Source organism: Castor canadensis, chromosome 12 (assembly GCF_047511655.1).
Source record: "Castor canadensis chromosome 12, mCasCan1.hap1v2, whole genome shotgun sequence".
NCBI classification, from domain to species: Eukaryota; Metazoa; Chordata; class Mammalia; order Rodentia; family Castoridae; genus Castor; species Castor canadensis.
The window spans coordinates 81,327,546-81,466,722 of NC_133397.1; the positions used below are offsets into that span (position 1 = coordinate 81,327,546).

General features: G+C 42.1%; 3 protein-coding genes across 8 annotated transcripts; all 3 read right to left on the bottom strand.

Annotated features, from left to right (window-relative positions):
• Positions 1-16,241: 16,241 nt before the first annotated feature.
• Positions 16,242-43,151, bottom strand: Mall (mal, T cell differentiation protein like). The gene is made up of 4 exons (XM_020174175.2): positions 42,773-43,151; positions 21,883-22,050; positions 19,459-19,581; positions 16,242-17,441 (listed from the first exon to the last, which is right to left on the bottom strand). The coding sequence occupies exons 1-4, from the start codon at positions 42,878-42,880 to the stop codon at positions 17,379-17,381; spliced, it is 462 nt and encodes a 153-aa protein (XP_020029764.1). The 5' UTR covers positions 42,881-43,151; the 3' UTR covers positions 16,242-17,378.
• Positions 43,152-53,131: 9,980 nt separating this feature from the next.
• On the bottom strand, positions 53,132-111,872 carry Nphp1 (nephrocystin 1). 6 transcript variants are annotated; one of them, XM_074050241.1, is made up of 20 exons: positions 111,735-111,872; positions 108,142-108,215; positions 102,379-102,439; positions 101,153-101,277; positions 98,530-98,737; positions 97,132-97,233; positions 93,723-93,832; positions 93,229-93,271; positions 92,273-92,357; positions 90,536-90,630; positions 88,535-88,663; positions 72,520-72,594; positions 69,861-69,971; positions 68,776-68,858; positions 66,941-67,017; positions 65,606-65,705; positions 59,776-59,888; positions 57,410-57,483; positions 55,135-55,179; positions 53,132-53,600 (listed from the first exon to the last, which is right to left on the bottom strand). In XM_074050241.1, exons 1-20 carry the CDS (start codon positions 111,801-111,803, stop codon positions 53,325-53,327), a joined length of 2,055 nt encoding a protein of 684 aa, XP_073906342.1. In that variant the 5' UTR covers positions 111,804-111,872; the 3' UTR covers positions 53,132-53,324. The 6 variants fall into 6 exon arrangements, with proteins under 6 accessions (XP_073906342.1, XP_073906341.1, XP_073906343.1 ...); XM_074050240.1 differs by having other exon boundaries at positions 92,273-92,360; XM_074050242.1 differs by lacking the exon at positions 69,861-69,971 and having other exon boundaries at positions 92,273-92,360.
• A 3,431-nt stretch (positions 111,873-115,303) lies between these two features.
• Mtln (mitoregulin) lies at positions 115,304-116,813 on the bottom strand. The gene is made up of 2 exons (XM_074051013.1): positions 116,511-116,813; positions 115,304-115,924 (listed from the first exon to the last, which is right to left on the bottom strand). Exon 1 carries the CDS (start codon positions 116,781-116,783, stop codon positions 116,613-116,615), a length of 171 nt encoding a protein of 56 aa, XP_073907114.1. The 5' UTR covers positions 116,784-116,813; the 3' UTR covers positions 115,304-115,924; positions 116,511-116,612.
• Between the last annotated feature and the right edge of the window lie 22,364 nt (positions 116,814-139,177).

Sequence of the window (139,177 nt, forward strand, 5' to 3'; positions counted from 1 at the left end):
GTGAGCTTTGCCACTGTGTTTTTCTCCTGGGATGATCACCTGCAGAACTGCAAGGCAGTTGGGGATGAGCCACTGGTCACCAGACACCGAGTTCCAAACAGTCCACTCACATCAGGGGAAAAAGGCTGAGAGATAGAAATTGCAAAGACTATTTGGCACCAGAAGCCAATAAGACTGATCTACTTTATATCAAGTAAAGGGCTAGAAGGAGCCCACTTGAAGAGTTTACTGGGTCCCCCACAGTCTGAGGGACATAGCGACTATTCTCAGATCCAAGCTTGAAAAACCCAGAAACTGAATAGCAGGCTGGTGGCCTACTCCAATTTTAGAGCCCAAGTGGGTTGTGGCAAAGGAGACCAAAAATGTTTTCACCCACCTTACAGGGGCCAGGTATGCAAACCAGGTGGCTTGAGGTGGCCTTAGCTCCTATGGGAAGAAGGGACACATTGAGGGGCAGGCAGTGAGGTGGCTGCCTGGGACTGAGGAAGGAGGAAGCAACTAAACTGGACAGAGGCACGTCTTCCCTCCTGTGGGACCTGCAGACCATAGTTGTGCAGCAGAGCCCCTGATGGGCAAGAGTGGGTGGGGATCTCCACAGAGCACAGCTGTCTGGGAGAGAGGCAGCTGCTCACCTCTGCCAGTGCTAGATCACACCATTAGAACTGAAGGGTCAGAAACTGCTTTGGAAAGAAGGCCACAGGAAGAGTGAGGAAGCCCACAGCTATGGTTTGGTCTTGAATGGCCTCACAGGTCCATATATTAAAGGCTTGGACCCTAGGCAGGATGGCACTACTGTGAGGTGATGAAACTTTAAGAGGTGGGGCCTAGTGGGAGGCCCTCAGGTTACTGGGGCTGTGTTCCCAAGGGGGATTGTGGGATCCTGGCCCCTTCCTTTTTCCTTCCTGCTTCCTGGCTTAAGAGGTGGGCAATTTTGCTGCACCATGTACTCTGTCATAGTGTGCTTCCTCATCAGATGCCTGAAAGCAATGATTCTGCCCAATCATGGACTAGGACCTCTAAAACCAGAAGAACCTTTTCTCTTTATAAGTTAATTATCTCAGGTATTTTGTTGTAGTGATGGACAGTTAGCTAACACATCCACTATACTGCCTTACCTGGTCCACAAAAGACTGGAGTGGGGATAAAAGGCTGTGAGGTAGGAGAGAGAAATAAACTCAATATTGAGTCCAGTTGTTCTTTTCTTTTTTTTGGTGGGATTGAAGTTTGAACTCAGGTCTTTATACTTGCAAAGCAGGTACTCTACTGCTTGAGTCACATTTTTATTCTGGTTATTTTTGGAGATGGGATTTCATAAACTATTTGGTCAGGGTTGGCCTCAAACTGTGAGCTCAGTCTCCCAAGTAGCTTGGATTACAGGCGTGAGCCACTGGGACCTGGCTCGAGTCCAGTTTTTGTCACCCAAGAATGACCAAACAACCTGCGCATGCTTTCATCCAGGACAAGAGGGTAGTGAGGGAGAGTGGAAAAGTAAAATGAGCGTCATGATGAACAGTCTGGTGGAGGGCTGAGCTTGGTAGGGAAAAGCAGAAGATGATGTTCTTCCTCCTCACCCCGTCCCCTTAAATGCACAAGACCTTCCTCCTAGTTCTTGGATGGCATCTCAGTGTCCCTTCTCACAGCAGCACTGTCCAAGATCCATGGACCACAATGACCACATACCCAGTTTAAATGTTCCAGTGGTCACATTAGAAAAAGTAAAATGAGACAGGTAGAATTAATTTTAATAATACATTTCATTGAATCCAGTAATAGCTATCACATTATCATTTAAACATGGAACTAATATAAAAATCATTGAGCTAGTTTGCATTCTTCCTGTTTCATACCATGCAGCACATTACTGCCTGGACCAGCCTCATTCCAAGTGCTCAGTAGCCACACCTGTGGCTCTCAGGTGTTAAGGAATGATTTTGTTTTTCAGGTATTAGAAAAATCTAGTCCAGTCTGAAACCAAAGCCACAGTATTTATCCAATTCAAAAAATCTCCTCCCCTGCCAGGCTTGGAGCCTCCAGTAGAAGAGGTGGCTGGGGCCAGGACCACTCTCTTCTTCACGGAACATTTACCTCAGTCCAACAGCTGTTCTCCTGCCCCTGTCCTACCTACTCAGCTCAGGGCCGTGGGCAGAGGCATTGGGAGGAAAAGTGGGAAACCATAGCTGCTGGTTCTCTGCCGGGGTGGATCCCACGGCAGGGAAGGGCAGGCCTGCTCCCTCACATGTGCACTTGTACTGGGGCCCCCCACCTGTGGTTCCCTGGTGGAGGCTCCTCCTTTACTGGCTATTGCTCTGAGCTGCTAGCTGTCCACCTCCCAAGCTTCCCCTGGTGGTGATGGTGGGGAGAGGGAGTGCCTGGCCTGTTCAGGTCTCCTGGTCCCCTTGGAGATGTCTTTCTGTGCCACTGACCCTGATGGCCTTGGAAGGTGCATGCTCCCACCCTATGCCCTCCTCCCTCGGTTTCAGAGGCAACTCTGGCCACAACTCTTGCTCTTAGGTTTTTCCAGGCACACATCTGGAGCTGGATCTGGTGCCCAACTCTCAAACTCTAGGGTCCCAGCCGCGTTCTTTGAGACACTCTCTTGATGTCCCCTTTATTTGGCTTGGGGGTACCCTCCTCCCTTCCCTCTATCACCAAGGTGGCAATGGACTAATAACAGTGGCAGAACACTTGGTAAGTCCTATGTGACTGAACCCTTGTCATGGGAACTCTTGGCACTTACTGTTCTCCAGAGAGACAACCAGACTGCATCTTCACCCGTCACATTCACAAACCCAGCCAGAAAATATTAACAAGGCCATCCCCAGTGGAGGAACATTCCAAATGATTTTTATGTTCGCTTGGTGAGTCTTGAAATTTTCTAAAATATATTTTTTAAAGTTTTTTATAATTTATTATTTCTAGGATGAGGTTTTTGTTTGTTTGTTTTGAAAAAACAACTCACTGGAGTTAAATCAGAATGGGAATGTTTTGAAAACAGGCATGGAGAATGAAGACAATAGCAGGTGTGCCCGTTTCTCGAGTGAGCAGGAAGCTGAGGTTTGGACAGTGAGATTTTTTAAGCAGCCCCTTTCCTGATTTGCTGCACTCAGCTCCTCTCACTTCCAGGCTCCTCGCTGGCTGCAGGGTTTGGCCAGTCGTGGTTCTGGCAGGTATTGGCAGGTGGGAGGAGGGAAGAAGTCACTGTTCCCACTTCTTAATTCGGGTGGGTCCTAGTAATAGCAGGTAACTCTGGCTCCAAGGACTTTTGGTGGCTCCCACGTGTCCCCCCATCCCCCCCAGCCCAGTGTCACCACCTCCTGTCTTGTATCCCTCCAGCCCTATCAGCAGCACTGGGTTCCCACAATTAGTAATCTCTGGGTTACCCTGTGTCCCCTTTTAAATCCCTCAGCCCTTCCAACCATTGCATCCAGGTCCCCAAATTAAATCTCTCTCTCTGCAAAATCTTTAGCATGGTTTGTTTTCCAGTTTAGACTCTGGCTGATTGAGCTAACTGAGTGCTTTCTGATATCAGCATGGTTCATGGCACTGGCACAGGAACAGCGGCTACCTCCACACTCATCACTCGCCTGCTGCTCTGGTGAACCCGAGGCCATTGTGTTCCCAGCCTATTCCAGGGAGCACCTGGCCTAAGGCCAGATTGGCTCCGAGTCTGCCACAAGTGACACCTGCAAGCTAGGACTCCTGGTCCCTAGCACATCTTGTGCTGTGTCTATACACAGGTCCCCCAGGGGACAAGGCACAAAAGAAACAAAAATCAAGACATGAGCTGCCCAGCGTCACACAGCGAGTTGGAATAGCCACAGTCTAGTCCCAGGCCTCCTGTCTCTTCATCCACCTAAAACCAAAAAACACAAATAAGCAGCTTAAACTTGAGATCCAAGTGGGCTCACGTGCAGCTGAAATGACACATAGGTCTTGTGGACCCTTCACCTAGTTTCCCTCTGCAATGATGTCTTGCACAATGGCACAAATTCACAGCCAGGACATTGACACTGACAAAATCCACCAATTAGGGGCAGATTTTCTTGGGTTTACTTGCTTGTATACATTTGTGTTTGTGTGAGTGTCTGCAGCTTAAATAAAACACTTGCTTTTCATTTCGCAAGTAGAGTTGAAATAATGCTATGAAGATAAATTCACACTGAAGCATAGAGGGTGGTTAGAAGCCATTCCTTCCTCCAGCCAATGTTCCCTAAGAGCCAACTGTAGAGAAGTCAGACTCTCCATCCTGGGCACTTCACTGCCCACCATGGTCAAGATGGAGAACACTCCCATCAGCACAAGGATCCCACATGGGCCCTTTTATGGGCCCCACTTCCCCCTGCCCCAGCCCCTCAACCCCTGGCCCACTAGCCATTCTCTGTTTCTATGATTTTGTCACTTCGAGAATATTATTTAAATGGAACCACGCATTTAGGGGTTCTATTTTTTTTAAACTCAGCATAATTCTCTGGAGATTTTTCCAAGTTGTGTGTATTATTTTTGTTCTTTTTACTATTGAGTAACATTCTCTGTTATTTCTACACCCTTTTGTTTAACCATTCACCTGTTGAACAGCATCTGGGTTGCTTTTAGTTGGGGCTTTTACAAATAAGGTTACTATGAACATTTGTGTGCAGATTTTGTGTGAATTACATTTTCATTTTACTGGATAAATAAGCATCCAGGAGCTTACTTGCTGGGTCCCATGGTCCTGCTGTTTAGTTTGCAGAGGGCTGTACCATTTTACCATCCTGCCAGCAATGTACAAGGGATTCAGTCCATCCTTGGCAGAATTTGGTGTTGACATTGGTCTTTTTTTTTTTTTTTAGCCATCTGTATATATCTCTTTCCATTCAGATCCTTTATTTTACATTTTAGTGGAATTTTTGTGTTTTTCCTACTGAGTCACAAGACTGTTTTATATATTCTAGATACAAGTCTCTCATCAGAAAAATGATATGCAAATATTTTATCCCATTTGGCAGGTTGTTATTTCACTTTTTTGGTGTCCTTGAAGCACAAAATTTTTAATCTCTATCTATCTATCCATCTGTCCATTTATCCATCTATCTATCTATCTATGAACGAAACAGAAGTCTCACTATGTAGACCCAGGCTGGCTTTGAATTTGTGCTCCTGTTGTCTCAGCCTCTCTAGAGCTTGGATTAATCCTGAGTCACATGCCCAGAAAAAGTCTTCAGTCTTGACGAGGGCCAGCATATTTTTTCCTTTGTTGCTTGTACTTTCCATGTCAAATCTAAGAAACCATTGCTTAATCCAAAGTCACAAACATTTACTCCTGTGTTTTCTTCCAAGACTTTAGGGGCCCAACTTCATTCTTTGGCACATGGATATCCAGTTGTTCTGGTGCCATTTGCCCAAAAGACTGTTCTTTCTCCATTGAATTGTCTTTGTACCCTTCCCAAAAATAAAAAAATTGGTTGACTGTAAGTGTGAAAGCTTATTTTTAGATCCTTAATTCTATTCTGCTTATCTATATGTCAAATTTGTACTGGTACCATACCATATTGGTTACTGTGGCTTTGTACTATGTTTTGAAATTAGTGTGAATCCTCTAACTTTTTAAAGATTCTTTTGGTTGTTCTGGTCCTTGGAATTACCTTATGAATTTCAGAGTCAGCTTATCAATTTCTAAAACAAAACAAAACAAAACAAAAACCCAGTCATTGAGATTTTGATGGGGTTTGCATTTCTGTAGATCAATTTGAAGAATATTGTCTTCTTCTTTTTATTCTTTTTTTGGCAGTCCTGGGCACTCTACCACTTGAGTCACTCCTCCACCCTTTCAATCCTTGGTATTTTGGAGATAGGGTCTCACTTTGTGTACAGGCTAACTTGGACTTCTATCCTATTTTAAGCTTCCTGAAGGTGCTGGGGTGACAGGTGCATGACACCATGCCTAGCTTTTTTCTACTGAGATGGGGTTCATGAACCTTTCTGCCCAGGTTGGTCTAGAACCTAGATCCTTCTGATCTCAGCCTCCAAAGTAGCTTGGGATGACAGGCATGTGCCACTGCACCCAGTTCTTGGTTGAGATGGGGTCTTGCAAACTTTTTGTTGGGGTTGGCCTTGAACCACTATCTCAGCCTCCCAAGTAGTTTGGATTACAAGTATGAGCCACTGGCACCCAGCAAGAATATTGCCTTCTTAATGTTAAACCTTCCAATGCATAAACATGGATGTCTTTCCACCCATTTAGGACTCTTTAAATCTCTTCAATAATGTTTTTCTGCCTTTGGAATGCCTTTTGTTGAAATTATTCCTAAGTACTTAATTTTTTTGATGTTGGGCTGAGAATTATTTTCAGCTTGTTCATTGCTAATGTAGAGCCAGCAATTAGTTTTAGTGGGCCTTTGATTGATTTCCCTCACAAATTTAGTTAAAGAAACGTCTTTCAACATTCTGAGCTGCCTTTGTAAATTTAATAAACTCATTTTCCTTCTTAAATATGTCAATATGACAGTAAAGCTATTTGAGTCTCCCAAGTGAGTCCCTATAGATGATAAGTTGACTGAAGTTTGATGACCTGTACATTGTCTTAAGTGTTCCAAAACTATTTATGAACTTAGATTTCAGCTGAAAATTACAAGTCAAAAGCAATTATGCAAATGCACACCAGAGTCTAACAGTCCCCAATCTCTAATGCATTACTTGCATAAAATTCCAAATGTGCAGATTCCTCCTTAATACCTTGATCTTAATTCCTAGGCGTTTCTGAACTGTGTACACTCCTTCTAAGATTGGTACATGTGCTGTTGGGAGGACACTTGATATTTCAGTCACCTGCAGATTTTTTTCTTTTTGAGTCAAGATCTCACTATATAGTCCAGGCTGGCCTCAAACTCATGATCCTCCTGCCTCAGCTTCCCGAGTGCTGGGATTACAGGCGTGCACCACCACACACCCCACTGCCTGTAGACCTCGTGGGCAACTCCACTCATTCACTGAGCAATGATCTAGAAGTCTTAATCAGTAATTGCAGCCCAATTAGAAAAAAACTTTACTTGGATGCTTTATATCAATCCCACATTTAACACCTTCCTAGTACTTTCAATTTTTATAATTATTAGGTGTATATAGAAAGGCAATATAATGAAGTTTTTCACTAAGCTCTCCATAACATTACCTAAGCTTATTCCAGTGTGCAAAAAACAGCATCATTTTCTATGCCTTCCATGTTGTCTAACAGACTATAAAGTGAGACACAAGAGGTTCTCTGTGTGCCAGGATCTTGATCCACATTTCCTCATTTACTTCTCACAAGAGAAGGTGTGGTGAACACATATAAGATTGCTGTTGTATTGATTGACTGTATTGTGTTAAAGTGTGGAAAATTGCTGTAATAAGAATTATTAGCTAGTGTGTGTTAGGACTAAGAAACCAAGCCAGAGAATGACAGGCCGATATGCAAATGAGCCAACCTAAGGAGCTCATGAGGTCACCACCGGGTAAATAAACTCAGAGCCGAAACCCAAACCTCGTTCACCTCCCAAACACTGAAGACCACGCTGTCAGAGACCATCCTGAACCTCTGACATAGAGGCAGGCGCAGGTTGAGAGCACTGCCCCTTCTCCCGACGACCAGGTGTCGCTGGTGGACCATGAGATGGACCTGCAATTAAGATCGGCAGTAAGGATTCCCCGGAGCCCAGCTGGACTCCCCTTATCAGCTAAGAAAACATCGCGGTGAGCAAGGCTTGGGGAAGGCCTGAGTAAGTTCCTAGCTGGCTGGGGTAGCAGAGCATGGGACATTAGGGTCCATGTGAGAGCGCTGTGTGGATTTGTTTTGAATAAAATCCTGATCTCTGAAGTAACAGTCTCCTGAGTACTGCTTACTCAGGAGAGTATAAGTGAATTATAAGTGCTCGTGACAGTAGGGCAAGAATTGCCCAGGATAGAGATGCTGACTTCCCATGCAGTTGGTCTTCAAGAAACATTGGCCACAGGAAAAGATGACCTGTATCTACCGTTTACACAACAGTGTAGTGTAGGAGCATTATTTCAACTGTACTTGTGAAATGAAAAGCAGCATTTCATTGACCAACACCAGTAAGAGATGTTTATGAGGCTGGCTATAAGCTGGTTTCAGCCAAACAAATGTGTCTGCCTGGGGTTGTAGAATTCTCTGGTCTACTTCAGTCCTGAAAACACAGAAACCTTGGGCCAAGGAGTCCACCTGTCTTAGGTGTTTTGGTTGCACTGTGGGCTTTCTGAGATATCCATAGCTTTGCTGACAATGGTTCCTTCCAAAGTTGGGCCATTCAGGGTGAATCTTACTTTGTTTTGCTTCTTCCAGAATGCCCGGGAGGAATTAGTTCCCACATTTCTCACTGGGCCATTGGAGGACTCAGCAACTTTGCTCCTCTGAACCCTTCCTCAGCAGAACTGGACACAGCAGGCTGTACTAAGCCAGACCAAGGCCTAAATGTGGCCCAAAGTCTTACAAAGTCTTCTACTTTGTAAGCTGTGTTCTGGCCGCTTCACCTTCCTGAGCCAACGGGGCAAGGACCCTACCCAGGCAATAGTGTGGGAAGGGATGTGGGCATGAAGAATAGATGCCATGGTGCCCAGTGCTTCCAGAGGCTCACCCTGGTCCCCTCTTTCATCCTTCACAAGCCCTCAGCCCAGACTGAGCTCAGACCCAAACCTCCATCCCAGGGAAATGGGTACCCAGTAACTGACTGATTGTGCCACCAAAGCCATCTTTAAAAAAAGGTTTTGGAACCTGGCAAGAAAACAGGGTTATGCTTGGGGACATCTTTCCACCTATCCCAGGCACCATCCCTGGATCCAGCACTACCAAAGTAGCCAGAGGCAGGATCACTGGCCCAGCATCTCCCACGGGTATGTATCCCTTGGCTTCCTGCCAGTTCTCACAGTGAGGACATCTGCTTTTCTGGCCTCTGCTCAGGTTCTAAGCTATGCTACCAATCTCTACGTGTGCATGTTCAGGCTGAACTCCCACTGGGGGCTCCCTTGGGCTCCGTGTGTGTGTTTTCTATCTGTGTGTCTGTGTGTGTACCTGCTTGTGAGTATGTGAATGTGCAAGCTGTTTTTCCGAAAATGAACGTAACTTTTCTCGATGTATAATTTTTTACATGGAAGAGCTTTACAGAGCATCAAAATTAAATTATAATAAGTTATTGTTTTAACAGCTCACCTCTGACAAGGAATATTTTACATTGTATGAAATGAGTGTTCTCTAAGAAATTCTAATTTTCCTCAAAATAAAGGCAAAAAGACAAATGAGACTGATGATCAGATGCAGGGGGTGTAAGAGCGAGAGGTGGGTTCAGTCAGTGTGGTCTGAGACGATACAGCCCATGGTGGTGTCTGGATGCTCACCCCACAGACCACTTTCCAGCTCCCCTGTTTGTCTCCTTCCATGCCTGTGAGTTCCTCAAGGTCAAAGGTCATCTCTATCTTTTTTTTTTTCCTTTGGTAGTGCTGGGGTTTGAACTCAGGGCCTCATGCTTGCTAGACAGGCACTCTACCACTTGAGCCACACCTCCAGCCCCAGAGGTCATCTCTTATTCATCTCAGCATCCATGGCCTAGTGCCCAGCCTGGCACAGAGCAGGGGTGCCCAGCAATTGTCTGTCAAAGAATGTCGAGATTGGGTCCCGGTGCCTGATCCTGTGTGTTGACCCCTCCTTAGGTTCCCGGGCTCTATTCAGCTCCTTTACATTGCAAGTGACCTTCAACACAAGGTCCCCCAGTCTCTGCAGAGATGTAGACTCCACACAGAGATGGAAGAGGCAGTGTCTGGAACCTTCCCTAAAGGCTGCTGAGGTAGAGCCTGCCCAGATCTCCCAGGAAGATCCCAGGGGCCCTTGGAGTTATGACCTCTGGGATGGTGGCCTCCACTCCCACCTCTACTCAGAAGATAACACTTTCTATTCACTTCCTGGGAGACTGTGAGGGTGTTATTTTATACCTGCCACATAATTGGCACAGGTAGACACCCCGATGGCCAAGGGAGAAATGACAATATGAGGGATTAGGTCCTCTGAGGCTCTGTGAGAACATTAGTTATTGCCATTATCACTAAGCCAGGGCATGGGAGTGTAGCTCAGCGGTCAGTCACACTTAGCATTCTTGAGACCCTGGGTTCAATCTCAGCACACATACACACACACACACACACACACACACACACACACACTCCAAACCAGCAAATGTTAATTCTTAGAGAATTTAAAGTACACAAGTTCTTGAGAAGGACTCAGGCCCTAAAGAGGCTCAAACCATCCTCTTCAGTGTCCACCCTCCCAGGTGGCCTAACCCCACCTCTCCAGAGCTCCTCATCCCCTGCAGGAAAGCCATGGTAACAGTTAATGTCTATGAGTCTGACTCTGGCCAGTCCTCTGGTCACCAGTCACCTCCCCTTGGCTGTTGACCTGCTGCTCCTGTGCCTCCAGGCCCTTCCTCTCTGCCCCCAGCTGACTACCTTCCGTGCTCTGCCACGGTTCAACATTCCTTATACTCCAGCATGGACAACTCTAGCTCAGAGTGGCAACTTCTGCCTCAGCTGCCCTGTGAACCACCAGCACGAACTCCTGTCCTGCTCCCACGTGGATGTGCTTGTCCAGGGACCTGGATCTTGTGGACACTTGGTGAGTGTGACTGAGCACAAAGGAGCAAGGGGCGAGCAGCCAGGAAGGGCTTCAAAAAAAAAAAAAAAATCTCTCCTCCTTGATTGCACACAGAGCCCACCAATTTCCCCAGGCTTGGGCCCAGCCATCACCCAGCCCACAGTGACAGTGGAGGGGCAGAAGGGCCTCTGTGATACTTGCCTCCTTTCCTTCTGCCCTGATTTAACCTGCAACCTGTGCAAAGGAACGTTCTGTCCAGGGCCTCAGTTTCCCCACGTGTGAGATAGCAGGCAAAGTTCTGAAGTCAGAGAGTACCTCAGTGTCATCCTGTGGCAGGGCCAGCCTTCCCTGGTAAAATCCCCAACCTCCTTCCAGCTCTGTTCACCCAATAGCGCCTGAAATGGACTGCGTTTGAAAAGGACTGCCCCTTCCGACGTCCGGGTGGAGCACATGCGCCACCTACTGGAGTGATTGGGTACCTGACCGCAGCTCTTTCATTCCGTTTTAAGCTTGCTTTGGTCAGGCTCTGGAATTAAGCTCCCTTCAAAATCTTAAATCTGTCAGGAGTGCACTAGTACTTGGGAGGATGAGGCACAAGGATCGAGAGTTTGAGTGCAGCCTGGGTTACATAGTGAAATCTTGTCTCAAAAAGAAAGTCCATAATAAAAGTAGTTCCATGATCTTAATAGCAAAGAGACTGTTTGCTCTCTTTCCTGAGGGAAACTCCCTTGTGGAATCCTGCCAGCTCAGGTGGTGCCGGCCAGTAAGGACAGCACTTTATAGACTTTCAAACCTTGGACACACTTTTTCCTGTCCCTCACAATGGCACTTTGGCATAACCCTACTGTCTGAATCTGCTCAGGCTGCCATAGCAAAATACCACAGATCTGAGGGCTTTTACAACAGATCTCAAAGTTCTCAAAGTTCTGGAGGCTGCAAGTCCAAGACCAAGATCACCATCTTGTAGGCTCCCCACATGGTGTCCAGAGTCAGCTGTCTTCCTTCTCTTATAAGGACACCACTCTATTGGATTAGACCCACCTTTATGACCTCATTAAGCTTCAATTATCTCCTAAAAAAAAAAACAACAACCAAAAAAACCTTGTTTCCAAATACAGTCACATTGGGAATTAGGGCCTCAGCATGAATTTGGGGGAAAGAGACACAATTCAGCCCTTAATGGCCACTTTGACATAATTACATTTTGGAATAGTACACCTTAACCTATTGGTACTTTTATACAAGTATCCCTTGTCATATCTAAACCTTAGTGCAAATGCACTTTGATGTCCCTACATCTTGTCATAATTACATCTTAACCTATTGGAACCTTGACACCATGGTATAGGGATCCCCATGCACCTCAATTTATGGACAGAAATTTGAGTCTTGCAGCAGTGGCATGGCTTGTCTGGGTTGGCAAGGCCAGAAAGAAGCAGAAGCAGCCTGTTGCACATGACCCTTCCTGCCTTTGTCCTTGTCCCCAAATTCAGATGGCTTGGTGGAATTGGCCTTGAAGGAGACTTGTGCCCTGTACACGTGGTCCTGGACTTAGACTGGTTGACTTAATGATTTTTTTGCCATTGCAATGATGTAAAAGCAATATGTGTTGAGTAGAAAATTTACTTTGAGTTTTGGAATTTTGACCTTGTCCCATGCTCGAATGTGTGGTCTGACTCTCTCCCACCATGCCAGACAGCAGCAGGGAGTCACAGCTCCCAGTCAGCCACATATCATGAGAGCAAATCCAACACTGTACTGTATTGCTGCATGCTGTATCCAGTCAACTCCATGAGACAGTCAATACTATTTTAAGACTTTATTGTAAAATAGGCCTTCCATTGGAGGGTTTTTTCCAACTGTAGGCTGATAAAAGGGTTCTGTTCAATTTAAGGGAGGCTGGGCTAAGCTATGATATGTGGCAGGTGATGTGTGATAAATGCATTTTCCATGGACAATATTTCTAGCTGAGGGTGTGTTTATTAGGCTGTAACCCCACCATAAGTTGAGGAGCACCTATACTCCCTTCTTTCTAAAAGAGAGCATGTGTCTCTTACCACTGCTGTCAATGTCCCTCTTCTGATACTGGATGCACGGGGCCCACCACCCTCCAGTCCTGCCAGTTCTCCCATTTATTGTACAGGACACAACTCTGGAATAGGCAAGGAAGAAACACATTGGGCAAGGTGTGTGTGTGTGTGTGTGTGTGTGTGTGTGTGTGTATGGAGGGGCGGCAAGGAGTCTCCGTGCCCTCTTGAAGTGAGCCACCCTGCAGGAGCCTCCATGTGCCCACCAACTTGAAGCTCTCCAAACTGTCCCTTAAAAGTTTCATTATGTAGGCACCACTGATTAAATCATTGGCCTCTTCTCTTCCCTAGATGTTGGGGGTATGGCTGAAAGTCAGGCCTCCAATCACAAGGTTGGTTTCTGGCAATCAGTTCCCATCCTGAGGTTATCTGGGAGCTGCAGTCCTCAGTCTCCAATAGCATACAAAAGATCCCCATATCATTTGAGAGAATTCAAGAATTTTAAGAACTCTATTTCTTATTATAAACCACAACACCACAGGGTCTATGTAAGAAACAAAGGCTCCAGAAAGGAAGCTCCCAAGAAGTACGGCTTCAGCCAGCTGTCAGTGTTCCCAAGGATGAGAGAGAAGATCCCCTGTCAAGTCATAACCGAAGGTCACAATTGCCTCTCCCAACCTCCAAATCCACCTGCCTCTCCAGTTTGGCTTCGACCTTTTTGGAGGCATTGTTTCAGCAGTACCCTCAGAAGAGGTCCCTCATACACAGGCCCTCAGGAATCTACCTGCACATAATGCATTTTATTGGTCCTACTATGTGCTGGTGAATGAATAGGGGGTCTGGAATCAAGCTGGCCTTTCCTCAGCAGGCCTGCCTCATAGCCAGCTAGCCAGGGCCACCCCAGTGCCGGGGTAGTTCCATCATCCATGGCCACTAGAGCCGGACTGGGCCCTGATGATGGCAGGCTGGGCTTCAGGGGAGGAGAAGAGGGGTGGTCTGCTACTCTGAAGTCCAGGAAGAGAAGGAATGGAGCAGACAATGCTTCTCTGCTCCAGGATGCCAGCAGGGGTGGAGTGGAGTACTTAGGGGTTGGCTTACTTGGTGAGGGCTGTGGCCTGGCCATGGTCTTTGCATGTTTCCTGTTAACAGTGCTAGAGCTGCACAGAAAGCTGAACTGGCAGAGCCAGGTGGCGGGCACTGGGGCTAGAAAAGGGCAAAGACAAATAAACACATCCAGAAGCCACGCCCCTGCCCCTGAGTCTCATTGTTTTGTGGGGTGACATTGCTTGTGTGGACAGTACATGCCCTGGTGCAGAGGCAGCCTGGGGAAGCAATGATTAACACCTCAGAGTGGGAGTGGGGATGAAAGGAGGCTTCCAGAAAGTGAATAAAAGTTTTTCACACAGGCAAGAGCACCAGGGCCTTCATGTCCACCATGTGTGTGGACATAGCAGCAGGGTCGAGCTGGCTATAGTAGCAGTCCTGATGCTGACCACCAGGGCTGGGGGAGGATGGGGTAGGCACAGGATGCAGGTGGACATGGGGGACCTAAAGGTAGGCCCTAGGAGGTCACTTTCCAGGGGGCTTGTGCTTTGTCTGAGGGCAGGGAAGGCTATGGGGCACAGCTGGAACAGAATCTGACCTGTGGTTGGTGGACTGACTGAGAGTTCCTGGAGGTGGTGTCTGGTTCTGGTGACCATGTCCTGCCATGCCCAGTAAGGAGGTCATAGCTGCAGCTTGGCAGGTAGTAGGGAGAAGACAGAGATCAGATCCTCTCTGGAGTGTTGGGATGGAGCTGAGGGAAGGCCAGGCAGTGGAGGTGGAGTGGAGGTGGGAAAGGAACTTCTGCCAGGCCACCATGCGCTCAGCTGCGTGCGCTGGCTGCAGTGGGAGATGGAGTGGCTGATCTATTCTGCAGCATTCAAGTAGACGTGACTGCCATTGCTCCAGCAGCCATCGGCCTCTAGCTCTATGCCTGCAATCTCCTTGGCAGCAGCCCTGGCTATGGTGTCCTTATTCAAAGTGGGTAGTAGGTGGGTGTAGTGGCACCGTGCCCAGGTCACCTCTTGGGCACCTCCCCAGCTGCTGGGAAGAGCAGCTGCCATGACTACTTTGTGCCCCAGTGACTAGCTGATGTTGCAGGCAAAGGTTTCCCACTGGACTCAGGCGGGGTGACTCTGCAGGTCAGCTGAGTGCCATGACCACAGCCTTGGCAGAGAGTCAGAGAGCTCTCCCTCTGCCCCACCTTCCCTCTCTTACCTGACCCAGGGTCATTTCCCAGAAGTACTTCCCAGAAACCTCCTGCATATACACAGTGCTCTCTCAGTCTGACCTGGGAAACTCAATCTATGCCAGCCAGTTATGTCAACCCCTCTGTTAGGAAAAGAAGACGTTCCCAGGCTCCAGGCTCTACTTCCCAGAGCAAACTTGGCTTCTCTCTCAGTGATAAGAAATGAGACCCAGCTGCAAGGGGACCTGGACTGTGAGCTGCCTTTGTGTTAGCAAAGAAGCCAGAAGTGTGTCAAGGGCCACTGACTGTTATAGAAGTTCTAGAGACTTAAAACCACACATTTGTTTTATTTACTCTGCGTGTGTGTGTGTGTGTGTGTGTTGCTGGGGATAAAACCCAGGGCCTAAAACCCGACATTAAATTGACCAACCCAGAGCTCAGGGGAAAGTAGGAAGATGGCACGACGGAAATGAGTCATTCTTAGTGTGATGTTCTGCAGGTTTTTATGATTCTTTCTTTCTTTTTCTGACCTTCTCCTTTCGGCTGGGGGTCAGAATGAGGAAGAAAATGTGGAGATAGTGAGGCTGGTGTCAAAGACGGCTTGACCTAAGTCTTGCTTCTGTTTTTTGGATGCGAACTCTGGACAACTTCTCAACCTTGCAGTGGGGAGGCAATGCCTCTGTGTAGTGTCTGTGACAAGGTGGGGGAAGGGCACTGTTATAACTGGTAGAGATGGGGACAGTTAGGCAGGAGTGAGGCTGGCAGGCAGGATTAGGGAGTAGGGACAGAGCTTCTGGGGAGGGAGGCTTCAGCAGGCAAGGCAGGACAGAGAGGGGGTGCATGGGTCAGAAATGCCCCATCTGAGTGGAGTTCCAGGGAAGTGCAGTCCAAGGCTGTGGACAGGGTAGACCATGGTGGGCTGGGGTCCGTGGGACTTAGAAAGGTAGGCAGAACCAGGGTGGTAGACCAGTGGCCAGAATGGAGCTGTGTGGACATCTGGGGACTGGAGATGCCAGATGTGATTGCAGAAACCAGTGCTTCCTGGACACTTCTGGAAGGTGAGTTAGAATGAAAGGCATCCAGGTGGGGCCTTGGCTCACCCCAGGTCCTTTGCCACTGACTCCAGCATTCCTTCTGTGATAAAACACGCACTCATGCGTGTGGCCGCTCAGAAAATATTGAACAGTGACCATCGCAGGCAGCTGCCAGGCAACCAAATGGGAGATAAATGGTGGCTTTTCAAGATATCGGGGTGATTAGAAAGTGACCAGTAAACAAGTGAAGTCAGAGTTTTCTCTTCAGTGACTCCTGCACCTTCCTCTCCCTTCTGGAATGGAGAAAAGTTGATACAAAACGGTGAGCCCTAGAGTCCCTTTCACATAATAATTTATTTATTTCAAAGCAACAGCAGGCACGAGCAGTTACAGGGCTGTGCCCTCCCCGCCCGTTGGGTCAGGGGGCCCAGCCACGCAGACTCATGGGGAGGTCTCCCCACATGGAGAGATGCCAGAGAGCACAGCTTGCTTTTGAAGAACATTTACCTTGAAATCAAACTGAGTTTTCTGTGTGCACAAGACCACTTTTTCTTGGAGGGTGGTCCCATGTTGGGTCCTGAGGAGCCTAGAGGGAGGGCCCTGACCCCATCTTGAGAGGCCCCAGGGGAGTAGGTGCACACAGAAAGGCAGGGTCCCAGGGAGGGGTCCTTCACGGCCCCTGAGATAATGGTGCATCTTCTTCCCAGGACTTGCGGCAGGAGCCCAGAGGCAGTCTGTGGCTGTAATGGCCCCGCCTCCTTCGCTCAGGTTGTTTCCTGAGGGACCAGAGACTTCTAGTCTTCAGTAGGCGGGGCTTGGAGGCCCTTCCCTCCCCACCCTCTCTCCAACCCACCCTCCAACCCCAGGTCTTACTGTAGAGCCGGTTACTTATTTCCCCCACAAATCTACCCTCAAGGTTGATTTTAAGTACATTTTCCTTGGATCCCAATGCTGGGGTGGAGGGACAGGATGGGAGGGGGCTGGGTAGCATGTTTGTCCCTGTCAGCTTCTCCCAGGCAGGGGGCAGGTCTGGGCCACAGCTCCAGGGCACAGGCAGAACCATGGAATAAGGCCTCCACAGAGCATTTCAATTTTAAGAAAAGAAACCTATCTTCTAAACCTATCTAGGGAGCCCCATTGTGAGGCAAAGTCATTCAACAGGTGCAACAGTGGTGGAGCTGGAATTCTCAATGGTGGGGGCTTTGAGGTTAGTTTTCTAGAAGAATGAGGCTGATGGTCAGGAAAGTCCAAGATGCAGGTTACTTTCCCAGGAAAAAAGAAAACAGCATTCTCATACTCATCAGTGAGTGAAAACATCCAAAGAAAAATGCCAAAGTGGGTCTCATGGAACATTCCAGAAAGATGGTTTGTTAATCCCATGTTTCTGGGGAGGTCTTTTTATCATCCAGATGGCAAATGATGAAATCCGGGCTTTAAAATAGCATTTCTCACTTGGCATGGCTCCCAGTGCCTCAGTGGTAAAAGATGCTGAAGGCGTGGAGGATGTATAGCAGGGTGGTGATGAAGGCAAAGAACTGCAGGAAGAGGGGAGGGAGTTAGAAACTGTTAGTGCCTGCTTCCAGCACCCTTTGGTATCCACTGATTCTGTTCCAAGAACAGCAACTGCTGGCCAGCTTCTCCATCCTCCTGGAGCTGCTCCATCCCTGGCAACCCTAGGGCCACATTCTTCTGGTGTCCTGCTCCGTCCCAATGTCTCTGTCTCCATCTGCAGTGGGTCCCCTCCACCTGGGCATAAAGTGAGCTTTCTTCCTCCCTGTCCTGGCCTCGAGTCAGGCTAAGCTCTCACCCTGGGCACTTTCTCCCCTGCCTCTCTGTGCTATATCGCTCCTGCAGTTGCACTGACCTACAGCTGTGCTCTGAGCACCTCCTTGTGAGTGTCTCAGGTGCCCCTGAAACTATTAATGGCCCTGAATGAACTCCTGACATTTCCTCCGAAACCCCCAAGCTCAGTCAGCCCCATGACCTCATCTTGTCCAACTACTCATGCCAGGAACCTGTGATCCTGCTGCAACTTCCCCCAACTACCGTGACCAAAGCTAGTGCCAAAGTCTACTGATTCCACTGCTGGCTGGCTCACGTGATGCTCACGTCTCTCGTCTCAGCCACCATCACCTCTCACTATGAACTTCTCTTGGCCTCAACTAATGCACTTGTGTCCACTCTGCCTAACAGGAAGCCATGACCATGCTTAAAACCATGTCTAAAACCACATGATGGCTTTCCTCTCTTCTCAAGAGAGAGGCTATCACCCTTGACACACCTCCCACATCTGGTCAGCCATCCCAGCACCACTGTCCTGGTGTCCACTCACACTTTCCTCGTTCATTCATTCAACAAACATATTTTAAGTACCTGCTGTAATTCAAGAATGACTATTGTGCTCAGTGAGGTGGGTCAGGTCTGTAATCCCAGCTATTAGGGAGGCATAGATAGGAGGATTACACTCTGAGGCCATCCTGGGCAGAAAGTGCAAGACCCCTACTGAAAAATAACCTAAAGCAAAAAGGGCTGGAGGCATAGCTCAAGTGGGAGAGCACTTGCCTAGCAAGCACAAGGCCCCGAGTTTAATCCCAGTACCATAAACAAAAGAAGAATGACTATTGCTATAACAGTGAACAAGACATTAAAAAAACTCCTGCCTCTATGCCAGGCATGGTAGTGCATGTCTATAATCCCAGTACTCAGGAGGACTCAGGAGGCTGAGGCAGGAGGATCACAAGTTCCTCACAGAGCCTGCATTTTAGCAGCAGGTGGCAGAACATACACAAGATTAGCAAGTGCTGCTGGGAGCAACTTGGGCAGGGATAAGGCCCAGGAGACCATGAAGCAGAAAAGGGAAAGAGGATGCTGGGACACGTGTCATTAGGGAAGCCTCAGCTAGAAAGTGACATTTGAGAAAAGGGCAGAAGGACGCTGGGACCCTGGGATAAGACCTCCCTGCCCAGGCCGAGCAGGAGTGTATCTGTGTGCTGAGTCCTGCCTTGGAAGTCCTCCTAAGGACTAAACAAGGTCAGGCTCTGCAGGAGTGGCCCGTGCTATGAGCACCCTGCCACACGAGGGCACCATTCCACGGTGGGAGAAAGTGCTGGAGACCAGAAAGGTCCTGGGGAGTCTCAGGCCCTGGGTCCTGTTCTTCCACCATTTAGTGGGACCATCTTGCCTTGGCTTCTGTCAGCCAACAATGCCATCCAGCATTGAAACAAAGGACACTGACCAGTGTCCATCATCAAGTCCATTCCAGAGTAATGGGAGCCATTGAAGAACTTCCCGTGGGAGAGAGATGTGCTCCAGTTTGTGTTTTGGGGAGATGATTATTTGGGACAACAAAAGGCAAGAGATGGCCTTGAGCTTGGGCGCATGTGTTTACACACTCACACCCACGCACCCTGGCCCTGGCAGCAACTCCAAGCTCCTGCAAGTTAAGAGTTCAGGGTGGCTAAACAGCACGAGGCAGGATTAAACCTCATGCAGTAAGTGTCCTCCAGTGACAACCACTGTTGTCCCTGCCCAGCAGCAGAGCTGCCCACTCACCGAGGCCGCAGTGTTGACGTAGTAGTTTTTCAGGCTGTCCTTCTCAGAAATGATTGTGGCGTATACTTGCAGGACAGCGGCACTCATGTACAGGATGCTGGTAATCCCATGATACAGGCTGTCCTGGAAATGCAGAGCAGAGGCCATGGCCACAGTCACAGTCACCCAGGTGAGCACTGTCCTCTCTCGCTGCACAGTGGGGAAGGGGGAAGCCCTCTCCACTCAGCTCCTGTTCTTTCTTTGCAATGTTTCTAATGAGATATTTATGTAGCAAACAATAGTGAATTAATAAGTAACAATAGGATACCATACTCATATTTGAGTGCTTTGTGTGTGTGTGTGTGTGTGTGTGGTACTAGGGATTGAACCAGGGGCCTGGGGCTTGCTAGGCAAGCCCTCTACCACTGGAGCTGTGCCCCACTAGTTGGAGTGCTTATTCCATGCTGGGCTTTGTGCTAAGTCTTTTCCTCACCCCCGTCGATGGCGAGGTGTAGGTACTGCTGTACTTACTGTCGCTCTTACTTTGAGGGAAAGGAAGTTTAAGGTTATGGCTAACGACTAAGTCGGTAAGCCAGGATTTGAACCCAGACCTCATGAACCCCAAGCTTCTGCCCTTACCCATTAGTTTTATGAAGACCTACTCTGTACAGTGCACTATCCTAACACTACATATGCCATCTCATTTAATTTTCACAGCTGATTTCATAGGCTATTCTTATTATTCCTGGTTTATAGATGAGGGAACCGAGACTGCTAGAGCCAGGTTAATGACTCTAGATTTCAGTTTTTGAACCTCTGCGCTGAACTCTCAACCATGTTCTTCAATTCCACAAGAATGTCATGTGGCCATTAAAATGGAAATTAACTCTGAAAGAAGTGTCATAATCAGCCAGTTTGCATTTTGCCACCTCTACTGAAAAATTCAATACAGGAGTATTTACCAGCGGATGAAAGAAAGTATGGAAGAGTTGATGGGTCGGGCTGACACACTGCCCCAGAGGGACCACTTACTGTCACCATGTGATGTGATGTGAGGCTGCTATGAGGCACTGTTGCCAGGAATGTCTAACCCACATCCAGTGAAGCCTTCATTGTGAGCTTCTGGTTTACCGATAAGTCCGTGCATAGAGGGACAAATCAAACTGTACCAGGAGGAAGCAAACAGACAAATCCAAAACAGGTTCCCTCCGATAGGTAAATTGACCTCCAAAAGGTCACTGGGAGGGACCAGATCTAGCCACTCTAGACTAAAGGTACGAAGGAAACTCAACCAAGTACAACACAGGGCTCTTGTGAGCATCTGGATTCAAACAAGACAATGGGGAAAAAAAGCATTTGGGAAATAATGGGGGAGATTTAAATGTGACTCTTGCCTTAGAGTCACAGGCTGGGTTGTACTGCTAACTTTGTAGCAATCTGTTTGAGGTTTGCTTTAAAATTCTTCAGGTTAAGGAAAAAATAAAAAGCTTGGGCTGGTGAACTGGCTCAAGTGGTAGAGCACCTGCCTAGCAAGTGTGAGGCCCTGAGTTCAAACTCCAATACGACCAAAAAAAAAAAAAAAGCTTAATGAAGCCAGTGAGCTAAAAGTCTTGATAATGCTAGAACCTGTGTCATGGCTGTATAAGGCTCTGGAATATAATTATCTGTGCTTTTGCACATACTAAACATTGCTCAACATAGAACACTTGTAAGTGGTTAACGAGATGGTGTGATGACATGAAAAAAAATTAATGATGTTATAGTAAATGAAAACATCTACTTCTAAACTTGTTCTGTGTGATTCAAATGCATAGCATGTTACATTCATGTAACATGTGGGAGGGAGAGCCTACCAAAATGACTGTGACAAACCCTTAGTCTGCAGTGATTTTTTTTCTTACTTGTATTTTCCTCAACACTGCTTCAATGATTTATTATAGAATGAATAAAATTTAGAGAAAACACATCAGAATCTTCTTTCTTTTCTTTTTTGGTGGCACTGGGGTTTGAACTCAGGGCTTCATGCTTGCTAGGAAGGCGCTTTCACCGCTCAAGCCCCTCTGCCGGCCTTGTTTTTGTTTTTGAGAGATAGAATCTTGCTATGTTGCCTAGACTGGCCCTTAACTTCCTGGGCTCAAGCCATCCTCCAGCCTCAGCTTCCCAAGTAGCAGGAGACCACTGGAATTCTTAATTTCTGGGAGGGCTGTATATTCCGAACAGGGAAGGCAGTGGAGAGAATATGAGAAAAGATTGACTCTTGCAGAGAAATAGTTCCATTTTGGTTTAATAATCGCCATACTAAAATCAAAGCCTCAGTTCCATAGAGGTCAAGCCCAGATGGGGTTTCTCATCCCAGATCTCGGGTTCTCCCCTCCATCAATAATGGCCAGTTGTCTCAGAACACCCAGGACGTTGTCAGGGAGGAGCCTCCCCTTTGGTTCTTACCAGGATTCTCCAGGACTCAAATTTTTTGTAAAATCCAAGCAGGTAAGACAATAGGAGCATCAGAGAGATGAGAAATGAGGTGAGCGAGACATATAACACCCATCCTTGAAGCAACGGGTATGCCACTTGGGTGACAGCTACCAGGATCCAGACCCAGATACCAAATATCTGTAAGAGAAAAGAAAAAAGAAAGGGCTTCATTTCCCTGTAGGGGAAGTTTCCCTTTGCAGGGCATTCTCTCCTCGGGTCCTGTTTGGAAGCTCAGCTGAAGTCAGAAGGAAAAAAAGAGAGAGAAATGGGGTGGGACAGTTGGCCCTTCTGAGTCACGATCAAGTTGGATCCTGTTGGAAAATTCAAGAGGTTGACACAGACATTTTAAAAGGAGGGACTTTCTGCCAAGTTTGGATGTATCTTCTTGGCCCAAACAGTGTTGGTATCAACAAGTTTTAAACCAATCTGATAAGTTGCTAAAATTTAAAAGAGAATTTTTCACCATAAAAATTATCCAGATTTTAGAAATTTCTTGGGAAATTCATTGTTCTGGTCATAGTGTACCCACTTCCCAGACAGGAATAGGCTTCAATGAATTGTGATTGTCTCTTTAAAAAGGACCCAGAGTCCTTAGTGGACCACATCTGCCTCTCTGCCAACCCTACACGACACTGTGGCATGCTTCCTGTTGCTCACTTCCACTGTGGAATAGTCTTTTCCTTCCCCTGGCTTCCACCCACTGCATGCCTGCCTGGCACTTGGTTTGGAGCCCCCAGGTCACAGTAGGTGGTGTCCTGGGTCAGTTACTGGTGGGTGATAGGCTTCCAGTTTAATCATCTCTCAACTCTGTCCAGCAATTCGTTACCCCCTTGGGGATAAATCAGACCTTTTCTGTTCCCTCTGGACTCTGCTTTTGCTTCCTTTCTGCAGGACCTACCCCAAGATGGACAGCCCAGGAGAGGATCTAGATGTCCAGCAGATGGCACGTCCACTTGGAGGACTGGAGGGAGAAGGTTCACTTGAGCACCGCATGGTGGTGGTGTTGCTTTGTATCCAACTTTCTGAGCTCCTCCCCTTTCCTGGATCTCTCTAAAGATGCCATGGTAGCCTCCTCAGTTCTCTGTCTCCTCACTCATGTTAGATCTGTGCTTTTAAGCTCCATATTAACTGGTGATTTCACAAACTTACTTCCTCCCTTTTCTTTTTGTGAACTTCTGCCCCACTCATGCACCTTCCTACTGGATGTCTCTTCTAGGAAGTCCCTCTGCAGTACTGACTCAGCATTTGCATGACCCCGAGCTTGTCTCATTAAATTTTACACCCCGGGCACCTCCCTCGCCTCACCCCAGGCCTGGACCTACCCCTCAAGCTCTTCAAATTCAAAGGCACAAAATCTGAACTTGTTTGCCACTCCCCAATTCCTTCAAAGTCTGCCCTCCTCCATCCTTGTTTAGAATGACTCACTTGGGTTGTTATAAGATTTAGCATGGGGTACAGAGCCTCTGAAGATAATGGTACTGTTCTATTTCTCCCACTTCATAGTGGGCACACAGAGATTTGTTTTCTGTATAACAATAAAATAATTTGGGAAAAAGAAGAGCCTGTTGAGTACAAGACCACTGAAAACTTGTGATGATGGGGGTGGGGTAACTCAAAGATGACTCCTGAATTTATGGTTTGGAGGAATTACATTACCAGCTTTTAAATTTTTCTATAAAGCTATGGTAATCAAAAGAATCGCAAGTACAAGTGACTCACATTTCTGTGGAGACAGTCCATCTCATTGACAGCTCATCCTCTTCCTAATTCTGTTGCCTTTCCACACAAATTTTAGAATTAATTGTCAATATTCACAATATCTGTACGTGGGGATTTTTACTGCATTAAATCTATAGATATCTTTACTGTGGCAAGTCTTCTACTCCATGAACACGGTATGTCTCTCCAGTTATGAAGAAGTTCTTGACTTACTTTCTCAACGACTTGTATGTGCTGGTTTTAAGCATTCTGTTATATTTTATGCCTATGTATTTCATTGTAAATAGTGTTGCTTTTTAGGTTTTTGATTTCCTAATTTTTCATTTACAGTAGATAACAAAATAATTGATTTTAATGTGCTGACATTGTACCCTGCTAAATATATTAGTTCAAAGAGGGCTCTTTTTGTTGCAGTCTGGTAGATCTATCATGGTTTTTAATGCATCTCATTGAATTTAACTTCGAAGATTATTAATGAGATAGAGCACATTTTTGTATTTTTGTTGGCTTTGTATTTCCTCATTTGTAAATTTTTAATTATTTCTATTGGCTATAACATTTTTATAAGTTCATCTTTTTCTTACTGATTAATAGGAATTCTTTCTGATTATGTGGCTATCACTACTATTGTATGTTTCAGATATATTCTGCTAACATCTGTCTTACAGATTTTATGCTGGCTTTTGATGAACTAAGTCTTTAATTTTAATGAAATTGGGTATGTCATCTTTTCCTTTTTAGATCATGATTTTTACCAACCTTAAGACATTCCTTTCTACTTTCCATCATAACTTCCCTTTAGTGATAATTTTCTTCCTTCCTGAAGTACCCTTTAGTGGTATTTTTATTGAAAGTAAGTCAGTAGTAGTCAGTTTTTTCTTTTTTTCAGTACTGGGGTTTGGACTCAGGACTTCATGCTTTCTAGGAAAATGTTCTAAGTCTTGAACCATGCCTCCAGCCCTTTTTGCTCTGGTTATTTTGGAGATCAGGTCTTGCTTTTTTCCCAGGCTGGCCTGGAACATGATCCTACTATTTCAGCTTCCTGTCACATACCTGACAGGCACGTACCACCACGCCCAGCTTTTTTCCATTGAGATGGGGTATGGCAATGGAATCTGGCCTGGAACCATGGTCCTCTGAATCTCAATCTCCCAAGTAGCTAGGTTTACAGGCATGAACTGCCGGTGCCAGGCTCAGTAGTAGTCAGTTTTATTTGATGGAAAATGTCTTTAATTTTTCCTAAAAATTATTTTCTCTCTACTTTTCCAAGATATATTACTAATGAATTATACATTTGCCTGTTTCACTCCATTGTCTTCTGGCTTTCCTTGTTGCTATTGAGAGGTCAGCTGTCAGGGGAACTGTTGCTGAATTGTAGGAATCTGTGCTTGATATCCACTGCTTTTACAGTTTTCTCTCTGTCGTTGGTGTTCTGCAGTTTATACAATAGTAATGCAATGTGTTGAGATGTAGATACCTTTTTACTACTCCTGCTAGGTATTAATTTCATATTTAATATCTGAAAATTCCATTACCTTGATCTTGTTCATTTGATTTTGCAGTCTGTGGCTCCTGTTAATTCTTATCCCTCTACACCTGTTTCCTCCTATGTTTAGTGAATTCTAATTGGGAGCTGTGTCTGTGGGGATGGCTCAGTTCTGAATGATGTTATTAGAGAAAGTCTGGACCAAACAATTCCACTCACTTCTGTCTAGCTCAGCCAAAAGATACACAGCATTCAGGTTCTGCTTTTCATAATATGGGGACTAGCCATTCTTAGCTTACAGCTAATACATAGACATAGACATGTCTTCCTATCCCTTATCAGACTTCCACTCTTGTTGTATTGAGGAAAAGCACTTTTGTATTTGTGGAGAAACTGTAGACTTTTAAGGAGAAAAACAGAAAGAGGAAGTGAGACGCCAACTAGAATAAGAGGTTGACCACAAGGTAGAGACTCTAAGGCAAGGAGTGCAAGTACAGCACTGATAGGGCTTGGAAATACCTTCAGAATCTTGGCCACCTCTTAAAACACAAGTGCTGGGAGCAAATTCTCCCAGTCCTTAATAATCAACTTCCAAATGAATTTTAGAAGCTCTAGGCTGGGCCTGGGACTGCCTGTGAGTGAGTGTGGCCGGCTTGTTCTGAGGAGAGGTAGTGAGGGATGGGAGCCCTGTCCTCTGGCTCCCCTTGGGCTGGGCTCTTGCACATCAGCACAGGGACTGCTGGTGCTGATATTGCAGAGATGTGACAAGGCTCAACTTGAAGGGACTCCCCAAGGGGTCTTCTCACCAAGTCATGGAAAACACGCAAAAATGCTGGTGCATGCCCAATGCCCAAATAATGCTATTAGTGGAAAGGCCACTTAGGACTTACAAAATTGTTGACTACACCAGGATTTGTAAGCATTTAGACTCACATTAGATCGCTGAGGACAGGAAAGGTTTTGTGCTAGTCATCACTCTGTTCCTGGTGCTTAGCACAGAGCCTGGAACATGTGAGGGTGAGGGGTGTTAAAGTACATTCTTTTAGAGCTGGGCATGGTGGTACATACCTATAATCCCAGCTACATGGGAAGCATAGGTGGGAGGACTGCAGTCCGAGGTTGGCACCAGGCAAAAATACAAGACCCTATCAAAAAAATAACTAAAGCAAAAAAAGGTTGGGCGTGTGGCTCAAGTGGTAGAGCGCCTGCCTAGCAAGTGTGAGGCCCTGAGTTCAAATCCCAGTACTGCCCAAAAATAATAAAGTACATTCTTTTGAGTGAATCTATAAAAACATCACCTCCACCTTTACAGTTTATAAAATGTGTTCACTCAGCCTGAATTCACTTAGTTTGTCCCACTATTCTAATTCCCTTAGAAGGAACAGACAACTACCATTTGATCCCTCTGCTGCTACTGCCAGCTCATCTGTTCCAAGCGTGGTAGTCAGCCAGGGTGTCCCAGTCCCTCTGTCCCCATCAGGGCCTGAAAAGGAGTCCTTTTTCCTCTCCTGCCATCAGAGACTGCCTTGACCAGACACCGTCATAAGTAAGTTACTTATATTTCTGAATTTAATCTTCTCCATAGTCTGTGAGGAGGGGATCAAGGCCTGAGGTCACAAAGTCAGTGTGCGGTGAAGCTGGGATGTGGGTGAGGACATCCCCTAGATCACATTTCATACTCTGAGGATAGGGCAGGTAGATGCTTCCAGAACATGCCTTAGGTTGGCCTGTTAGAGCCTTAGCCCAGGTCTGCTTGAAGAATTAAAGGCCTTGATGGGAGTCTCATGCCCATAGGATCAGATCATCCATTTGGGCCTTTCCCTTTGGGTTCTAGCTATGGTTTGGGGACCCCCATTCCCATCTTTCACTCTCACATGAGCCCAAGACCTCTGAGCACTTGGAAGTCTACCTAAATTGCGTGGGAATCTTTTGGCTGGCTTTCTTGTTGCATAAATCATACTATGCAGGGGAATGTTATTTGTTTTTCATTTCCCCATCCCTCCTGCTTCTAAACACTGGAAGAAACTAGGGCCAGTGACCAACTCCAGGTGAATTTAAACCCAGTGGATTTTGTTATCCCGTTTGTATCTTACATAGTCTAGATTGGGTTCTTTACAGGTTAAGAACCTTGAGTATTTATTTTTACCTTTTTTCTAAAGTCATATTTAAGTTTCCAAATTCTCCTGGCAAACTAAACTGCTCTCTCATTTGAATCCTCATTTTGTATTTCCCAAGAGCAAGAGTTATTTTTAGATGGTTGGAGTTGGCCCTCAGAGCTGAGGAATATTTTATTACAGTTAGACTTTTAGATCAAGTGTGTTTCAGGTACAACTGGCACGATCTTTTCCTTATGAACAGAATACACATTCCTCATGTATGTGTTTCCCAAAAGACTAAACTACAATTTGAAAAGACCTTTTAAGGTAGGATGGATTTAACCGTAGGGTTGATCACTTATTCTTGGAGACTAACTCCCTTGTGCTTAGAAATCTCGTTAAAGAACTAGAATGTAAGAATTAGAGTAATGACATCCATATTGGGGTTTGGGAGAAATGACTGGTTCCAGGTCAGAAGCAGAGTGCTGGAGCCTGGGCGTGGTGTCACACATGATGGCAAGAAAACTTCCAAAGGCTCCTGCGGTCAGATCAAAAGGACTTAGGAAGCTCCTGCTGTCCAAAGATGGGACAATTTGAACTTCAACTAGGAATAATAACTACAGTGCATTGGAATGAATCTTCTAAGCTGAAGTTCAAGAATTTGAAATGATACTTTAGAAAACCCAACTTCTTTGGTCACTTTTGGGGGATGCTTATTGTTTTGAAGATTGTGTAATAATGGAAAAGAATCAAACAAAAACATGGCAAGAGGTAAGGAGCTTCTAAAATATGACTGGAGGCTGGGAATATGACTCAGTGACAGTGTTTTCCTAGCATGATAGAACCCTTAGTGCTGGGTTCTATCCTCAGCACTGCAAAATAAAACAAAAAACAGAAAACCCAAGGATAGCTGAGTATTGACTACACAATGCTCTGAGTCCTGCTACTTCCTGGAATCCTGCCACAGATATTTTGACTGAACTTGTGAGGGACGCTGAGGTGCTGGAAGCTCCCCCAGATGGTGCTGGAAACCCAAAGCCTGTTTCTTTGCTTCTACTCTCCATACTCCAATCTGCACACCATGCTGCATCGTGCCTTCTAGATTGGAACCCTAGTTCTGTCTGCTGGACTTCTGACTCTTGGAGGAGTTGATGGTATGGCTCTGACACATGGGGACTATTAGTAATGATTGTTGACCAAGGCTAACATTTGTAATCATTCAAAATGACACAGAGGACAGGAGGGATGCTCCACGAGAAAGACACTGAAGAGCAAAATGTCTATTAAAGGATGGGAAGTCCATTTCTGGAGGAGGTGGGTGAGAGAATAATCAGCCAGATGGGTGAAACAGCATTTAGGCAGCACAGACCCTCTGACAACTTAACGGAAGCTTTAATCACGGAGAAAAATGTACCTACACACGTGCACAATTTTTGCCTTCAAATTTGGAGATTCACAGATCTCCAATGTTCATCCTAGTTGAAGTCCACTGCTACTCCAGGTGAAATATTGTGCTATCCACTGCTGTATTATTTCAGCAATACCGATCAAAACATCAAATTAGCACATATTGTTCAAGCCAGCAAGTTCATTTTTTGGAATTTGTACTACAAGTCATACATAGGACAGAATGAAGAATGTATGAAATTGCTTATTGCATCCTTGACTACAGAAAAGACAGAAACTGATCTAAAGTTTCACCTAACGGGCCATTTGAATCAATTATGTCTGTTCACCAGAACCCTTGGCAGCTTTTGAAAAGAAGAACACTTTATATTCCCAAATGGAACAAGCCCAGAGATTTCTAAAAGGCAGAGACCAACATACCCACTGTGCTAGGATTTGTGTAGAAAAAGAAGAAAACATATGCATGTACATTTGTTTGCAGATGCACAGAGTATTTCTGAATGACACCCAATAACCCAATCCGTGCCTTGGCCTCAGGGAGGAGAACTGCTCGTTTAGGGCCAGAGCTTTCTGTGTATGTGGGACCATGTTCATGTTTTAACTGATCCCAAACAACCAACCTGTAAATTTAAAAAGAAAGAAACTGGGGTGATTGCTAAAGAATTCTGGATGGGCAGAGACAGAGAATGGCCTTCTGGCAGGAGGGGTCTCCCTACCTGACTGAGCAGAGTAGCTGGAGCACAGCAGTGGCTAGGCTGCTGCAACAGAATGAACTTAACACACTAAGAGGTTCTGAGGCAGACACTAGTGAAGGGATGACCCCAAGGAGAGGTTCAGGAGGAGATGCTTCTTGTCGAGTCTGCTCCTGGCCAAGGCTGGAAGGGTTGGGTTCAGGGTGGAGCAGACAAGAAACAGAGACCCAGGGGTGGGGGCCCCAGTGGCAGGTTTTATTGCATAGCTGGGCAGCATTTCAGCATGGCAGGCCTCTTTCACTGCCAATACCACATTCCTTTTCTTACTGCTCATCTTAATTTTCATGACAGCCTTGCCTCTCCTGCCCTTCCCTGGTACTCAGGTGACCACAAAACCCCAGAAACTCCAGGCTGGGAAGAAAAGGCCAAATCAAGAGAGGTGAGGTCATAAAGTCAGCAGCACAATGAGCTAGGGTTCCAGGAGCCACCAATGGGCCAGGAGGAATGGGCTCCATGAAGGACTCACTTGGGCATTGCCTATAGCACGAACCCCAATACCCTGAAGGCTTTCTGTGACATCGTAAGGTTTCAAGATGAAGAAAACTATTGTTCCTCATATTCAGGCAACCATGGTGCATACTGATGAAGTCCAGAGTCACTTGGTTATCAGATACCTCCCCTCCTTCTTAAAACTGAGTAAAGACACAACGAAATGCCCTATCCTAGCCATTTGTGCATGTGAAGTGCAGTGGCACTGGGCACAGCCACACTGTGTGCAGCCAGTATCACCATCCAGCTCCTCAACTCCTCCATCTTGCAAAATGGACAATCCATTTTCTTTAAGGAGCAACTCTCCATAACTCCTTCCCCAGCCCCTAGCAGCCCTTGCTCCACTTTCTATGTGAAACTGACTACTCTAGGTATCTCCTGTAAATGAAATCATACAATTATTTGTCCTTCTGTGACTGGCTGATTCATTTAGTATAAGGTTTTCAAGGTTTATCCATGTTGCAGCATATGTCAGAATTTCCTTCTCTTTTAAGGCCAAATAAAATTCCACTGGGCACACGCGCGCGCGCACACACACACACACACACACACACAGTCCCCATATTGTGTAAGATTGATGCTCTCCCTTGATGCTGGGCAGTGAGCCACAGCTCCCAATCAACCACGAGATCACGGGGGAAACAGCGAATTCTGCAGTGTATCGTGTTGCTGTGCTGGCACCCGCAGTAGGCCAGGTGTACACTGTGCATTTTTGACTTATAGTTTCAACTTCTACCAGGTTTATTAGGACACCACCCCATCGTAAGTTAAGAGGTCTCTGGAACCCATTTTGCTTATCCACTCATTGTCTGGGGCACTGCGTTGCTTCTACCTCTTGGCTATTGTGGAGAACGCTGCTTAAAAGTGGGTGTGCAAATGGTCTTCAGTGCACATCCTTTAAATGGGAAAACCAAGGCAAGACCCACACGAGGGCTGTGCTTTGGCCCTCATTGGGCAGTTCCTTTGCAAAATGCCTGGGAAGTGACAGCTCCTTCAAATACACGCAGCATGTTCCTGCCACTGTGGTGTCCCTTGAGAGTTTGTGCTGTCCAGTCAAAACACCTCAACTCTGGGGAAACCACAGGTTATGTTTTAACCCTAAGATTTTAAGTGGATTGTAAAATAATGTTAACAGTGAAGAAATGTTGCACCATGTCTTGCTCCTTCCCAGGTGTAATCCTCAAGCACATGTATTTTAGAGTTATAAATCACAGAGCACGTACGTTTTGTATTCTATTTTTTCTATTTTACTATATCACTTCACAATACAGTTGACTATTAATAATTTTATTATTTTTTGCAGTGTTGGGGATCAAACCCAGGGCCTTGTGTGTGCTAGGCAAGCACTCCGCTACTGAGGCACATCCCCAGCCCATTTTGTTGTTATTTGTTTGAGACAGGGTCTCACTATGTAGGCCAGGCTGGCCTCAAATCTCAATCCTCCTGCCTCAGCCTCCTGAGTGCTGGGATCACAGGTGTGTAATTCTACACCTGACTCTATGGGTTTTTGTTATTTTCAGCAGTTCTAGTCTGTAAAGTCCCCATGAACAATGAATTAGCAGGTACTGAACCATTGCTCCTGGGGGAAACACAGGGTTAGGCTCCTGCAAGCCTCTGGTCGCTACTTTTTTGCCACCTAATCATTACAAAATCTTGTTTTATGGGTGCTTCTATTTAAAGACACCTTATCTAACATGCACTGTTGATTTCTTGACACAGAACACATGGCCACATCACTGTAACTCCTACTCAGAGAAGCTTATCATACACATGTATTTTCCCCTAGGGCATATGTCAGCCTTCTGTTTTTTTGGTAGTACTGGGGTTTGAACTTGGCAGACAGGGTCTTGTGCTTGCCAGGAACTCTACCCAAGTCCCTTTTTACTGTAGTTATTTTTCAAATAGGGTCTCACATTTATGCTCCAGCTGGTCTAGATCCTAGTCCTACTTACTCTTCCTGCATAGCTGGCATGACAGTTGTGTGCCACTGGGCATAGCTTTTTATTGTTTGAGATGAGGTCTTGCAATCCCTCCCCCCCACCTTCCACCCACTGGGTGGCCTCAAACTGTGATCCTCCTGATCTCTGCCTTCTCAGTAGCTAGGATTACAGGCGTGAGCCACCATGCCTGGCATGTCAGCATTACACTTCAGCACTCTGCTTGGCGGAATTTCAAACAACAAAATCACCCACAAAAGCACAAAAATGTGAACAGTGTGGCACGAAATAGATGGTGAAAAAGATGTTTATTTATAGTCTGAGAGCCTAAACAAGAAGGCAGAGCATTGTGTGGCCTTGTTTGAGCTCAGCTGGGAGTTGACAAATTGGGCAACTCCAGTCTTTCACCACTCTGCCCAGCGACGAATGACTGCAAAGGCATCCAGAATCTTAATCTGAGGTTACAAATATATTTTAGCAAGTCTGTGAATTTGTAAATATGGAATGCAGGAGTCATTCCATCTAGTAATAAAACTGATTTCCCCAGTAGGGTCCCAGGGCAGGGTATAGGAAACAGCTTGTTACAGAGACAGTTGTCTTCTTTTACTTGCGGGGGTTACCTGCCCCAGCTGGGCTTTCTGTCGGGAGGTGCAGGCAGGGAGAGGCTGTAGGGGTGACTTCCCAACATCCAGTAGGCTCAGCACATTCTGTGCCTGGAGGACACCTATGCGACTAGTCCTGGCTGACAAGATGTGAAGGGAAACCTGCTGGGTATCATTGTGCCTAAGGAGACACAGAGCACGGTGATCCCCTTTCTTGCTCTGGCATGGCTGTGTGTGGGGTAAAGCTGGGAGCATGGAAAAAGGAGGAGAAAGATGGAAAGAGCAGTCCCCAATGGAACTCTGGGTTGATGAAGAATCAGCATACTGATTCCAGACTCCCAGTCTCAGCCAGCAACAGCCCTTGTTACAGCTCCACTGAGGACCACCTGCAACACGAAGCTGGGTATGTCATCTATACACCTTGTCCGCACTTATACAACTCCACTGGCTGCCATTATTCCACAGGCCCAATTTGGACCACAGCCCCCAGGCCTGGTGCCCACCTGGGGAGGAGCACTGGGGTCAATGCCAGGTTCTCTGACCCTTTGCCAGTTCCTCTAGCAAAACTCTGGGTGAGACCCATCTGTGGGTCATAAGTCCATGTTACCGTGTCATCAATCAGCATTAAGAAATTAAATAGACCAGAATGAAAACTATAAGGAGTATATTATCCATTATAAAGAAATATTGCTTCTGGAGTCTTTTACTACACGCACACACACACACACACACACACACACACAGGTGCGCGTGCACACACGTGTGCTCATGACCAGGTTGCGATGAAAACTTATTTCTTCCTGTGGATTACAGTGTGCAGAGGCCCTTGCTCTAGTGTACCTCTGCACCTCCTTGCCTCTAGTCAAGGGCTTTTGGTGCCCTCTGTCCTGCCTTGCCCTGTCTGGACAACTCTTCTCCTTCACAGCAATGACCTTGGGGTCAGGACTCCAATGACTGCTGAGCAGAAGTCCTGCGTTATCACGCTGGAATCACCCACAGAAAGATGCTGAGAGGGAGACCAGAGGTCAGGACCAGTGGGAGAAGCCCTGGAGTGTGCCATGTCTGCAGGATTGGAACTCAGTGCCCTTAGTGGCAAGCTGGAGGTCAGAGGCCTAGCCAGGCAGTGGCAGCCTCATCCTCAGAAGCTGAGTGCTCCTGGGCAGGCTTTACCTTTGTGCAGGCCTCCTGTGGGTGGCTCTGAGACCCCAGTGCCTAGATGGGTGCTGTTTGTAGCCCACAGGTGGCTCCCATTCTCGCAACACCAGCTGGGCAGCCTTGTGAAGCTTCTGGGGCAGGAAGCCTTATCTCCTTTGTACAGGGGAGGAAATGACTCTGAGAAGCCAAAGGCCTGAGTCCAATACCAAAAGACAATTAGCATTACATGGAAATTCCATGCTCCATAATTTGATCTAGGACACTTCCAAACCCTGAGTCACCATGTCCTGACTCATGGAGGGAGAATTTTCTCTCTGTGGCTTTAAAGTTTAGCGGGAGGTTGCCTGCCTAGTATGCCTCGGTCTCCTGCGAAGGCCCTGTCTTATTCCATCCACTTCAGGAACAGTGCTGGTGGGAGCTCTGTTGGTGTTAATCCTTACAGAACAAATTATATAAAGGCCCCATAAGTGCCCTTGGGACCTGGCAGCATGCCCAGGAAGCGCCATGGAGACTTCCCTGCTCCTGTACTTCTGCCCTCCTTGGGGGCTTCCTGTCCCTGGGCCACACCCACCCATTCAGACCCTGACTGTCCCTCATTTTACTGACCATATCACGGATTTACTGTGTAGCACAGAATAATAAAAACATTCTCATCCATTCAAAGTCTAAAGAGCTTTTCCTTCTTGTTTCTTAAAAAGAAATAAAACATGAAACACTGAGCATTTGGAGGCAATATTTTTTGACCTTTTTTTTTTCCACTTGTGGATTTTCTTTTCTTTTCTTTTCTTTTTTTTTTTGAGTTAAAAAGTACAGGAAGGATGAAAGAAGCAGGGTAAATGTATCTCTCTCCTCCCAGGGGCCTCCTGGATGGACTTGCCCACTGTCCAGGCCTCACACCCTGGCCTCCTCTCTGTCGCTTTTCCTCTCTGGCCCTTGTCACATTGATTACTTCATGTCCTTTCACATGTTTCCAGGAAGTCTCAAGTGGAGACTGGACTTGTGCTCAGGGGCGGTCTCCACACCCTCCTCCTCGCAGAAACCCGTAATAAAACTTTCGTGATAGTGACCGTGTTTCTGCCCTTCATTAGGGACTGGCTCATTTAGACCCAGCTGATTGACTGTGCACCACCCTCAGCCCACCTATGACCAGACCCTAGAGGGCAGGGACAGACCAAAGTCACCTTCTCCAGGAAGACACCCTGACTATTAAGCCATAGCACACCTCTCAGTAACCTCCTTTTATGGACATTCTCCACTTTTCATTGTCTCTCTTCACTGCCTTCTGCCTGGAACCTGAGTTTCTGGGGGCAGGACTGTGCCCTGAGGTCTCGTGTCCACAGACCAACTGGATGAGCAACTTAGAAAGGAGGCAGAAGACAGGTTGCAGGACCCAACACTCACAAACTGCCCATAATCTTCCTCAGCCTGATTCCCACACAGGGAGCACAGCTTGAGGCTTTCTGGGCCTGCCACCCTGACCCAGCTGTGGACTGACACTTCTGCCAGGAGCCTGGACCAATGCGGACAGATGCCCATTTGTTTCATTCCATTCTACTTTCTGCTCCACTACCTTCTGGGCCCTAGAAATCCTTCAGGTAGGGGACATTATCCCTTCAGAGAGGGGCAGGATTTCCTCAGGAGGACTTCCCTACCTCCCTACCTCCTCCCCATGTCCTCTCTTCATCCTGGGACTCTCCACAACCCTGGCACAAAAAAGCAGTATCAGAAAGGATGATAGTCAAGTAAATACCCCACCCCCAGCACCACTTGGGCAGACAGAGCACCCAGAAGAGAGGAGGCCTGGGGATATGAACAGTGCAGGGCATAAATACCAGCTTAGAGAGTCCAACTAAGGCAGCAGCTTCTCTGAGGTCAGAAGAAGTCCCAGACCCATGATCTCTGGCCCCTCTGGATGGGAAGCCCAGAAGCTTCACTCTGGGCCCAGCTGGTATCTTCTTAGGTGCAGCTGTGGCCAGGTGGTAGAAAGTAGAGCCCCAGGGAGCTGGTGCTGTGGAATGTGGATATAATCTGGCTCTGTCCCAACTTGTCAGCCTGTGTGGGTCCTGACTAGCTAGCTGCCCATCCTGGCCCAGATCAGGGGAGCAGGCCCTGACCAAGGGGAGTCAACTGAGAGGCTGACTGGCAGGTGTGGGAGGAGGCAAGGGAAGGGCTGGTAGAGACAGAGCCAAGTGCTGAGAGGCACAAAGGCCAGGGACCTCCATGACCTCCCTGCTCTGGCTTTCTTCCTGCTCCTTGCCAATCTCACAACTCTAGAACCCTCTCCTGACTCCTACAGATCTGCCCTGCCTGATGGAAGTTCTTGGGAAAACCCAGAACAGTGGTAAGAAGCAGAAAGTACACAGGCTAGCACTTCTCATCAGTGAGACTCTTTACTCAGGGGCCCCCCAGTCCACCAGGTCAGAATGCGTGGCCTCTTCCGGTCTCAGTTATTTCCTTAATGGTATTATTTGCATGAAATTATCTTGGTGCACTGATCTTCTGGCAGTGTGCATGGTTGTCTGTCTTGGTGGAGCTAAAAGAGAATGCTGGTTTGGGGAAAGCTGCTCCTAGTTTGTCTGGACATCAGGCAAGGACAGGCCTGGAAGTTCTGGCAGGGGCAGAAGGGGAGGCCTGTGTGATACACAGGAGCACAGTGGGATGCAGGGTTGTGCAGGTTGGTTCTCGGTGTCTCCCTGCCTAGGCCCTATTCCTGGGATGCCGGGTTTCTCTGCAGCTGAATCTGCAGGTTCTGGTGATGGGAAGTTGGAGGGAGATCTGAGTGGGAGCAGAGGAGTTGGGGCTTCCTGACGTTCTTTCCAGTCTTGTCTTTGTCTCTCCAGCAACAGCAGCAGCTCCACCCTGGTTCACTGTGCCCCTTCTCTAGGGTGACTATTATCTCATGGTATATCCTCTCCTCAACGATCCAAGCACCAGCAAGCTAGGGCTTCCTTTAGGGATTTAAGCATCAGCCACCACTTCCCTCACGTTCCCTGAATCTGGGGGTGGACAGCGGTTGCATCATTTGTCATTGTTCTCTGAATTGCTACAGCACCTCCTTTCTGCTCTTTCAGTCTTTCAGGGACTCTGAACAATTCCCTATGTTGAATTCTTTCAGTACAAAGTACCTATTGCAATTTCTGTTTCCCACTGCACCCTAATAGTCATGGCACCACTAACTGGTGTCTTCAGCTCTTCTCTATCTCCCACATTAGATGTCAAACTCCACAAGGCAGGGGCCATGCCTGCCTTGATCATCTGCATATTCCCAGTGAATGGCAGGAATAGATGCTAGATAAACATTGATTGGATTAACTTGTGGGGTTCACAGAAACCCCAAATTTATGTATTTGTTAACTTCAACTCAATCCAAACCCTTTGAGAATGTCAAACCTCTCTTCCTTGTATAGCCTTGTTTTCACAACCATGCTGGCCCATGGGGCATGGTTGTATACCCCTCTCTGCTATCTTGTGCTGCTCTCAGAGGATGAGAGATGCTTCACTCCTTTAAAACAGGGCCTCTTTCCCCTACTTCCCTTCTTATTATTCTATCCCCCAAGAGCAGAGCCTGGGGCCTGACAGAGGTTGCAGGAGAAATGAAACTGAGTTCACTTTTGCTGCTCCCTAGAAGCATGAGACTTGAGAAAGTAGCAGAGGATAAGGGACAGAAAATTCAACTTCTAAGGACATGTTGTAGGGAAGAGGGAGGTACCTACATAAGATGGGCTCTAATCCCTCTTCCCAGTTCCACCCAGTTACTTTTTGCCCTTAAAAGACTTTTCAAAGGAAGAGGTCCAAATGGCCTCCCCCCTCCAAAAACAAAAAACAAAACAAACACTTGAAATTCTCAACATCCCTGGCCATAAAGGAAGTGCAAATCAAAACAATGTTAAGATTCTGCCTCACTCCTGTTAGAACAGCTATCATCAAGAACACAAACAACAACAAATGTTGTCGAAGATGTGGGGAAAAAGGAACCCTCACACACTGCTGGTGAGAATGTAAATTAGTGCAACCACTATGGGACACAGTATGGAAGCCCTTCAAAACTAAAAATAAAACTGCCATATGGTCCAGCCATAGGGTAACTCCTAGTGATATATCCTAAAGAATGTAAATCAGATTACAATAAAGACACTTGCACACCTGTTTATTGCAGCACTGTTCACAATAGCTAAGCTATGGAAACAGCCAAAATGCCCCACTACTGACGAGTGGATTAAGAAAATGTGGTACATATATGAAATGGAGTTTTATTCAACCATAAGGATTAACGAAACCATGTGGTTTGATGGTAAATACATGCAATTGGAGGACATTATGTCAAGCCAGGCTCAGAAAGACAACGGCCACATGTTTTCTCTCATATGTGGGAGATTGACACAATACAAATACACGAAGTTATGAATATAGTTGATGTATTTGTATACACGAATGAATACAGAATTTTTAAACCTTCTGTTGAACTCATCATAAGAAGGTGACTAAGATTGAAAGGAGAAAAATAGAGGGGATGATCTAATTTGGGTTATATTACACATATACATGGAAGTGTCACAAGGAAACTTCCTGTACAGTTATCTTAAACAAACAAAAATGTCTTTTCAAAAAATGGAGATTAGGGAGGTAAAACAGGTCCTGGCTGGGTGTTGGTACCAGTGGGAAGGGGGAGGATATAAGGAAAGGGTGTAGGAGGGTGAATGTAGTGGAAATATTATATATTCATGCATAAAAATGGAAAAGTGAGCTATGTTGAAAGTATTCCAGAAATGGGGGGAGGCAGGGATAAAGGAGAATGATGGAAGGGGTGAATTCAACTATGACATATTGTGAGAACTTTTGTAAATGCCTCAATGTACCTCCCAGAGCAACAATAATATGATTTAAAAAAATTAGAATTGATTAAACAAAAAAGAGTTGGACCTGGTGGGTGTGAAAGAAGAAGCAGATTGAAGTTAACGTGAAACTAGGGATTTGGTAAGACATAAGGATAGGCTTCCCAAGCTGGAAGAGCCTGGAATGAACCCGTGGGGCATCTGAGCATATCCTTCTGATCCACGTGCAGGTGAGGGAAGAAGACGGAAGGAAACACCCTCCATGAACCATAGGGTTCAAACCAAATCGTCTCCCCATTCACTAGCAGAGCCTTTGGGAATCTTCCCTTAGAAATCTTAATTAGTCAACAATCTAACAAGTCAATTGGTGCAAAGGCTAAAAGTTAGAAGTCTTTCTTGGGCTTACTTATAAAGTATTCCCTCAGGGATAGCCACTGGTGTGAACCCTCAGCTTGCAAAAAAGCTCAGAAGTCAACTGGTAACAGGTAAGTCACCTTATGGTGGGCTCCCGGCTACCCACAGATGGCTGGCTCTGAAGTGAGGCAGGACTGGTTGTCATGCACTGGCACAAGCTGGTACCCACACTTGCTAATGGAGGAGAGAGGCGATAAATAGAACTCTGTTCCCATCTTAAAATTCATTGGTTCAAAGATTCCTCACACTTGGAGATTATTTTCAAATGAGAAATCCAAATTCAACAGTACATGGAATAAAACATCACTGTTACTGTGAAAGTCTAGTGCCTTGCTAGTGGGAGTGTAAAGTGCAAGAACTATTTTCTAACCACCCTGGAAAACAATGTGTCAGTTTCTTAATAAAAACGAAGCAGATAGTTATTCCACCCAGGCATTTTCTCCAAGACGTGAGCATTAAGCACACCTATGCTATGAACGTGAATGTTCACAGCAGCTTTATTTGGCTGATTTTTTGGCAGTATGGGGGTTTGAACTCAGGGCTTTGCACTTGATAGGTGGGTGCTCTACTTCTTGAGCCACATGCCCAGCCCCACACCAGCTTTATTTGGAACAACCAAGAACTAGAAACATCCAATAGGTGACCAGTTAGACTGTGGTAAATCTGTACCATGGAACACCGTCCAGCAATGAAAAGGAACGCACTATTGAGGCAGGCAACAATGACATCAAGAACATTATGCTGAGTGGAAGAAGTCAGTGTTAAAAGACACATGCTGTGTGGTTCCATTTATTTATGTAACTTTCTCGAATAAGGGTATTATGGCTGTAGAAGTGGTGGTTTTCAGCAGTCCGCTCAGAACAGGGGAAAGAGGTACGGGATGGAGGGGGGACTTCAGAGGGGGTAGCCAGGGAGGACCCTTTGTGGTGGAGAGACAGTCCCTGGACCTTGCTTGTGGTAGTGTGTACATGAATCTGCACAGATGAGGACACGGTGGAGAGGCAGAGAGTTCTCCGACGGATGTCAGTTTCCTGGCTTTAATACTGTCTAGTTAGGAAAGAGGTAACCTCTGGGAAGCTGAGGGAAGGTGCCATCTTTGCTACTTTCTATACATCTATCATTATTGCAGAATTAAAAAAAGGTTTAAAATGTGAATTTTGCCGTCCCAGGCAAAGACAGGTAAGAACAGGCTGCAGGGAGGAAAGGTGGGTGGAGAAACCACAGCTCCTCTTAAAGTCTGAGCCACCCTGGACTATCATCCTCAGGGAACACAAAGAGCCAGAGGCTGCCCCTCCCAGTCAGGGTGGCACATGGTTTCAGGGAAGCCAGCGGAAGATCTCACCTGGTTTGAGTCCTTGTCTGATTTGCTCTCTGATTGTTTTTGGTTCTGTGTTCATGGGGGCAGGTTCTTAGCACAGGGCGTTCTCAGAGGCGCTCAGAAAACAGTGGTTGAGGGAAAGGGCTTCAGACATTGTAGACACCACCCATGTGATACCCACCCTGGGCTGCCCCACTATGGATGAAAGAGATTTTGCTTTCTCTGCTCCCTTTGCGGACCTGAGCTCCCACTTTTACATTCCACTCCCTGGGCTCATGGCCTTAGGTCCCAAAACAGAGAGTCAGCTGGCCCAGAGGCCTGGTGCTGTCACAGCAACCCCAGCTGGCAGCAGAGGGAGACATGCCCAGGCCACAAGGGCCAGAGAGGGGCTTGTGCTAGGCTGATTCTGCACTCACCTTTCTAGCTCATGGGGTGAGAACTGCCACTTAACCTTAACTAACATTCTGCCTTCCTTTCCCACTCCCTCCCTGGCCCGCTCCTCTGGACCCAGGCTGCTGGATTCTAGGTTCCATGCTAGGAGTGCTCGTGTGGGTGCAGAGCAGCGGGCAGAGAAGATCCCACTAAGTACATATGGGCCCATATATGAACAACATGCATAAATACAGCAACAATTACGGCTGTATTCTCTACGTTTTCAGCAATGAATAAGGATTGGTTGTGAGTTACAAATAAAAGTTACAAATGAGGAAACATTGGAAAAGACCAATGGGACAAACATTGGACAAAACATTGGATGACACTGTACACAAGAAACCATCAGCACTCTTTCTGAAGGGGCAAGATAAGGACAGAGGTTGCAGATGAAAGGATATGAAGAATTTATGACAATTACATGTAATGCAGGATTCTGGCCAGAATCCAAAAAAGGATGTTAGTTGGAGAAACAGGCAAAATTTGAATTCAATGGTCAGTAGCATGGTATTAAGGTTAGTTTTCTGATTTGGAAAGCTATATTGTGGAAGCTGTGGACATTGTAGGAATCTGAGTGATAGAACTTCCTGTGCTATTAGTGCAGCTTTATAATACATCTAAAATTATTTAAAAGTGAAAATTAAAACGAAGAAAATTGACTAAATGACATTATTTCCATTCCCCTTGCCCCCCCTCCCCCAAACGTTAAAAGTTTCAGGGCCCCACATAAGCAGGCACTTCGTTCTTGCAGGAATCCCATTTGTAAGAGCAGGGCAGGTAGGGACCCACAATGAACCCTCCCAATGCTTCTCTCTTTGGGTGCTTTCCATCACTCCAACCGCCTGCCATGTTTTCTCTTCTGGCCTCTAGAACTTTCTCTGTCTTGCCTCCCAGCCTGGAAATCCAGCCTGTCCTCTGGGGTCCAAATTCCCAGGGATAATCCTTGTCCCCTCCTGGACCTCTGTGGAGAGGAAGTGCCCCTGGGTCCCTCTCCAGCAGATAGAGTCCCTGAGACCCCCATCTACCAGTGGTTTGTGTGACAGACAAAAAAATATGCTCAAAAAAAGTGGTGAAGCTGACTACGATTTTGGCAGCTCATGTGGCTGTCCCAAGGTGAGGGACACACCCAGGTCCCGACACACAGAACTCATTAGAACACTTAGATGTCATCAGTCTGGCAGGATGCCCACGTTTGTGCCCTGGGAGGGGCAGGTAGTCCTGGCAGAAACCTGCCTTTTGGGTGGGGTTTCATCCAGAGTCACCCACAGGGAAGGCCCAGCCTGCCTTCCCTTTCTCATGGGCACCCAAGGCTGCCTTTTAACTAGTTTGCCTATATATAGTTCACTCAGTGGGGCTCAACCTTCCAGGCAGATGACCAAGAAAAAGGGCTGGCTATGTTCACTTTTATAGGTGGTTCCATTTCCTGTTTTTTTCTCTTTGCCCAAGGGTTAGCACTGCCAAACCCCAAGCAGGTAAGAAAACATCTCCACCAAACCAAATATATCAGAAGGTTTGGAAAAACAAAATGCACTCCTTTGCTCTGACTTGTTCATCTGACTTGATGTCCTCTCGGTGAAAGGGGTGACAACAGTGTTGTGTTGAACCCGGTGCCTAGCTCTGCAGATGAACCTGCCAGTTCAGGCAGGGATTAGCATCACCATTTGGCTGTGGGGTGCCCCAGAGTCAGGCAGTGACAAGCTCTTGAATTGAACCAGGGCGTCTCAGGAGATTGTTTTATGGCCGATGCTGTCATACCTACCTCTGTGGGAAGCCCACATAAGTTAAACTTCAAAATCATCTCAAGTGACAATTCAGAAACATTGGAAGACCCCTCTCAGAAGGATCTTTTTGATCCTCATTTTGAGCTTTAGGAAAGCACGAAGAGTTGGAGAAAAGAAACCTTGTAATGAAAGTCTATTGACAATATCTTCCTGGATATTCTGGGAAGATGTTACAGATCCAGCAACCAAGTGGCCTGAGGGTGGTCGCTCCCTCGTGCAGGGGGTTTTGCTTTAGAGGGAAGAACCCAGCCATCCTGCATAAGCCTAGAGGGACACGGACTGGGGCCAGACCAGCGCCCGGCTCTGAGTCTGAGCCAGCGCGGCCATGGGCGGCCCGGCAGCGCTGCCCTGTCCCAGACCCCGTCCCGGGGCGGGGGCCATGGTCGGTCCAGCCTCTCCCTCCCGGCCCTCCTCCCTCGGTGGCCGGCGGCCGCACTCACCAGCTCGGGCAGGAGGAAGGCGAAGGGGATGGTGAGGAACAGCGCGACCCCCGAGGGCACGTCGGGCGGGGCGTAGGAGGTGGCTGGCGGCAGGTCCCGGGAAGCCATGCTGTCACCTACTGCTCGGCGCCGTACTCCTCGGCAGCTCGCCTGCTCCCGCAGTCCTCCAGCTATCACCTCCTGCCCGACACACCCATCAGACGGACGGACGTCGCCGGGGAGGGGAAAAACCGTTCCAGACGAGCAGGTCCTTCCACTCGCTCGGCCAGCAGGTCCCCAGCAGATGGCCCCGCGGGTGGGAGGCAGCGGGGCTCTTTCTAGACTTCCCACCCCATGGAACTTTTGAATCCTAAGGAAATTACTCCAGGGGATGCGGGCTGGAGCCACACCCCATGTCCTATTCCTGTGCCCAGAGTGCAGGATGAGGCTACAGACATACCACAGAGACTGGATTATTGGGGACCTACTAAGAGCTAAGCCATCTACAGGCACCTCTGGTGCTCAGGCAGCCCCACGCAAGGCTATTTTATCCTTTTCCAAGGAGAAGACAGAGTATTAGTGAGGTCAAGTCAAGGTCACAGAGCTGGTCACTAAGGATGTTGGGTCTTCTGTCCTTCTGACCCTTCTTCCTGACTGCCCCCCTCTCCATCACTGGGTATAACCCTCAGCTTCCAACCTAGGGACAGGAGCAGCCCTCCCTTTCCTTGGAACTTGGCGGTGCCTTCCTTCGCTCTCTTAAAGTCCTCCTCTCTTCTAGAAGAGGATCATCCAGAAAGCACTTGGGATTCAGTAGGCTGGGGGCTGCCCAGAGCAGTGACCCTTGTTTCCTCCCGGTCTCACAATCCCTTCCTGGCTGGTGCCTGCCAGGAGCCAGACTTGGGGCCAGGCATGGGGCTGGCTGCATGGCTTTGCCCCAGCCAGGAAGGGCGCCTTTCCCATACCAGTCAGTCCCTGGAGACGCACCATTTTCTTCTCTACCTTTGAACCTACTAACTTTCATTTTTCTGACCCTCCCTGAAGGAAGGCCTGGGGCCCAGCGGTTTGCTTGGGATGCTGAAGACTGGGGTCCCTTCTCCTTCCTCTCCTGGACTGAGCAGGCCAGCAGGGAAGCCACTCTCCGATGTGGGGAGGGTGGGGGGAGATTGCCCAGAAGGCTGGGTGATTAGATGTCCTAGACAAGAGGCCTGTGTCCTCTTCCTTAGCAAGAGCAGGGAAGTTCTGGGCACAGTGGGTGGAGCAACCACTTGGCTTTGCCCATCTACAGAAAGCCAGGCGAGAGAGGAGTTTGCATAAATGAAGCCAAAAGCCAAAGTGTTGCAAGGAAAGGTAATGAGGCCCCAGGAAACCTCAAGCCCACCTGGTTGTCATCTTCTCTCAGGCCTGTGAGGCCCTAATCCCACCTGCCCATGGCCTCACCTTGCTGACAGGATGGGCACAAACAAGCCATTTCTGCAGGAATTCCACCTCCTGACACCTCTCCTGAATGTTGCAAACATGGCATAGTGGGGACAGTTTAAGGTAAAGTAAGGAGAAAAACAGTCTTTTAGTCTCATATTTCATCTATGAAATAGACATAATAACACAATCCTTGGCCCCTTTGGCTCTCGGGGTGGGAGGCCCGAGCCAATCCCCCTTCTGAAGCAATTAGCATATGAGGAGACAAAGTTGTGACAAAATAAAGTGATGAGAATTTGGCACATTTTATGTGCTTACATTTAACTAAGTAATGTTTTCTCAATGCAACAAAGTAGAGAACCCAAACTGGGCTATTCATAAGAAACCTGTAGGATTTATGCCATCCATACCACAGGCAGTGAGATCCTGCACGGGACACAGTGTATGAAGTCCGGTCTGTGTGTCTCTGGGCTGTGGGTCTGAATGCACTTGGGACGTAAGGCTGTGTGAGGCCAAGGGGAACGCCAGGCCCAGAGGGCCTCTGAGCTCCCTGTAAAGGGCCTGCTGGTTTGTACCCTGCAGGTCTAAGGACCAGGTGACTTAATCCCGAAAGCCATGCACGCATACTCATACTCAGTATTTTTGGCTACTGTTATCAGTGACTCTGGCTAGTTGAGGAGGATCAAATGAGAGAATATATATGAAAACGTGTAGGACAGTTCTGGCAAACTGCACGTACTTGATAAGGACTTATTTATCTAATTCTAATCCTGAAATCATTTCTCTATGGCTCTCTTTCCCTTCTACAGAAAGACCAGCACCTCCTTTGTTAGTATTTCCATTCTGTTTTTTAAAAAAAATCGTTCTAAGGTAGTTTATTTTTCAAGTGCTAAAAATTGAGCCCAGGGTCTCATGCATTCCATGCAAACATTGTACCACTGAGCTACACCACCAGCCCCCTAAAATGGTTTTTACTGATGTATAACACACTTAGAGAAAATGTGCACAAAACATATAGATAATAAAACGATAACCTAGAGAAGAAATGGGCCATTATTCAACTGCTGTCAATCATTGCTCTCATTTTCCTCTCAAAATAACTATTCTTATCACTTCTAACCCCACAGATGGGCTTTTCTTACTTTTGAATGAATTCCTTTGTGTTTGGTCTCTTTCACTTAGTTATGTTTGATTCATCCATGTCTTTGTATGTTGCTACAGTTTATTCACTGCTGTATGGTATTCTGTTCTATGAATATACTACACTTACTGCTTCTATTGTTTTTAGATCATTTTGGGTTCTTTCAAATTTGGAGTTACTGACAACCTGATATGAACATTCTTGAACGTGTCTTGTGGTATTCCTATGTATGCATTTCTGTTGGTAATATATCAAGGGTGGAATTATGGGTCGTGCAGTATGTATTTTTAGCAGATAATAATAAGCTATTTAACAAAGCAATTGAACCATTTCTGCTTTTTGCCTTTTTATGATCATATTATTGTTGTACTGAGGGCACACTGTGATATTTACAAAAGTTCTTTCAATATATGAATTCATCCCCTCCATCATCCTCCTTTATGCCTCCTCCCCCCATTTCTGGAATACTTTCAACATAGCTCACTTTTCCATTTTTGTACATGAGTACGTAATAGTTCCACTAAATTCACCCTCTTACACCCTTTCCTTATGTCCTCCCCACCACTGGTACCAGCCTCCCAGATGGACCTGTTTTACCTTCCTGTTCTCCATTTTTGAAATAAGGCATTTTTGTTTGTTTAAGATAGCTATACAGGGAGTTTCATTTACTATGTGTACAAATTACAATGCTTATAATTGATGTTTCATGTATAATATACTTGGTGTTTACCTGGCATATATGTTTCTATTCTTTTACTTTTTTTTTTTTTGAAACAGGTTTTTGCTATGTAGCCTAGGCTGGTCTTGAACTCCTGATTTTCCTGCCTCTACCTCCTGCTACAGGGATTACAGGCATGAATTATCACACCTGTCTCTTTTACTTTTAACTTCTTTCCATCACTATTTATAATATTTTGTGGCTATGATATAGCTCTGTTGCCTTTAATTGGTGTCTTTAGACCATTTGCATTTAATGTAATTGTCATTACTTTTGGATTTGTCTACCATTTTCTCTTTTGTTTTTTGTGTGTGTTTGCTCTGTATTTCATTCCCCTATTTCTCCTTTCCAGCATCCTTTAGGATTTTTGGACTATTTTTTGCCATTCCATTTTAATTCATCTATTAAGTTTAAGACTATGTACTTTTGCATTATTTGTTTAGAAACTACTCGGAGGTACAATATACATAGTTAACTTTCCATTTACCAGAATATTTGCCACTTCAAACAGAATGTAGAACCTTACCACCATATAGGTCCCCTTATCCTCTTGTCATTTAGTACAGTTGTCATTGTTTTAGATACACATGACTTGAAAACTCCATCAGACAATGCTATGGTTTTTGCTCTCACTCATTGTAGATACTATAAAGAGCTTAAGGGACAAGTGTGTTATATTTACCTGGATATTTAACATTTGCATTGCTGTTCCTTCACCCCTAGTGTTCCAAGCTTCCTTCTGGTACCATTTCCCTCTGCCTTCTTTAGCATTTCTTTTACAGTTAGTTTGTTGGCAATGAATACCTTTAGTTTTTCTTCATCTAAGAGTGCCTTTAGTTCACCTTCATTCCCAAAGATTTTTTTTTTTAATGGAATATGAATCCGGGTTGACTTTTTTTTTTTCAGCACTTAAAAATATTGTTCTATTGTATGGTTTCTGATTAAAAAAAATCTGCAGTCATTCAAATTCTATTTAATGCATCATTTTTCTCTGTCTTCTTTCCCTCCCTCTTTTCCTTCCTTTCTGTACTCAAGGTCATGTAGTTACCACTTGAGCCATGCCTCCAGCCTCTCTGGCTGCTTTCAATATTTCTTTCATTGTCTTTGGTTTCAGTGGTTTGGTTATGATAAGGCTGTTCCATGAATTTCTTTGAGCTTATCTTGTAACTAAGCTCAAATCTGTAACTTTCTTTGTCTTTCATTACATTTGGGAAGTTTACAGCCATTATTTCTTCAAAAAATTTTTTCTACACTATACTCTTCCCTCCTTCCAAGACTGATGACAAGAATGTTAGACCTCTTTGTATTTTACCACAGGTTCCTGAGGGCCTGCTTATTCATTCTTTCAATATATTTCTTTCTTTTGCTCATATTGGACAATTTATATTGATCAATCTAAGTTTTGACACTTTCCTCAGTTGTTTTCATTCTGTTACTGAGTCCATCAATATGTTGATTTTATTTTGATTACATATATTTTTATTTCTAAAATTTTAATTTGGTTCTTTGTGTCATGTATCTCTCTCTTGAGATCTCAATGTTTCTGTTAATTATAAGCAGGTTTGTCCTTACTTCTTGGAGTGTGATTATAATAGTTGCTTTATGTCTCAATTCCAACAACTGTCATCTTGGGGTAGTTAACTTTTGATTTTCTTTCTGTTTTTCCTTTTCCTTCAAATATCAAGTAATTTGGGACTATGTCCTGAACATTATGAATATTGCGTCATGAAATGTGTTCAAAATGCTCTTTGAATATTGATTTTTTTTTGTTTGTCTTAGCAGGCATTCAACTTGATTTGGTTCAGGCTGCAAGTTCCTATCTGTGTCCTCTGGACTAAGTCTTCAGTTTGAAGGCTTTGCAGTGCTGTTCTGATCTATTCAATGTGTGTGCTATCCTTGGGCCTGACACCCTAGGCTTTGGGCCCTAGAGTTCAGTTTTGAAATCCTTTGTATTCTGTTTAGGGTCAGATTTAGGGTGAGCTCAGACAGTGTATAATATTTTATGGGGTCACTTTCTTGAGCTCCCTCCTTGCTATGATCTCCCCAAAACTTTCTAGATCCTAGGAGACCCTGATCCTCTACTCTCACCTTGGTCCTCTGGCCAGACCCAAGAGTTTCATTTCTCTGCTTTGCTGTGTGCTTTCTATGACTATCTTCAGGACCAAAAAGTAATGGGGGGAGAGGGAGAGTGAGAGGGAGGGAAAGGGGCAGACGAGAGAGAGAGAGAGAGAGAGAGAGAGAGAGAGAGAGAGAATTACTTTCAGGACCATGGCTCCTCTGGTTGAAGAGAAGGGTTCCTCTCCCTCTGATTCCTTCCTGGCTGTCACTGCCATTTCCACTATCATTAGATGGTCTGGGGGCTGGGACAGGAATGAATGAATGGGGATATTCTATACTTTCTCTGGCCCATAGGGACTATTTTCCCCATTCTGCAGGCCAGACATTCCTCAGGCTTGTTTTGGAGATGCCTTGCATCCTGTTTCTACTTCTGGGTTTCTGGTAGTCTCTGAGACTTAGCCACGAGGTACCAGAGGAAAGAAAATGGAAAACTCGCTACCAGCCTGGTAATGTTTTAAATTCCCAGAATTCAGCAAATGGACTCTCCCATTTGTTTTGAGAGTCCTCAGGGAGCTGCTCCATGGCTCTTAGCTGCATTCAGTGGGCAATAGAGGGTAGAATATCCTGTACTTGACAGAGCCAAAATGACACCAGCTTGTATTCTCTGCAAACACTTATCAATACCTAATATTTCTTGTTCATTTATTTGTTTGCCTGTTGTCTCCCACCTTGGCCCTCTCTTCAGATGTGGGCTTCAGGGGAGCTCTAACTCTGTCCTTGTGGTGGACCAGAGCCAGAGCAATTTTGATTGCTGCCTGGCACACAGAGGATACTCAGTGGACATTTTTCAGTGAAATCTACACTCTCAGTCACAAAGACTTTGGAGTCAACTACTTATTTTTTTTAATTCCTTTTCCTCAAATTCTACTTTCACCAAATTGTTTTACATATTGTTCAGAAACAATTTACAGGTTGCCTGACACATAAGGGTTAGGGCAGAAGAAAGCCAGAAGTACTTGGGGGAAAGAATAGACAGCTGTATCCCTTAGGATTCTTTCAATAGCAAGTGTTAGAAAAACCATTCCAACTGCCTTTAACAATGAAGAAAATTTAGTACCTTGAGTAAGTGAGAAGCTCAGAGGTAATATTGGCTTCTGGTAGATTATACAGTGACTCACACAGTGCTGCCAAGGTCTGGTGAAGTTACATGGATGGAAGGAACACCATATTCCACGACAACAGCTTCCCACTGTAGACAGCAGAGGCTAGCCCTTCCTCTCTGTGCCTCACTGGCTCAGCTTATGGTTAGCCACAGCAAGATGGCAAGCATTATCTCTGCACATCAGTCACTTCACCTCTGAGCCAGGGTGGACCGAGTACACAGGGACAGGCTCAGAAGGAGGCTGTGCTTAGTGTTATGTTTGTGACTACCAGGCAGAACTGAGCCTGGATCATCACATCCATGACAGTCAGGGCCAGCACAGTGCCCTTCTGAGGCCAAAAGACAGATGCCCGGAGAGAGGGAGGACTCCACAGAGAATGGGTCTTCCAGAGATGCCTGCCTGGAAAAGAGCTCAGAAAGCTGGGAGCCATGTTCGACTTCACAAAAGGACAAAGTTCTGCAGTTAATCTTTGCTGGCAAAGTTAAGACACCAGCGAGTAGAGTAAGGGTCAATCTGCCTCACACAGGATGAGAAATGAACTAAGTAATAGACACGCTGTCAAGGTCCTGAGCGTGAGCTGCATTCCATTAACGATTTCCGTTTCATACTGCTGCCTACACGCCCTAATTCAGTGTCAGTCATCGCTGAGTCAGATGTTCTAGGCCTCTGCTGTCTCACCAGTGTGGCAGTTCAGCTCCACACTTGCCATTTCCTTATCCCTGTACCCATCCCTCCTACCCAAGTATCAGGAGCTCAGAGAAGTGTGGATTTTGCGAGATGCAGTGCTATCAAAGTCATGTGTTCCTAAGGTGCAGAATGTGGGTATGGGAGTTTAGACAGTGAGGGAGTCATCCGAAAATTTATCTGCATTTAGCCATCCCAATGTCAGCGCAGGTTGGAGGCAAGTGTGGTAAGGAAGGAATGCCTGTATTTGCACTGGGCTGTCACACACATCCTCTATTTGACCAGAGCCAAATCAGAGTTTGAGGAAAAGGAATTAAAAAAACCAAACAGGTAAGTAGTTATCTCCAAGTCTTTGTGACTGAGAGGGTCGATTCAATCATTAAAAAATGTTCAATGAGTGTCCTCTGTATGCCTGGCAGCACTCAAGATGGTGTTGGCTATGATCCACCATAAGAATAGATATAGCTCCCCTGAAGCCCACATCTAAGGGAAGTCCAGGGTGGGGAGACAACTGGCAAATGAATAAATGGATGAGAAGCATCAGGTATTGATTAAGTGTTTGCAGACAATAAAAACTGGTATAGTTTTGGCTCTGATCAAATAAAGGACACTCACATCTCAGCCATAGTATTGCTGGAATTTAAATATACCAACGATAAGACTCAATGATAGGCTAAACTACCCATTCCCTTCCTTTGCAGTTGTTCTGTGTGATTACTGTGCACCTCATGCACTGTTAAAAGGACACAGCATGTCAGGGGTCCCACTGCAGCCTCCAAGCCTATGGTCTGCCTGGAGCATAGCAGCTACTCACACACACCAGGCAGAATGAATGGACAAAATTACAGGCCCGAGATGCACAGTGCCCTAAGGAAGTAGGGTTCTGCCTCTGCCTTTGTTTTGAGGAAACACACAGCAGTGAGGCGACAGCCAGCTCAGATTACCTCCCTGCCCTGAGAACACCTCCGGACTTGGAATACTTTATATAAGAGGAAGTGCAGCCGGTCCCAAGCAAAGAATTTCCTATCCTGCTGCAAATCAACCAAGCCCTTTGTTGGCAGATGACACATGGGGCCTCTTTAAGCCAATGGGTTTCCCGGATGCTACTGGGGTAGCAAGGCAAAGCTGCTCTATTTGTAGTGGTATTAGAGATTTCAACTGGTCCCATGTGCATTTGTCCTGGCCTCAAACATGAGGCCACAAAATCACTGAAGCCTGAAATTGTGCCAGCTCTTTACCCCTTAGCCATCCATCCAAAGCACCCAGGCAAGGGAACTGCCATGAATTTCACCTCCGGGACACCTGAGGGATAAGGCGCTCAACCAATGATGAAAGGCTGGGAGCTGGGTACAAATAGGTTTAGTTTGCATGGTTCTGATGCTGGGCGCCTCCCTGGCCTCATAGGCAGGCCCCACATTGATGGGCACTGTGTGCACATAACACGCACAGCCCTGCTGGGTGCCTAGCCCGCTGCTCTCCTGCGATGACTCTCAGGACTAATCTCCGTGTGTGGCTAAGTCACACTCCTTGACACAGATGCCCCAGGACTTGTTTCCAGGATGTTTTTGGCTCCTTGACAACCCCTTCCTGTTTTGGAAGCTAAAAAGTGGCATTTAAAAAGTCAGAGAGGTTTTGCTGAAAAAACAAGATCTTGCTGACAGGGGAGAAGGCAGTCTGTCAGTGGCAGCGATGCTCTCACACTGGGGGGCTGTCCCCCCGTCTGGCTAGCTTCCTAGCCAGCATCACCAAAGCTGTTTACTTTCCTGTTCTTGCACTTTTCTCATGTGTCAGAAATTATGAAGTCCACAGTGGTCAATTCATGACACATTTTCACATGAACACAGAAGACAGCTTGAAAACACATTCTACAGACACCTCTCTCTTCCTTCATGCTCTACATTCAATGGAAGGACTTCCCAGCACTCGCTTTCATCCAAAGCACCCCACCCCTGGCTTCATGCCAAGAATATGCTAAATAGTTAAAAAAGTAAAAATGAAAAGGTGAAACTTAAGAATGAAAAATTCTGCAGAAATTTTCACTGTGGGAAAGACAAGGTCTCATGTTCCTTCAAAAACAGGGCTTCAGGGAACTAAGAGGAGGCAACTCGATGGCAGAGGAGGAACAAGTCCCACCACATCTGAAAAGGCAGAAACCCTCTCCAGGGGCAGAAGCTCAGGAGTCTGTGGCCCTGGGAAGGAGAGCTGCCATCTAGGAAGTGTGCCCTGAGGCTGCTGTGTGATCAGTCTCTCATGTCACTGGGGGTAGAATGGAATGCACAAGGAGAGGACCTATATCTTGGAGATATAGTGAAATTTCTTTTCCAAGGCCAAGTTTTCATTTGTTATAATCTTAGCTGGGAATCGTTTCATACCATGTTAACTTCTGAGATTAAGGACTGCTATGGTTTGGCTATATTTAAGTGTGTCCCCACCTAATTTTGTGTGCTGGAAGCAAGGTGTATCATTGATATATTAGCAAGGCCACTTACTAGCTCTGACCTTAGGCAAATTACTTAGCCTGTGTGAACTGTTTCTTCAGCAGCAATATGGAAAAAAACTGTACCTATTTCCAATAGTAGTTGTGAAGACTACCAAGCTAATCCAGAACACTGCCAGACACACAGAAGGCACTCCATTTTGCCAGCTACTGCTATTTATTATTAGCCAAGTTAACTGACAAGCCTGCCAGGAACCTAGTAGGCGCTTGAGCAATGCCAGATGCTACTACTGGCTAACAGTAAAGACCTGGGACATTTTTCAGCAGTTAAAATTTTATTTGAAATTCAAGGAGACCTGATTAGCTCATCTCTGTTCTCTGAAAGGGCAAGTCAACTGCACACTTCAATGCCACCAAGTTGGTTTGGCTTGTTTTGAGAGAGCACTTATTATATTGATTTGAAAACACAAAGACTTTTGTATCTAATTAGTGTAAATCACATTCAAATTAAGCAGTTAATAATAATTTCTCACATAAGATAAACATTATTAGCAACACTTGTAAATTCATATATCCTGGATACTAAATTCTTATCAGCTATATTATTACTTGGAAATATCTTTTCTCAGTCTGTGGATTGTCTTTTTATTTTCTTGAATAATCATATATTTAGCTTTTGATAAAATCTTGCTTCCATAGAAATCTGTATCTTCAACTTAATAAGTAGTTAGTTTTTGAAAAAAATTCTCTTCAAATTTAGATATAACAGTAATATAAAAATTTATTTTAATGTTTTAAAACATACCAAAATTACTGGATATATCTTAAAAATATAATCTGTAGAAGAAAATCCAGATGTAAGGTACAACAAGCCAGTTTCTTTTGGTTCTGTCATTTGATTCAAGTCATCACGGGGCTCACAAGATCTAGTGGGAAGCTGGGGGCCAAGGCTGCCACTATCCAGCCAAATTCTTTCTTATTTCACCTAAAAAGTCATAGGTCTGCTCTGAAAGGTCAAAAGGCTCATGGACTCCATCTGGCGACAACAGAGCTTGCAGGGCACCCTCATTCTCTTGGTTTTGCCTGAGGAAGTCAGCGATGACTTTCCATCGAGCAGCCTCGGTCTCTTCTTCGGCCCACCTGAATGGGGGCAAGAGTGTAGAATGCAGAAGCGGGAGCACACAGTCATGGTAGACCAGGAGAAACTTGGCCTTCAGGAGCTCTTTGTCTCTCTGGGAAAATGCCACACCACAAAGAACTGTGAATGAACCTATATCATTATATTTAAAGTATGAAATCCTATAAATATTGTTGGCTAAAAAGTCACCTAAGGTATGGAATGGAGGACCCCTTAGTGCCTGGCAGGTAGTAGACTCTAAGCCAGCCTCTCGGCGGACACAGCCTCTCAGGGTTGAAGCAACAGTCAGCATGGAGTAGAGCTGAGCCATTCTCTCTAAGAGTCTCTAAGTAGCTCCTTGAGACCAGGATGTCTCCTAAGCTCCACTGAATGTCACACATTCTATCAAGGATACCAGGGTGTTACAGTCTAATTCTGGTGACCAGGGTATGATTTTAGGTAAATATAACTAAAACACACTGCAGGCCAATTGTGTCTACATAGCTTGATTACAGTCTGTCAGAGATAACTGTCATGTTGTTACAAAGAGGGCCTTCAGGCATTCTGCATGAGTTCCAGAGAAAGAAATTTTTAGCCTATTTCTAGCAATGCCAGGGTGGGGTGTGGGTGTCCTTTAGTCCTGAGGGGGTCAGAGCCTTCTCCAGATAACAAGATTGGTACAATATCAACAGGATCCACCAAACCTTGATGCCAACAGGCTGAGGTGGGGGTAGAAGGCATGGCAGACTGAGGGTGGAAGTTCTATACACAGCAGGGTCTACACACAGATAACACCCTAGCCACACCATTTGCATGGGAAATTTCTACAGGCCTGAGGCCCAGTACCTTGCCCACTGCTTTACTAGAACAGCACAGAACCTGCAGATTTGGGCAAAGGTCATGTGTCATGGGTCAAATGGAAGCTCAGATAAGGATACATCTATAACTTTCTCCCATTTTTAGGGTTTTTAGTTTTTGTTTTCCTATGTTCCTTGTAAATAATCAACACTTTAAATCATGAATTGGCAAACTATGGACTGTGGGCCAAAGGTAGCCCACTGCATCATCAGTGGTTACATATGCACTGTGGCTGTTTTTGCATCACAACCACAGAGCTGAGCAGTTTTAACAGGAACCATAGGGCCTGCAAAGCCTAAAATAGTTATTTTCTGGCACTTTGCAGAAAAAAGTCTGCTGAATCCTAGATTAGAGCAGTCAAACCACTGCTCACTGACTGATGTGGATTCTGCCTGGTGATTACCAGTTCTATGGCAAAACATAAGTAAGAGCCAGACATTTCATTAAAAAAACCAGACAATTCATACCGAGCAGATCAAGTTTCTTCTTCCTTCTCTTTACTTGGTATGTCTGTTGAGAGGTGGAGGAATATTTTTTAAGTAAGGGACATTTGATAAGGGAGGCTTTGATTTAGAAACTCCCCCTTCATTTAGGCCACGAATGACTGTCCTGGTCAAGGGTTCCCTTCACATCAGGAAATGATCACACATAACCCTTCTTGGAATGTGTCTTTGCAATGAAAATGACATAATCTACCTGTTTAAGAGGGATTACAGCTATGGCTACTTTAGGTAAAAAGAGGCATTACTAGAATGTGCAAGTATTCAGGTCAGTGTGGAAAATCAAATTACCTTCTCTGATCTTTTCAGTGTGCTTTCTTTCTCAGCCCATGCACTCTGAAAAAGCAAACAGAAATATTATATTAGTCAGAGTATTCACAAGTCTTTGAAACACTTCTGCAGTTTTATTCTGTAATTAAACTTATGGGTAGGGTTAGAAAAACTGCAAAGAATCTACACAAGTACCAAGTCACTGTAATCTGTTGCTAACAACCCAGAACCAGCTCAACTGGGCAGATGCACCTGCAAAAGACAGCTCAGAAGACCAGAGTTATTATAAGCCAAAACTAATTTAAGAAGAGAGTCAGTGAAACTAATATATCTATGTCCTCTGAACAGACACAGCACCTGAACAATGAAATAGTCAAGTCTCTAAGGTAAGAAGCAACAAAACCAGAAAACACTGCCAAATACCATAGTTGACAACAATTCTGCCTGCCACAATGACGACAATGGATGGAATGAGATAGACTGAAGTCATTTTCCAAGTAAATATTTCTCATCTATCCACAGGTTCACAAAACCTTCTTCAAAGAAATAAAAAACCTGCAGAGGTATGAATTGAAGACTTTCACAGTGCCAGTACCTGGCAGACTGTAAGTCTGAACATGAGCAGTCTTGGCTGCCTGTTCCAGGGCCTGAGTTTTGTGACCGTTTATAGTATCCTACTTTTGGTGCTTAATTTCATGAGTAATCTGAAAGTGTCAAACCTTTCTTGGTAAGGAGGCCCTGAGTACATAGGGAAATGTGGTGCCAAGACAGAGATTCTCCATGTGATACAGGACACACTGAAGGGTTGCTTCTCACCAGATCACAGACGGTGCCATCCATGAGAAAGTTGTAGAAGATGCATATTTATTTCCACCCCATGACCCCACCATGTTAACTATAACTATTGCTGGAGGTCCTTCAGAGCTTGGAAAGGACCCTTTGAGAGCTAGAGTGCTTTACTAAATAGGCCACATGTCATTATTATTATAAAAACACCAACCACAAACTCATCTTAGCTAAGAAAATCTAGGAGGCTCACTTACTTCATAATGTAAAATTTAAAGGACAATATAGGGCTGGCAGAGTGGCTCAAGCAGTAAGAGCGCCTGCTTAGCAGGTATGAGACCCTGAGTTCAAACCCCAGTACCACAAAAAAAAAAAAAGAATTTTTTAAACAAAAGGATAATATAGCTTAATGTAAATATTACTTAGTGACTTTATTGTCTGGTAAAATTTGCATCTTGCTTGTTAGATAAATGTGAAGATCCCACCCTATCTTTCATCAAATCAGCAACAAGCAGCAGGATGTTTCACATGGAGTAATTTTGTGGGGATAGAAAATGGGTGTGGGTTGTTACTACCACACCAAAATGTGCTTCTTCCTTCTGGAACAAACAGAAACCTATACCTCCCAGCTCCCTTCAAGTTAAGGGACAGTGAATGTGAGCAGAAGTGGCCCAGGCCCTTTAGGGCAAAAGCAGTGAAAACCCCAAGGGCAATTCTCCATTCTCTCTTTTCCTGCCAGGTCAAATGTCAACAGAGGAAGCTACTTGTTCCAGATGATGCTATGAACAGTGGGGCCTCTGCCAGCCTGAACTTTTGGGTGACCATGGAGAGGGTCTTCCTCTGACTCATGCTAGATGGATACTGTGAGTGAGAAACAAACTCATGCTAGCCACTCCAGCACAGCCTACATATCCTAAGCCATTCAGTAGGCTATCAAGAGAAGGCTCAAGAGCATAGGAGTAACCACTCTTTTTGATTTTTAATATTATATAAATTCATTGGGGAAAATTAGGAAAATACAGATAAAATAACCCATAATCCAGAGATAATCACTGATACCTCCTAGAGTATATTCTTCCTAATCTTCTCCAGGCAGACAAGTGAAAAAAAAACCCTAACAGTTTCACTTAGTAATGAATACAAACAACTTTCCTCAAACCTTTCTTGAACAGTTTGTGGCATATCTGGATGCCCCTAAGCTGATGTAGAATGACAGCCCTGACTTGGCCATTCTTGAGCTTCATGGTCAATCAGGTCACTGCCCATCTCTGAGCCATCATGACAGCAGGCACCCCATTTGCTCATTGGTCAGGAAAGCAGCCTTAGGAAGTTAACATTCATACTAAGATCGGAAGGGTTAGGCCGAGTTAGCTAGACAATGGACAGGGACTAGGAGATACCATCCTACTGAGAAAAAGAGCCTAGAGCAGACGACAAAACTCAATGCAGTGCAATGTGTTTAACCACTCTGGGAGCCCAGCAGGTTTCCATCATGGTGTGTGCTACCCACCCTGAGAGCATCCATCAAATCAGACTGCTCCAAAAGCTTGGGAAAGGTGGCCAGCACTGGATGACTAATTAAATCTGAAATACACAAGAACAGGAAGAATTTTATGTGAACTCCACTCATGTTTTTGCACTAAATACCAAAATATTCATTCAGATTAAAACTATCATGTCAAATTATGTGCTAATAACACCTTGTGCATACTTTAATATCCATGAGAGCTCAAAGCTCTCTTCAACCTCCATTTGTCCCTACACCTTACCCCAGGGAGTTCTGAAACAAGTCTTCTACCAAACAGATGAAGCTTTTAGGGTGAGGGGTCAAGTGGAGAGAGACGAGAACATTTAGTTCTTCCTATGAATTCTATCATATTTCCATCTCTTCCGCCTGACATTTGTTAGTGAACCTTCCAATTAGGAGGAGCCCTGCTCTTGAAGGCTCAGTAGGACTAGGCAGCACTGGGGGAAGGAGGCAGATGCAGGCTGCTCAGGTCTGATTTTAGTTCACCAGCACTCAGGGAAGAACCCTAGAGCCAGGTACATGAAGCTGGAAGGGATCAGGAACTGGGGATTCCGTGTAGGAAGGTATTGATATTCTGCAACAAATTACAGCACATGAAAGCCCTCGCACCAGCAACGATATATCAGTCTGTTGTGCTGCAGTACTAGAATAACTAAGCCTGCGTAATTTGAAATGTACATTGCATAGTTCTGGAAGTGGGGGAGTCTAATTAAGGTTCCAGCATTTGGTGTCTGGTGGGGACTGTCATACTGTGTCCTCTGTTGAAGAGGAATGGGAATGCTGTGTCCTCATATGATACAAGGCAGAAGGGCAAACCAGACAGATTCCCTTTATCAAGCCCTTTTATAAGAGCACCTAACCCCACTCATGAAGGGGTGCCCTCCTGGCCTAATCTCCCCTCAAAGGTCCCTCCTCTTAACACCATCACAATGGCAATACCTGAATTTTGGAGGGGACATATTGAAACCACAGCAGATGCTTGGAAATGGTAAGGGTACTATATTCTACAATCTGTGTCCTCAGTAGAAATCAGTCCTTTCTCTAGGTCTTATTGAGCTTGTTCTGATGATCAAATTAAATGAAGTTGACAATCCTGAGTGACATTCTCCTTATCTGTAGGAAAGTTGATGAGCCTCATCCTCTTTATAGAGTCATGTCACTCATGAAGGTTTCTAGAGTCATTAAAAATAAACTTAAAGGCAAGTGGTGGTAAAGAGATCGAATTGTCCTCCTCTTAGTTATAACTATGCCTTGAGAAGTTTTTGTGCTTTGAGGTTTTGAGTTCCAATTCTCCCCATCTATCCAGGTGGCAGGTCTCTGGGCCAGGATTCCTGTCTAAGTAGGAGCATCACTTGTCCACAGGTGCAAGGCCATTGCTGGGTCCCCCCTCTGTTCCATCCACAATGTCTTGCCTTTACTTTCAGTTGCTCCAACATCAGCATGTTTTCTTGCCTTTGGTTTTCAGGCGTGCTGGTCTCTCCATCCAGAATGGATCTTCCCCACACATCTCCCTCATGTGTTTCAGGTCTCATCTTCAACCTTACTGGTCAGAGAAACCTTTCCTTACTCTACATGCCAATCCAGGTCTCTTGGTGTTTTCTCTGTATTTTCCTTCAGAGCACTTAATTAGCAGGTTAAAAAGCTTACTCCTGTAGGTTTGTGTTTGAGGTTGTTGCTCCATTTGGGCAGGATCAACTGTGCCTCTCATTCACAGTACATATCTAGATTATTGAATTATGGAGTTTGAAGGATGGCCAACAGAATTAAAACTATTTTTCTTTTCAGAGGCAAATTCTCATAACATATGAATCTCTCTTGGCAAGTTCATTTATGTATGGCAGCTCACTGATTTTCTAAATTATTTTTTTCCAAGTAAACTTGGAAAAATGTTCAAACTCAAAGAAGTTGCAAGAATAAAAGCACTAGAATATTTTTTACTTTTTAACTAATCCATTGATATTACAATTCATACATTAACAACCAGCTATTTGGGATGATTTTGGTTTCCTCCCCAAAAGATGAGGTACATACCAAACATAGGGGAAAACCAGATCATTCAGAGTCAGAAAGGGGAAATATGATTAAATATGAGTTTTAAGATCTCAAACCTCCATAATTTAAAATGTGGAAATGAGCATATGTGAAAGAACTGAATTCATATTTGAGTTCACAAAGGCAATACTTTGCCTCTGAAGAGTCTCATGAGTAATGCACAGACACTGATGCTATCCTAAAATTTTATTGAGAATGCCACATTTATTTGAGGAAGATAGGTTGGCACAGGTCACATACGTTCAAGACATGGAACACTCATTAATACACATAGGAAAATGGCCAAGACTCCTTACCAGCACTCTGCAGGTTTGTTCTGTCTCTCAGGAGCACATCTCCAAGAATTTGTCGGTAAAATATCAGCAGGTGAGTGGAACACATACTTCCAATCAATGTTTCTGGCAGCAGACTAGTACAGAAGGAGAAAATGTATTCACTGAACAATCCCCTACAATCCTACCTACAATGTTTTTCACTGCATATTACTTTAATGAACAGTCCCAAGTTTCACTTCATTATTGGAAAGCACTTTTACAATTGAAAGGAAAATTTCCCTACAACTTGGCCACACTGAATTTCAGATAATGTGTATTCTTAGGTGCCCACACTCAAGTCTTAGCTCTGTATTGCCATTTTGCACTTCCATTTTAACATATACATCCATGCTAAATGTTAAACAAAAAGAAAAGTCACCAAGTACACACTTTGGAAGGAAAGGGACTATTGAGCTACAAGCTTGAACAAAGGCATGTGGCTGCCACACCTGATTGCTGGGTGCAGAGGAAACGGCAGTTCAGACTGTTCATGGGAGGGCACTCAGACCTAGACTGAATCCTGACTTCACTACTCTGCAGCTGTGCAACTGTAGATTAATTATTCTTCTTGGGTTTTCTTTTCCTTATTTGTAGACTGTGAAGAGTAATACCTGAATTTCAGGTTACTAAAAGGATTAAAATGAGGGCCGGATATGGTGACTCACGCCTGCAATCCCAGCTATTCAGGAGACAGAGACTGGGAAGATTGCATTTCTATGCTATCCCAGGAAAAAAATCATGAAGACCCCCATCTCAACAAATAAGTCAGATATGGTGGTACACACTCATAATCCCAGGTACATGGGAGGCTGTAGATAGGAGGATTGGGGTCTGAGGCCAGACATGGGCAAAAATGTGAGCTCCTATCTAAAAAAATAGCTAAAGCAAAAGAGGAGGGGGGCATGGCTCAAGTAGAAAAGCACCTGCCTAGAAAGCCTGAGGTCCTAAGTTCAAACCCCAGTACCACTGGAAAAAAAAAAAAAGATTAAAATGAGGTTAAATATGTGCTTAATAGAGTACCTGGTACATAGGAAGGGCTCAAAAACAACAACAATGAAAGTTTAATATTCAAGTTAAGTTTGTATCAGTTTAAAATAGATTATTATGACTTTAAGAGGTGATAGTTCCCATGGTAACCACAAAGAAAATATCTACAGAATATACACAGAAGGAAATGAAGAAGAAATCAAGTATGTCCCTGTAAAGAATCAATTAAACACAAAGGAAAGCAGTCAGGGAGGAAATGAAGGACAAACAAACAAAAAATCTAAGACATACAGAAAACAAGTAACAAAATGTCAAAAGTAGGGGCTTCTCTATGGGTAGTTACTTCAAATGTAAATAGATTAAAACTCCTCAATTGAAAGCTGCAGATTGGCAGAATGGGTAAAACAAAATAAAACAAAAAACAAGATCCAACTATATCCTACCTACAATAGGTTTGTTTTAGAGTCAGGATGATAATAATTCAAAGGTTACAAAAGGTACCTTGTTTTTTTAATAAATTAATCCTTTAGCTTAATTTCTAGAGAATTTAGACAGAAAAATTATCACGGAGGTAATGTTCAGGCTGCTTGTTAGTTGGAAGAGAACAGAATGAATGTGGGCCCTATGCTGGTACAGAAGAGATGGACTCTGGGAAATTTAGCCACTCCCTAACACTGCATTTCTAAAAACATTAAAAAATGCGGGACAGGGACTGAGGACATCGCTCAAGTGGTAGAGCACCTGCCTAGCAAGCATGAGGCCCTAAATTCAAATTATATTACCACAAAAAAACACAAAACAAACAAAAAACCACCAAAAAAATACAAAAACCAAAACCCAAATTAAATAAACAAATGAAAAAACAGGACCGGCTCTCTTGCCTGTCATATACACTATTCAGCACACATAGCCAGATACCATTTTTTCCCCCAACCTTGCTAAAAGGTTGATTTTGTATATATCAGACCTAGATTTCAAAGACTGGCTGCAAGAGACCACTGAAGCTGCCTCAATGCCACCATATGCCCTGTCAGGGTTCATGTTATGACCCCTGAGGATTGTTCTGTACCCTGCTTTCTGGTTCAGGGCCCACATGGGCAGTGTTCCAGCTGCATGCCCAATCTCAGGGCTCATGCTGAAGAACCACCATTGATTTTGCCAGGGGAAAAGGTGGAACCTTCCTTCCTTCCATTTGGCTGTCTCCTTTTCTTATAGCCCTGCCCACTCCTTGTCTAGCAGGCTTGGTACTGCCTCAGTGTGGGCACTCCTTTCCTTCTGGCACCTTCCTACTGCATGAGGCAATGCTACAACATTTTTTTCTTTCTTTTTTTTTTTAGTTTTTCTTAGTGAAATTTCCTGATTTTTCCAGATTAGCTGAGTTGAAGTAAAAACACCTTTGTCTAAATTTATATGTAGACCAGCAAACTCTGGTAGCAGAAGAACTATACACATACTGGATGGGCCTCAGGCAAGGAACACTGTCACCTTATTTATTTTTAATGATAAAATGGAAATAAAAAAGAAAAAGATGGATTGCATCAAAAAGGTAATAGAAAATTAATTTAGAGCAAATATATATATATATGTGTATATATATATACACATATCTCTCTCTCTCTCTCTCTCTCTCTCTCTCGAGAGTCTACTCTACAGACCAATGTTTCTTGGCATTAACTCTGAGAGGGCTGGAGCCATGGCGCAAGTGGTAGAGTGCTAGCCTAGCAAGTTCAAAGCCCTAATTTCAAAACCCTTATTAAAAAAAACAAAAAAGAAGCTCTGAGAGTCTAAGTTCAGAGCTTTCCCTCCTCAGGGCTCAGAAGCACACCTTTGGTCAAATTACATCAAGTTACATCCTTTGGAAAACAGCTCCAAAATTATAAAAACAAGAGTTGGTGAACCTGAAGCATCTTGCTCCCTGTTAAGAGGACAGGGAAACAGTGATCTCCCTGGTGTAGGACCCTGCTGCTTTCCTGGTAGAGGAGTCTGCCCTGGTTCATTCAAATATTCATAGGTCTCCTGACATCCACAGGACATCCATGTGCAGGACTGCTGCCTGGGTGAGATGGCTGCAGAAAGCAAACCATCCAGGGTCCCTGGAAAAATAAGCACCAGTGTGAACTCTAACCATGGCCCTGCCTCCATTGCTGTGTGCCTGTTGGCATAATAGAAGGAGCCCCTGCTCTTTCTCCCTTGAGCAGAGAAGTGTGGCTGAACAAAGACGAAGGTGGTAAACAGGGATGGTGGGGCTAAAGATGCAGTGTCCTTTGAAGGGAAGGAGAAGGTTGTGGGTGTCATTACCTGGCCTCTTTCCCCAACCTACTGAGGAGGCTAGTGAGGAGAGGGAGGATGCTAGGCTGAATCAGTCCTGCCTTATCCACTTCCAGGGTGCACAGACTCACACCAGTAGTGTCTTAAAGCTCGAATGCCCAGCCTTCACCTTGACTCTACAGTATAAGCCTCCCACCATGGCCCATGGCACAGCTTCTGTGAGAGCCAGTCTGGGCCTGCAGTCACAGCAGCAGGGAACCCCAGTTCCCACTTGACATTACCAGGAGTGGACATGTCATGATCACACAAAATGGAGCGGCAATTTCCAGACAGTTCTCAAGTCTGTGGACTCTGGGAAGGCAGGAGAGGTCAGGAACAGGGACAGTAGGAGCAAAGCCCCCAAGAAGTAAAGTTTGACACAAGCAGGTAAATCTCTACTTGAAAGTTATTTCATAAATCCTTTTCAGTGTCTATTGCATGCTGCAATCCAAAACAAAAGCCTCAGTCCCCAAGATCTGAAGACCAAGGATTCAGGACTCTTCTCTAGAACCCAGAACATAGAGGAGCTCTTGGCGTCTGCTGAATGGGCTGCCTTCCTGACCTCTGTACCATGCAGTCCAATTTGATCTTGAGATCAGAAAAAGAAACACCATTAAGAGCCAAAGAAACACCATTAAGAGCAGTCCTTGACAGACATGCGTGGGAGTGCTCTGTAACTCTCAGAGGCCTCCCACCAGATGAGCAGTGGGGTGGCTGAAATAGGAAGAATGAGGCCAGACAGGCTTTGGCTTTTCTCTTACAAAGACTGCTACTGTGCTGCTTCCCACCCCGCCCCCCATCTTGAAAAAGGATCAATTTTCCAAGGAAAGATTGGCCAAAAAAGGGAATTTAGAGGCTCTACGAATATGCAGGAAGGAAAAAATGCCAAGAGTAAGTAATACCCTCGAACACATTATTAATGGTTACTGAAAGATTTAACTATTAATAGCATAATTATAAAATACATGCTGGTATTAGAGATAAGAACAAGGGGTATTTAAACTTAAAGACCACAATCTGGAACAAGGAAAGCCACCATTCAGAGGCATATGTAAAATCTTCTTTCATTTCCCTCCTTTTATTGATTTATGATCAGTGGACAGGTTCTGGGGTTGGGGGTACGGTGGGGAGGAGGGAGGGGCAATCCACTGCATCAGGTTTGGTCCCACACTGTACTCTTCCCTCTGTCTTGTCCCCGAGTACCCTCTGTGGGAGTTTCTTTTCACATACATCTTCCCCGGGCCCCTGTCCCCAGTCCTTCAAAGCCTATTTTGAATCACCCCAATCTTACCAACACATAGCACACCTTCAATTCAATAAATTTTATAATATAACACTATCTACTTAGCATATTTCCATTTATCTTTATGTTAAATAATTATAATAAACAATAATTGCAGCTTGTACTATTGTGTTTTACTGTGCAATGCATTAGTAAATATGGGCTAAGTGTTTTATATGCTTTCTTCTGTTAAGGTTCATTACAGCTTTATGGGATTGACACTGTTAGCTTGCCCATTTTAAAGAGGTAACACTGAGACCCTGAGAGTGATGGACATCTGACTATAGGTCCCCAAATGAGAAATTGGTAGATCTGGGATTTCACTACTATAAAAGCTCCTGGAAGAAAATGCAAGTAAAAACCAGAAAAAACTGATAATACCAAGTGTTGTCAAGAATATGGAGTAACTGAAACTCTTACACCTTGCCAGTAAGAGCATAAATGGTACAGTCGTTTTGGACGACAGTTTGGCAGTTTCTTATAAAGTTAGATCAATACCAGGTGATCCAGCTACTCCTGGGTATTTCTGCTCAAAGAAATGTAGACATACATCCATACATAAAAACACCATGTGAAATGTTTGAAGCAGCTTTATTCATAATTGGCCCAATCTAGAATCAATCCAAATGTCCATCAACTGGTGAGCAGAGGAACAACTGTGGTGTGTGCATCAAAAGGAAAAGGAACATATTGCTAACACATCCAATAGCACGATGAGTCTCAGTGCATTTTGCCAAGTGAAAGAAGCCAGACTCAAGAGTCTACACCCCACATGATTCCATCTACGATGGTCTGGAAAAGGCAAAACTGTTGGGGAAGAGAACAGATGAGTGGTTGCCTAAAGTTGGGTCAGGGAGCTGACTACAAGTGGATATGAAGGAAACATTCTTTATCTTGACTGTGTTGACTTCATGATCTCGTATGCTTTTTAAAACTCCAAGAACTGTTCACTGAAAAAAGGGTAAATTAAACCTCAATAAACCTGACATTAAAAAAGAAAAGGTTCCCTGAGGATAGGATCATGCATGGTAAGCCTCATTTAATCAAAATGTTAAATTATTTATGATCAAATCTACCACTTGGGCTAACTGGTAAATAGATGTGAATCTAAGCTTTATTACCATTCATTTCCCTACTGATCTTTGGCAGAACAATTACTGATCAGACTAATAACCGATAAAAGGTGACCAAGCTACAAATGCTCTGTTTACTGGAGGAGAAAGAGCAGGTACCGACCTTAGCATGTCTCGTGATCTCCTGTTCAGAGACCTCAGTTTCACTAGAAGTTGAGGCTGCCTTCGCATGTTCATCATCTGATGGAAGACACTGCCCTGTGCTTTAAAATAATCAAAAAAGAAATCATAAGTGCTTGGGATGATGAATTTTGAAACAAGTATTTGCTGAGAATATACCACCAGCTGGTGTTGGCTTGTCTGAAAGGCAGGTACCACAACTGTCTATGGGCCTCTCTGAGGTCATCCTACTGGCCACTGCATCAATGCTTTACAGCATTATTACCGCCAAATTACAACAGGAAAAAGGGAGTTTAGAAAGCATATCTGGATCCAGGTAGAACCACCTGCATCTCATACCCCAAACTCCTTCCTGTTCCAAAAAGGTGGGAGACTGGCACTGTGGAGGCAGCAGCAGTGGTGAGTGACCTGAATCACCAAACAAGAACAGAGATGGCTGAGGAACACACAGGTGTTCCAAGTCTGTCAGGAGCAGCATGAGGAAAGGACCAGATCTGTCTTATTCTCTACTTCCCCTTTCTCTACCCTGGACAATGACATTAAAAGGCCCTTTTTTGGAGGGCAGCTTGGCATGCACATCACAATGTCAGATGTCTACAGCTTTTGATCTAGCAGTGGACAGTCTCTGAATTAGGCTGTTCAATTCATTCTATAACCATCACAAATATGAGCCCAGTGTTCAGTGAAAAGAACCAATGCAGGACCCTCATTCTTCATCACTTCCTACATTAGAATCTCACATGTGCTACCAAGAAAAAACAAACACTTAGATAAAAATGATTTAGGTTTAAATGCCAAATGACACATTAAAAAAATGGGAATCTAAGTGACAAATGTTATCCATATTAGAATATGTAGTTTTCTTCTCTAATACATCTGCTATTTGTTTAATCTTTAAGGAAAAGGAAAGTGCTATGGTTTGGATCTAGAGTGTCCCTCAAAGACCCATGTTTTAAAGGCTAGGTCACTAGGCTGTGGAACTATTGGGAGGTGGTAAAGACTTTAGGAGGTGGGGCCTAGTGGGAGAAATTTAGGTCATGCACCCTTGAAGGGGATAATGGGACCCTAACTTCTCCCTCTCTCTGTTTCCTGGCCATAATACGGTGAGGCCTCATCTGCTATATGCTCCTGCCATAAGGTGTTGTCACAGGCCCATAGCAATGGGGCCAAGTGACTATGGACTGAAACTTCTGAAATCATGATCCAAAATAATCCTTTTCTTCTTTCAAAGTTGATTATATCAGATATTTAGTCAGTGACAAGAAGCTGACTAACACAAAAGGCAACATATAAGAGCTGCAACATATAAGAGCTGTACCTCTTCTGGATACTGAAGGGTCCACTTCAACACCTTTTTCATAAGGAGTGCCACCATTCAAGAAGAGTTCATAAGTTCTACAAAAGAATAATATACTGTGTTGGATAAACATCATGGGCATTTTGTGAACACTGGAGTCAGTAATGAAATATGTTTTAGTGCAAAGGTATTCACAGGCATTTCATTTCTATTTCGTTAGTAAATGAGAATGATAGGTGTTGATCCCTCCATGAGGTACAATTCCCATTGTTTTTGAAATACAAAAGTAACATGTAGATTGTTGTAAAAAGTTTGAATTACATAGAAATAAGTAAAAAGTGAAACATCCCTCCCATCTCTTCCCTCTTATCTTTTTCTATGTCTCTCTCCTCCTCCCTCCATCCCTCTTCCTCTTTGTGGTACTAGAGACTAAAGCAAAGACTTTAACACTGAGCGCCACCCTCATCCCTACATGCCTCTCTTGTAAAGTTCCACACTGTTTAAGTGTAGAAAGTGCAAGTGCACATGCCCTTTAAACCACTGTATCCCTCTCCAATTGTTTCTCAGAGGTAACCCCCCCGGGAAGAGTTTACCTGGACCCACCCACATAGGCTAACAAACAGTTTTTAATGAATAAAAATGGAGTCACAGTACTGATACTATCCTGTGACGTACTTTTTTCATACCATGCACACTGGATTGTTTCTGCATTAATATATAGAGCTCCACTTCACTCAAAAAGTAGCTGTGACTTCACTTTTAGAAAGATGGAATAGATGCATTTTCCTTATTTCTTCTACTAAGTACAACTAAAAACCTTGTATATAGTTTAAAAAAATCACAAGAAACCTGGGTTTCTACACTCATGGTAATGGGATGCTCCTCCCCCTCCTGCTAGGATGACATCAGACAATGTGTGGTCAGGACTTTCACCTTTCCCCAGTGGTAAGGAGGCCATGTGGAGAGTGTTATCTGAATTAACACTCCCAGTGAGCCTTTGGGATAGGAGTCACCCCAGGTTAAAGATGCAGGACATTCAGGCCTGGAGAGATGAAGAATCACCCAGACACACAGGCAGAGCTGGGACCAGAGCCTGGATGTTATAGTACCAGCCTTAGGGGCTGAGTCACCATCCACACTACTGCCTCCCATCTCTTACCCTGCTGTGAGTTTCTGATTTATATCCTAGCCTTAGATATGTTTCCCTCCATTTTAAAATCCGTATTATCTTTTTCTTATTAATTTCTGAGAACTCTTTATATTTTAAATATCTTGAGACTTTCCTGTGTATATCACAAATATTTGCTTCCAGTCTCTTGTTCTTAAAGTTTAAATTTGTTTACAGTGGTTGCTGCTAAAACTTTAATGACAAGCCTACTGAAGAAAGGCAGAGAGTCACAGAGGACCTTGGGTGCAAGCACTTAACTTTCCCTCTCTCTGAAGAGAATCAGGATCTGTTTTCATATGGTGAAATGTGCAGGTACTACAGGAAATTATTGACTGAATATTCTCAGCAGATGGCCAGTGCAAACATCTTTTTAAAAGACCTGTTCTATGTGTGATTCTTCCTTCTAAGATAAGATTGTGAGTGTTGTTTTCATATACTACCTAAACAACACGAAAATCAACATTAAAATCCCTCTCCCCAAGAGCTGGGATGCAGCTCAGTGGGAGAGTGCTTGCCTAGCATGTGAGAGGCCTTGGGTTTGACCCACAACACAAAAAAAAGAAAAGACGAAAAAATGCCTCTTCCTAAGACTAGTTGAAATACTAATAGAATACACTTGTGTTACCTACAACTTCAAAAATGAATTCCTACAAAATTGCTCATTTTAAGGAATATATAGGTCACTTACTTTGTTGGAATAGGAGCGCCACCAGCATCAAACAGCTTAAGAAATACCCAGCCACAACTTAACTCTCCTCTTTCACCAGTGGACTAGGAAAACAAAACAAAACAAAACAAGTATATAAAGCAATGTCTGAATTAGTAAATTTATGAGCAAATCCCAAGTCATTTGGAAGGACTGCAATTAATATTCCCCTTAGGACTAAACAATTCTTCATAAGAAAATAAAATGAAACATAGTAGGGTCCCATTTTACTTGCAGCTCAGATGTTAAAGGTGATACTTCAAGTGACAATCTGTTTTGTCAAAATACTCTTAGAGTCCCTTAAACCTGCTGATGTGGCAGCAGTTGCTTTTATATCTTGAGTGCTATAGACACTGTGTGGACTGATCTCAAGTGACATTGTTACTACATGAAATTACAGAGCTCTGTTGCACTGTGAGATGGAATGCAGGATCAATTATGCAAGGGCCTTTTTGTTCCCAAGTTTCCCCCCACTGCCCATTGCCAGAGGCCACCGGGACTGACTTGATATAACACATCCCAGGGGCTCCCTGTGATGATTCTCTGGGTAACCACTGGGCCAAGTTTATATACCTCTCAAGGGACTAAGAGAACAGGGAGATGCAGTATTACTAGCACAGTCCACACCCACAGGTTCAACAGTTCATATGACATGAATTAAACCAAGTGTCTGGTGTTCCTTTTTATAAATTACCACTCTGCCAGGTCTTTTAATAACTCTCAGTTACAAGGTTAAATGTACTTAGCCTTTGGAAGACAAGAGGTGACCCACCATTGGGCAGAAATTGCTCTGGCACTTTTTATCACTTTCTGCAAAGTCCCAGCCTTTGTGAATTTTCGTTCTTTAAAAGCCTTAGAGTTCAATGTAAGCAAATACCTTTAATTTTAAATGCTGCCGAGAAAGCAGTACTACATAAAAAGTTAGAATCACTGCCATTCTCATTCCTCCTGGGATTAAAAATATATTACACAGAAATCCTTCACTATTTTACTTATAAATACAGACATATTTCTAACCCTTCCCTTTAAATGATACATTAGAAAACTTTCTTTTTCAACTGACATACATTGCGAATATAAGAAATTCCAAGTTCAAATAATATTCCAAGCTCTAGAGATGAAGAATTGGACCTGATAAAACAATCACCATCAAGCAAGCATGGCAAGATGCCAGTAACCTGAAATGACAAAGAAGCCAAAGTTAGTCTGGTGAGGTGGCTCTTATCTGTAGTCCCAGCTTCTCAGAAGGCAGAGATGGAAGGATGATGGTTCAAAGCCAGCCTGGACAAAAAGTTCAAGAGACTGCATGTCAACTAATAAAAGCTGGGTGCAGTGGCATGCTCTGCCATCCCAGCTATGTGGGAAGCATAAATAGGAGGGTAGTGATCTAGGCCAACCAGGGCATAAACAGGAGACTCTATTTGAAAAATAAGCCAAAAGGGCTGGGGGTGTGGTTCAAGCAGTAGAGCATTTGCCTAGCAAGCATAAGGCACTGAGATCAAGCCCTAGTACTACCAAAACAACAACAACAACAAAAACCAAAGTTACAGATAAAAATGAAAAGGGAGTTTTACCCCCATCCATTTGTAAATGGCTTATAACTTTGCATTGCAATAGAGGTATTTTTAAGAAAACAAAAAATGAGCGGACTGGATTCATTTATACCACTGATTTTAAATAGAAAACATTAAAATTGTTTGAGTAGTGGCCAATACAAAAAGTACTGTAAGTAGATCCCTAGAGGTATTATAAAACATAGTTTGCATACATTATATTTATATTAACCCCTGTTGCCTGTAAAGAGAACTAACAGACTGAACATAGACATTTGCTCAGCTTTCCTACCTTGCAAATGTTCCTTTGCTTTTTGCTCATCCCTAGACAACTACATTCCCCTTTCTTGCCTAGAAAATGCTATCCATCCTTCACGGGCTAGTTTCTCTTCTACAAAACCTTCTCTGGGCCTAAGCACTAGAATTAGCTTTACTCTCCTCCAATGCTCTTCCAATGCTCTTGGAGCCCCATAACCATTATACTCTGAGTGGTAGCAACCCACAGTGTCAGTCTAAATATGACAATGCTCATAAGGACCCAGCATATGACCAAAGTCCCATTAATAGAGAATACTGTTACTTGCAGATGTACTCCTTCTCTACAAATACATAAACGCCCATGGACTCAAGAAGGATGTGTAGATAATATGCTTAATTTCATTCAACAAAGTAACATATACTCATTATTTAACCTTCCCAAAAGCTTGTTTTTAGATCCCCGGAAAACATTAGAAAATTCTACCCTGAACGCTTCACAACACAGACTTGCAATGGCAGAACTATGAAGCGCTGCGCCAAAAGACAAGCAGGGTTTCTCGCTGGGAGGAGGGTGCTCAGGAGGGCCAACTGATTTTTGGAGTTGTGCTGTAGATGAGGGAGGACACACACTGCACACAGGGGAGGTGGCTGGGCCTCATGCAGTCTGTGCCCTCACACTGAATCTCCTTCTTTTTTTTTTTTCTATTATTCATATGTGCGTACAAGGCTTGGGTCATTTCTCCCCCCTGCCCCCACCCTCTCCCTTACCACCCACTCCGCCTCCTCCTCACACCCTCAATACCCGGCAGAAACTATTTTGCCCTTATCTCTAATTTTGTTGAAGAGAGAGTATAAGCAATAATAGGAAGGAACAAGGGGTTTTGCTGGTTGAGATAAGGATAGCTATACAGGGAGTTGACTCACATTAATTTCCTGTGCATGTGTGTTACCTTCTATGTTAATTCTTTTTGATCTAACCTTTTCTCTAGTTTCTGGTTTCCTTTTTCTATTGGCCTCAGTTGCTTTTAAGGTATCTGCTTTAGTTTCTCTGCATTAAGGGCAACAAATGCTAGCTAATTTTTTAGGTGTCTTACCTATCCTCACCCCTCCCTTGTGTGCTCTAACTTTTATCATGTGCTCAAAGTCCAATCCCATTGTTGTGTTTGCCCTTGATCTAATGTCCACATATGAGGGAGAACATACGATTTTTGGTCTTTTGGGCCAGGCTAACCTCACTCAGAATGATGTTCTCCAATTCCATGCATTTACCAGCGAATGATAACATTTCTGAACCTCCTTCTTGCTCTAAGATCTTTTAGGACAATTAAAGGCTTTTAGGGTGCAGTAACATAAGGGAGTTAGTTGTGGGAGGGAAGTAAATACTAAAGTAATGAAACCTGAGGTTAGGAAAAAACCTAAGTAAACCACAGTCAACATTACTATAAGAACATCAAGACACCTTTGATTCACTAACATCTACTGACTCAGTGGTTTGAAACCCTCACCTCATTCCAGTCTTGACAGGACTTGGGTGTAATATACCAGTCCCCAAGGCATCACCTTTGACTTTATCTCAGGCAAACACAACTGTCATTAGCACAGTTGAGAGATATTTCTGGAAACACCTCACTTCCTAAATTTTATCTTGTTTTCATGTTCCTTCAGATGGGTTTTTCTTAAAATCGAAATCCATTGAATGAGATGATTCATAGGAATTATAACTTTGGTGAGTCAGAAACATGAGAAATTTTTATCATCAAAGAACACTAAAGAATCTAAAGATTTAAATCTAGCCCTATATATTCTGTGCTAAGTATGCTATACTTTGATATCCTCATCTTAGATCTTAATTGATTAACACTTAATAGGTAAAAGAAATTCATTTTTTATTCCATTCATTCAGTAGATTACTTGCCTGGGGAGAAAAGGTCCACGTTTTGGGCTTTTTAGGTTGCCAGGTGGCTCTGACTGTGTGAATGTTGCTCAGAACCTGAAATGAGATTTTCCCATTTGAAATCACACTGTAGAAAGTTTTTTTGAAACATCACCACTTCTGTGTCCCAAACAGTTAACAGGAATTATGGTACTAAGTAGGGCAGTTGGGGGGTAGGCTCTCACCTTTTATTTTATGCAATTTGGTAATGTTTGTTTTCCTTTTTATATGAAGTATAGTACACATCTGACTTCTGAAATCATCAGTGAGAAACAAGTGTTCTAATACTTACTAATAAAATAATGAACAGGTGAAATAAATTCAGACTTGAACACTGTGCCAGTAATAAATTATTTAAGTGTAATACTTAATATCTGAGATAGGTTTACTGGATAAGTAAGTGAATTTTTGCTATAAATGGCCTTTTAAGAGATGTGACCCAGAAAAGCCCTTCATGTGTAGCCCATTAATTACCCTGTGACCAAGACTTAGGCACTGCCATCAGCTCAGATATCCAGTTCATTTTTTAAAAGCTCTCTATGCCAATATGTTAAATCTTTCTACGATTAAATCTTTTATAAAATGCTGTATACAAAAAGGTCATCCTACAATTTATACAAAACAATGAAATATAAAAGAAGCTAAAACTTTTTATAAACAATTCGGATTCTTGTGGAGGAATAAATAATACATAATTTTTATTTTAGATAATATTTTAGTGTAATATCTCTATACCTAAGCTTTAAAAACAATTAAAAATAATCCTAAATGTATCATATTAGGTCAGATTCAGTTAAATGTTCTCCACATCCCTATTAGACAGCATCTAGGAGTGCTTTCTGGGCAGCCAAATTTTGTTCACATAAACAACAATCCTCATTTCCTTCAATAACTAGTGCTGCCAATTTATCTAAAACTTTACCAACATATTGTATACTCTTGGGGTATAAACTCCTTTTAATTACTATCTGGTGACTAATGCAAGACTGCCTTTTAATTGTTCAAAGGGCCCGCTTGATTTCTCAAGGAATATTTTACCTGATACCCAAGAAGTTCTTTGCTATTACAGAACCTGAAATCTCACACTATTCCTGTGTTTATCTTTTCAACGTGGAGAATCTTGATTTTGATGTATAGACCCAGGATAATTTTATATCTTCCTTGCTTCATAGATTCTAAGAGCAAACCATCTCACTATACATTTGAACAAAGTGTAGACAGAGAGGGTGGATGACTGGCTCAGATCATATTACTTTCTGCATAAAACCAGATGCAAGGGATGAAGTACTTAAGGATTCAAAAAAAATATAGAGATTTCAATCAGCAAACCATTTTAAGGGTGCATTTGAAAAGATACCAAAAAATCTAGTAGGAATCAGAAATGGAAAACAAAACCACAGTGAAATTTCATTTCATATTGAAAATAGTGGTAAAATAACAGCAGGTGGTAGATGGGATGTGGAGAAATGAGGACTGTCATATACTGCCGGTGGCTATAAACTGAAGAGCCCCTCTGAAGAGTAATTACCTAAAACATGAAGGTGTACATATTCCAGCACCCAGCATTCCACTACCATGTATATACACTCTAAAAACCTGTCTTACATAAATGTACAAGAATATTCATTGGAAGACTGCAATAACAAAAATATTCCTTGACAGAATTGTGACATATCTACATAATGAAACATGAAATATCATTCAATGGTTAAAAAGAATGACCAAAAGCAAAATCTACCAACTTGGCTAAATCTCAGAAAAACAACATTGAGGGGGAGAATAAAACTGCAGAAGGATATAAGCTTTTGATATCACTTTTTAAAGTATGAGAGAATTAAAAATTAGGCTATGTAAATAATAAATTTTATTATACTGATTACTTATATAAAGGGAGGGAAAGAATGAGATGGGGGAGAGGTACATTGTGAAATTTGATCATATTCCCAGGGTTTGCTCTTAATAGACTTTTTAGAGAAGTTTTAGTTTTATAGAATTAAGCAGAAAGTACTTATATTTTATTTTTAAAAATCAGAAGTACATTTTGTGAGTTGGTAGGCTTCCATATAATTGGTGATAAAACCACAGGATCTCTTGTGTTATCCCTGCATGTTTCTGTTCATTTGAAATAGTTCATAATTTTTTAAAGATTGATATTTCCAATAAAACTCAGATCTGTATATAAAATAGATAAAAAATAAAAGGAATAAATAGAAATTAGAAAGTAGTAAAGTTCTATGGTAAGAAACATTCTAAGTATTAGATCAGTATTTCTAAGTATTAGATTAGTATTTCTCTTATTATTGGCAAAACAGATTGATAATTAGTTGATGTATTATTTTTAATGAGTACTTCAGAATTCAATTAATTTTTGAAAGGTGAAACATGTGATGGTGGCTAGTTATGACACATGTTAAACATACCGGGTAAGTTCAAAGACACTTACAGGGAACACTCATCTGCTCATCACCTCAATTCTACCATTAACTTTTTACTATACTTGTCTCATCACCTTTACCGTCTATTCATCCATCAATACACCTTATTTTTTGATGCACTATAAACTTACACATTACTGAACTTCTCCGTAAATACTTTTTAGCATGCATACTACTAACTCAAGTTCAGTTTGTGTTTATATTATATTTTTATAAAACTTAATTTCACAAACCTTGTTTATTTTATTTGTAGTTGAGAGTGGAGAGTGGAAGGTGACTCACAGGAACCACAGGATCCAAGGAATGACATAGTGGGTGCTATCGATGGTGGCTTGGTGGGGAGTCTGAGCATCCATCAGGGCCCAGGAGTAAGGAAGCACAACTTTCCCAAGGAGTGAACAGAGGTCAAGGGGAGGCCCTGAACTCCACTTCCACCTGGCAGCAATGAGGGGCACCCCGCTTCCCCTGCCCTCATGGTGTCAAAAGTTGGCTTAAAACAGAACTTTATTTATTTATTTATTTTAATTGTTTTATTATTCATATGTGCATACAAGGCTTGGGTCATTTCTTCCCCCTGTCACCACCCCCTCCCTTACCACCCACTCTGCCCCCTCCATCTCCCCCCCACCCCCTCAATACCCAGCAGAAACTATTTTGCCCTTATTTCTAATTTTGTTGAAGAAAGAGTATAAGCAATAATAGGATGGAACAAGTGTAAAACAGAACTTTAAATAAGATCCAGAGGCTCATAACATATCACCCAAAATATATCCAGGGCTCAATAAAACATCACTCGTCATACGAAGAATCAGGAAAATCCCAAATTGAGTAAGAAAAGTCATTCGGTTAACAACATTGAGGCAATACAGATGTAGGAATTATCTGCAAGGATTTTAAAGCATCCCATCACAAATGCTTCAATAAATAATTTTGATGAGCTTGAGCAAATTTAAAATATAAGTCTTAATAAATAAATGAGGAAATCTCAACAAAGAAATGAAAGATATAAAGAAAGACCAAATGGAAATTCTAGAACTGAAAAATATAACCAGAATAACAAAACAAAACCCCCAATAACTCATTGGATAAATTCAATAGCAGAAGAGAAAAACAGAGAAAATAATCAGTAAACTTAAAGATGGAAAAGCAGCAATTATGCAACTTGAATAACAAAGATAAATAAGCAATGAACAGACCCTCAGAAGCTGTGGGATTATAGCAAAAGACGTGGCATTTGTGTTCTGAGTCCCAGAGGACAGCAGAATTTGTAGTTAAAAGGGTATTCAAGGAAATAATGGCTGACACCCCCCTCCAAAGTCTGGCAAAAGACATAAATGTACAGATTTAAGAAGCTAAGGGGAACTACTGACGAATGGATCAAGAAAATGTGGTATTTATACACAATGGAATTTTATTCCGCCATGAAGAAGAATGAAATCTTATCATTTGCAAGTAAATGGATGGAACTGGAGAACATCATTCTGAGCGAGGTTATCCAGACTCAGAAGACCAAAAATCGTATGTTCTCCCTTTAGATCTAGAGCAAATACAGCAATGTTGTAGGACTTGGGTTACATGACAAGGGGAGAACATATACGGGAGGTACAGGGTTAGGTAGAAAACCCAAAACATGAAAGCATTTGATGTCCCCACTCCAGAGGAATTAATACAGAAACCTGAAAGTGACAGAGCTCAACACAAGAAGGGGATCAGGAACCAGTGTAAAGATCAGTTAGAGATGAATCAGCTTGGGTTGTAACACATTTGTTCATGAAAGCAATGCTAGGAATCTCTCTGTATAATTATCCTTATCTCAACTGGCAAAAATGCTATGTCTTTCTTATTATTGCTTATTCCTACTCTTCAATGGAACTGGAGAAAAGCACAGAACAGGTTCTGCCTGGAAGAGAGGGGGAAGGGGGGGAGAAGGTGGGGGCAGGGGCAGGAGGAAGAAATGACCCAAACAATGTATGCACATGTGAATAAATGAATAATAATAATAGAAAAAAAAAGAAGTCAAGGGGAAAGCATGAGAAATTCGTGTCAGGTGTACCATAAATGTGTGAAAAGTAAACAAAAAGAATACTTGTTGAGCTGGGAGCCAGTGACTCACGCCTATAATCCTAACCACTCAGGAGGCAGAGATCAGAAGGATCACAGTTTGAAATCAGCCTGGGCAAATAGTTCATGAGACCCTATCTTGAAAAACCCTTCACAAAAATAGGGCTGGTGGAATGGCTCAAGGTGAAGGCCCTGAGTTCAAGCCTAGGTACTGCAAAAAAAAACACTTGTTGAAAGCAGTGGAAGAGAAACAACATATTAATGTATTCATTTTAATCTTAGGGGAAAACAGTGTGAATGAGAGTGGACCATGGAGGCCAGAAGGAAGTGGCATAATATCTTTCAAGTGTCAAAAGAACCATATTTCTTTACCTAATAAAAAGATCCTTCAGGAATGAAGGGAAAATAGCTGTCCTCACATCACATATTAATATGTTCTAAAACGTCTTAATTTGGAAATCTGACATAAATTAGTTTTATAAAGTAACTTCTGTGATTTTGATATAAAATAACTTCTATTATTTTGGTATGTTATTAAATTAAAATTCTAGCTGAGCCAGGTGGTACACATCTGTAATCCCAGTCCTTGGGAAGCTGAAGCAGGAAGATTGTGAATTCAAGCCTAACCTGGACTACATAGTGAGACCTTATCTCAAAAAAAGAAAGAAAGGCAATTCATCTCTTTTTGTTGGTCCTGGTCACTGATGACACCTACTGGCTCATTCACGGCAGTGGTTTTACATGGAGACTGTATAAACAAGGATCACTATTATATACTTCAGGTTCAGATGAAGACACAAAGTTATTTTCATTATCCTGGGAATTATGCATATACTCAGCATGAGCAAAAGCAAGTCCATGTCACTCCTCCAAACCTGGCCCTCTTGCAGTGCTCCCTATCCCACTGGACACTGCCACTATCCACCTAGACGGGGTAGACCTAGTGTCATGCTGGATATTCTACCCTCTCTCCAGCCTCCAAATCTCTCCACAGCTCTCACCTCCACCTCTCTAATCTAAGATGCTATATGTTCATCTCTCTTCTAGGCACACTTCTGAGGCACTTACTGTGTTCCACATCTTGTTTGAAGTGTTTTACTCATAACAACTCATTTAGTCCTCACACCAACCAGATGAGGAAAGCAAGAGAGCAAGGTCAGTAATTTGGCCAAGGTCCCATGCCAGCAAATGGTGGAACCAGGGTTAATCTTAAACAAACTGGCTCCAGACTTTGTGCTCTTGAAGATGACACTTGGCTGTCCTCTGACCTCTACGCGGTGCCACAACCCCCCAACGATCTGCTTGTATTCCCTCTAATCCATTCTTCAGAGGGGAGCCAGAGACCTTCCCCAAACATAAATCTGATCTTGTCAGCCCCTTCATGACTGTCATGGTTTTTAGGATAAAGACAGAACTCCTTTAAATCATGGCTTACAATGTCTTATACTCTACCCCTTCCTGACATTTCCCATTTCATCACATTCTACACTTCTTGCTCAGCCACACTGGTGTCCCACATGAGTCCCAGGAAAGGTCCAAAGGACCTTTGCCTGTGCCATGCCTTCACCAGGTACATACTTCCCTTTCTCTTCCTTAGTAAGCTTGTCTGCTCTCAGACCTCATCTCAAGCACTGCTCCCTCAGAAGGCAGTTTTCACTACTGAGACAAGGCTTCTTTCCTAATGGAAATATCTAGTGTGTAAGTATTTCATTTTCATTTTTGTTCAGTACCAAATATTTTCTAGTTTCCCTTTTGATCCATTGATTATTTAGAAATCTATTGAATTCTAAGCATTTAAGGGTTTCCACTTATCTTTCTGCTACTAATACCTAATTTAATTCCATGTGTTCCAAGACCATACATTGTATGAATTTCTTTTTTTTTTTTTTCATTTTTCATTTATTATTCATATGTGCATACAAGGCTTGGTTCATTTCTCCCCCCTGCCCCCACCTCCTCCCTTACCACCCACTCCACCCTCTCCCGCTCCCCCCCCCTCAATACCCAGCAGAAACTATTTTGCCCTTATCTAATTTTGTTGTAGAGAGAGTATAAGCAATAATAGGAAGGAACAAGGGGTTTTGCTGGTTGAGATAAGGATAGCTATACAGGGCATTGACTCACATTGATTTCCTGTGCGTGGGTGTTACCTTCTAGGTTAATTCTTTTTAAGCTAACCTTTTCTCTAGTTCCTGGTCCCCTTTTCCTATTGGCCTCAGTTGCTTTAAGGTATCTGCTTTAGTTTCTCTGCATTAAGGGCAACAAATGCTAGCTTGTTTTTTAGGTGTCTTACCTATCCTCACCCCTCCCTAGTGTGCTCTCGCTTTTATCATGTGCTCATAGTCCAATCCCCTTGTTGTGTTTGCCCTTGATCTAATGTCCACATATGAGGGAGAACATACGATTTTTGGTCTTTTGAGCCAGGCTAACCTCACTCAGAATGATGTTCTCCAATTCCATCCATTTACCAGCGAATGATAACATTTCGTTCTTCTTCATGGCTGCATAAAATTCCATTGTGTATAGATACCACATTTTCTTAATCCATTCGTCAGTGCTGGGGCATCTTGGCTGTTTCCATAACTTGGCTATTGTGAATAGTGCCGCAATAAACATGGATGTGCAGGTGCCTCTGGAGTAACAGTCTTTTGGGTATATCCCCAAGAGTGGTATTGCTGGATCAAATGGTAGATCGATGTCCAGCTTTTTAAGTAGCCTCCAAATTTTTTTCCAGAGTGGTTGTACTAGTCTACATTCCCACCAGCAGTGTAAGAGGGTTCCTTTTTCCCCGCATCCTCGCCAACACCTGTTGTTCGTGGTGTTGCTGATGATGGCTATTCTAACAGGGGTGAGGTGGAATCTTAGCGTGCTTTTAATTTGCATTTCCTTTATTGCTAGAGATGGTGAGCATTTTTTCATGTGTTTTCTGGCCATTTGAATTTCTTCTTTTGAGAAAGTTCTGTTTAGTTCACATGCCCATTTCTTTATTGGTTCATTAGTTTTGGGAGAATTTAGTTTTTTAAGTTCCCTGTATATTCTGGTTATCAGTCCTTTGTCTGATGTATAATTGGCAAATATTTTCTCCCACTCTGTGGGTGTTCTCTTCAGTTTAGAGACCATTTCTTTTGATGAACAGAAGCTTTTTAGTTTTATGAGGTCCCACTTATCTATGCTATCTCTTAGTTGCTGTGCTGCTGGGGTTTCATTGAGAAAGTTCTTACCTATACCTACTAACTCCAGAGTATTTCCTACTCTTTCTTGTATCAACTTAAGAGTTTGGGGTCTGATATTAAGATCCTTGATCCATTTTGAGTTAATCTTGGTATAGGGTGATATACATGGATCTAGTTTCAGTTTTTTGCAGACTGCTAACCAGTTTTCCCAGCAGTTTTTGTTGAAGAGGCTGCTATTTCTCCATCGTATATTTTTAGCTCCTTTGTCAAAGATAAGTTGCTCATAGTTGTGTGGCTTCATATCTGGATCCTCTATTCTGTTCCACTGGTCTTCATGTCTGTTTTTGTGCCAGTACCATGCTGTTTTTATTGTTATTGCTTTGTAATATAGTTTGAAGTCAGGTATTGTGATACCTCCTGCATTGTTCTTTTGACTGAGTATTGCCTTGGCTATTCATGGCCTCTTGTGTTTCCATATAAATTTCACAGTAGATTTTTCAATCTCTTTAATGAATGTCATTGGAATTTTGATGGGAATTGCATTAAACATGTAGATTACTTTGGGGAGTATCGACATTTTTACTATGTTGATTCTACCAATCCATGAGCATGGGAGATCTCTCCACTTTCTATAGTCTTCCTCAATCTCTTTCTTCAGAAGTGTATAGTTTTCCTTGTAGAGGTCTTTCACATCTTTTGTTAGGTTTACACCTAGGTATTTGATTTTTTTTGAGGCTATTGTAAATGGAATTGTTTTCATACATTCTTTTTCCGTTTGCTCATTGTTAGTGTATAGAAATGCTAATGATTTTTCTATGTTGATTTTATATCCTGCTACCTTGCTATAGCTATTGATGATGTCTAGAAGCTTCTGAGTAGAGTTTTTTGGGTCTTTAAGGTATAGGATCATGTCGTCTGCAAATAGGGATATTTTGACAGTTTCTATACCTATTTGTATTCCTTTTATTCCTTCTTCTTGCCTAATTGCTCTGGCTAGGAATTCCAGTACTATGTTGAATAGGAGTGGAGATAGTGGGCATCCTTGTCTGGTTCCTGATTTTAGAGGGAATGGTTTTAATTTTTCTCCATTAAGTATAATGCTGGCTGTAGGTTTGTCATATATAGCTTTTATAATGTTGAGGAACTTTCCTTCTATTCCTAGTTTTCTTAGAGCTTTTATCATGAAATGATGTTGGATCTTATCAAAGGCTTTTTCTGCATCTATTGAGATGATCAAGTGGTTTTTGTCTTTGCTTCTGTTAATGTGGTTTATTACGTTTATTGATTTTCGTATGTTGAACCACCCCTGCATCCCTGGGATGAAGCCTACCTGGTCGTGGTGAATAATCTTTTTGATGTGTTGCTGAATTCGATTTGCCATTATTTTGTTGAGGATTTTTGCATCAATGTTCATTAAGGAGATTGGCCTATAGTTCTCCTTTTTGGAGGTGTCTTTGCCTGGTTTTGGGATAAGTGTAATACTGGCTTCATAAAATGTGTTAGGCAGTTTTCCTTCCCTTTCTATTTCATGGAACAGTTTAAGGAGGGTTGGTATCAGTTCTTCTTTAAAGGTCTGATAGAATTCAGCAGAGAATCCATCAGGTCCTGGACTTTTCTTTTTGGGGAGACTCTTGATTGCTGCTTCAATTTCATTTTGTGTTATAGATCTATTCAGGTGATTAATTTCCTCTTGGTTCAGTTTTGGATGATCATATGTATCTAGAAATCTGTCCATTTCTTTTAGATTTTCAAATTTATTTGAATATAGGTTCTCAAAGTAGTCTCTGATGATTTCCTGGACTTCCATGGTGTTTGTTGTTATCTCCCCTTTTGCATTCCTGATTCTACTAATTTGGGTTTTTTCTCTCCTCATTTTAGTCAGGTTTGCCAGGGGTCTATCGATCTTGTTTATTTTTTCAAAGAACCAACTTTTTGTTTCCTTAATTCTTTGTATGGTTTTTTTGGTTTCTATTTCGTTGATTTCAGCTCTTATTTTTATTATTTCTCTCCTTCTATTTGTTTTGGGATTTGCTTGTTCTTGTTTTTCTAGGAGTTTGAGATGTATCATTAGGTCATTGATTTGGGATCTTTCAATCTTTTTAATATATGCACTCATGGCTATAAACTTTCCTCTCAAGACTGCCTTAGCTGTGTCCCATAGGTTCCGGTAGGTTGTGTTTTCATTTTCATTGACTTCTAGGAACTTTTTAATTTCCTCTTTTATTGCATCGATGATCCATTCTTCATTAAGTAATGAGTTATTTAGTTTCCAGCTGTTTGCATGTTTTTTGTCTTTACTTTTGTTGTTGAGTTCTACTTTTACTGCATTGTGGTCAGATAGTATGCATGGTATTATTTCTATTTTCTTATATTTGCTGAGGCTTGCTTTGTGCCCTAGGATATGATCTATTTTGGAGAAGGTTCCATGGGCTGCTGAGAAGAATGTATATTGTGTAGAGGTTGGATGAAATGTTCTGTAGACATCTACTAGGTCCACTTGATCTATTGCATATTTTAGATCTTGGATTTCTTTATTGAGTTTTTGTTTGGATGACCTATCTATTGATGATAATGGAGTGTTAAAATCTCCCACAACCACTGTGTTGGCGTTTATATATGCTTTTAGGTCTTTCAGGGTATGTTTGATGAGATTGGGTGCGTTGACATTGGGTGCGTACAGATTGATGATTATTATTTCCTTTTGATCTATTTCCCCTTTTATTAGTATGGAATGTCCATCTTTATCTCGTTTGATCAATGTAGGTTTGAAGTCTACTTTGTCAGAGATAAGTATTGCTACTCCTGCTTGTTTTCGGGGGCCATTGGCTTGGTAAATCTTCTTCCAGCCTTTCATCCTAAGCATATGCTTATTTCTGTCGGTGAGATGAGTCTCCTGTAAGCAACAAATTGTTGGATCTTCTTTTTTAATCCATTTTGTCAAACGGTGTCTTTTGATGGGTGAATTAAGTCCATTAACATTAAGTGTTAGTACTGATAGGTATGTGGTGATTCCTGCCATTTAGTTATCTTAGTTGTTTGAAGGTTTGATTGTGTGTACCTAACTTGATGTTACTCTCTTCTGTCTTGCTTTTTCTTATCCTGTGGTTTGGTGCTGCCTGCCTTTTCATGGTTAAGTTGGGTGTCACTTTCTGTGTGCAGGATCCCTTGCAGAATCTTTTGTAATGGTGGCTTTGTGGTCACATATTGTTTTAGTTTCTGCTTATCATGGAAGACTTTTATTGCTCCATCTATTTTGAATGATAGCTTTGCTGGGTAGAGTATCCTGGGGTTGAAGTTATTTTCATTCAGTGCCCGGAAGATCTCACCCCACGCTCTTCTTGCTTTTAATGTTTCTGTTGAGAAGTCTGCTGTGATTTTGATGGGTTTACCTTTGTATGTTACTTGTTTTTTCTCTCTTACAGCCTTCAATATTCTTTCCTTAGTTTCTGAACTTGTTGTTTTAATGATGATATGTCGTGGAGTAGTTCTATTTTGATCTGGTCTGTTTGGTGTCCTGGAGGCCTCTTGCATTTGTATGGGAATATCTTTCTCTAGATTTGGGAAATTTTCCGTTATTATTTTGTTGAATATATTACGCATTCCCTTCGCTTGCACCTCTTCTCCTTCTTCGATGCCCATGATTCTCAAGTTTGGTCTTTTGATGGAGTCAATGAGTTCTTGCATTTTCTTTTCACAGGTCTTGAGTTGTTTAATTAATAGTTCTTCAGTTTTTCCTTTAATTACCATTTCATCTTCAAGTTCTGAGATTCTGTCTTCTGTTTGTTCTATTCTGCTGGATTGGCCTTCCGTTTTGTTTTGCAGTTCTGTTTCGTTCTTTTTTCTGAGGTTTTCCATATCCTGGCTGTTTTCTTCTTTATTGTTGTCTATTTTTGTCCTGAGTTCATTTATCCATTTATTCATTGTGTTCTCTCTTTCACTTTGGTGTTTATACAGTGCTTCTATGGTTTCCTTTATTTCTTCTTTTGCTTTTTCAAATTCTCTATTTTTATTGTCTTGGAATTTCTTGAGTGTCTCCTGTACATTTTGGTTGACCCTATCCAGTATCATCTCTATAAAATTCTCATTGAGTACTTGTAGTATGTCTTCTTTTAAATTATTCTTGTGGGCTTCATTGGGTCCTTTGGCATAGTTTATCTTCATTTTGTTGGAGTCTGGATCTGAATTTCTATTCTCTTCATTCCCCTCTGGTTCCTGTACTAATTTTTTGCTGTGGGGAAACTGGTTTCCTTGTTTTTTCTGTCTTCCTGTCATTGTCCTTGGTGTTGTTACTGTCCCTGTACTGTGTGTAATTAAGTATTTTCTAGCTTGTAATAATAACAATGGTAATATTGAGAATGGAAGAGTGAGCTGAGATGGAAAGCAAGAAGTTAAAGAAAAGGGGAAAACAAATATACAGACAAGAGGGAGAAAGCAGAACAAGGTATCAGACAGGAGAGTTTCAAAGGTATAAACAGGGAGTGTTAGTGTACTAATGGACAGTAAGCTGAACAGACAATAGAGAGACAGAGAGAGGATTGAAAGTCAAAGATAAAAAAAATAAAAAATAAATATATGAAAGTAATATCTATTTATAAAAATGAATTAAAATAAAATGGAAAACAGAAAATTAAAAAAAAAAAAAAACCAAAAAACTTCCAAGTTTATATGCAATGTAATTTCAGTCTTAATAATTTGGATGTCCGTCTCAATCTCCAGTCCTGGAGTTGGTGCCTCAGATGTTGTTCTGTAGTTGTCTCATCAAAGGGTATGCATAAAGTAGAACAAAACTACACACTCACACACACACACACACACACACACACACACACACACAAAAGCCCCACCAAGTGTCCCCAGTTCAAATGCAATACAGTTTCAGTAAGTTTTTCGGCTTGCAGGTGTAATTCGGTTGTTCTCTCATCAAAGGTAGGGAGAAAAAGAAAAAAAAGCGTCTGGAGACAGTTCTGAGAGTGGTATCTGCAACTGTGGCTTGCCTGCCTGCTGCTCTCAGCCTGTAGCTGGCGGCGTTATTTATGCAGATCTCTGGGGTGAGCTAGCACTCACCTGGTCCCACAGGCTTTGTTTGCTCAGAGTTCTCCTGTGCGGGGGGCCTTTGCTACAGGCTTTCCCCTTTCCAAGCACTGGGAAAGGTGCCACTGCCCCGCATTGTCAGGCCTGCGTGTTTATTTACAGTTCACGTGGGAAGTGGGTCTTCCCTCCTCTCACAAGCGTCCCCACTCCTGGTTGCTGGGCGTGCGCCCCGCTCCCGCCAGAGGCTCTCCACCTGCCCGGCTTGTTTATTTACAGTCCCGGGAAGGGTTCCCTTCCCCCAATCTTCAGCGCTCAGGGCGCCCCACCCTCTTTCCAGTGTGTCTTAACTGTTCTTACTGCTTATTACTCAGTTTCTCTTTTTTTCCCGGGTGGAGGTCAGTCTGTCCAGGGGGCTATGCTGCTCTGGCCCAGGCTTGTCTGTGGGGCTACCGCGGTACCGCGAAGCTCACCTGGTCCGCGTCTTCCCAAGCCGTACGGGCGCCGGCCACTGGCGGCCGTGGGGGCCCTCCTCGTTTCTCTGTTTAACGTGAAGTGGAGATTCTCTGCACCGGCTGGAGGTGTGGAGGGGTCAAAGTTATGCCTTTTCTCGGTGATTATGCCTGCAAAGTGTCTGAATTTCGATTCTTTAAAATGCTTAGGTTTCTTTTCTGACCCAGGACCATCCATCCATCTTGGTGAATAATCCACATGCACTTAAAAGTATGTGTACTTCACTATTTTGAGGAAAAGTGTCATACAAATATCTATTTGATCGAGTTTGTTGATATGTTATGCAATTATTTAGTATTTTTATTAATTTTCTGTATGGTTATTCTATGTTGCTGAGAAAGAAGTGTTAAAGTTTCCAGCTATAATTGTGGCTTTGCCCATTCCTCTTTTTCAGTTCTGTAAGTTTTTAGTTCATGCATTTTGAAGGTCTAATGTTTGATATGCATGCATTTAAGAGTGTTATCTGTTTTGGTGATTAGCTCTCTTGTCATCATGGAATACTGGCTTTCTGACAGCAGTACATTTATTTTAGTGCTATCTTTTCCATCCTTCTACATCCTTCTGCTTTTAACGTGCCTTTGTTATCATATTTAAGGTGGGCTTCTTGTATACAGCATAGAGTTCGGTCTCCCTTGTGGTTTTGATTTTATTTCCCTGACAATTTCTTACATGTTGAGTATCTTTCCATATGTCTATTGTTTTTCCATATGTTTTCTTTTTTTTAAGTTCCTCATCGAGTTTTTGTCATTTAAGAATTTGAGTTATGGGCCAGGTGTGGTAGTGCACATCTGTAGTCCAGGCTGCTCAGGAGATGGACATAGGAGGATTGTGAGTTCAAGACCAGCCTAGGTAAAAGTTAGCATGAGACCCTATCTGAAAAACATAAAACATAAAAGCAAAAGGACTGAGGATGTGGCTCAAGTGATAGAGCATTGCCTAGCAAGCTCACGGTCTTGTGGTTTTTCTTATTTCTTGTTGCCTTTAACAAATTTGAGAAATTTTTCTTCTATTTCTCATTTGCAGAGAATTTAAAAAAATATCATAAATGGGCATTGAAATTGGTCAATTGTTTTTCTGTATTTACTGAAATGTTTGTGTGATTTTTCTTCTTTGTCCCATTATGACAAATTACCATTATCGATTTTCAAATGTTAAATGTTGGTTGCACGGGTGTGTGCATTTGAACTCTTGGAGGAAGCTCCAACTAGTTATGATATGTTGTCCATGTTATATATATTGCTAGCTTCAATTTGACAATCCTTTTTGTTTAGGGTTTTGGTTTCTTAGATACTTACTTGTAATTTTCTTAGATACTGGTCTTGTAATTTTTTCATCTTGTTATGTCATATTTTGGTATCACATTTTTCCTGGCTTTATGGAATGAGTTGGGAAGCATTTTGTGTTTGTTTATTCTTTGGAAGGGTTTAAATGAGATTAGAATTATTTCTTTCTTAAATGTTTGGAGGAATTCATCTGGGTTTAGAATTTTCTTTGCGGGAAGATTTCTTATTAAATTTTATTTCTTTAACAGCCAGTTTCAGTTAATCATGGTTTTCTAGGAGACTATTTCATCAATGTTTTCACATTTACTGGCATAAGATTATTTATAATATTCCTATTATTATCATTTTACTGCCTGTAGGATCAGTGATAATGTCTCTATTTCTGTGTTATATATTGATGATTTGTTTTCTTTCTCTCATTTCAAGATTTCTTGATCAGCCTCACTAGGCATTTTTGAATTTTATTAATATCTTCAAAGAATCAACTTTCATCTTTTTTGGTTTTTCTCTTTTGTTCATCTGTTCTCTAATTCACTAATTTTGACTCTTTATTTCCTTCTATCTATGTTCTTCAAGTTTAACTCACTCTTCTATTTCTAGACTCAAGTGGTAGCTTAGATCACGGATTTTAAATATTTCTTCTTTCTACTACATGCAATTAATGCTATAAATTTCTATCTAAGCCCTGCTTAAGCTATATTTTATGCAGCATACATTTGGTCCAGTAAATTTTTTATTCTTTTTAAATTTTTACTTTAATTTTGAATTAGCACGCAATAGTTATACTTTTTGAATTAGTATACATTACTAATACACTGTGGTAACTCCATATATATGTATAATATACATACAAATTCACCCCTCCATTCCCTTCTTCCTCCCCACTTTTATAAACATTGTTTGGTGGGTTTTGATCTTCTTCACTCCTCAGTATCCTTTTCTTTCCTCTTCCCCCTTCCCACTGATCCCAACAGGTATTCACTTTTTACACTACCCCCCACCCTTTTTTTTTATGGCACTTAGACTTTTGTTTGGCACAAGGTGAAAAATAGTCTCTTAGGAATCAGGGAGGAGTTTAGTGGAAAATGACACTAGAAAGCTTTGTAAGGAGACTGTAATGTTCCATATCTTAATTGGGGTATTGGATATATAGGTGTGTATATTTGTCAAAAAATATAATGTGCTACACTTAGAACTGAACTGAATATAACACTAGAAGATAAGGCTTAGACAGGTTGATTGACCTATCAACATCACACACATCAACTGAAAGAGCCAGGGTTACACCTACATCATTGGAATCAGTGCAGGTGCACTACCACTTACTTATCTTCATAAATGTATGCACATATATGCATGTGGGTGTATACATACATATATATCGAGAGAGAGAGAGAGAGAGAGAGAGAAAGATAGCATCTGCTTAATATAGTACATACTACTATGCATTAACAAAATGTGTTATCATCTTGGTGTGAATTGACTTAGTTCTCAGTAAGCTTACCTTATTACCATCAAACAGACAGAGGCGTACATGTCTGCTGAGAACCTGTATGCTAGTTCCTGGAAGAGGAATCATTTTACAGCTCCATAGGGTCAGAATCAATGAGACACGACTTGGCCTTGAGCTAATCTGAAAGAAAAATTAGTTATAAAAGGTTGTTTTATTATTTATAATACAAATATATTTTCAAAGCAATTTTTGTAAGAAATATAGACCAAAAAAAGAAGGAAAAATTTTATACAAATATATACATGAGAAAAGTTTCAATATTCTGTTCACTTAACATCAAAACCAGTCATTTCAGGTAAAATTTTCATAAAGTTACATTTGAAATGGTTGCATTCTTTCTTAATTACTTAAAACCTGCAATGAAAAGAACTGGTAGGACTAGCAAGTGAAATATATGACTTGACCATGGAATCACAACATTCCCATTTCCAGGCTCATCCCCATACAATGTGTGTGAGCTTAGATGATTACCATAGCATAAAACCAAGACCCAGGGCATTAATATTATCCAGCTAACTCCTCCTTTTGTATGGATTCCAAGCAATTACCAGCATTGCTCCTTGGCTTCTCATGTAGAGAGAATGTACTGACTACTTGATATGATTGTTCAGATCTATTTCACAGGTATAGGAGAGATTGTGAATAAATAAATTGGCATCCTGTTTTTTCATTTCTTAAGAACACCTTCAATTAATCAAGCCTTATATTCTGCTTTATGATCATGGACCTTTTCATTCAGATATATTATATTACAAAAAATAAGACTAATAGGTTATCATCTTTTTAATATAAAAAAGTGAGAGCTGAATATTTAGTTCTCTAGGCACAAATTCATAAAATTAAATGTAACTTATTCTATTATTAATACATTAAACAGACCTAATATAACATCTTTGAGATACTTAATACTAAGAAGGCTCCAGGCAAGGCTTGGGTTGAAAGGAAAAAGGGCACTCAGGTTTTGTATTACCCTTCCTCAAATCCTGACCACACAGTCCTTTTACTCTTCCCTGTAGGCTGTGGAGAAGGAAGGGAGAAAAGTAGAAACAGGCAGAGCAATGGTGTGTCCTAATGCAGTTTATATCTGCTACAAACAGACATGAGTATCAAGAGTATGTCATATTTCAAATACTGCAATTGCAAGAATCCTTTGTTCTTAGTGCTATCCTGAAAATTATAATCACAAAGTTCTGTCAACTTACTTATTCCTACGTTATTAAAATCACATTACCACTGATGATGATGGCACTCACTGGCTGTGCTAGTCAGCTTTCCATTGCTGTAAAAAATATCTGAGAAAATCAACTTATTTCAGCTCTCGTTTCAGAGGTTTCAGTCCACAGTCAGTTGGCCCCATTGCTGTTGGTCTCTGGTGAGGCAGTATATCATGGCAGGGAGTGCATGACTCACATTATAGCAGCTGGGAAGCAAAGGTGGGAGAGGAAGGGGCAGGGATCCAAGTATCTCTTTCACCCCCAGTGACTTAGCTTCTTTCCACTAGGTCCCAGCTCTTAAAGGCTCCACCACCTCCCAATAACACCACAGACTGGCAGCCAAGCCTTTAATGCATAGGCCTTTAGGAGACACTTATCTGATCCATAGCACTGTTTACCATTTACTGAGTTCTTACCACGTACAGGCATTGTTCTAAGCCTTTATACATATAATGTAATTCTCACAACAACTCTCTGTTGGAAGTATTATCATCTCCTTTTTACAAATGAAGAAATTGAGGTAAAGAATGATTAAGACAGAAACCTAGTATTTCTTTTGAAATAATGGAAGAAAGCAAAGGAGAAGAGAAAGAAGATAAAGCCAAGGCACCAAGTCCAAGTTTTGCCTTAGCTATAATAATATCACTGTTCCAAAATTACAATATATAAATAATTTTTTGCTTTCTAGAATGCATTTATCAATTTACATGTTATTTACATACTTGTACCAGGACAAAGCCTGGAAAAGTTGTAATTTACCAATCATAAGTATACTTACAGTGCCTGCTTTAGTATCCCATACTAGATCACGGAAGGCCAGCTGTGATGGCGTGAGCTCTGGTTGTAAGAAGTAACTTGCTTGAAATTGATTCCCTGCAAAAAAATAATTTTCCCACAAAAAGAAGTATGAAATTCAAAACCAAAAATCCATAATGCTATTCAACAAACTTAGCAAACAGATATTTCCAAAATGCCACACTACTTACTAGGAACTTGATTTCCAAGACAGATATACTAGCATAAATTTACATATTATAGCAAAGTACAGTTTAAAGATACAAACAGATAAAAGATCATCTTAAGGCAGCTTTAAGAAAGATCTTAGGACTGGAATGTGGCTCAAGTGGTAGAGCACTGCCTAGCAAGTGCAGGGCCCTTGAATTGGATTCCAAAAAAAAATCTTAAGGTCTTTGTAGGCCTCATAATAAAGATGATTCATTCAGACATTTTTCTAAAGTGTAAAAATCTGTAGTACGTTTTAGAGATTTTAGAAAAAATACATGATCATTAATTTCATTTTATAACATAAAAGCATTTTATACTTTTTCATAGTTTAGTCAGGAAGAATACTTATTATAAAATTGCTTATTACTTTAAGAAATAACTTTTGTGTTCCTGCCTTGGGCCAAGTGCTATACTAGGAGCTAGAAATATAACAGTGAATGAGAGAGTTATGTCCCCTGCCCTTACTAGCTGACAGTTGAGTGAGGTTAACAAAAATAAGTGGACAAGTGAAAGCCATTAAGGTTGCTCAAGTGAATGGGAGTAGGGGAGCCCTACATTGCCCATGGCAGGCCTCTCTGAAAGGTGGGATTTATCATGAGACTGGATTTATCATAGGACTGAGGATTTTAGGGAGGACAGGGAAGAACCTTCCTGCAGAGCCAATCAAAAGTAGCCCTTCTATAGATAACTGAACAGCTCAGTGTACAGAAGATACCCTGAGCTTGCAATCAAAAGTTGTCAAGTACTGGGGAACTCCAGAATGACTAAAGAAACAAAAACACCAAATGGAGGTAACTCTTTGGAAAAGCCTTGCTCTACAGAGGGCAGACAAAGGGAGGCCTTGACTAGAATGGGATGGGGCTTGGGGGCTGGTTCCTAAAGGCTGCAGTATTAGGGATCCTGGTAATACCGATGGGGGAATAAGCCTATAGGGGGAAGGATAGGCTACAGATACAGGAAAGGGCTGATAATGAAAGGAGTCACATTTTTGAAACAAGGGAAGGGGCTGGAACCCAAAGCACAGGTAAACAGACTGGCTTATTAGGATCAGGGGTCTTTGCTCACTGCCATAGGGATGAGAAGGAAAAGATGAGCATTGGACCTTGTGCAGTATAACATGCCTGTAATCCCTGCTACTCAGAAAGAAGAGATTGGGAGGATCACGTTTGAGGTCAGTCTGAGCTAAAAGTTAGCAAGACCCCATGTCAACTACTGCCAAATGTGATGACTCATGCCTATAATCTCAACTACTCAGGAGGCATAGATAAGAAGATTGTGATGTGAGACCAGCCCAGGCAAAAAGCACAAGAAAAATAACTAAAGTCAAAAAGAGATGGGGGCATGGTTCAAGTGGTAGACCACCTGCTTAGCAAGAATGAGGTCCTGAGTTCAAACCTCAGTACCACCTAAACAAAAGATAAGCATCAAAAAACAGTGGTGAGAGTAAGTGTCTTCCTCAACTTGTTTTGGCTAAACAGAAAGATTAGGCTTCAGCCTTGTGCTTACCTACCTTCATCTAGTAGTTGAGAGAGTGTGGAAGGTCTGAAGCCTGCAGGAATCGCCCCCATCATGGTTAACACATCAACTGTGTTTATCTGCTGAGAGTGAAAACAAAATTCATTTGCTTACTTCCATTCATGTTTCCTTGCCTCTGTGACACTTTAACACTATAGCAACCACGACTCCAAGTGAAGATACAGAACATACAGACTGGGGGGAGAATACTGCAGTGTAACCCTGGTTCTTGAGAGGAGGGTAGCCATCACTGATCCTGACCTCTCCCAAGGACCTTAGCCCGCCACAGCACCTGGGGTACGGAGCTTGGTGTTCTAGACCAGCCTCTTCAAGTACATCCTTCCCCTGCTGCCCTGCTCCACAGTGCACTGCCAGTTAACAGGTGAGTTTCTATTGCACTGACAGATGCTGAGGAATTAACATGTTTTGTGTGACACACCCACCCTACACAGCATGTCCTCATAAGCAGTAAGTGGAGTAAAAAGTCAGAAAGGATACTTACTAAACTGTGAATGGTGATTGCTTATGGGGTGTGGGAAATAATTTCATTTTGTTACTTACATTTTGAAATGACAGGATTATGGATATTTCTTACTTTTCTGAATTTTTCAAATAGTCACTGAAATTTAGTATCAGTCTTCACCCCAAAGACAGAAAATCCATGCAGAATCAATGACAATAACCCCAAGGCCTCAAATCATACCATGAATGAGATTATTTTGAAGAATGGTACTTGGAGCACAGGCTTGCTGAACCAGAGGAGGACAAGTTGCTCAGTGTGTTCCATGCCTTGTACCCTATTTAAGATCTAGGCTGTCTTCCAGAGTCCCCATTCTGTTTCGAATTTGAACTCAATCAGAACTACTGGCTATCAAAACATTAAATAAGGTACCAAATGTATCTTATTTGTCAAATATAAGAGACATCATTAATGATACAGGAGCTACCAACCTCTGAGATAGCTTTCTGAACAGCACTCCAGTGGGAATCAGTTCTAGGAAGACAAAACAGTGAAGTGAGTGTGGGTAGTCATGCCTACTCACTCAATTAGGGAACTGCATTAATCAAAGAACAAAGCATATATTTGTTAATCAGTTCTGAAAACTAAAGTCTCTAGAGGAAGCCAAGCTAGAACTAAATGCAATAAAAGTAACTAAAAAATTAAAGTAGTAGTGATCTTTAGGAAAACAATAATATGAAAAGTTCTCAAGATGTAAGTATTCTCCATTTCAAGAACACCCTGGATTATTCATAATACTAAAAATAAACAAAAGTTTTCACCAGGAGTGCTGGTGCACACCTGTGATTCTAGCACTGGAGAGGCTGAGGCAGGAGGATCACCAGTTAAAGGCCAACCAGGGCTATATAGAGAGACCCTCTTTCAAAAAACAAAAAATTTAAAAAGAAATAAAAAACCAAAAAAGTTTGCTAAAGCTACTTTGTACCTTTTCTTAACTTCAGCTCCCTCTGCTATTTCATCCACCACCTCTACGTCCTCTTCACTGCCCTCTTCAGTGTCCTTTTCACTTGACTCTTGGTCTTCTTTATTATACGGCTGGAAAATCATTGACATAAGAGGTACTTTTCAACCAATACAAAAATCAAGCAATAAAAATGCCAATACTTTCAAAAGACTCAAGCATAGATGAGAATTCAGTAATGACAGGGAAAATTTTTTCAATAATAATTTTACTGTTTGAAAGAACAACAAAGACTAAGGTAGACAGCAAGCTTAACCAAAATAAATTCCAGGTGGAACTTATTCAAGTGAAAAAAACGGAGATCAAAATAAAAGAAATATAAAAGTGTTAGAAGAAAGCAGTCTTGGGATGAAGAAGCCCATTTCCAATTATGGTATCAAAACCAAAAGTCACAAATGGAAACAAAAACAGATTTAGCTCATCAAGAATGTCCACAGCTGAATGTCAATAAGGAAAATATCTGTCACAAATTTCTAAGGGTTAATGTCTTTAGTATTAAAATATTACAAAAACTCAATAAAGAAAAAAAATTTTAAACTCATTTTGGAAAAAATGGCCAAAACGACTGAAAAGACAACTCACAAAGAAGAAATTCAAATGGTCATAAAGCATATGAAATGATGCTTGACCTTATTAGAAATACAATGAAGGAAAATAAAATAGACTTTTTGCTGATCACATTCACCAAAATTAAAAATACTGTTAACCACCAGCACTGGTAAATGTAGAAGAAACAAGCACTCTTGGACGTAGGAGGTGGGAGTATAAATTGGCCAAATAAATCAAAACACCTCTGAAGCAGTGACAAACATCTAGGAATTTATCTAAGAAGAATAATGGAGCAACTCTACAAAGACACATGAGCAGACTGACCACAACAGAGGTGCTGGTTGCCTACCATCTATTCTCCACCTCTTCCTCTGTAACAGAATCCTTGACGTTAGCATTGAGCCAGCTGAAAGACTCCGTCTTCCAAGCTCTTTTTTGTAGCTAGGTGTTGCCAGCCAGCGGACAACAGAACACAACTGGAAGTTTTCTGTGTAACTTCTAGGAAACCTTCTTAATGGAACAAGCTCATGGCCATTTGACTTCTTCAGCCCCTTTCCCCTTTTGCTGTTTAGAGTAAAATACCACAGAGGGCCTTATCCACTCCTCCACTGCCCATCTCCATAACTTCCATCCTCAGGAGAAAAGCCACTTTGGGAGAATCATTTGTAACTCACAGAGGAAGCTAAATTAGCTACTTTGCAACACAACTGGTAGTGATTACAGGTTGGAAAAAACTTAATGGTCTATCTAAATGAGACTGGAATACTTGCTGCAGTTCAAAAGACCTAACACAACAGCCCTTCATCACATTTGGCAACTGAGCTCTTCAAATTAATCCAAACTGAGATGTGCTATAAATAGCTCAATGTTTTCAAAATAGTGATTATATGTTGAAATGATATTTTTAATATATTGGATAATATATTATTAAAACTGGTTAAAAAGGAATGGGAAGGAGGGAGAGGAGTTAAGAGAGTAATAAAGAAGTGGTGAATTTGATCAAAGTATATTACATACATGTATATAAATAACACAATGAAACTTCTTTATACAACTATGCTAATAAAAAAATAAACAAAATAAAAATATATATTAAAATATATAAAATATATTATTAAGAACACTTTTACTTAATGTGTGTAATGAAATGTGCATCTTTGGTCTATGTTTCTGTTCTGGCCACAGAGCTCCTAAAACCCTGGGAATTTCCTGAATGATAGCAGTGTATTTTCTTATTCCAAGTATGTCTTTCAACCATCCCAGTGTTTTTGCTAATGAGGTGACTCTAGCTGGGACCCCAGACAGCTTCAGAATGGGGGTTGGTTGCTAGAGGAAGTAACCATGGGAGTAGAGGTGGGGACTTTCAGCTCCCACCCTCCAATCTTTGGGGAGGAGAAAAGAGCTGGAGATTGAGCTAATTACCAATGTGCAATGGTTTAATTAATGCAATTAATGAAATGCCCATAAAAATGGGGCTTGGGGATCTTCTGGATTGGTAAAGACATTTAGGTACTAGGAGGGTGGCATGCTGGGAGAGGCCATGCAACAACCCTCACCAACTCAAAATACCTTGCCTTATGCATCTTGGACTGTTATTGAGTTGCACCCTTTATAAAAATCTGTTAAATGTAAGTACAAGCATCCCTCAGTATCCTTGGGGATTGGTTCCAGGGCCTCCCAGGATACCAAAACCCATGGATGCTCAAGTCTATAAAATGGTGCAGTGTTTGCATATAACCTGTGCACATTCTCCTGTATACTTTAAATCATCTGTAGATTACTTATCATACGAAATGAAAGGTAAGTGCCATGTAAAAGGTTGTTATACTGTATAGTTTAGGAATAATAAGAAAAGAGTATGTACATGTTCAACTCAAATATTTTTAATCTGTAGTTGGCTGAATCCATAGATGTGGAACCCTTGGATACAGGTGACAGGTTGTAAAGGGTTTTATACCCCTGCAAAAGGAGGGGCTCCTGGATTTGTAGCCAATCAGTGAGAAGTAGGAGTGGCTCCTGGGATTTGTGACTAGCATCTGAACTGGGTAGAGGGGGGCTGGGCAGTTTTATTGGACTCTGTCCTTTATCCTTTGGGGTCTGTGCTAACTCCAGGAGTTAGTGTCACAATTGAATTATTGTTGAACACCTGATTATTGTTGGAAAATTGATGTGAAAATGACATATATTTGGTGTCAGAGAAAAATCTCACACTTGGTGTCAGAAAACATCTCTGGCTGCAGGAGTAGTAGCTCAAGAGGTAGAGTGCCTACCTAGTAAGTGCAACTCTGAGTTCAAAGTCTAGTACCGCAAAAAAAAAAAAAAAAAGGCATCTCAATGTGGTTAATTCCATATGCAGTGTGTGTTCTGTTTCTAGCAGATTAGTGCTGATCCAACAGCTGTCTACAGCTTGGCAAAGAAAATGATCATGCTATATTCCAAAACAATAAAAACAGGCTACAAATATGCACATATGGTATGGTCCAACTTCAGTAAGAGAATTATGTATTTGTGGAAATTACCACAGAGTTAACTGTGGTTAAGTTTTACAATGAACAATAAATGCCTATTAATTGTTATAAACAGCATTAACCCACAAGGCATCTTCATTGTGAGGACAGTCCAGGGCTCACATGCATAGAAGCACTTCAGGTTCCCAGGTCCATTAATACATAATGTTTTCCCCATATCCTGTCTTTTTAAAATTAAAGCAAATTCTATATCTCAAGTCTTCACTAGTTAATGACCAAACAATATAGCTCAATATCTTATTAAAGATGAAAAGGTTTGGAAGGAGAAAAGGAAAGCATAAGCAACAAAGACTGACCTCCAGGAAGGTTCTGGGAATGAGACCTTCGTTTCCTTTGGCATTCTTAGCTATCCACCAACCATCAGGCTTCTTTTCAATTATAAGGAGAATGTCCCCTTTCTTAAAGCAAAACAAAGTAGAAGGTTTACAATAAAACTCAATAGCCTTGAGTATTACATCATTAATAATGTTCAAAAATATATGCTCAAAAAAGGTAGTTTTCTTTTGTTGGGGAATGAACACAGGGCCCTGCATGTACTAGGCAAAGTGCTCTATACTGAGCTATGTTCCCAGCCCCTAAAGTGTTTTCTTAATTCATTATGAATCCTAATTTTTATCAAAACCCTCCCTCCCACCCTATCTCTAAGTCTATGTGACTATAATTACATCATTCCTTTTGGGTTGCATAACATATATTTAAGGAATCTATGCAAATGGGAACCACTTTTTGCAGTCATTTTCAAGGCCCCATCTTTATCCAGCAATTTGATTAATATATAATTATATAATATATATTTATATATTATGCTTATGTAACATATAAAAATAATTTTATTAATATATAAAAGTTACTTAAATTTGTGAATCTTTCTTTGGAAAATGTATTTCAGAAGCAGCATAAAATTAAACTATTTTGAATGAAAAATAGTATTTATACATATATATACCCACCCAGTTCACATTTTGAGTTAAACTTATCCATGTATCAAAATACAATCCATCTTTGAAGGACAGAGACCTTCTACTACTGAGGACATTCAAAAGCAAAGACATTCTTATCATACATTATTATCTAATAATATTGATGGCATTTTCTAGGAGAATTAGAAAAAATCCTAAAATATATTGGCTACATAACATTCTTACATATTTTATTATTAATCAGTTATTAAATGTTGACCAAAATTTATGAATTCATTAAAACATCTTTGACTCATTCAGTTAGCAGAAAACACAGTCACAAACTCCTTTAAAGTCCACAACTTTATTTTTCCATTCAACCTACCACTAATTTATGCACAGGCCTAGCAAGTACAGACACAAACTCCTTTTCACTTCAATAGGAAGAAGTGCTTAACATAAGCATAAAGTGTTCTCTGATACTTTAAGGTACAGACATTGCCTGACTCTCCTGAATAACTTTATACATATAATAATAAAAAATTGTAAAATTTTACCTCTAACTAGGAATTATCAGCACTAAAGCTATTTTCACAAACTCTTATACAAGGTAACTTTAATAACAGAATCTCATATTACTCCTGTTGGTAAATCATAACTATCACTTATTTAAACATATTGTATGTTTTAAAAGTTAGTATCAGGAATATGTAATATGAATGTATAGGCAGAGTTTTCTTGTTCTGTTAGGCATCCATGTTTACCTTTAGATTAGGTTCCAGACATTCTATCTACCTTAAATGTAAGATCCCCAGCTTGCTGAGCAGCAAAATCTCCAAGAGCAATGTATTTTTTATTTGTTGCTTGTTTGGAAGACTCATGTTCCTGTTTGTCTTCCTCTTCTGATTCTTCTTCTCCACCACTTTCCTCACTTCCTTCACTTTCTTCTTCATCTTCTTCAGTAGAATCATCATCTTCCTCTCTTTCAGTAAGTGCATCAGTTCTACAAAAAGCATTTCTATAATTAGGATCACTTGAAATAACACACAAGAACAGAACATATATACTACATGTAGAAGAACTGCTCCATATTTGGAGCTAGCAAATAAAAACATGAAGGGAAAGTACAACTAATAGTTTCTACCATCTAGTTCAGCATACGTGATTTGTGGACCAAGGGTAGAGAAGTAGCTGAGGTGTCTGAGTAATGCACTGCCTTGAGGCCAGAAAACATACTCAAATCCTGGAACACCCATTTAGTAAATGCTAATGCTGCTCCAGCAGGATTACATAGTGCTTAGAGCATGGGCACTGTGTTTATCCACTCTTCCTTAGTTAGGTTTCTTATAAGCTCTCCATTTCTCATCAGTAAAACTGAGATAATAACAGAACCTGCTTCCTAAGTTTGTTGTAACGCTAGATTGAACTACAACTTGCAAAGCGTACCCATAGTAAGGTTTACATCAAAGTCAGTTATAATGTTAATGATGTTGTATGTCAGGTTCCATGTCAGACACAGGGGACACAATGTTAAATCAGACACAATTCCCAGTCCTAAAGTTTATGTTGAGATGGTCTAGGAAATGGATAATTCCAGTGTTGTTCTATAGGTTCTTCCAGAGAGGTATACATAGAATACTAAGGAATCACAAGAGAGACATCCAACCCAGGTTGCACAGGGGGATCAGAAAAAGCTTAGAATTAGGTCTTGGGGAAAAGCTGGAAATTAATCAGGCAAAAAGGGAGTATAAGACAGCATGAACAAAGAAAATAGCATTAAGGATGAAGAGAAAAGGTGAAGTGAAAGATAAGGAGGAAAGAGGTAACAAACAACACTAACTTGGATAAGTCACTACAGTCTCTAATATTTATTTATTCAATACTCAGCAACTGTCAAGTTTGTACTGGGCAACTACTGTGTCACATACACTATGTGCTTGGCTGTAACAATAAACAAAACAAAAATCTTTGTCTTCCTAAAGCTTATGTTTGAGAAACTTATCTTCAAAATGGGGATAACAGTATGTATACAAATGCAAATGAACATTGCTGACTATAAAACTAGCCAAGTATAAAATAAAGAGAAGTTTCTAGTTTCTAGGTTTTGTTGGAGATCAACTTGGTTTTGCCTTTATTCTTAGATTATGGCTGATACTCTGAGGTTATTTTCCTTACTTCTAGGGCATGAATCTTCCTATGATCTCCAATAAGTGTCTGAAGCAATCGCCAAGGTCTTTTTACTCTAATATAAATTCCAGTGGTTTTCCAGGACTGTGCAGCCGCTAAAGTGTTAGACTTCTAGCCTCTAGACTATTAAGCTCTCCATTTCCCTACAAACGCTTTCTGCCAGGCCTTCTGGAATCATACCCTGGGAAGCCCAGCAGTCCATTCAGACTTCTCTACTTGTCTCTCTTCAACTCCCTTCTCTCTATGGCACTCTAAAATGTGATTTTTGTCTCCTCAGTCCAGTGAGACTGCTTGTTCCCTACTAGAATCCAATTTCCTGTACCATAGTCCCTAAATTATCCCCAAGGAGAAAGTCTAGGGGAATGCAGGATTCATCTCACAGGTCTCCTGTATCAACAATCTTAGCCCTGCTTGCTTCATGTGTAATGCTTTCAAACACCTGACTTGTAGTTGTGGTGGGAAAGTAAGTATAATAACACCTATTCTGCCATTTTCAGTACTGAAAATCAGTAGAAATTCTAAAGTCCTTATAAGCTATAGCATTTTTCCTTGGGTACAGTGTAGAAAGATGGGTAACAAGCCAGGCATGGAGGTCCACACCTGTTATTCCAGCACTTGGGAAGCTGAGGCAGGAGGATCATGAGTTCTAGGCCAGCCTGGACTACAAAGTGAGGTAGTCACAAAACCAAAAATAAATAAACAAGCAACGTTGGGGAACAGCATTTGAAGAGTAATATGCATAACTGATTTTGGTATTTTTGCTCCCCACAAATTGGATTTGTTTATACCTATTAAGGGTTTTTCTTTTCCCTTGTTTTTTTGCAATTTGCAAAAGTTATTCTTAATGTTTTCTTCACCAGAAAAACAATGCATGTTTCTGCTTTAACTTTTAAAGAACATTTATGAGAGCAGGAACTATGAAAGAGTCAATCCAAACCATTTTCCTCTTACACATCAGCACTGACATTAAGGGCACCATCCTTATTTTCTAATGTTTTTTTCGTAGTTTTTCAGATTTTTTTTGTTTCTGTAACTAAGTTATGAATAATCTGAGGACAGAAACTATGACTTATACTTCTTTCCATCTCCCATGGAGTCTAACACAATAAATAAATGTTGACTGATTATACTGTTTATAAGTATACTGTCTTTATTCTGAATTAAATATAAAAACTGGTTGTGGCATAGTATCTAAAGGAAAAAGCAAGGGAAAGAGAGGAAGGAACCATACTCGGTTGTATTTTCTTGGCTCAGGCCCATAGCAAGCTGCTGCAGTTGATGGGTAATCTTGTCCAAAACATTGCGCTCCTCTTCCTTTCTCTGCTCATAGTTCCCAACAGGCGCAGCTTCATCAGCCTATGAGAGAATATAGGTCTATGTCACTGAAAAATTAATTTCAATTATATGAATTAAAAATTTTATATTTACACATTTATTTAAGTTATTTCAAAATTATATTTATATTTATGTATAACTTTAAAGAGTTATATTATTTTAAAAGAATAACAAAAATTCTAATAAGAGATATAAGGCAAAATACATATGAACATGAGAACACACTTACCCTAAGGAAATGAGTTTAAAAATTGTAGTTTACTGAGATGGAATGCAAACCAAATGAAAAAAATAAAATACCGCTTAAACATTTTTGGTTTTTGCCTTGTTTTTTTGTTAAGTGTTGCAGATCCTCCATGTCAAAAAGGGCAGATGCTGATAGAATAAAGGCTCTAGAGTCAAAGACAAGGGCTATTCCCAAGTTCTGCCATGTACTGGAACTAGAGACCTAGCTCCTTCACTTTTGAGAGTATCCATTTCTCATTTGTGAAACAGGACTAATTAGGTTTCCAAACTTAGGGTCAGTCTGCCTCCTAAGTTTCTGTCACTGGAGAAATCCAGAAGATTGTTACATGAAGTAACAAGGATTCCGATCTGGGCAGGAAGTGACTTACTGGTGTCTTCAACTTTAAATGCTCTGTGGGTCTCTGGCCCTGGACAGCTAGATGGAGCTCAGGCTTATATTTTAAAAATCCTGAAGGAACTGCCATGGGTAAATTCTTGTTGCTCCTATTTCTGCAAAGTCATTGATACTAGAGCTGCTGTGTGACACAAGAGATTCTTTACCACTTACCCTCAGGGCCAGAAAATGTCTCTCTCTCTACAACACAATTAAAATAAAAACAGTTCTGAACTGCAACACACATAATTTATAAAATGCAAAATTTTTAAATGGCTTTTTCTGAATCTTCAATGTTGGAGGAACTAACTACAGCTGGATGTTTTTCAGCATTTGGAGCCCTGGCTTTTCTGCTCTAAAGCACGTCTTTGGTCTCTCAGAGCTGTGGTTAGACTTTACCCCGAACGTAAACCTGGGAACTTACTGACTTGAATTCATTCCCACTTAATGATAATACTTGTGTAAAAAGAGACTTTTTAGTATTATGATTAACTATAACTTACTTTGCTTAATTTTTGAAGAGTAGTTTTATTTTCATCTACTTCCCGTTTTAACTGGATACACCTACATTTTAAAAAAGAAAATATGATTTTTTCTATTGTCAGAATTAAAAAGCTATTTTATAAAATCATTCACAGTATCTGAGTAGGCAAGGTAACTAACTGTTGTATGAATAACCTTAAAGTTTACATGAATATGCTGTTCTACCCATTAACTTAGATGATTCTCATAGTCAGGCTGTACAATAACTCAGGCTCAGAAAGCTCCAGTGACTGACTCTGGGCAACAGTTTCCCACCTCTACGTTAGGGATGAAGACTGCACTGCAGAATGCATCTCCAGTTCATGTGATTCCACCATCCCATGAGCTAGCCACGGAGGTATAACTAGTAACAGTAATAGCACAGTTGATGGCGGGCCAAGCTGATGGTGAGAAGTTTCCAAGCCTTGCCTCCTCAAAGCCTCTTAACTCCCCTCACTCCAAATGAAGAAAGTTTAAGATTCTAAAAAAGTGTCACATGCTAGTCAAGGTAGGGAGCATGAAGGATTCTGTAGCAGGCTTCTTTCCATCACAGAGTCATTTTAGTTATTCCCTACAGAGATCATATAATTTAGCTGAAGTCTTAGACACCCAAATGAGAAGTACAAAAATGACCAAGAATGGGCTACAGCTAATGACAGATTTTTAAAAATCAAATTCTTTTTCAGTATTTAGAGTCCTGTTTTGTGGTGTATGTGTGTGATTTCTTGTTACTTGAGTTTTCTTTCTCTCCCTCCCTCCCTTCCTTCCTTCCTTCCTTCCTTCCTTCCTTCCTTCCTTCCTTCCTTCCATCCCCTTCCTTCCCCTCCCTCCCTCCCTTCCTTCCTTTTTCCTATTACAGGTAAGAGTGAAATGAAATAAAGCTGTGAATAAGGGAAAAGGGGCCAAAAAAAATCCTCTATGAAAGGGGCAGAAAAAGAGAAGTGATTCTGCTGGCTACCTCCTCAGAAGCCCCTCTCCTACCCTTGCTCTTTGCTGGTCAACTGCTTCCCACTAATACCTATGTTCTCAGCCTCTGTTATAAGGAGGCTGGGCATGAGGCCTGGGCTGGTCAATCAAACATTAAAGAAGTGTGTGTGTGTGTGTGTGTGTGTGTGTGTGTGTGTGTGTGTGTGTGTGTGTACTACATCCCATTCTCCCTCAGGAGGCGTGAAGAGAATCCCTCTCATTTCTGGTGTTAGGTTAACTGATGCCTAAGGACTTTGTAACTTCGAGGAGAGACATCACTAACAACCTGAGGATGACAAAGCAGGATGCTATCCCACAGCAACTCTTTGAAGACATGGGTTACTGATCCACCCTGGGAGAACCTAGTTGCAGACGATTTGTCAAATGCTTTACTGAAACTTAGATTCAAATTTCAGTTAAGAGCCAGAGTGGAAAATGTTTTTTATACAACACACAAAACAAATAATTATAATCACCTCCTCCATATTTATAAAATTATTAAATGCTCAAACAGCTCAGATATTTAACAGTTCTGGTTTAGGATAAAACTAAGCACACATGCAATCTTCACTGCCTCCTGAAACCCCACAAAAAACAACTAAAACATTTTCAAAGGGAAGAAATCCCTTTCACTGTAGACAATGAAAGATGGATCTTGAGCCAATGAGAGATGTCAACAAATTTCTGTGGCATGGAAAAAGGATGGAAGTGTATTTTTCTATAAAGCATGGAAAAGTCACATAGGCATAAGAGGGACAACATCTGCCGAGCAGAAAACTCCAGGATTTGAATCAGCAAATGGAAGGATTTAGGCTTAATTAAAATCTGTGTAAGGGAATGATGTTCTACAGATGAAAAACATGCCCAATGGCTGGGATTTTCTTTGTATATTAATTACATATTATATTGTATCATACAAATTAAATCATATCCATAATATCTAAGTTTTGAGGTGGGAAATTAGTCTTAAAGCAATCAAAGGTCTTTATATTATTCAGGAGAGAAGTGAATGAAGAGGAAGATAGCCTTGAAACAGGTTTGTAAAACATGGTAAACTGTCAATTAAAAGCTGTAACCTCGGACAGAGCTGTGAGGAATTGCCCATTAGAGCCATGCAAAAGTTTGGGACCAAGATGAAAGGCACCATGCAGAGATAAGCACCCATTCCTGCCTTCCTTTGTCTCCACTTGTAAATAAACTTTCCAAAGTAGGCCTCCCCCACTGCTCTTATCTAAACCTTAGGTCTCTAACCCACTACTAGCCCTACTTTATGGGAGAGCACATTCCTTGTAACCTGATACCCTGCACTGCCTTTTAAATATCCTGTGAATCCTTTGTTCGGGGCTCAGACACAGGAACACATCTGGGCCCGCTAGCGTAAAAATTAAAATCTAAGTTCTCCACTCCTCCGAGTGTTGCTTGGTTTCTCCTCTGACAATATTGCCACAACATGAAGACACTAGGTTTAGATTAGTCAAGGTCCTTTTGTAATAAGAGTTGTGACTTTAAAAAGTCTATGTTAAGAAACCTTCAGTCTTTTCTCATACCTAACCTTGCCACAATCTCCCTCTGTATCAGAAGGTTCTTCTCTTAAAAAAACAAAACAAAACAACAATGACAAAAAAAAAAAAACCCTAATGAATGACTTGGGGAGAATCATAGCTGCTAAAGAAGTTTCCAGCATGCTCTGTTCTGGCATTGGGGCTCCCCAGATTAAAGACTAGTTCCCCTACCCTGATAAGTCCTGCCCACATACAACAAATTTCATTGCCATTCAGGGGTTATCACTAAGTGGAAGAACCCAAGAGAACTCTCTATAATAATCAACCTAATCACTTGTTCTTAAATAAAAATGAAGGATCACTAGACATAATAAAAAAAATTAGCAATGTAAGGATAAAATTCAGACTAACCAAAAATAAATATTTAAAAATAAATAAAATAATAATATAAAAAAGAACTGGAACCCAGAGGAAGCAAAGACTATTCAGAGAACAGAAGAGAACTTGAAAATAAAAACCTCCTAACAATGTGCTATGATTTGAATATGAAATGTCCCCCACAAGTTCATGTGTTAAAGATGTGGTTTCCAGCTAGTGGCACTATTTTGGGAGGTGTTAGAAATTCAGGAGGTGGGGCATACCTGGAGGATATAGGTGGGGGCTTTTCCTTAGGGGCTATGTTTTGCCCCTTCCTGTCTGTCTGTCTGTCTGTCTCTCTCTTTCTCTCTCTCTCTCTCTCTCCTCTCTAGATAGCAGCTCTGCTCCATTACACCTTCTCTAACATAGTGCTCTGCCTCACCACAGGCCCACAGAGATAGGGCCATGTGACCATGGACTGAACTCCCTGAAACTATGAGCCAAAATAAATCTCTCCTCCTTTGAATTGTTCCTCTGTTATTTGTCATAGTGACAAAAGGCTGACAAATACATTGTGAAAGTAAGGAGACAATCTGAAAATGGACACATGATGCTATGAAAAAAGAACAATTTAAGAACAGGTCCTGTCTGGGGGGGTTGGTACCAGTGGGAGGGGAAGGATGTGAAGAAAGGGTGAATATGATGCAAATACTGTGCACACATGTATGTAAATGGGAAAATGAGACCTGTTGTAAGTATTCCAGGAATGGGGGTAGGGGGGATAAAGGAGAAAAATGGAAGGGGTGAATTCAACGATTATGTGTTTGATACATTGCCACAATGTACCCCAAGCATAACAATAAAAAAAAAGAACAAGAAAAACACTAGTAAGTTAACTATTTGACTATTGAAATAACCATCTCACAGAAAAGTTCCAAAAAAAAAGGAAAAAGCATCTTCTAGGTATTAATATAAAGATGGAGAAACAAAAACTACCCATGAGAAGTTAGGAAATTAGAGGCTCAGTCGAAGATACTCAGGATCTTAGATAAATGGATGTAAAGAAGCTATCTTTTAGTAAAATGAAATCTCCCAGAGTTCATGAAAGATGTGCGTTTCAAACTGAAAATACCCACTGAGTGTCAAGCAGATAAAGGGCACCTAAATAATTACGTTAAAATTTCAGATTACCAAGTTGAAGAGAAAAGTCCCAAACAGGTCAACTATTGAAGCATAAGAATCAGACTTATCAGCATCACTCCATGAAAAGGTGTAAGTAGAAAGTATTTTAAATTCTGTATCCAGCTAACCAGTGAAACACGGGGCAAAATGATACTTCAGACTTGCAAACATCAATGGAATTTTTAAATGATTTTGAAGAGATCTTTTTATACACAAATAAGACTATTTATAGCCTTACAAATACTTATTAAAATTTAGAAATCTAGGGTTCCATGGTGCTTTAAATTCAGCCCACAAATGCTATCTACTTTCTTTTTCTTTTTTTTTGTTATTGGTCTACTGGGGGGTACATTGTGACATTTATAAAAGTTCTTACAATATATCATAGTTGAATTCTATTTTCAAATCTAGTAAAGCACTTTTTATTTTATTATTGTTAATTTAACTTGAGCTAGTTCCTGAAACAAACAATCCTACTCATAATTATAAATTAAATTTCATTTGACATTTAAAAAGAATCCATTTATGTTTTATTTTGCTGTAAGTACTTTGAATGCCTAGCTTAAGGAAACATTTAAAATAATTCTAATAAATCATTCTAGCTAATAAAATGAATCTTATGTTCTTTTAAATGTTATAAATGCTTTAAATATTTCAAAGACATAGATTACCTTAATGATGTCCTAAATCTAAGCAAAAGTGTTAATAACCCAACATAATTTAATTCATTGTGTCGATTTAATTTAAAACTCTCTCAAGGATTTAAAAAACAAAACAAAACAAACAAAAATATTTACCCACTCAGAGAAGAGTTTGTCATTTCAGGAGAGTTAGTCACTACGCCAAGCAAGGACGAACTGCGTACAGAGATTTCTGACCAGGTCACAGAATCTGGGCTATATAAACTAAGGGCCTGGGCCAATCCTGCCTAAGCCACCCTGAGGCAGACTGCCACATAGCAACAGTCTACCACCACTGTGTATAGGCTGGCTTCTTCTAAATCCACATTCCATCAGCAGGCAATCCTACCATTTAATCATAGCGGACCTCAGCCTGTGCCTCTCCTGACGCTACAGTTAAAAGCCTTCCCTGCTTCAATGAATTCTACATTTCTTAGCTACCTAAAACATTTTTATTGTCTTTGGACTTTAATGTGTTATAGCCAAGTAATGCTAAACGTATTAGCTAACCACTGTGAACTTTGATTTTTCTCATTTATGTTAACAAGTATTATAACAAGTGTTATTGTGAAAATGAATTAAGAAAAAGTGTGTAAGGGCCATCATACAATGCTTGGCACATATAGGGTAAAAAATTAATGTAAGCTCACTTTCTTATTTTTAACATTGATAATTCTTTATTTTATCTTACCATTCTAATATCTAAGCCTGGTAGATAAAGATAACTACAAGGAATATTTTAAATACATCTTGGAAAATTTCATTCACTGTTACCTCAAATTATTTCCCATTATTATTTGCCTTTAGGGAAATTATATAAATAAAAAGAAAATGTATAGATATAAATAAATATATGTATACATATAAAGAAAAAGAAAATATATGTATACATATAAAGAAAAAGAAAAAGGAAGAAAGAAAAATATAAAGAAAAAGAAAAAGGAACAAAAGAAGGCAGAGAAAGAAGCAAGTCTTAAACAATTGCTGTGCCTTAAGTACTACTTATTGCAATGTTAGTGCAATTCCTGGAAATCACGTGTAATGTAGCACACTTTACCTTTGGTAAATATCTCGCCTTTTATTGGGTTCTAGAGCTCCTTGCAGTTGGCTCTCAGAAAGCAAACTATCAACCTATGACAAATAGAGACAGTTTAAAACATCAATTGTTAAGTACTGTTATCACCTTAGGAAATAAAATTTTACTTCTCTTTCTTCCCAATGTATAATGAACACTTTTAACTGCATAATAAAATTGAAAGAATTTTACAGCAAACATCCACTACCTACATTCTACTATTAACATTTTACTGTACTTAATTTGATCTCTCTATCCATCAATCTATCTTATTTTCCATGCATTTCAAAGTAAACAGCACAGATAAATGTTATATGGGTATTACTTACTAGAGTTCAATATTTGATGTAAAATTTACACACACCAAAATGCACAAACCTAAAGCTTACTCTTGCCATATTTTGACAAATGCATATGCTTATACAACCCAAAGCCTTATCAAAATAAAGAAAATTACTCTAGTGGGAGGTGGAGGCAGGAGGATTATGAGTTCAAGGCCAGCCCTGGCAATTAGGAAGATTCTACCTAAAACACAAAATACAAACAAAAGGGATGAGGTCATTACTCAAATGGTAGAGTGCTTGCCTAGCATGTGAAGGTTCTGGGTTCAATTCCCAGTACAAAAATGAAAATTACCCTAGAAAGTTCCCTTGGGCCTATTCCAATAAGTTCCATCCTATCCCTCCAGATACAAACCTGCTCTGATTTTTTTCCACCATAAATTAATTTTGCTTGTTCTTAAACTTTTATATAAATTGACTCAGAAAGTATGTGCTCTTGTGCAATCCTTTCCATGCCCTATGTGTTTGAAATACTTCCACACTGTGTGTGTATCCTTAGTTTATTCTTTCTTACTTTTGAGTAGAATTCATTGTATCAAATGTATCACTACTTTGTTTATCTTGACCTAGTATTTTACAAGTATCTTTGTGAATGTATTCACAAAAGAGGCACTGACTTTGGTTTCTTTCCTATATGTGGCAAAGATAATATGGACAAAAAAAAAAGAGAGAGAGAGAGAGAGAGAGAGAGAGAGAAATAAAATGTCACAAGCTTCTTCTCTACTTTTGCTATGTGGCATCCACCAGAGTGTTATTTACAAAATTTACACACCTTGTGACAGGGCCAGTCATCACAGACATTACTCAGAGAAAAATCTGATTCTTTGTCCTGTGGATCATGAGGTGGAAATCCATTCTACTTTTGTTTCAGGTGTCTTCTGTGGTGATGGGAAATAATTAGCTAATACTATCAAAATGGCCTTTCTAGATACTCAAGGTATAAAAAGGCTCCTGAGTCAATTTGTCTCCAGGTTGAATAATCCTAGTCTGTTTTATTTTTGCTTTAACAATTATTTTTATAGTTTACTTCTGAAACTTTTCCTGGTTCTCTTAATATCCTGCTAAATTAAAATTTTGGGTGGGGGATAAAGGAGAGCAGTGGAGGGGATGAATTAAAGTATGATATATTTGATACATTGTAAGAACTCTTATAAATGCCACAATGTGCCCCCACCCAGCACAACAATAAATAAATAAATAATAAAACATTCACATGGGTTATAAAGAACCAAGAAAAAAAATGATAAATAACTTTCACTCATCCAAAAAAAATTTAGATACAGAACCGTATTATATTAAGAGTCTACCAAACTCAATGGGCGCTGGTGGCTCAGCCTGTAATCCTAGCTAAGTAACTTGGGAGACTGAGATCAGGAGAGTCACAGTTTGAAGGCAAATAGTTCATGAGACCCCTCTCCCCCCACCAATCTCCAAAATAAGCAGAATGAAATGGAGGTTATTATTATGGAATGGAATGGAGGTGTGGCCCAAGCATAGAGAACCTGCTTTACAAGTGGAAGCCCTAATCCAAACCTCAATCTCACCAAAAGGTGGTGGGGGGAGTGTATACCTAACTCAACATAAATCAGTGCTCCATGACTTTATTTATTTATTTATTTTGTTGTACTGGGGCTTGAACTTGGGGCCTACACCTTGAGCCACTCCAACAGCCCTTTTTTGTAAAGGGTTTTTTCAAGATAGAGTTTCGAGAACTATTTGCCTAGGTTGGCTTCTAACCACAATCCTCCTGATCTCTGCCTCCTGAGTAGCTACGATTACAGCTGTAAGCCACAGATGCCGGCATTATTTTTATTTCTACCAGGAGAGAGTAGTTTGCTCTTGTTGCACCCCTATGATTTTAACACAAAGTAACATAAATATTTACCAAAAGCTTTGTACTTTTAAATACTTAAAATTCATTTTTAACTGATGCAATAAAACAGAAAAGTTGTGCACATTATGGGGTACCATGAGATGTTTCCACACAGATGTACACTGTCCGATATTTAAATCAGGTTAAGTATATCTATTTCCTCAAAAGTATTTTTTTTTTCTTTTTTTGGTGGTGAGGCAGGCTAAGGTAGGGAGAGACCAGGAGTCTTATGACTTAATATTATTTTTAGATTGAACATTTTTTTCTCATTCTCTGAATCTCTTTTAATTGCAGAAATTTTTATAGTTGCCGAGGTTCTTTTCATTTATAAATATGTACAAATTATTCACGCCTTAGCCCAGGGACAGCTCAAACCACCACCCTAGCCCAGAGACCACCCAAATTCCTCTCCACTCATTGATTATTGGTGACCAAGAACTGCTCAGGTTTTACCCCTCCCCCCCCACCCCTTCACAGGCTAGAATGAATTTTTAAAAACGCTTTATAAGAGAAAACTCTCTCTGCTTTTGCCTCACCGTACTATTAGATCCGTCATAAATTACTTACCTATTCTCCTTATTACTGATCATTTAAGCATACCCAATTTTTTCTATTATAAGCAGTTATGTGAATACTTTTACATATCAATCTCTGTCCCAATTTGCAATGATTACATATGGTAGGTTCGGGAAATGTGACTATCCAGTCTAGGAGCATGAATATTTGCAGTCTTGTCAAGTGTTTTCTAGAAATGCTGTACCCTACACGCTGGAGCAGTCCTGTTTCCGTCTTGTCTTCCCTTGTCTTCCAGGTGACTGAGTATTGTGACTTTTAAAATCCTTGCGATCTATCCCTTTGCAGTACTTGGTTATCTTTGAAATTAACTTTTCTCTTGCGTTTGCGAGTTACTTGTATTTCGTCGTTACTTCACATCCTCGGCTCTACCTGTGGGATCTTAATGTTCCCCTTACATATTAAGACTGATCTGACGCCTATTCCGCTGGGGTTCAAGGCAGCAGTACGGGCCTCCAGGGGACGGAGGCTTAGAGGAGCCGGGCGCAGTCACGGGAGGCGAGGCGGGAAGGGGGACTGAGAGCTGGAGGCTGACGTGTGTGTAGGGAGAGTGGGTGCGGGGGCTGAGGGAGGGACCTTGGGTGATGGGCACGTCGTTTGCGGGGTTTCGCCTGTGTGTGGGTTGGGTTGGAAACAGCAGGGTCAGAATGGGGATTTGGCCTTGGGATGCTGGGGATGCCGGAGCGTCACGCCCCGGCTAGGGTAGCGCGTAGGATGGCAAGGTCTCGCCCGCCCAGGGCGCAGGTCCCCGGCTCCTGCCCAGGCCCTCGCTGCGCGGCCTGACGTACCTGTAGCTTCAGCTCCTGACTGCGGCGCCGCACGGCCTGCAGGGGATCCCGAGGCCGCCGGGCCAGCATCGCCCTGGCGCTGCAAGCCGGGGTGGCGCCGGTTACCAGGGAAACAAGGGCGGCGGCGCGCGGAAGTGACGTCATCGGGTGCCTGCCTCCCCAGCCCTGGCTCTTTCCCGAGGCTTGGGGGCGGGAAGGGCATTAGGAAGACCTTTTCCAGTCGCTCTTCGCCATCCCGCAGGTCGTGAGCTTTCAGCTCAGACTCACTGCCCAGAGTCATTTTTCTTCGCCAGTTCAAACTGGTTGAGCCATGTCTCCAGGCGTTCCAAACTACACGTCCTACAATACTTGAGTATGATCACGACGTGCCTGTTATACTGTTTATGCTTTGTTTTCCGATACCAGTTTTGCTAAACTTATCTTAAGAAACAACTTGAGCATCTTAAAGTCCCCCATTAATTGCAAGGAGAGCTTTCCTGTATGGCCTTCATGGGATGCATGGTTCTGTTGACACTTCAAAAAGACGTTTAAATTCTTTGCCATTCGGAGTGTTGCATTAGTTTCTCTTCACTCTAATTCTATGAGGGTAGTGATTTTGTCACACAGCAAGTCTGAGAGCAAATAACGAGTCTTCGTGTCCCCCGTTTACATGGACTCTCAGGAAGGTGGTACTATTTCCCCAAACTCCCACTACAGCAAAATTGGACTTGAGTAAGAATAATTATCTCAGCTCACCTCCCCATTGATGGACCACATTAACATAACGATTGCTCTTCAATACAACACATAAGCTGAACAGGCATTTATGTGCTTTTTCTTCAAGCATTATAATATGAAGTGCACAAACCTTAAGTGCGCAGCTCACTGAATGTTCACACACTGAACATCCTCCATGTAACAGCACCTATATTAAGAAACAGTATTACCTGCATCCTAATAGTCTTCACCTCCTCCTAGTCCCTACCCGCCACCCACTCCCCCAAAAAAGGGGGGGAGGCACTATTCTTACTACTGCACCACAAACCTGTTTTGCGTCCTTTTGGACTACATAATGGGATCATGTAGTGCATACTGCCTTCTTGTATCCTTTCCATATCATGTTTGAAAATGCTTTATTGTCTTTGATTACAGTTTTCATTCTCATCAGGATCAACTAAAAGAGATTTTAAGTCAAGATCTGTGTTTTTAACTAGAGGGAAATCAGAGATGATGACTAGAGAACAAGGGCCTGGGAAAAGATGCAGAATACAGAGGCCAGAGAGGAGACAGCATGGGAAAGGGTATGTGTCTTCTCTCCTAATTAAGGAAATCAGTTAAACAACCTCAAAACCAGTGTGTTTCAACCTCAACTGACCATCAGAATCACCTAGAGGAGCTTTTAAAACCTAATGTCCAGGCTGTATCCCAACAACATGATCCAAAATCTTGGAGAAGTGGCAAGCATGGCTTAGTATTTTTAAAGCTCCCTAGCTGATAACGGGCAGCCCTGTTGAAAACCACTGCTATTGAGAGAAGCAAGGTGAGGGAATTCTTCTCATGTGATGGAAAGTGAACTACTAGGAACGAGAGATGTAAACTGAGAGGTCAAGGAACAGGAAGAAACACTGCTGTGAAACCAGAGGATAAACACATGATAGACCCACATGTAGTGAGCCATGTGAGGAAGATAAGTATCTTTCTCTGGTAAGTTTGGTGGCCCAAAATGAGAGCAAAAGCTGTGAAGAGTGAATGAATAAGGATGGGAATAATGTGACCAGGGAGCCTGGTATGATTGATGAGATGAATTGCAGAAGGGGGGGCCGTGGGTGGGGAGTAAGACAACTTGTAGTCTCCAGAATGGGCAGTTCTACAGATGTGGAGGATGTCAGTTGTCCTAAAGAGGAGAGTTTACCTGCTGAGACTGTTACCAGAACCTGTGACACTCCAAGGAGGAGGTCTCCACCTGGCCTTGGGTACCAAGTTCATGATGTTGTCACAAAAAAGAATTTTAGGACACATCGAGGTTGAGACCAAAAATGTTTATTAGTAAAGTAGGGCTAAGGAAAGATAAAAACATAGTACACAGCCCAGATTTGGGCACAGGCACATCTGGTAACAGGTGCAACAAGTGCTCTAACATCAAGGGTATTGATGGTGAAAAAGTAGGTTGGAGGTTTAGTTCAAATTTGCCTTAGGGAAGAGTGCTTTTTGTTCTGACACCTGATATAATCAATTGCTTTTGCTGTTACACTGTCTTATCAATTGGGCCCAAAGATTTGAAGGTTGACCTGTTCATTAAACTTGGCTCACAACGTTACAAATGTTTGAGCATCCCTTTACCAAGGATGGTCCTGCCAGATGCTCCCTTCAAGACAGGTGCCTATCCTTGCAATAAGTATTTTTCCTTGTAGATACTTTGTCTAGAGGAGTTGTTTTCCCAGGATAAGTGTCTTTAAGATATCGTTGCTCAGTTCTCAGAGTACACTAATTACTTTTGGGCAAGAGGGCAAGGTCAGGGAGAAAGTTGCTTCCCCCCCCCCCCGCCCCACACCCCCTGCCTCTTTTGTAAACTAAATGTTGCAGCTTGTTAGAGAGGGTATAAGGTTTAAAGCAAAGAAAGCAGTATCTATGTTTTTAATAGAGCTATTCATGAGTACAGTGCTTATTTGTAAATTCCTGGCTGCTGTTTCCTATGCCTCAATTTCCCTGATCTATCCTGCCTCAAGACTGAAGATGCCAAGTACAGTGTGATGACCTGGCTGTTGAAGTCAAGATCCAGGGTATGGCTAAAGCATTACAGAATGGAACAGGTGGTCTGGGAAGCCGTTATGGGCAGAAAAAGCAGGGCAGAGAAGTTGCAATGGGCCAACCAAGACAGGCAGAGGCAGTGATTAAATGGCAGTGACAAGCAGGGGTGGTGACATGTTTCAGTGAGCTAACAGTATGTCATTTCCAGGGTACCTGAGTGTCTTGTGACTCCTGGCAGCATCCAACTTCCCATTTCCAATTATGGCTAACACATGAGCCAGCATTTTCAGGGAGGAAGGGATCCACACATGTAAGTAGGGTAAAAGTAGAGAAAAAAAGGTGACAGATGTAATGTCAAGGGAGAATTGCTTACCACAGAGCTGGGAACACAGAGGTATAGCAAAAACCAGTAAGATTAAAAGTGAATGGACCTCCCATAAGATATAGACAGACTTGGAGTGAGCAGCACATGCCAAGACAGGAGTGCCCAGAGTGCTATATGTAAGTAAGGAGAAAGTATCAACATGGGAAAGGCAAGGTCCACCAGGAGCATGGCACAGAACAGGACCAAAGAGGAAGAGTTAGTTAAATCACAACCCAGATGCTTTAACCCAGCCCATTCTAACAGTCTTGGGAAACAAGAATCCTGCTCTGTCTCAATTGAGCTCAATGAAGGATGATGACTAGGAAGCTTAACCAAACTGCAGCCCAGATGCGAAGGAGCTCTAAGACCAATGTTTCAGTCCTTGCATACTGCAGTCAAAGAAAGAATGGAAACAAAGTTGGAACTCATAAGGTATCATAGCCCAAGTAAAATGCGCAGTGGAAAGGCTTTCTGTATAAAACTTTTTATTTTCTTATGTTGCATAGGGATGAGACACAAAATTAATCTTTATGGGAATAAGCAAGGGCAGGGTGCTAGAAGACACCTCTTCTAAATAAAAAATAACCAGAGGCTTGGTCACTCCCTCTTGATGATTGAAATTTATCACTAAGCTCCATTCAAGACGGTTTCTCCTTCACATACATATTCCATAAAGACACATAAAGGAGATTTTTGCCAATAAAAACTTATAGTCTGTATTTGGAGAAGGCTGTCACTGTCTGAAGTGCAAAGGCCTTACATACATCTTCCTTACTTTAGTTTTGTTTACATGGATCCTTGCTTTCCTGAACAGGTCCAAAAAAAAGACCCACAATGATCCTTTGGCCAACTCTGTCTTGTGGCTGTACCAAGGATCTGGTATAGATTCCGTAAGAAAGTATCTGCTCAAAAACACTAACAACCAGTTTAAGAATCCAGATCTCTTGATGCAATAAGCTGAACTGCAGTAAGATCTTTTTTCCTTTTGCAGAAAAAAAGGAAAAGTTCAAAGATGTTTAAATTTTTATTTTAAAAATAGAATCATAAAATGCAAGAAGAAATTATTTCTTTCCAGTGCTCTCTATCCATCTTCAACAATCTGTTGGAAACAGAAAAGAGGGGAAAAATTAGTCATAATTCTTTAACTTCAAATTACCGTATTGCGATGTTAAAACCATGAACTCTTAAGATCTGGTGTTAACAGTTAAGCAAACTGAAAGCCATAAATATTTATGATGCACAGCTCTGATAAATTAGCTACGACTAGATGCAAGGTTCCTAACTTCCACGCCAAGCTCTTTACACTTTACCTGGCCACAACCTAAAAGTTCGCATTGGAGTTTACCAAAAGTCAACGCCAAGATGCGCTATGTTGTTACCAAAAATGTTATCAAAATAAAATGACTGGGGGTAGGAGTGGCACAAACACCTCCTCGATTAGTTTTTCTTTTGTGACTTTGTCCCCTCTTGTATTTTCCACTTTGAAGTTAAATGTCCGGGTGCAACTACAGAGCACTCGGTAAAACATTCCCATTAAAGAGCAGTGAGCTCTTCTCAGTGATGAGAAAAAACAAAACCCCTTTCTCTTTTCGGTGCTTTTGGGAGCAAGTCACTTCCCGCGAGCCCTCCAGAAGGCGACCCCAAGATCCCCGCCCGTCCCCGAGTGTCCGCTGCAAGCCGCTCACCGTCCCGGGAGTCCCACGGCCGGGCCCGCGCAGGGCGGAGCTCGCGCGCCGGCATCGGCAGGCGGCCGCGCGAGGATGGCGGGGGGCCAGCGGCGCGCGCCCTCAGGCCAGGTCCAGCTTCTTCTGCGTGGTCGACAGCTTGTCCTGCAGCCTCCGCTTCCTCCAGTCCAGGTAGCGCCTCCGCAGTCGGTTTGCCTGCCAGCCCACGAGCACTCCGGAGGCGAAAGCCACCAGCACTGACACCTGCAGCGTCCTCTCCGACACATCCGCCATGGCGGCCGCCGGGTGCGCTGCGTGGCCCACGGCGCGGCGCAGGGGTCAAAGGGCGCAGCGCGCGCTCGGGCGGGGCGCAGAGCGAGCAGATGGCAAAGGCGCTGTGTATGGTAGGGCAGGGCGCTTGAGTCCCATAGAAACCGACGAAATGCCTTCTCCTGAAAATCCCTCCCCCCACGATGACCCCATATTTTTCCACCTGAGCCCCCACAACATCCCTTGTTTGCCATTAATTCGATTGCCGTACATGATAGCTGTGTATCTTGTAAATCAGTTCAGCATCTGTATTTTCTCTCAGCAATACAGCCACACTTGTAAAGTTTCTGATAACTCGATTTGTCTTGAAAAAACAAAAACAAAAAGAAACAAATGAAACCGATTTCAGCAATATATTTACTTATCCCAGTATGTATAGGATGTTAGAGTTTCAACATGAATCAGCTTCAAAATTACTTATGAAATTTATACTAAGTCTTTGAAATCTGCTATGTACTCTCCAATTAACAGCACATCTCAATTTGGATACTGAATTTTCAGTGGAGGTACTTTTGCATAGCTGTAACCAAAATACCCCAGAGAACAACTTAAAGGAGGAAAGATCTATTTTGGTTCATGGTTTTAGAGGGTTCAGTCCAGAGTGGATTGGCCCCCTGCACTTGGGCAGAATGTCATGGCAGGACGGGTAGCAGACGACGTTTTTCACCTTATGGCAGACAGGAAGCAGACAGGATTGGAGGCCAGGCATGACCTTCAAAAGCATGCCCCCCAATAACCTGCTTTCTCCAAGTAGGCTCTGCCTCCTAGTTTCAGAACCTCCCAAAATAGTGGTACCAGCTGGGAACCAAGCATTCAACACTCGAGACTGTGGGTGACATTTCATATTCAAGCCGTAATAAGTACCTTGATTTCACAAAGTAGATTCCAAGTTGTTTTAAGAACAAAGGAATATTTTTCCAATAACTCAGTTGATACCAGTTTTTAAACAAAATGGAAATTCATTAAATTAAAAAAAACCCCAAAACTAGAAGCTCTTCAGTCACACTAGCCACATAAGGGACTAGTTGGCACCACACAGGACAGCACATGTATAGGGGACTATGCAATGCCAGAAATAATACGGATCAGAATTGCTGGGATAGCAAAACAAAACAACATCCCTCCCCCGCCCCTGCCATTTCTAATGATGAAAGTCACTGTGACCCTCAATGACTCCTGCCTCCTACTGCTCAGGTCTGTGTGTGACCTCCTTTCTTTGAGGGCAGACAGGCCCTATGACCTGCTTCTAACTCAGAAAAAAGGCACAAGTGGGAAGTAGGGCCTCTGATTACTTTATGTTAATGAAACGTCTTAGCAGATGACGACTTTCCCCAGGACTTGAGGAAGTAAGAAGAAATGTTGAAGTTCATATAGCAAAGAACAGGTGCCCCTAAGAATGGCAGGATCCTCTGGCCCAGTTACCTAAAAGCTGGAGCCCTTACTCCTACAAGTACAAGAAATGAACTCTACTGGTAACTCGAGTGAACTTAGAAGCAGGTTCTTCCCTATTGGAGCGTTGAGGTGAGACCAGAGCCTGGCTTCTTGACTGTAGGTTTGTAAGACCCTAACAGAGGGCCCTCTAAGGTGGGTCTGAACTCCTGGCCCATGGAACGTGTAAGATAATAAATGTGTGTAGTTTTAAGTCATTAAGTTTGTGACAGTATTACACAGTGTAAGATATGTATCATTCTCACTCTGTTTCTCAATACAGGCCACCTTTGGTCATCACACTCGGTACACTGGATACTTCTGACATCAGATGTGGGGGCAGTTCCTCACACAACAACCAATTCTGCAGCAAACACCAGCTGAGGGTCCTCTAATCCAATTTAATTCTGACACTGTCTACTTCAAGATAGTGTCAGATCCCTCAAGTTCAGTGCCACAAGACTATCCCCCACTCAATGCCATCTACACCTGACTGACTGGCTATGAATCAGGGGTTCCCACAGCCTCCTCCTCAAGTTTGATTAATTTGCAAGAGCAGCTTACAGAACTCAGTAGCACTTCCCTTATATTTACTCATTCATTATTAAAAAAATTGCAAAAGATACAGATGAACAACCAGCTCAAGAAGATGGATAAGGGGTGGGAAGGAGTGAGAAGCTTACATGCCCTCTGGTATGCCACCCTTCAGGCACCTCCATGTGTGTCCAGAACTCATCTGAACCCATTTTTTGGACATTTATATAAGCATGATTGATTAAATCATTTGTCATTAGTAATCAACTGAATCTTTGGGTCCCTCCCCTCTTTCTAGAGGCTTGGGCAGGGTGGAGCTATAAGTCCCAACCCTCTAACTGGACTTGGCCTTTCCAGTGACTACCCCAAATCTTAGGGGGTCATCAGTCATCTCACTAGGATAAGAAAGACATTTATCTCAGCAGAGACCAAGGATTTTTGGAGTTGAACAAAGACTATATATATTCTCTCCCTTATACCACACCCAATCTCTCAGCCAATCCTCCAGGTTCTGTTTCTAAGTTAGAGCCAGAACTGAACCATATCTCAGCACTTGCTATACTGCCAGGTCCAAGCAGCCATCACATCTCACTGTTCCTACAGTGGCCCCTACCAGGTTTCCAAGCTTCTCCACTGTTCGGTCTCAAGTTGACATCACTTATGCCATCTTAAATTCTGTTCGACCCTAGAGTTGTTTGGCTCCAGTAGAGATGGGCTTCTCAAGGGAAATTATTGTTTCCCAGAACTGTGCCAGAACACAAGGCCTAGTTCCTTGACTAGCCCCAGCCGTGTCCTATTCTTGCCATTGGTCTGTGACTGAAGCATCCTGTTTTCTAGCACCTGTACCAGAACACAAGACCCAGTGCTTTGACTACCCTTAGCAACAGACATTGGACAAACCAAAGTGAAAAATACTCCCCCCACCCTTACCAGTTCCTTTCTCTCCTATAAACCACCCACGTCTATAAGCAGTAGTGGGCTCAAGCTCTCCTGAATAAACCTGTGCTGGTGTTGAGCCGTCTCTTTGTCTCTCTGTGCTTTTTGGTTTAACATCTACCTTCTCCCCACCTTCTCTTCTCAGCACAGCAGCCAGGGGTAGTGGGCCTTTGAGATCAGAAGTCAAATCACGTCACTTCTCTGCTTAACCTATGCAGGGTCCCCAAGTGCTGTGCATGACCAGCTCCCTTCCACCCTTATCTCTCACTGGCCTCTCTCTGCGTCTTGAGCTTACCAGGCCTAGGGTTGCATACAAACATTTTACTCTAGGTCCTCTGCCTTGCATCCTCTTCCCCCAGATTCCTGCCTACCCAAACTTCCTCACCTCCTGTAAACTTGTGTCAACTGTCACCTTCTCCAGAAACCTACTTGACTATCTAAAAGTCACAAACCCTACCATCCCTCTGATCTCGGCAATCTTTTTCTGTTCTCTTCCACATAAAGCATGATCTCCTTATTGTTACACTGTTTATTAATCTTCCCCTTGCTATGATATAAGCTTCTCCAGGACAGGGATTTTTGTCACCACTGTAAACTGGTGAATCCCAAATCCCAAGTGCCTAGAACAGGTGCTGGCACATTACACCCGGCAAATACTTGGTGTTGATGGGAGTGGTCTGGGGCAGCTTCTGGGTGACTGGCTGAACTGAGTCTTTTTTTTTTTTTCCAGTGCTTGGGGCTTGAACCCAGTATATTAATGGAATTGTTTCTTCTGCAACTCCCAGAGCCTCGCACATGCTATGAAAGTGCTTTACCACTAAGCCACATCCCAAGCCCAGAAATGAATCTTGAAAGATTTAGAAAACACTAAATCTCTCTGGATCTAAGTTTTCTCATTTGTAGAACAAGGAGTTTGGTATGATTTAACAACTCTAAGACTTTTTTTTCCTTCATGATGCTGGGGTTTAAATTTAGGGCCTCGCCTTTGCTAGGCAGGAGCTCTACCACTTGAGCCATACCCCTACCCCTTTCTGCTTTAGCTATTTTCAAATAGGGTCTTGCTTTTATGCCTGAGACTGTCCTGGACTATGATCCTTTCCTTGTAGCTAGGATGACAGGCATGCATCACCATGTCCAGTTTTTATTGTTTGAGATGGGGTCTCCTGAACTTTTTGCCTGAGCTACTGTTGAACCACGAGCCTGCTGATCTCTGCTTCCTGAGTAACTAGGATGACAGGTGTGAGCCACAATGCCCAGTGTCTAGGATATTTTAAAAAGGCTTTTTCTTGGCAGCCTGAGTTTGTGTACTTGGGCCATTGGTATTACAAATTTGACCTCATCCCTAAGATGCCTTTGGGCTAAAAATAAACCAGATCATGTTCACCAGTGCCTTCAGTAAGGGAAATCCATAGACACATAGATCTGGCAGAGACCATAGAGTGCTCTTATTAGATCAGGAGGAAACTGGTCAATGGGAAAAACAGAACTTCCAGAGAGGAGGGGGGGAATAAGATTTAATATCTCTCTTAAAGAGCCAGTATGCCTCAGTTTGAAACTGTATTTCCACCCCCTCCTCAGGGAATTGTTTCAAAGGACATTTTAATGAGTTTGATAATGGTAACCCAGGTTTGAGGTGAGGATTAATCTGGGTTATAGATGGAAGGCAAGTGTCATGAATTAATTGATGGCAGTATCTTTTGAATGATACATTAAGCACTGCTGTTGAGTTGGCTTTTGTGCTTGCCAAGAGAAAAGAGGTTACCATTTACAGTATTAGACCTTTATTGCTTGAAAGTAGGTTCATTTAAAGTAGAATTGTTTTTCTCTGCAACTCACAGACCCTAAGCAAAAAGCAGTCGCTTTATACTCTAAAGCCCATAAAAGGTGAAGTTTTGCTATGATTAAAATGGAACATTCACTTGTATTAGTCCATTTTCTGTTCTAGTAACCCAGTACTACAGAGTGGGTAAATTATAATGAAAAGAGAGGTTTGTTTGAGCTTGTATTTCTGGTTCAAAGGTGAGGGGCTGCATCTGGTGATGGCTTTTCTTGCTGGCACAGTCCTGAGATGGTGTAGAGAGAGGATCACATGTCAAGAGCCAAAGGGCACGTGTGTGTGCACATGCGTGTGTATCTCCTTGTTAAAAACCACAAGTCAATCATGAGGACTCCACTCTGATGATTTTATCTAATCCTAATCACCTCTCAAAGGCTCTACCACTAAATACCATGGTCGAATTAAGTTTCCACCTTTTTTTTTTCTTTTATATTTTTTGGCTGTACAAGAGGTTGAACGCAGGGCCTTGCACTTGTTAGACACCTGTACCACCTGAACCATGCCTCCAGCCCTTTTTCCTTTAGTAATTTTTTTCAATAGTGTCATGCATTTATGCCTGGCTAGCCTAGACTGCAATCCTCCTATTTACACTTCTTGAGTAGCTGGGATGTCAAGTTGGCACAACCATGCCCAGCTTTTATTGGTTGAGATGGGGTTTTGTGAACTTTTTGCCCCTACTGACCTCAAACCACAATCCTCCTGATCTCTGCCTCCCAAGTACCTAGGATTACAAGTGTGAGCCACTGTGCTCTGCCTAGTTTTCAGCTTCTTAATACTTAACAATAGGCATTAAACTCCAACATGAGTTCTGGAGGGGACAAACCATATTCAAATCATAACACAGCTCACTAAGTCCTTCAGTTTTGTTCTTGAAGACTTTCTGGATCTGTTTGCCCTGAGCCACAAGCAGATAGCCCAGTGCCTCAGAGCCTAACGGCCAGAGCCTTTGTTTCCCATTCATTCTTCCCCTGAACTGTCAGAAGTGGGAAGAGAAATCCCTGTGGGGTTGAATGTTGTGCTGAAATTCTTCATCTGCCCCCGCCAATATGAATAAACACATGCTGGAAGAGTCTGAGAGGTTGACAAGTTGTACCAGGTAGATATGCTTTGTTGTGTGACTTCCAAGTGGATGGTTTCTTCCCAGTGCATAAGCAAGATCACAGGTGTCTTCTCTGGGAAGGCTTAGCCTTAAGCCATGATTTTTCTCTGACAGCAATCATTAAAAACCCTTTTTGGTGGAGTGGCTAGAGTGCCTGCCTAGCAAGTGCAAGGCCCTGAGTTCAAACCCCTGTATTGCTAAAAAAAAAAAAAAAATTTGAACAGAGAGCAAATATTAAAATAGAGAGCAAGAGCAAGTATACGTAAAATACATTTGTATCAAAGCTACTAAAGAATGCTATAATTATTAAGGATTACAAATAAAGCAACTGAAACTAACTAAAAAATTCCTTCTTCAAGTCTGCTTCTTTCTTCTATAACTGGAGATATATGCAATAGAATGGCCTCCCCTTCTGAGTATGACAGCAGCCAAACTCCTCATAATGCCAAAGTAGGTGGTCGTCAATTCAATTCATCCATTCAACAAATATTTCCTGAGTGCATAATCTATATAAGACATTTAGTACTAGATAGTCCATGCTAATTTCAAGAACCTTAGTGTCTAGTAGGAAGAATGACAACAATCAAATTCTCATCAATTGACCCAACATTACAGACACTGAGGAGAGCTGCTTAATCCTTTTTGCATGCTAATAAAATTAATCTGATTTGGAGAATGAAGTGGAAGTTGCCAAGGATAGAAGAAGGGAGGCCAGCTGAGAATCTATTGCAGTAATTCAGATAAGACAGAGGAGTATAGTCCATGGCAGAGGATGTTGGACAGACTTGAGATTGGCAGTTTTTTCCTTTCAGCACTTTAAAGAAGTTACATCACTTCCAGTTTGCATGGTTGTGGAAATGAAGTCTGGTATACTTCTTATCTTTATATAAGGCATCTCTTTGTCCTCTAACTGTTTTTGAAGTTTTCTCTTTATCAGGACATTTGAACAATTTGGCTATGATCCATATTTTGGTATGGCTTTTCAAATTTTATTCTGTTTGGGGTTTGTTGAGTCTCTTGGACATGTGGTCTCATACTTTTCAACAAATTTTAATTGCTGAAATCCTCAGGACTTCCCTCCCCAAAACAAAAAAGAAAATAGCCACTGAATTTGTCACTCAGAAAGTCACCAGTCACTTTAGCAAGAGCAATTACAGTGGAGTGCAAGGAACCATGTATATGTGCATCCGTTTTTAGACATTCTCCCATTCCATTGAGATGTATGTGTATCTTTACACCAACAGCAAACTTTCTTGATTACTATAACTTTACAGTAAGTTTTGAAATTAGATATTACAATTCCTGCAACTTTGTTCTTTTCCAATATTGTTTAGCTATTCTAGGTCCTTTGAGTTGTCTGTATAAATTTTAGAATTAGCTCATTAATTTCTGTCCCAAAAAAGCCTTCTGGAATTTTGATTATAATTGCATTGAGGCTATAGATCAATTTGAGAAGAATTGATATCTTAAAAATTGATGAGTAATCCATTATTTGTATGTGTTTAAATTTTTCCATATTAAAATTTTAAATTAAATAGGCCTCCATATAGAAAATAATAAAACTTTACTGAAATTGTACATGGAGTTCTGGTCCATGAACAAAGTCTGCATTTATATAGTTTATATCTTTTCCCATTAAATGTTTTGTGGTGTTAAGCATAACATTTTTCACTTAGATTTTTCCTAAGTATTTAAAGGTTTTTGGTATTACTATAAATAGTAGCTTTAAAAAATTACAGCTTCTAATTGTTTATTGCTAGTATATAGAAATTTATTTAACATACATTGGCCTTATATGCTATATGCTTGCTTGTAAATAATGTCCCATATGTAGTAGGAAAAATATATATGTTCACATTTTAATTTTTTTTCTTGTGGCTCAGAGTCTTAAAGTGGCTTCTGGATTGGCATTGCAAGCAAAATCAGTGTATAATATTTGGAAACATAAGTGTTACAGCTTCAACAAATATTAAACATAAACATAAACTTGGAAGTATATGAGCTACCCATATGGACCAATTTGTTTTTTTCCTAATAGTTCATGCATCTGAGAATGATATATTACTTATTGCTAACATTCAGCAACAACTCTATCCTTTTTTAATATAATAATCACTGAAAACTTTTTTCAAAAATAAGCACAACCATATGCTACGTAATGGTTCAGTCAGTGACAGACTACATAAATGACATTGGACACATAAGATTATATTGCTCAATGATGCCAGGTCCCTCTTGGCTTGTATAAGTATACCCTATGAAATTCATTCAAGGACAAAATCACCTAACAATGCATTTTTCGGAATGTGTTTCTATCATTAAGTCACACATGACTGTGTACAGAATAAAAGGAGCTTTGCTAAAGAAATGTCACTAAATTCTTAGAATTCCTTCTGATTTACTTATCAAAATCATGACACAGTATTTTGTTATCAAAAATGATTTCTGGAGCTGGTGGGGTATCCCAGTGGCAGAGCACTTGCCTAGCATGTGCAAGGTCCTGGGTTCAAACCCTATCACTGCAAAATGATCTGACAACTCGTATTAGAGTTCTGTTGAATTCTGTTGAATTCCAAGAACTGGAAACCAGACATGCAAAATGGTTTTTACCTGGTCATTGAAACTTTCCTTCACTTTCTTAATACTTATATCAATATTTCAAATTCTTTTGTCTGGAGCCACACTGGGGTTACATAGTAAGGTAAGATTTGGAATGGTTATAAAATGTACCTTTTGGGGGAATAAAGACAGTGATTGTATATGTAAGAATAGTTTTAGAGAAAGAGTTTATTTGAAAGTCAAGGATGTGAAAGTTAGTTCTATTACAATGATTCCTTATGAAAGTCACAAAGTATGTCTAGGCATTTTGGCTGCCCTGCCTGATGGCTCTGGCGATGGGCCAGTCCTCCCATAGCACAGGTAGCATGTGCAGTCACTTCAAAGCAAATTAGTGAACCGCTCCAGGCCTCTCTCCACCTGGCTCATGCAAGACAGCTGGGCCCCTTTGGACCACGCAGGCCTTGATCAGAGAAATTACAGAAGAGAAAATGCAAAAAGGAAACTGCTACATTTCCTGTAAATAAGATCATAGAGGTAATGATTAACTGCAAAAGGAAAGAAAAACATCTGCATGTGTTTCACCTGAGATGGGAAAAGTGTGTACCAGATATACCAGTTATGCATACCCACACGTGTGCACTTGCATACTTAACACACACACACACACACACACACACACACACACAACTCCGACCCTTGCGTTTCCTCTCACCCGACCCCCACTTCACAAGTTACTGTTCACTTTCTTCCCCTCACCACCAAACACATTCAAAGAGTGCCTGGCCCCTCTCTCAGCATCCCTTTGTTGTTGTTTTGGTGGTACTCCACCACTTAAGCCACTCTGCCAGCCCTCTCAGCATTCTTGATTCACTATTGTACCTTTTCTCCATTGCAACTGCTCTTGTTAAGTGACTTTGTGAGTAACAAATTCAGTGGCCATTTTCTCCTTTCTTGTTGGGGTGCTAGGGACAGAAGCCAGGGCTTTGTACATGCTAAGCAAGTGCTGTACCACTGAGCTCCAGCTCCAGCCACTTTCTATCATTTAAATCTTCTTTCAGCTTAACCTCATTATGGTACTTGATCCTCCTTCTTTGAAACTCCTCTCTTCCAGGTGACAGAGAAAACATTCTCACATTAAGAAATCAGTCCAGTCTGGAGGCATGGCTCAAGCAGTAGAATGCCTGCCTGGTAAGTTTGAGGACCTGAGTTCAAACCTTAGTACTGTTAATAAAAATAAATAAGTAAGTCATCAGTCTGGGCCAGGCACAGTTACTCATGCCTGTGATCCCAGCTACTCAAGAAGTGGAGATCAGGAGGATTTTAGTTTGAAGCCAGTCAGGATAAAAAGTTATCAAGACCCCATCTCAACAAATAAGCCAGGCATGGTGATATCTGTAATCCCAGCTACACAGGAGGCAGAGTTAGAAGGATCATGATCTGAGGCCAGCAACTGGCAAAAGAGCAAGACCCTACTTGAAAAATATGGCAAAAAATGTCTAGGACATGCCTCCTGTGGTAGAGTGCTTGCCTAACAAGCCCTGAGTTCAAATCCAAGGAAGGAAGGAAGGAAGGGAGGGATGGAGTCAGCCATAGGTTATTGTCATAGTTGAGCCTGAAGGGAGAACCTAACAATGGATCTTGAAATCTTCTACCTAAGAAGTGAATTTAAGACACATGTATTCCTGTGACATTACAGAACACAGAAGGCAAATTAATAGATTGTGAGACAAAGGTGGTAGTGTCAACAGTACCTTATCTCCTTGTGACTCAACGAATGACCAGAGACCAGAAGCAGCAGCAATAGTATCTAGACGCTCAGGAAAAATGCAGAATCTTGCATTGACCCCAAACTTACTGTATTCCAATCTATATTTAATATGAGCTCCAAGTGATTCATATGTACACATCAGCATTTAAGAAGTGCTCATTACATGGTGGGTAAATAAACTTAATTTCCTATGACAAACATATTCTAATAAATATAATTTCCAAAACAAATATAGAATGACTGAAGATGACTCCCCACACTAAAAAGGCTAAAGGTTATTTTCCGAAGGCAAGAACAATAAAGCTAACGTCAGGATGTTACAAGGAACTGCAGGCTCACAAACTAGACAACAAGACTAGAAAAAGTATTCATTTCTCAAGAAGGAAATACAGCCTCCATCTGAATTAAGGGCTATATTTTTAGTACCATCAAGGTAAAATTTTTTTTTTACATAGCTACAAAAATAATAATATTTTATTTAATAGTAATATGAAAAGCATAAATGGGTAATCATCACTGTCAGGTACAGAGTACTTTAGAAAAATTTAAATTACTTTGGATTTATTAAAAAGAGCTGTAACAGAAACATATCTTTTAAAAAACTGCAGATCTGAATTTTGCCCAGAGACCAGAGAAACACAGTTATGGGGGATAAAGAATTTTTAACCAAACTGTACTGATATCTCAGGGCTGCTGTAAAAAATGATCACAAAGTTGGCTACTCATTGTCTTACATTTCTGGAGGACAGAAGTCTGAAAGGAAGGTGTTGTCAAGGATGTACTTCCTCAGAAGACTTTAGGGAAGAAAACTTCCTCGCCTATTCCAGATTTTGGTGACTCCAGGTGTTCCTTGGCTTGTGGCCATATCACTCTAAAGTCTACCTCCATCTTCACATAGCCTGTCTCTAATAAGACACTTGAATAGGGGACACCTGAATAATCCAGGATATTCTCATCTCAAGATCCTTAATTACATTTGCAAAGACTTTTTTTTTTTCCCCAAATGAGGTCACATTCACAGTAGTCTCAGGGGACCATCATTGAGCCTACCACACAAACTGAAAACAAGTTTCTCCCCTAACACTTTTAGTCATTTGAAATAAGTGTTTTATCGTCATTCCCTAGCTTTTATTTTGGTCCATATGGTCAGCTCAAGAACCTGTTTTTTCAAAAATTCTCAGGGCAAAAATCTCCTAATTTGTGTCCTATTTTATTATGCATTTTAACTTTTGTTGAAGGCTGAATGAAAGAATGTTGAGTTTCAATTTCCCTGTTTCCATACTCGTTTTCCTAGATGTTGCTGTATGTTCATCCTGCTTCTCTGGTTTTCTCTCTCTCTCTCTCTTGTCCCTGCCCCCCACTTGCTTCTCTTCTTTTGCTGACCCTTCTTGTTCCCATTTCTTTTTGTTTTATTATTTTTCTGATCCTATTACTCCTCATCTACATATTTTGCCTAAAATAATATTCCATTATATTTATTCTTCCAATTCTAAGTTTCTATTTCAGGGGGAAATGATGCTTAACTGTCTGGCATCATAAACAGAGTAGTTATCAGACTGCTCTGATTAACAGGTCCCTGTGGCAATGGTTAATTGATCATGGAATTCCTACTTGTGGCATATTCCAAGGTACTGTTGGACCAACATAGTGGGGGAAATACTAATCTACTGGGCAGAGATCTAACTCAGGCTGCCAGTGTGGGGATCCATGATTTGTTTTCAGTTTTGCATGAAGTTCCTGCTCTAGAGCCCCAGCTGTAAATTTTGAGTTTTCTTCCAGGCCTTCCCCAGAGGGACCTGAAACCATTCAAGGTGATTGTACTCTGGGAACAGGACAATACCCAAATCCTCTAGGGATTGTTAAAACTAGTACTGAGCCAGGAATTGGTGGCTCAGAACCTGAAATCCTAGCTACTCAGGAGGCAGAGATAGTTAGGAGGATTGTGGTTTGAAGTCATCCCAGGAAAATAGTTCACAAAACACTATTGTGAAAAAAAAAAAAACCATAAAACAGGACTGGTGGAGTGGCTCAAGTGGTAAAGCACCTGCCTAGCAAGCATGAGGCCCTGAGTTCAAACCCCAGTACTACAACAAAACAAAAAAAAACTAGCTCTGAACTTTTGGAGACTTTCACAGCCCCAAAGTGTGCCTCTATAGTACCCCAGCTACTATAGAGGTCAGGTGATGGTTGAAGAAGCCCAAGGATCAAGAACCTTCCACAATGTCAGAATATGCACTAGAAACACATTTGGCTGTTAGGTAGCACAATCTACATATTGGTTCCATGATAAGGAATGTTCTTTATTATGGTAGCAAAGGCCAAGCAAGAATAATTTCCTCTTCCTTCCTCACTGCCAAGCTGGTAAACCTGAAGCAGCACTATATGCCTGGCAAATTAAAGATTAGTACTGCTGTCAAAGGTCCAAAAGATGCAGGATGGTAGATACGTATCTCCCCCCATTTAATTTGCCTGCTCGATTAGTGCAAAAGCCATTAAGGCCATAGAGAATTACAGATGATTATTCTAAATCTAAGTGGTGCTATCAATCACTGTTACAGTTCTAGTTGAGATGTATATATATATATATATATATATATATATATATGTATATATATATATATATATTTAAGCAGTTTGGAGTTTGAACTCAGGGCTCTGTGCTTGTTAGGCAGCTGTTCTACTGCTTGAACCACAACTCCAGCCCTTTTTGCTCTGATTATTTTATTTATTTTTATTTAATTTAATTTACTTTTTTGGCAGTACTGGGGTTTGAACTCAGGACCACATGCTTGCTAGGCAGGTACTCTATCATTTGAGTCATTCCGCCAGCCCTGTTTTGTACTGAGTATTTTGAGATAGGGTCTTGTGAACTATTTCCCGGGTTAGCTTCCAACTGTGATCCTTTTTATCTCTGCCTCTCAAGAGTAGCTAGGATTACAAACATGACCCACTGGCTCTCAACTTGATCTGGTTATTTTAGAGACAGGGTCTCACTTTTTGTCCTGGCCAACCTGGGCCATGATCCCTACTATTTTCTGTTTCCCACTGTCGCTGGGATGACAGGCACAGGCCACCGTGCCTAGCTATTGGTTGATATGGGAGTCTCACTAATTTTTTGCCTTGGCTGGCCTTGAACCTTCATTCTCCTGATCTCAGCCTCCCAAGTAGCTAGGATTACAGGTGCCAAGCCACCTGGGTCTTAGTTGTGGTATCTTTAGTGGAACATATCAACCTAATCACTATATATATTTCATTCACCTGGTAAATGCTTTCTTTTCTGTTTCTATTAGAAGAGAATTCTAAATCAATTTGCATTTCTGTGGCAGGGACAATAGCATATCTTCACTATCTTGCCTTAGGGCTTTGCTGTTTTCTCTAGCATGATATAGTCCACAGAACCTTGACAGTCTAGAGAGTCTACAAAATATGCTGGTTCATTCATGGCAATTGGCTGGTAAGTAGGAAATAGCAAGAATTGAAGTGAAAAGTAATGTCTGAGAGAGTTTGGGGTCATGCTGTGTAGTGAGTGTCTGTGTGCCTGGTGCATGCCAGGATATCCCTTCTAAAGCAAAAGGTGAGATGCTGTCCTTTGCCCTACAACGAGTGGTGGGTCTCTTTGCATTTTCGGTATTTGGGTGTGCTGCTCCAAACAGCTAACTCACAAGACTGACAGATGGCACTGCAAGCTGTACTGCCACATGGGCATTATTCCCAAGCCAACCCAATGGCATTGGAAGTATTTGTGGCAAGATGAGAATGACGTATGGAGCCTCAGGTAAGCTCCACTTTGAGAATTTCAGGGAAGCCCTCTGTCCTCTGCTGAACTCTTCTTAGTACAGTAGTTCCTATTCTGCTATAGAAGAAACTGGATACCTGCAGATGGGACGTCAGGGGCTCTGGAACCTGGATTACTATTGTGAAATGAATATTATCTGATGACTGATAATTGGGAGTATATAGCTGATCTTTATTTTTAAATGGAAAACTGAGCCCAAGCTTATTTAGAAGGCACTGGTAAACTGCATGACCTCATGGTTCAAACTTCCCGGAACCTCTCCCTTCCACTGTGCTGCTTCTCCCTCAGTCTGCACTTACTTGCTAAAGGGATTTCCACTTCTCTGGAAGTGGTTAAAAAAGAAATAAAACCTACATTCTTGGCCCACTAGTGGATCTGCCTGGAATGACCCCTAGCGTACACTTACCACAGAAGAGGTTTCAGCAACTCAGATGAACAAGATGATCTGAACTGGTGTCAGCAACACTTCCCGCACCTTCCCCATGCTTGCTCAAAATAGGTTTATGTGAAAGGTGGCTGTGTAGACAGGGACAGAATCTGTGGATAGACTTAGTAACATGACCCTTCCTTCACCAAGGCTCATTTGGCCACCAATGCTGGGAGGAAGCAGCAGAGGTTAACACTGAGCAGTGGACAGGCCCCATCCTGCTTATGGGGGAGGGTGGCAGGTTAATTACAATGAGGGGGCAATCACTTGTCCTCACAGGGATAACATGTGATCTGAATATGGATTTGACTACCCTGTCTACACCACATGTGCTAGCACTGCCATTTGGACAATATAGAGATACTGTCAATGGATATTTGGCCTGGGGGCGTAAGCCCATGGAATCCATTGGTTTTACTAAGAAAGTGATGGGCTTGATCATGGACTGGCCTACTAAAAGCTCAGGTACAGTGCCAGATGGGAGACTGGGAGTCAGGTGATGCCTTACAAGATACCAATATACCTTAGACCAGCAAGCACTCAATCTTGGGGTTTAGTGGTGCCTATGTAAATCCACTTTGCATTACTATAACTAACTTATAAAGAAGAGGTTTATATAGGCCTATAGTTCTGGAGGTTCCAGTGTAAGATCAGAGGTCTCTGATGAGGCCAGCACATATGGCAGGAGTGCATGGAGGTGCAAACAGCTTATAGTATGAGGCAGGAAGCAAAGAGAGAGAGAGAGGATCTCCTTTGGGATCATGCTTCAGTGATCTGAGGACCTCTCACTAGGCCCCACCTCTTAAAAACCCACAGTGCCTCCTAGTAGTGCCACCCTTAGGATCAAACTTTCAACATGTGGACTTCTGGAGAACACTCATTCAAACTATAGCAAAGGATACTTAAAGGAGAATTTTTCTACCACGTAAGATGGTCATGGTTCCAATGAACTGCAAGTGGAAATAGCCCCCCCGGCTATTCTGGGTTCCTCATGATGCTGAACCAACATGCACAGAGAGAGTTACTATACTGACTGTGGTACTAGATCCCAATGACCACAGGGAAGTTGGATTGTTGCTATACAGTGGGGCAGGAGGACTTTATCTGGAATCTAGGGGATTCACTGGAATACCTCTTAGTGTATGTCCACTGTTAAAGTTTATGGGAAATGATAACAAACTAGTTAAGAAAGGACTATCAATTAATTTCCTATAGGAAAGAAAGATTGGAATCACTCTACCAGCTAAAGAACACTGTTTAGCAAAGACCAGGGGGAGCATGGAACAGCAAATATCTCAGGACCAGATATAGAAACAGGGATTGCAGCAACGACGGTCATGTCCCTTCATTGCTGCCCACTCTCCTACCCACTGATTTACTGGTATCTAACTTTCTAAGTTTCATCCAGGCTACTATAATAAGCTGCCATAGACTGAATGACTTACAGATAAAAATTAATCATCCACAGTTGTGGATGCTGGGAAGCCAAAGATGAAGGCACAGCAGGTTCCGTGTCTGGTGGGTGTGTTTTCTGTTTATTGATGGTGACTTTTTGTTGTATCCTCACATGGTGGAAGGGATGGGGGAGCTTTCTGGGATCTATTTTTATAAGGGCACTAAGGGTATTCATGAAGGTTCCACCCTCGTGACCTAATCAACCTCCCACAGGCCTCACCTTTTAAAGCCATCGTGTGGGGGCTTATGTTTCAGCAAATCAATTTAGGGGAACACAAACATCCAGCCTATAACAATGACCAAGCTGACATTACCCATGGTGACATGGCAGCTCTTTTTCACTTAAATTGAAGTAGAATGGATGCTGCAGGGCAAAAGTGTAGATTGTATTGGATTAGACCTCCAAAGTCTTCTTTCACTCCTCCCATGTGCCCCAGTTTGGGCATGGATGGTCTGTGGATGTCTTACATTCTGGCTTCCATTTGAGTTCTGCCAGTGAAGAGACTCAATAAGGAATTGAAAGGAAAGAGTGAAGATGAAGTATTTTCCCTGATTCCCCTTCAATGACATCATCTCCAGGTAGCCTTGTCCCTGTCTTCTTAAGACTGATTCCATTGATATAGGACCAGGACAGTTATACAGAGCCCCACATTCAGAAGGGCTCCAGGCTTGGTGTTTTTAATGCTCTGCAGCTACCATCTTGATATTCTTAATAATTGTCTTTGAGTTTGTGCTTTGTAAGGGAAGTCCAATGGGACAATGCAGGATGTACCACGACTTCTTGGAGCCTTGGTTCATGAGATATCCCATCTCTCAAAGATGAGCGCTCAGTCACCTGCTCCCCTGCCTGATGTCTTGGGTCCACCTAGCCTTTCCCTCTCCACCCCATGCAGTGACTGCTACCATCCTGAACCTCAGGCAATATGTAGATGCATGGGGGGGGTCAAGGTAGGGCATCCCCCCAGGGTAGGGGTAGTTGTTCCCCACCCACCCACCCACACAAGCTGGCAGCACCAAGGCCAGTTCCATGAGTAACTCCTTGGGCATGAACCTCTCCCCCAGCACAGCCAGGTGCTTGGTGTGTCCCAGTGCAGAGGTTTCAACTTTGAGGGGGGGGATTGCCTTTCTCCCATGTAGGTCAGGGTGTCAGTCCATGGGAATGTGGGAAGCCTGCCTCTACTTGGTCATCTCTACTTGGGGACATGACACATGCATCTGGTCCAGTGCAGAACGCTGCAGTGGGGAGTAGGGAGTTGCAGAAACCTAAGACGAGGGCCACAGATACCTGTGAGGGTCTGTTCTACCTCCTAAGAGTATCTCCTTGCTGGAGTGAGTATGACATATAAGTACTAAATAGAAAGCAATGTGACAAGGAGAGGGAAGAAGAGAAGAAAAAACAAGAGGAAAAAAGGGAGAGAGAAGAAGAGGAGAAAGGAAAAAATTTATATTCCAATACTTTTCAGGGCACTTTTTACCAGCTTTTTGGGCTGTAGGTGTAAGTTTTTATTTTGCACTTCCTCCTCTGAAGTCAGTCATGTCTCCGTACTATGTCCCCTACCTTACAGAAGCATCTTCTTCCACTTCTCCCTTAGGCCTAGAGAGGGGCCTGAGGCTGGTGCCAACTCTGCCTTGCTAGTCCTAGAGATTATTCTAGAGCCCCTACATCCCACCCATAGCTTTCTAAGTAATCCTTTAATTAAACCCTCCTCCAAGCCTTCTGTTTTTTGAGTCATGTCTTTTTTCATGCTGGGATCCAGAGTGGTAGGTAATCTTTGCTCCCCAAAGTCCTGATCAAGTTCAGCTGTTCAATTTAGAGCTACATGTCTGTTAATCCTGCACTTTTTCTGAGCACCTAAGACATTCCAAGAGACTGATCACAAATAAGTGGCTGAGGAAGAGTAAGGCAGAGCAATGTGGACGCACTGGGTGTTATGTGGAATGTGTGGACAAGGAAAGGCAGCAGTAACCCCCAGGCTGCAACAGCATAACCAGGCTAGTCAGAAATCTTCCTGGGCTGGGGCAGGAATCACACTGTGGTGAGACTTTAGGCAAGACAAACTTCCACTGCATAAAACGTCTTTGTTTTTAGAACACAGTGCTTTCAGAAATGGTCTATATGTCCATTTGCCTAACTATAGGAAGAACCTGGGCCTGTAAACTACAATTGATTCTCATATTTCCAGATTCCATAATTGAAAATTCACCTTCATGATAAAATTTATTTGCGACTCCAAAATCAAAACCAGCAGGGCTTACTATCTGCAATATTTTTGTCATGATTCATGGGCATGAGTGAAGCTTCAAAAAAAAAATTGAGCGTAGCATTCCCACTCCATGTTAAATGGAGAAACCAGGAGGGCTCCCACGCAGCCACCAGGTGCCAGCTCCCAGACTGCTTGGGAAGACACAGACCACAAGGTGAGCTAAGCGATATGTGATACTCCCACAGACAACCCTGGGCCAGATCAGCATAGCCCCCTGGACAGACCAACCCCTACCCAGGGAAAAAAGAGAAACTGAATAATAAACAATGACAAAAAAGACACGTAGCAAAGAGGGCGGGGTGCCCTGAGTGCCCAAGATGGGTGAGGGGAATCTCTCATGGAACTGTAAATAAACAAGAAGGCAGGAGCTGCAGCACACACCCAGCAACCAGGAGCGGGAAAGCTTGTAAAAGTGGAAGTGGGAGGAAAACTCCACAGGAGGGGGGGAAGACCACTTCCCACGTGAGCTGTAAGTAAACACATGGCCTGGAGAGTGGGTGTTGTGTCACCTCCCCCAGTGTCCATGGAAAGGGGAAAGCTTGTAGCAGTGTTGGTGGTGCCCAGGAAAACTCTAAATAAACAAGCCTGAGGGGCTAAGTGAGTGTTAAGCTCACTCCTGAGATCTGCATAAATAAACCCTCCAGCAACAGCTGGCTGACAGCAACAAGCAGGTGAGCCACAGTCTCAGATAGTCATTCACAGAACTGTCTCCAGACTCTTTTTTTTTTTCCTCTCTTCCATTGATGAGACAACTGAACTACACCTGCATGCTGAAAAACTTACTGAAACTGTATTGCATTTGAACTTGGGACACTTTGTGGTGTTTTGTTTTGTTTGGTTTTTCTCCCCTTTGATGAGACAACAACAGAACTACTTCTGAGACACCATCTCCAGGATTGGAGGCTGAGGGAGGAACACCAAAATTATTAAGACTGAAACTTTATTGTATTTGAACTTGGAGATTTTTTTTAATTTTATTTTTCAATCTTCTCTCTGTCTCTCTAATGCCTGTTTAGCTTACTGTTGACTAGTACACTATCTCTCCCTGTTTATATCTTTGAAACTTTTTTTATTTGTTTTGTTTTTTTTGTTTTTTTTTAACTTGTCTGTTTGTTTTTCCCTTTTTCTTTACCTTCTTTGCTTTCCCTCTTCTCTCACCCTTCCATTCTAAATATTACCATTGTTATTATTACAAGCTAGAAAATACTTAATTGCACACAGTACAGGGACAATAACAACACCAAGGGCAATGATGGGAAGACAGAAAAAACAAGGAAACCAGTTTCCCCACAACAAAAAATCACTACAGGAACCAGAGGGAAATGAAGAAAACAGATACTCAGATCCAGACTCCAACAAAATGAAGATAAACTATGCCAAAGAACCCAATGAAGCCCACAAGAATAATCTAAAACAAGAAATACTACAGGTACTCAATGAGAATTTTATAGAGATGATACTGGATATGGTCAACCAAAATGTACAGGAGACACTCAAGAAATTCCAAGACAACAAAAATAGAGAATTTGGAAAGCACAAGAAGAAATAAAAGAAACCATAGAAGCACTGTATAAACACCAAAGTGAAACAAAGAACACGATTAATAAAGAGATAAATGAACTCAGGATGAAAATAAACAACATTAAAGAGGAAATGACTCAGGATATGGAAAACCTCAGAAAAAAGAACGAAACAGAACTGCAAAACAAAATGGAAGGCCAATCCAGCAGAATAGAACAAACAGAAGACAGAATCTCAAAACTCGAAGATGAAATGGTAATTTAAGGAAAAACCAAAGAACTATTAGTCAAACAACTCAAGACCTGTGAAAAGAAAATGCAAGAACTCACTGACTCCATCAAAAGACCAAATCTGAGAATCATGGGCATTGACGAAGGAGAAGAGGTGCAAGCAAAGGGAATGCATAATATATTCAACAAAATAATAACAGAAAATTTCCCAAATCTAGAGAAATCTATTCCCATATAGATGCACGAGGCCTCCAGAACACCAAACAGACCAGACCAAAATAGATCTACCCCACGACATATCATCATTAAAACAACAAGTACTGAAACCCAAGAAAGAATATTGAAGGCTGTAAGAGAGAAAAAACAAATAACATACAAAGGTAAACCCATCAAAATCACAGCAGACTTCACAACAGAAACATTAAAAGAAAGAAGAGCTTGGGGTGAGATCTTCCAGGAACTGAATGAAAATAACTTCAACCCTAGTATACTCTACTCAGCAAAACTATCATTCAAAATAGATGGAGCAATAAAAGTCTTCCATGATAAGCAGAAACTAAAACAATATGTGACCACAAAGCCACCACTACAAAAGATTCTTCAAGGGATTCTGCACACAGAAAGTGAAACTCAACATAACCATGAAAGGACAGGCAGCACCAAACTACAGGATAAGAAAAAGCAAGAAAGTAGAGAGTAACCTTGATTTAGGTACACACAATCAAACCTTCAAACAAACTAAGACAACTAAATGACAGGAATCACCACATACCTATCAATACTAACACTTAATGTTAATAGACTTAATTCCCCCATCAAAAGGCACCATTTGATGAAATGGATTAAAAAGGAAGATCCAACAATTTGTTGCTTACAGGAGACCCATCCCACCGACAGAAATAAGCATGGGCTTAAGATGAAAGGCTGGAAGAAGATTTACCAGGCCAATGGCCCCCGAAAACAGGCAGGAGTAGCAATACTTATCTCTGACAAAGTAGACTTCAAACCTACATTGATCAAACGAGATAAAGATGGACATTCCATACTAATAAAAGGGGAAATAGACCAAAAGGAAATAACAATTATCAACCTATAATGCACCCAATGTCAACACATCCAATGTCATCAAACATACCTTGAAGGACCTAAAAGCATGTATTAACTCCAATACAATGGTCATGGGAGACTTTAACACCCCATTATCATCAATAGATAGGTCATCCAAACAAAAAATCAATAAAGAAATCCTAGATCTAAAATATACCATAGATCAAATGGACCTAGTTGATGTCTACAGAACATTTCATCTAACTTCTACACAATATACATTGTTTTCAGCAGCCCACGGAACCTTCTCCAAAATAGATCATATCCTAGGGCACAAAGCAAGTCTCAGCAAATATAAGAAAATAGAAATTATACCATGCATTCTATCTGATCACAATGCAATAAAACTAGAATTCGACAACAAAAATAAAGACAAAAAACATGCAAACAGCTGGAAACTTAGTAACTCATTGCTTAATGAACAATGGGTCATTGATGAAATAAAAGAGGAAATTAAAAGGTTCCTGGAAGTCAATGAAAACAAAAACACAACCTACCAGAACCTACGGGACACAGCAAAGGTAGTCCTGAGAGGAAAGTTTATAGCCATGAGTGCATATATTAAAAAGACTGAAAGATCCCAAATCAATGACCTAGTGATACATCTCAAACTCCTAGAAAAACAAGAACAAGCAAATCCCAAAACAAATAGGAGAGAAATATTAAAAATAAGAGCTGAAATCAATGAAATAGAAACCAAAAAAACCATACAAAGAATTAATGAAACAAAAAGTTGGGTCATTGAAAAAATAAACAAGATCGACAGACCCCTGGCAAACCTGACTAAAATGAGGAGAGAAAAAAACCCAAATTAGTAGAATCAGGAATGCAAAAGGGGAGATAACAACAAACACCATGGAAGTCCAGGAAATCATCAGAGACTACTTTGAGAAACTGTATTCAAATAAATTCGAAAATCTTAAATTGAAGCAGCAATCAAGAGTCTCCCCAAAAAGAAAAGACCAGGAACCCTTGTTCCTTCCTATTATTGCTTATACTCTCTCTTCAACAAAATTAGAGATAAGGCCAAAATAGTTTCTGCTGGGTAGCGAGGGGTAAGGGGGGAGTAAGGGAGGGAGTGGGAAGGGGGAATACAGGGGGTGGGAGAAAGGGGGGAGAAATGACGCAAACATTGTATGCACATATGAATAAAAAATAAATAAATAAATAAATAAAATTAAAAAAAAATTGAGTCATCTATGTGCATAGTCCCAGTTGAGGTAAAACAAGGCAATGCTCTGCTGCTTTCTTATTTCAGCTCTCATACTATAAGCAAGTGTATTTGTCTATTGAGCAGCATGGGTTTTAAAAAATTTTCTGGTTTTTTTTTTTTGTAGTAGGATTTGAACTTAGGGCCTTGAGATTAGAAGGCAAGTACTCTACCACTTGAGCCATTC

Excerpts from the sequence above, each read along its gene's own strand:
- Mtln (XM_074051013.1), bottom strand. The coding sequence starts at position 116,783 with ATGGCGGATGTGTCGGAGAGGACGCTGCAGGTGTCAGTGCTGGTGGCT.
- Nphp1 (XM_074050240.1), bottom strand. The coding sequence starts at position 111,803 with ATGCTGGCCCGGCGGCCTCGGGATCCCCTGCAGGCCGTGCGGCGCCGC. Across the intron at positions 97,234-98,529 it reads CTGGGGATCTTACATTTAAG|AAAGGGGACATTCTCCTTAT; the intron begins GTAGATAGAATG and ends TTTTGCTTTAAG. Across the intron at positions 72,595-88,534 it reads GTCTGTTTGATGGTAATAAG|GTTCTGAGCAACATTCACAC; the intron begins GTAAGCTTACTG and ends ATCTCATTTCAG.
- Mall (XM_020174175.2), bottom strand. The coding sequence starts at position 42,880 with ATGGCTTCCCGGGACCTGCCGCCAGCCACCTCCTACGCCCCGCCCGAC. Across the intron at positions 22,051-42,772 it reads CCTTCCTCCTGCCCGAGCTG|ATATTTGGTATCTGGGTCTG; the intron begins GTGAGTGCGGCC and ends TTTCTCTTACAG. Across the intron at positions 19,582-21,882 it reads TTGAGTCCTGGAGAATCCTG|GACAGCCTGTATCATGGGAT; the intron begins GTAAGAACCAAA and ends CTGCATTTCCAG.